Consider the following 141,498-nt stretch of genomic DNA (forward strand, 5'->3'; position numbering starts at 1 on the left):
GTAATTTGTCTTTTCATATTTTCTGTTTCTTCCTAATGTAGTCTAGGAAGGTTGTACATTTCTAGGAATTTATTCATTTCTTGTAGGTTGTCTGTTTTATTGGCATATAAGTGCTCATAATAATCTCTTATGATTCTTTGTATTTCTGTAGTGTTGGTTGTAACATCTCATCTTTCATTTTTTATTTTATTTATTTGAGCCCTCTCTTTATTTTCTTTTCCATCTGGATGGGTCTAGCTAAAGGTTTATCAATTTTGTTTATCTTTTCAAAGAACCAGCTCTTAGTTTCATTAGTCTTTACTATTGTGTTATTTTTTTTTTATAATTTATGTCTCATTAATTTCTGCTCTGATCTTTTTCTTTCCTTCTACTAACTTTGGTGTTTTTTTATTCTTTTTCTAGTTCCTCTAGGTATAAGGTTAGATTTGTATTTGCTTTTTTGTTTGTTTCCTTATAACATTCTCTCAAGAAGTGCTTTTACTGCATTCCACAGATATTGAATCATTGTGTTTCCATTTTCATTTGTCTCCGGGTATTTAAAAAAAATTTGATTTCTTCAGTGATCTGTTGGGTGTTTAGTAGTATATTGTTTAGCCTCCATGTGTTTGTGGTGTTTTTTTTTTTTTTGGTAATTGATTTCTAGTTTTATAGCTTTGTAATTGGAGGATACTTGGTATGATCTCAGTCTTCTTAAATTTACTGAGATTTGTTTTGTGGCCTCGCATGTGATCTATCCTGAAGAATGTGCCATATGCACTTGCAAGTAATGTATGTTGTGCTGCTTTTAGATGGAATATTCTATACGTATCTGTTAAGGCCATCCGTTCTAATGTGTCCTTTAAGGCCAGTGTTTCTTTTTTTTTTTTTTTTTAACAGTAATTTAAAGTTTATTCCAGCTATAATGCAGGTTATTCTGACTTTAAGGTAGCATCACATGGCATACTTCTGAGTCCATTCCCGAGACATTCTGTTGTACTTATCTCTGTCTGTTTTATAGATCCGTGCAATCTCTGGCACTAGGGGGTCATCTGGGTTTGGATCACATAGCAGTGAACAAATGGATAAAAGAACTTTAGAAATAGTTAAAGCAGGAGACCACTGTGATCTTAGAATATCAAGACAAATGCTGCCATTACTGTTAATATTTGGATGATAAATTCTTGTTGTAAATGCAACCTTAGGTGGTTTGAAGGGGTAGTCTGTAGGAAAATGAATTGTCAAAAAGAATACACCGCCTTGATATGGGCTGTCATTAGGTCCCATAATTGTGGCTTGCCAATGAAACATATCATCCCCAACTGGACCTGCAGAACATTGTGCTGGAGGGTCACGGGCCAAATCACTAAGTTCCTTATTAATCTGTTTCAGCGCCATAGTCTGTGCTTTTCGTCTGGCTCCTCACTATCTCGGTGTGTGCTCAAAGGTCCGGCCAAAACTCTTGATTATCCTGGCGGCTGGGAAGGATTGTCTCTTCGTTTCACACCGGCTCTGCCAGACACAGGCGCCCGGCGTCAGCTGCTCCACATCCTGGAAAGCACCGCCCTTGCTTGGGCCCCACACTGGCTGGTCTCCTGGGAGGAGCAGGCAGGGTCTGGGAGTCCAGCACATGCTTGAGCAGGCAGCACAATAAATCCATCTTAAGAATCTTCATTCTGGGATGGTTCCACGATCCTTAAACAGCAGTCAGCAAACTCCACGAACAGGGGCTCCTGCATGCAGGCTCTCATGAGCTTTGCCTTGTTGTCCGCCTGATCGAGGCTGACCATCAACTGTCGAAGGTGTGGATTGAGCAGTAAGCTTCTCAGTGCTGCAGACTCCCCTAAATTCTTTAAATTCTGCAAAGAAACTCTGTCTTCTTCCTCATCACTATCGAGAAAGTCAGCTACAGAGTCTTCATCATCATCTTTGTCTTCCACGGGCTTTTTAGTTTTTGCAGTAAGAGCTGGTATTTTTTTCTGAACAGGATGTGTTTCAGGGTTGCACTGCTTAGGGCACGTGGCAAGCGGGGCAGCGGTACTTCGGCTTCTCCAAGCAGATCACGCAGACGACGGTGCTGCAACTAAGCGACGCCATGGTCTTTCCCCTGCCCGGCGCGCCAGCCTCTCGCCGCGGGGCCCCAAGGCCAGTGTTTATCGATTTTCTGTCTGGATGATAGTGACCCTTTTTCACTTAGATAAGTTCCTTTAACATTTCTTGTAAAGTTGATTTAGTGATGCTGAACTCTTAGCTTTTACATATCTGAAACTCTTTATCTCTCCTTCATATAGCCTTGCCAGATAACGTATCCTTGGTTTTAGATTTTTTTATTTCATCACTTTGCATATATTGACCTGCATTGTTTCTGCTAAAAAGTCTGGTGATTGTCTTAGGGTAGTTCCCTTGTATGTATCTAGTTGCTCTTCTCTTGCTGCTTTAATATTTTCTTTTTATCTTTAACTTCTGCCGTTCTAATTGTAATATGTCTTAGTGTGGACCTCTTTGGACTCTCTGTGCTTCCTGAGTCTAGATGTGTTTCTTTTCCCAGGTTAGGGAAGTTTTTAGCTATTATTTCTTCAAATAAATTATCTGCCCCTTTCTCCTCCTCCTGGAACCCCTGTAATGCAATTGTTAGTAGACTTGATGTTATGTCAGAGGTTCTTAAACTTCCCTCACTTTCTAAAATTCTTTTTTTGTTCAGCTTTGGTACATTCCACTACTCTGTCTTCCAGTTCGCTGACTATTCTTCTGTATTATCTAATGTACTGTTGATTCCTTCTAGTTAATTTTTATTTTAGTTATTGTGTTTTTCAGCTGTTTGTTTTTTTTCTTTACATTTTCTAGTATTTGTTAAACTCACTGTGTTCATACATTCTTCTGAGTTCGTTGAGCATCTTACATCATTATCTTGACTTCTTTATGGGTTAGATTGCTTATTTCCATTTTGTGTAGTTCTTCTAGGGTTTTGATGTTTTTCCTCATTTGAAACATATTCCTCCACATTTGGCCTAATTCTCTGTTTATTTCTGTATACCAGGTAAGCTGGGTTCCCTTCCAAGGTTGGAAAAGAGGACTTATGTTGGGAGACATCCTGTGGGGCCCAGCAGCACCTTCCATCTGCTCACTAGTGCTGTATGTTTTAGGGGTGTTCCCTCTGTGAGCTGTGTGGGCCCCTCTGCTGTGGTAGGGCTGACTGCTGTGGGTGTACTTGTCAGTGCGGCTGGCCCCTGGCCCATTTGGCTGCCAGGGCCTGCTTTGTACGATGGCTGCTGGAGCGCTGTTGGCGGGGCTGAGTCCTCCTGTGGCAGGCTGCATGTCCGGGGCATTCTGGGGCTGGTGCTTGCCCCCTGGTTTTGGGGCTGGGGTCCTGGCTTTCAGGGCTAGGGGACCTGGTGCTGATAGTGGTCCACCGGTGAGCTGTTAAGCCTTTTGCACTAATAGACTAAAGGGAGGACTACAAAATGGCGCTTGCCAGCACCAGTGTCCTTGTGGTAGAATGAGCTCCCCTAGCCTGGCATCACCAGCATGTATGTCCCCAGGGGGAGTCCCAGTTGCCCTCTGCCCCTCCAGGAGGCTCTCCAAGATCAGCAAGTGAGTCCGACCCAGACTTCTTTCAAATTACCGCCCTTCACTGGGGCTTGGAGCAAGTGAGGTTTTGCATGCACCTTTTAAGAGTGAAATCTGTTTCCTGCAGCCCACTCTGTCTCACATATGCAAGCCCCACTGGCCTTCAAAACCAGACCTTCTAAGGATTTGTCTTCCAGGTGCGGAACTCCTGGAGCCAAATGCAAGACTTGGACCCCTTGCTTCTTGGGGAGAACCCATGCAATTGATATTACCCTTCTGTTTGTGGGTTGCCTACCCAGGGGAGTAGGTCTTGAGTCTACTGTGTCTGTCCCTATTACCCATCTTATTATGGTTCCTTGGTTATATCCTTAGTTGTTGAAAATCTTTTCTGCTAGTCTTCAGATTGCTCTCATAGATGGTTATTCTGTAAATAGTTGAGATTTTTATGAGCCTGTGGATGAGGTGAGCTCAGGGTCTTCCTATTCATATGTTGCTTGATGAAACATTGTTACTTGATTTAAATTTATCTTGGTTTTGTGATTGATTTTGTGAAATATTAAAACTTTATTTAAAGAATAAAAGGCCACAGTTATGTCAAATGCCTTGTGGTACCTGACAAACTAGGTGCCACATACTGGGCAGTGTTGTAAGTACTTTATATATACTGACTTTTAAAATCAGGACAGCAATGTGATGAAGTCGATAACAGGACCACTCTGATCTTATATATGGGGAAGTTAAGTAACAGAGAGGTTAAGTAACTTGCCGATGCATTACCCAGCTAGTAATTGGCAGAACTAGTATTTCTCCAAAGCTCATGCCCTTAACCACTAAGCTGTCCTGTCTCTATAATGTTATATTGGTAATGACTCTTTTGAGTCAGACCTTGAACTTCCTTTGAAGAGTTCACAGTAGAGGTGTCAGAGTCATGTAAACACATAATCATAATATAATTTGATAGAGAAGGGCATAAAAGGATAAAGCAAAAGTTGAAAGTTTTTCCTTAACTTGGTCCCCCTGTCTTTACGTTTTGTTTTTGTTTTAGTTTGCTTTTTTAATAAGTGAGACTGTATTCCACCTACATCAGTGGTTCTCAGCTGGAGGTAGTTCATCCAATAGAGGGCATCTGGCAATATCTGACAGCACATTTGGTTGTCAGCACTTGGCAGAGGGGAAGGATGCAGTGGGCAGCGAGTGGGTGGAGTGCAGGGACGCTGCTCAGCATCCCACAGAGCCCCACGCGACAAGTGATTACTTGGAACAGCGTCAGTAGTGCTGCTGTTGAGGGAGCCTGTGTTACATATTTCTATTTTTGCACATCTTTCCATGTCACACATTTAATCCCTTTTAATATTATCTGACTTTGTCTGGCTTAGTCACTCTGGGCCACTAAGACAGATTACCATAGGCTGGATGGCTTAAACAGCAAGCATTCATTTCTCACAGTTCTGGAGGCGGAAAAAGTCCAGAGTCAGGATGCCGGCAGGGCTGGTGTCACGTGAGGATTCTCTCTGGTTTGCAGACAGCTGTCTTCTCGTTGTGTCCGCACATGGCCTGGAGAGGAGGTGTGCTCTCGTGTCTCTTCTTAGAGGGCACTCGTCCCATCATGAGGGCTCCGTCCTTACGACCTAATTACTCCCTAATTACCTGTCTCTAGTACCATTGCCTAGGGATTGTGGTTTCAACATACGAATTTGGCGAGGTGGGGGACACATTCAGTCCAGAGAAATGTCTTAATTTTTAAAACTACTTCCCTTTTGATGAATATTTAAAATACTCTGTTGCTTCAGTCGGTGCATGTGTGTATATGGGGGCACATGTGTACATGTGTGTGCTTGCTCAGTATTCTTGTAGGATAAGGTCTTAGGGAGGTATTCAGTTGTTAAAAATACACATTTTACATTGCAAAGTTATTTCTCCTTCCCCCAGAGAAGTTGTATCTTTTACTAGGTCTTAAAAATACGATTGATATTCTGCTGTACAGGCAAAAAAGAAGAGTATTCCAAGTAGAAAGTGAGCAAGTGCAGACCCAGGTGGACGTTTGCAGGGTAAGGGCCAGCTCTAGGTAGTCACAGTTGCCTTTAGGCTCAGAGTGGCAGAGACGAGGCCGACTACTAAATAAAAACACTTATTTTGCACATTTGGAAAATAATACTAATTTTATTTCATTATTTGCAAGTATTTTCTTCCCTCTGATGGATCAGTAGCACTTAAAAAATGTTCTCATATCTGACAGTTTTAACATGATATAAAAGTACAATGAAAAAAAATTACCTGTTGCGTATAAGGGAGGCAACATAGATCCAAACGGACAACACATTTTTGGGATACGGGTGGATGTAGACAGCTAAAGCGAACTCAGCATTCGGAGCATCGATGCTGTGCACTCCAGTGCTATACACGGCTTCAATCAACGGCTTTACTTCAGAGTAGGGCATGTGAAGGGGGAATCCAGAGAACTGAAAGAAAAAAGCCCGACATTTTAAATTATTAGGGAACCTGAAGTTTTCGCTGTATTTTCCCTAGATAAATGAATGCAATTCTTCACAGTCTTAATAAGAAGCGTTCCTTCTAGATCTCGGAGTCATTTATTTAGTTTTGTTTTTCTGTTCAGCTATGTATTAGCAATACAGATTAAATGGAAAGCAGCTAAATGTCTTTTTGTTTTGATTGCTAGCATATTTACTTGGTGTATGAGACACCAGTTAGTGACCCGGTCACCATCCACTGTTCCCCTCCCTCTTCCTTACATCCCTGAGTTGGAATGGAAACCCATGCAATTCCAGGGACCTGGGTTAATACATTCTGTCCCCCTGGCCTCAGTGTTGATCCACAAGGAAGAGCCTATGATCAAGGAAACTTGTGAAAAAGTGATGGCGCACGGGTGATCTCCTGCTCAGTCAGAACCGTGGGTGCAGATGTGAGTCCTGCCAGGACCCATCCAGCCGTTTGCTACCACGAGAAAAGCCAGCCTGAGGATGATGCCGTCACGAGGAGGGCAGAGTGGGCGACGAGGAAAAGTGGTACAGCCCTGATAGCTCCTCACCCCTAACTTTTACCTAAATAAGCCAGTAAGTTCTTTTTCTTGCTCAAGCTTGTTTGAACTAAGTTTTCTGTTACTTGAATTGAATTGTGGCTGAAAACTTAGCTGTAGAAGTTAAAGGATAAATTTTAGTCAGCGAATAGAATTAAATATCCAAGGTGATACCACACTGTTGAGCCAACAAGGCTTACTGTTTTAGTTTGAGACGGCTCTCTAGGTTTTATTATCCAGCTATAGGATGTGAACACACAGCACTACTGGCAGGCAGTAGAGAATATATATTATCTAGTAATGAGAATTTTTCTTTCCAATGAAAAGCAGTTAGTATAAAATCATATCCTTTAAAAAAAATCTGATCTAGAGTGGTTGGTTTCAGCTTTATGCTCAGTTGAGTCTAATATGCTCTTAGCCAGATAGTTTGAATTTATTTAATACTCCTGCAGTTTTTAAAAGGTACTATTTTTCATTGGATACTCCTACAAAAAGGGATGGTATTTTCATTGCATAGAGGCATTCTGCTGTTTAATGATTGGTTCATTTTTGGATTTGAACTTTTAATCACATTTTTCAGTCTGTGCTGCTTCATCTGTGTACTTTGGAGAGCAGTGTAGGTATTTTCATTCCAAAAACCTATTACTGAGCAGTTTCCAATTTGAAATGAAGAAACCCACAGACTGCTACCAACCCTGTAGTCTCCCAGCTGCCGAAGCAGCTCTGCCCGGTGGTCGTCTTCCGCGCCTTCTCCTTGACTCCTTTCTAACAGAGGCAGGAAGTGGCGCAGGGTGGAGGCGCAGTATCTGTTCCACCGCGTCAGACGGCGTGGCCTCCAGTCCATGATTTTTTCTTTCAGTATTTTTTCAATCCTATTTATAAAAAATAAACTCCATTTCTCGGTGACTTGACTTTTCCCTTGTAAGCAGAAATAAAAAATAATACTCAGAAATGATTAAAAGAAACAAGATGTTTTCAGGAATTAGTTGTTCTCTGTGAGGATCCCAAATCAGGCTTCAAAACTTGCAGTTGAGAGTAAATTGGTGTTTTCTAGTAATAATACCTCAAAAAGAGTCAGATTTAACCTTATGCGATTTGACATGCTGCTCTTCACATGGCTTGAGACATTAGAGAGGGCACACTGGCTTTGAAATTGGATCTGGCTGGGCTCAGAAGTGCCCTCTAACACTTAACATGTTATGTGGGCCTCTCTGAGCCTCAGTTTCCATGCTTGTGAAACTGGGGAAATAAGTTATATTTTACCAGATTATAAGGTTTATTGGGGCTCAGATGGGCTCTTATCAGCTTTCTGCCTGTGTTAGGTTTATAAAGTAGCTGAAGGTCAGTTAACCACTAATTGGACAAAAGCACATTTAAGCTGAAGATTATGACACTGTCTGAGCAAGACCCATAAATAACATGATGTTGAACTCAGGTCCGAGGTAAAGCTTTTGGAGAAACTACCTATCACTGCTGGACTTCACGGCGGTGTGTCCCACACCATGTTATATACCACAGCCTTCTGGGCCTTGGGATTTAGAGATCATATCTGTACTTGGTATCTATAAACACGAATTGAAATTTAGTTGCCCGAATTATTTCACATCGATGCAGGCTGAGAATTGCTTAGTTTGGTATTAACACTCCTAGTGGCAGGTTGCATGTGGATTTATGGGTATCACGTGACCTGTCTTGTAGTTCGGCGGCGGCCACTTTGTCTGTGCGCTGGTAAATTAGCTCTTCTGGCTACAAAAGAAAAAATAGTTCAGAAATTCTGTAAATCATTTACACTTCATTTCAATAACTATACATCATTTTCTAAATCTTTTTTTAAAAAATTATAAACTCTCAGACTTTCATTAGATATAGAGAATAATGTAAGAGCTGCCAGTGTATCCATGACCTACCTTATAGTGCTTTGTAGTTCTCTCTCCATTTTACTGTCCTTCTCTCTCCTCACAGAAGTAACCGTGCCCTGAATTTGTGTTTTAGCACTCTTTCATTCAACATATATTGAACACCTGCTGCGTGCCGCGGACTTTTACAGGTGAGGGGATACAGCTATGAATAAAATTCCTGCCCTCATAGTGTTTACATTATAGTCAGTGGAGATAAGCAAATTAGTGAAATGTGTCTATGATTTAACTGCAAATGTATGTTTTCCTAAACAATATATTGTATGGTTTTGCATGTTTTCTAAACTTTATGTAATAATTTTATACTGTGACTATGCAACTTGCTTTTTCTCCTTAACGTTGTATTTAGAGATAATAGCAAATGCTATTTTCAAGTATTTACTAAGATTCATTGATATTGATGTATTTGTGTAACTACTATAAAATCCATCATATCCCTTTATCCCTTCTGTCATTCTGTTTCCTAGGTTTCTGCAGACAATGTTCCTGTGAAAACTCTTATGTTACCTTGTATACATAGGAGAACTTATCTATGGTGATTTTTTTAAAGCTTTTTTGGGAAAGGTTTGATCCACAGTAAAAAATGCATTTTCTATTAGACACACAGAAAGGCATATATATATACCTAGCTAGCAAGTTTAAAGTTTTAATCGCATGCTTTACATAATCTATTGCTGTCCAGGTCCCTCTGAATTAATGTTATGAGCCCCTCCTGGGTCGTGCTCTACAGTTTGATTTCATGTTTCAGTGGCGGTGATGAAATTAATTTAGTGAATTGAGACCAACATTTAAAAAATTACATGGAATATGTTTTGTGGTATTTTTTTAAAGTTATGGGATTCTATATCAGAACTTCTTTCATGTATGTATATTCTGGTTCATGATATGATGGTCTATTTCTTATTGTGAGATGGGCTTAACTAATTCTGAAAATCAAATATAATTCTAGACTAAATATCTAGGAGTAGAATTAAGGCTCAGAAAATATCTGGCCCCCCAGTATAATGATGTCAAGTTCCCCACTTTCTTTGTCTGCATTTGTCAATAAAAAAAAAAAAAGTACCTGAACACTGGAAAGGCCGGGATATGGAAGGCTTCTTGAAAAGAAAGATTTCCAAAGCTTGGGCTTGGTGACATCAAAATTTATCCTTAGTGGGGAGTCATATCGTTGAATATTAAACCAGATCTAAAAAAGATAAGACTACATCAGCATATATGGTAGCAGACGTCTACGTATATATGCATGTGTGTGCAGGTATGTATGGAGACAGCAAGAGAACATGTAGCTTGCACACTGTCATATTTTTATCTGTAAAACTGATGAGAATTTTACAATCAGTGGCGTCATATAGTTGTCATGAGCCATTTTTCCAGATTTTTTTAATATCTGCAGTTGAAGTAAACCTTACTGTTGATTGTCTGTTGATGAAATAAGGTAGTTCCCAGTGATAAGAAACCTAGAATTTTTTAGAAGACAGACAAGGCTACTCCTTTCTTGGGCTATTCTCTCCTAACCCTGCTCTTCCCAGCCTCCTCACTGTGTTAAGTCTCCATCTCTCTGCTTCCATAGCACTCTGTAACCTCTGGTATGTGAGTGGCTGTCTTGTTGAGGCACTGTAGCATACTGATTCTGGAACCAGACCACTTGCATTTGCATTCTGGCTCCAACATTTACTACATATGTGACTTTAGACAGTTAACTACTGTGTGCCTCAGCTTCCTCCTCTACACAAGTAGGATAATGGTCCTTACCTCATAAAGTTACTGAGCAGATTAAATGAGTCCTTATTTCAACTGTACCTCTTACAACAATGCCTGGTACATAGTAAGTACTCAAAAATGTTAGCTATCTTATTACTATTATTAGTATTTATCATTGTTTATAATTATCTATCTCACTAGACTATTAAATGTTGCCTTGAGGACATTTGCCATGTGCTTTATTCACTGTTGTATCTTTAGCATCTAGCATAGTTCCTAGTCGGCATATGGTAGGCATATGCGTGCGTGCATGAGTGGTAAATCTGTTCATTCAACATAATCAGCAAGTACCTATTATATTTAGGCTCAGTTCTAGTCACTGGGGATAAAGTTGTGAATGAAACAGAGTTTCTACCAACATGCAGTAGCTAATGAGAAGACAGTGCAAACAAACAAGTAAACCCATGGAATATCAGATGATACATGATGTAGTAGACTGAACTGTTGGCCCCGATTCTCCACTCATTCTATACCCACATCCTTGGCCCTGTTACTTGGCAGTTCCTACCACTAAAAGGGTAGAAGTATTTCCTTGCCTCTTGGTCAGGAGAATGGGATAGAAAGGTCAGTGTGTAACTTCTGTGTCCAAGCTTAAGAAGCTCTGTGTGTTCCTGCTTGCCCTCTTGTGCCTCTGCCATTGCCGCAAGTCCCAGAATAAAAACGCATGAAGCAGAGCTGTCCCTGCCCAGAACCATCCCTGCTGACCCACAGTTCCATAAGAGTAATTGTCTGAAGCTATCTAGTTGGAAGACAGGGTTTTACTATTTTATTGTGGCAATAGCTAACCTTACAAAGTCTGTGGAGAAAACTGCAGGAAGAGGTGAAATTTTAGGGTAAGCAGAGAAGTTTTCACTGGAAAGATAGCTTTTGATCATAGATGTAAGAAGTAAGTGACAAATTAATGAAGATATCTGATAAGGGGAAGGGTCATCTGTGCAGAGGAACTAGCAGACGCAAAGTGCTTGATCTGTTTGAGGAACAAGAAGAGGACAGTGACTGCAGAGGAGTGAGCAAATTAGAGCAAGAAAGAGATCAGCAGAAGATGTGGGGGCAGGGCAGTTGTCAGATCATAGAAGGCCTTGTGAGCCACTTTAAAGATTTAAGCTTTGACTCTTAAGTGACTAAGGAGCCACTGGAGTATTTCAAGCAGAGGAGTGACATAATTTACCTTCTATTTTAACAGGAATATTCTTTGTTCTTTTGAGATTAAACAGAAGAGTGTAGATTCTAGTAGATAAGTCTCCTGTCGGGCTATTTTGAATAGTCCAGATGAGAATATACAAAAATAAACTCAAAATGGATTAAAGACCTAAATGTAAGACCAGATACTTTAAAACTCCTAGAGGAAAATAAAGAACACTCTTTGACATAAATTGCAGCAATATTTTTTTGGATCTGTCTCCTAAAGTAAAGGAAATAAAAACAAAAATTAACAAATGACACCTAATTAAACTTAAAAGCTTTTGCACAGCAAAGGAAACCATCAACAAGACAAAAAGAGAACCTACTGAATGGGAGATTTGTAAATGACATGACTGATAAGGGGTTAGTATTTGACATGTATAAAAAGCTCACACAACTCAACATCAAAAAAATAAGCAACCAGATTGAAAAATGGGCTGAAGAACTACATAGACATTTTTCCAAAGAGGAAATGTAGATGGCGAAAAGACACATGAAAAGGCGCTCGGCATTGCTAATCATCAGGGAAATGCAAATTTAAATCACAGTGAGCTATTACCTCACACCTGTCAGAATGCTGTCATCAAAAAAGAACACAAATGTTGGTGAAGATATGGAGGAGAGGGAACCCTCTTATACTGCTGGTGGGAATGAAAATTCGTGCAGCCACTTTGGAAAACAATGTGGAGGTTTCTCAAAAACCTAAAATTAGAACTACCATATGACCCAGTAGTTGCACTTCTGTGTATATATCTGAAAAAAACAAAAACACTAATCCAAAAGGATGGATGTACCCCAGAGTTCATAGCAGCATTATTTACAGTTGCCAAGATACGGAAGCAACCTAACCATCCATCAACAAATGTATCAAGATGTGGTATATGTATACAATGGAATACTATTCAGTCATAAAAAGAACAAAATATTGCCCTTTGCAGCAACATAGATGGACTTGGAGGGCATTATGCCAAGTGAAATAAGTCAAACAGAAAGACAAGATACAGTATGATATCACTTATATGTGGACTCTAAAAAATACAACAAACTAGTAACGGTAACAAAAAAAAGCACACTCAGATACAGAGAACAAACTAGTGGTTACCAGTGGTGGGAGGTACACACTACTGGGTCTAAGATAAGCTACAGGGGTGTACTGTACAACATGGGTAATATAGCCAGTATTTTAAATAACTATATGGAATGTGACCTTTAAAATTGTATAAAAATTTAAAAAATAAATAATAATCCAGGTGAAAGCTACAGTGGTATGGACAAAAATGGTAGCAGTTGAAGGCAGAGCCAGTAGAATTGGCTGATGGATTGGATGTCAGAGAAAGAGAAAGGAATCAAAGATGTTTCCAAGGATTTTGACCTAAGTAACTGGATTGATGGAGTTGCCATTTATTGAGATCAGAAAGACTGCAAAAGGAAACTGGGAGTTCAATTTGGGCATGTTAGGTACATGAAAGTGTTGAGTAGGTAGTTGGACATTTGAGTCTGAAGTTCTGGGAGCTAGGTGAGCTACAGATACAGATTTGGGGGTCATCAGCTTGTGTGTGTTCCTAGGGGGAAGTATAGATAGAAAAGGGGTTTGATGAACTTTGAGGATCCCTGGCTTTTCAAATTTGGAGAAATAACAAAAAGCAGCAAAGGTCACAGAAAAGTGGCAGCCAAGGAGGTAGGAGGCCTTGATCCTTGGAATCCAAATCAAGCAATTGTTTTAAGAAGGCAAATCTTTCAGAACTACATTTTGGCTATAGGGTAGGGAATGTGTTAGAAAAGCAGTGAGAAATAACACTGAGGAAAGAGCTGAAGTCAGGTTACATAAAGGCTTTCAAATAAAAGGTGAGAAGTTTATTCTAAAATCTGTATACAGTGAGGTACTGTCAATACTTTTTGAGCCATCAAATGATGAAAGCTGACCATTCGGAAACGTCAGGTGTCAGTGTACCAAATAATGGACTGAACTGAAGACAGATGATTACGTTGACTACAGTAATGCAGGATGAGACGATAATGGCATGACTGGAAAATAGAAGAGGTAGAATCTATGTGACTTGGTATCTATTAATAGGATTGAAGTAGAAAGAAGTAAGGGGTGGGGGGAAATCAAGGACAGTTCTGGGGTTTGAATCCGGGTAATTGACATCCATAGAAATAGGAAGGCCTGGAGGAGGAGCTGTTTTTAGAGACAAAGGAGAAGTAATTTGAGTTATGGACATCCTGAATTTGAGACTTTGACAAAGCACCTGGGTGTCCAGCAAACAGCTGAAAGTTCAGGACCCAAAGATTCTGGTCAGAATGATGACTTCCTTGCCAGGATAAACTAGTTAGAGCTATGATGAATAATAACAGGTGTGGTCCTGCAAGAAATCTAAATAGAGAATTTTCAGAAAATCTACTTTTAAGGTATGGGAAGAAGAGCCAGTGAAAGAAACCTAAGAAGCTATTGCAGAGAAGTGAAAACCGTCAGTCCTTTATCAGTAAACCAAAGACGGGAAGGTGTTGTGTCATGAGCCATAAAAGGGAGAGGAGAGTGAGGATGTGAGCATACCATTGGATTTATTTATCTATCCATTAGCAAGACAATGGTACTTCTCAGAGTTTATTTCTGTAAAATGGTCGGGAAGAGGAGCTAGATTATAGGGGTTCAAGTCTGAGTTTACTGAGAAAGTGGACGCAGAGGATATAATTAGTATTTAAAGAATTTTGGAAAGAAAGAAGGTCAATAGTAGTTTGGGGTGTAGCCAGGTGGGGAGAACACAGCTTAGAATTGTTGGACTTCTGAGCCCATCAAGAGGTCGAGAAGGAGCGAGAAAACATGTAGAGCCAAGTTGGAACAATTAGCGGAGCCAAATGTTGGAGTAGTAATGGAAACACACACACGGGTGGAGAAGGAGGCTTCCGTCTTGGCAAAGGAGTGAAGGAAGAGAAAGGCTGACAGTCCAAAGAGGTGGTGCGGTGGAGCAGAGGGCAGTTGAGGTCCCTAGAGTGCCAGGCCAACAAAGCGAGCCTGACCGTCCTCTCCTGCGCGTGGCCGGGGCTTAGAGCAGGTTCAGAACAGCTGCCGTGAGGGATGGCTGGCATCATGAGCCTGTCTGGTTAGAAGAGGAGAAAAGGGGGTCTGTCTTCCTCACAAGACTTGAGCTTTATGGAAATTAGTCAATCATACAGTAATTGTTTTGAGAACTAATGATAATTTTGACGGAAAATGGAGTTCTTTGAAGGCTTTTTCAATACCTGTTGACTCTGCCTGATTGCTAATATGACCTTAGAATGATTCTCCACATGTAGATGGAGCTTTTAATTAAAAATAATAATTAACATGCAGATGGCGCTCTACACGGCTCTTTTCACATTGTAATTAATAACAGTTATCATTTGCTGAATACCTATGAAAGACAAGTACTTCGCTGGATGCTTGCCATGTATTTCTAATTTTGGCAGTAATCCTGAAGAGCAGACTGGTGGTCTGCAAAGTAGGGGGCACATCACAGGGATGTGAGAAGAGAATATTAGATCTTCTAATTATTTATTTTTATTTCAAGAGTTTCTTCTGTGTATAATATAAATAATATAACGATACATATATAACTTATAAATGAAAATACATATATTGGGGATGCATGCTCAAATGATTTTTCTGACAGGGATCACTACGGTTAGATAGTGATTTAAAAAACAGTCACGTTAGCCAACACAGTTGCTACTGTGTGTTAGCTGCTTTGCATTGATTATCTCATTTACTTCTCACAACTACTCTACGAAGAAATGACTAGGAAATACCTTCATTTTACCAATGAAGAAACTGAGGCTGTATAAGATTAAGAAACTTTCCTAAGATCACACAACTAGTAAATGATGAAGCTGGAGTTTAAATTCAGGCAGTCTGATCCCATAACTCATGTTTTTAGACAGTGCTTTCTACAGGACCCTTCATAATTAAATGCCCCTCCCCCGCGAAACTGGGTGCAACTGGATCATCTGATGGTACATGGGAATCTCTTAAGAAAAAAGGAAAAAGAAGAAAGGAAGAAAAGTCTTTTCAGGTGATAAATGTGCCTTATTTAGTTCTCCAGCACTACAAATTAGGCATTGTAAATACGTATTCTGGAAAGGAAGACGGGTCAGAGCCGGGATACAATCTCAGGTCCTCTGAATCTAAATCCTACATTCTTCTTTAGCCTCATTCTGCATCTTGCCGATCAGGTGACTAATTCAACCAAAAATTGTTATTTAGGACTGTTCTGCCACTGTGCTTGACACTACATTTCTTTAAATGGTATATGTAGATGTTTATATAAAATTTTTGATATGTAACATGTTATTAAAGTCAGTAGTCAAAAAAAAAAAAAGCAATAGTCAACCGACTGTATTTAAGAGGAAATGGTACTACTTACATTATCAGGACCTATTAAACAGCCCACACTTTTTAAGGGACAGAATGTATCAAATTGTCCATAAAAATGTCCGCTGCAGGGATTCCATATTAAATAGTGACTTTGCTCCCGAGTTAGCACATAGGCAGTTGGGCCCTGAAGGAAAATAGCCATTAAAACAGTTTCTGATTAATTATGCAATTAGGGTCAAGAGTAGTTCACAGACAATCATAACTTTAGTTGGGCCCTGTTTTCTAAACTCCATGGCTAATGGTGAAAATTAGTTTGAAGTTCTAGATTGTGCTGGACTGAAAAATAAAATCAAGTTTACTTTTGCAAAATTCTTGCATGTGCTACTAGTGCAGTGTAAGTGACCAAACAGGGATAGGAGAAGTGTGTTACTCCAACCAATATGTCTTTAAAAGAATTAATTAAATGGGATATATATTTTTTCAGTTTTATTGAGATAAAATTGACATCCAGCACTGTATAAGTTTAAGGTGTACAACGTGATTTGACTTCCATACTTCATGAAATGATTACCACAGTAGGTTTAGCGAACATGTATCGTCTCAAATAACATTAAAGAAACAAAAAATTTTTTCTTATCATGAGAATTCTTAGGATTTACTCTCTTAATAGCTTTCATTTATAATGCACAGCAGTTTTCATTTTTTCTTTCAGGCTTTTTATTCAACCTCTTTAATACTGTAACTGTATCATCTCCTTTCTTCCACACCTAGAATTACAATTCTCAAAAACATGGAATGATAGAATGAAAAAATTACATAATTACTCATTAACTTTTCCCCTTATTACCTGTATACATGTCTCAGAATAACAGCAGTAATTCCACCATGAGCAGTTTTAGTTATCTTTATTGTGTTGTACATTACTTGTTTATCTTATAACTGAAGCTTTGTACCTTTTGCTTACCTTTATCTAATTCCCCTTCCCTGCTACTCCCTGCCTCTGGTAGACACAAATCTGATCTCTTTTCTGTGGGTGTATTTGTCTGTTTGTTTTTGAAGTGTAATTGACCGATAACAGTATGTTAGTTCCGGGTACACAACATAGTGATATTTCTATTCATTTCAGAACGATCACCATGATCAGTCTGGTCGTCATCTGTCGCCATACAAAGGTGTTACATAATTGCTGACTATATCCCCCACACTGTACATTTCATACCTGTGACTCACATATTTTAGAACTAAAAGTTTGTACTTTTTAATCTCCCTCACCTCACTCCTTGGCATGAATGACACTTAGAACACTAAGGAAATCAGAATTCTTAGTAACAGAGGCTGGAGGGAGCTCATACTAAAAGGACAGAGCTAGGTGGGGTCTATGGGTGCGAGAGGGCTCAGATTTGCCAAAAACACCCTGCAGCATTTATTGTGTAGGGCCCAACTACCCTCAAAACCATTTTGTGTCTTATCACTGGAATTTCTGGACCACTTTCCTTGCAACTCAAAGGACTATTATGAAGAAAGTCCTGTCCATGACTTGGAACATAACACAACCACGTTAGACAATGACGTTGTTAGAGCCATCCTGCCTGGCCTTACCTCGGGAATGGCACTGCCCATCACCAGCCAGGCCTTCTTCCCCAGGGACAGGAAATAATTGCATAACAATACTGCATGCTCTTCTTCATCTCCTGCCAGGAGATCAAGAAATTGCTGACAAAAAGAAAAAAGAAAAAAAAAAGATGTTGCACTGACTGACTGCTTCACTCTACATGGGCTGTACAGAATTTTTAAAAGTTATTGTTAAAATTAGTGCCTTAAAGGATAAGACTATTTTAAAAATATTTTTTCCAAATTTTGGTGCTGTGTTGTTAATTCAATAAAATTAAAAAAAACACTTTTAGTTGGACATGATGTTTTCTGTGACACTGATGACACGGGCTTCTAGAATCAGTTACGAGGTGGGGTGGGGGAGACAAATTTCAAAGGTTAAACTTTTTTTATTTTGAATTTATATATGATAGCTAAACACTTTTTAAAAGCTTGATTTTTTAGAGCAGTTTTAGGTTCACAGCAAAGGAATTCCCGGATTTTTCTTGCTCCCATACAGGCACAGCCTCGCCACTATCCACATGCCCCACCAGAGCGGTACACATGTTACAACCGATAAACCTACCTGGACACACTAATTACCCAAAATCCATAGCTTATACGTAGGGTTCACTCTCGGTGTTATACATTCTGTGGGTGTTGACAACTCCGTTATTACAGCATCATGCAGTGTCTTCATTGCCCTGAAAATCCTCTGTGCTCTGCCTGTTCTTATCCTCAACCCTGCCACCACACTGCTTTAAGCACATTGCATGCATTAATTCACTTAATCCTAGAATAAACCTTTGGGGGTGATACTCTTCCCATTTTACAGATGAGGAAGTGGAGGCACAGAGAGAGAAAGCATCACCTCGGAAGTGGTCAAGATAGTCTGACTCTAGAGCATATTAATTATTCTATTCTTTGTATATCTTCTTATGGATATCTTGAGGTTATGGAAATTTTATCTTTAAAATTGTCAACATTACGTTGCTAAAATATATCGGAGAAAAAATTTTAAAGTATACTTAAATTTCTTCCATTTAGAGCTATCCTTCAAAGGGAGTTGTATAACACAGTTCAATTTTATGCAAACACAGTTTGATGTGAGATTCAGAAGCAGAATGAATACCAGTGATAATACATGTTTGTTTCATACTACTGAAGACCCATTTGGAAGTTTATGTAGCGTGCATTGGTTGTAAGTTCCATGAGGTCAGAGGCTATGTTTATTTTGCTCATAGCCAGAACTCGGCACAGTGTCTAATATGTGATAGGTGACCAAGAAATCCATACTGAATGACTAATAACATGCTTTCAGATGCCCATAAATTAAGGAATATGCAGTTTTCAAATGTAATATATATTGTGATTTTGATTATTTAATAAATAAAACTAGGATGTTGTTAAAGTAACATTGAGAGGATAAAATAGCATTAAGATTTCTGAAGTGGGATGTGTGTGTGTGTGTGTGTGTGCGCACAAATAATTACTTTTCTTTCTTTAACTTCTGAACTTTGGGCAACTTGAACCAGGAAGAAAAAAAAATACTTCAGAATTTAGCTCATCCTGCTAAAGCGATGGCCATGTAGATTTTTATAATGACTAATGAGTGTTGCAATTTAAAATTATGCAAGCCATTTACTAGTATTCCACGAAGTCAGCTCAAACCAGTGAGTCTGTGAGGAAGAACTACTTACATCAGATGTGCTCCACAGGTCACAGATACCAGCAAATGAAACAGAGTCAGGCAAGAAGGGAATCAAAGACACGTATCGAGCCACCAGTTCCTGGTCAGACAAAATTAGCTGTAATTTTTTTCTAATAAAATAGCTGGCTCTCATTTCTTGCAAGAAAGTTTCATATATCACAAACATTTATGTGAATGAAATGAAACAAATGCTCACAAGTGCAAATAAGTGTTGTGTTAATACTATCTCATTTAACCTTCTCTAAACATCCTGAGGAGGATTGCTGTTAGCATCCACCCATCTTTTACAGATGGAGAAACTGGCTCTTGTGTCTCTTTGAAATGACCTCATTCATCTTCTTTTTTCCCCCACTTACTTTCTGGCATAACAGGACTTTCCCCTAGCTCCCCTAGCTTGTATTTCCCCTAGCTCAGTCCTGAAAGCAGCCAGTTCTCCAAGAAGCCCTGGTTCCTTTTAGAGGGCAGTAGTATATAGTAACCAAGATTAGTGCATTATTGTGGGTATAACTCATATTTCTGTAATTGCTAAGGAAGTTGAACATCCTCTCATATGCTTATTGGCCTTTCATGTTTCTGACTTCTGGGAATTTCTTTTAAAATCTATGTGCAGTTGAATGGTGTGAAGCAGGCATCTGTTTTTTATTTTTTCCATGTGTAAGATCGGTGATCCCAGTACAATTTGTCATATATCAGGACTGAGGGAGTGACATTTGAGTGGATCTGTCTGGATTTTTTAATTCTCTTCCGTTTTTCTGTTTGGTACGTGTGTGTCAGTACCACTGTACCTTAATTACCAGGGTCTCATAAGTACCTGGATATATGATATTGTGGCCCTTCCCACTGACTTCTTCTTCAGAACTGTCTTTGTTATTTTTTGGCCCTTTGCTCTGCCATATACATGTTAGAATCAGCTTGTCAAGTTCCACTACAGATCGTTTTAAAAATCTGGTTTTACAGTCTTTGTCTTTTAACTGGAAAGTTTCATCCCTTTGCGTTGATTGTGATTATTGGTAAATATTTTAGACTATTTCTACTACCTTATTCTGTGCTTTTTATTTTTTATTTTTTACACTTTTCCAGTGTTTTTTTTCTTCCCCACTCGCTTTACCCCATTTCCTTACTTTATCTTCTGCTAGTTTAGAAGTTATACTCTCTTTAAAAAACCCTTTTAAATTCTTAATCTGGAAATTTCAATATGAATATTCAACTTAAACTCTAAAATTAATAATTATCTTTGCCTTCATCTTGGAAAATACAGGGGCATTAAGATACTGTAATCAATCCTGTCCTGACATATATGCGTTTTTTCAGGATTTTTGTCCTATCCTGATTTTTCAGCCACACCCTATTATCATTGCTGTGATTTACAGGGTTTGCTGACTTACTCACAAATTTCCCATTCTCTTCGCCTGTCATTCTGTGCCGCATCTAGGATTTTCTGATAACCTTCCTTCCTTCTCTCTCTCTCTCTCTTTTTAAGTGGAGCTACTGGGGATTGAACCCAGAACCTTGTGCATGCTAAGGATGTGCTCTACCACTGAGCTATTCCCCTCCCTCCTTCCTGCTCGTTGAAGTATATTTTTTAGAAACTTCTTAAGGGAGAATCTTTTGGTTGCAAGTTCTCCCAGTGTTTGTGTAAATGATAGTTTCACTGGATAGAAATGACTAGTTTGATGGTTATTTTCTTTTAGCCTTTTGAAGATGTTATTCCTTTTCTGGCTTTCACTTGTGTAGCTAAAAAATCCACTGGCCTAATTATCGTTCTTTTGTAGACAATCTGCACTTTCTCCCTAGCTGCTTTTAACATCATCTTTGCTTTTGTAGTTCCCTATGGTATGCCTAGGATTTAATTTCATTTTACTTATCTTCTGTAGGATTCATTGGGCTTTTTGAATCAGAGAACTGTTGTCTTTTGTCAGACCTTGAATGTTCTTAGCTCTGTCTCTTTGAATATTGCTTTTCTCCTTTTATACACAATTCGGTCCTTCCCCTTCTCATCCATGTCTGTTAACCACTCCTGTATATCTTCCATTTTTTCTTTCTCTGTGCTATACTCCAAGTAATTTCTTGGCGTGTATATTACAGTTCACTAATTCTCTCTGTATTTAACTGTATGTAATTTAACTCTGTATTTAATTTTATTTGCTGTCATATCTAAACTGTTCAGTTTCTCATTTTAACTTATTCTTTTATTTCTACAAGTTCCATGTAGTACTTTTAACACTCTGCTTGTCAGTTCTAATAGTCTATTCTTTTGTTCTATTTTCAATTCCCTAGACTTCTTAAACTTATTAAACATACCTATTTTATATTCTGAATCTGATCATTCTAATAACTGCAGGCTTTGCAGCCTGAATTTTGCAGTTCGTTGTTTCTGCTAATTCCTACCTTCTTTCATAGTGACTTATTTTTTCACTGATGATCTTTTATATGTTCGTGTTTCTTGGAACTCTTTCTGTGGAAACTTTCTGAGGCTGAATTTAAAGGATGTTCTTCTAGAAGGATTTGTTTTTGCTTCTGACAAAAACTCAGGGCCATTGCCAACATGGATTACTTTAACTTTTTGTTGAAGTTTTTGGGGGTCATACCGGTAGTGTAAATTTCAGTCCCAAGTGTGAATAAATACAGCCCAGTGATTAGGAATTCTCAGGAGAGACTTTTCGTTTTTTCTCTTCCATCCAGAGACAAGATTGAGCACAGGAGGTTTCTTTCTACAGGGCAGGGTATTTCCTAGTTTACCTCCCAATGATTTTACCTTTCGGGAGTCCCAGCTCTGTAGCTGAGTCTCTAATTCAGCCTTGCAGCCTGCTCTAGCGCCACACACTGTTTCCTGTCTCTAGCAGCCTGTGGCCCATTGAAACCGATCTCTGGGCATCAGGAATTACGGGATGACCTCAGAGCGAACACTATTCCAAACCCTCACCCTTGTAGAGTCTTGCTTTCTTGTTCCCTGTCTCTGATTTCCTCCTCACCTTATTTCTGTTTCAGTCGTGATTGAAAACATGTTTTAAATATTTTACTCATAACTCTTAAGTGTTCTCTACTAGGAGAAGGTTTCTGCATATCTTCTACGCTAAAGAGAATAGAAGTCCCTATTCTGGCTTTTAATAAAAATTGAATAATAAAAAGGTAAATGAAATGTGGAACACAAGGTGTTTATATCTGCAAATAGGTGTATCGTTACCTTATCCCTAAATTACAATATTAATGACTTATTAGCAGCAATTACTCTCTATACTGTCCACCCTCCAGCCAGGAGTTACAGTATCGACCTAAGAATAGCCCGTTTAACGTACAGCGTCTGCTCACGTGAGATCGCAATAGGTCTGGTGCTCTGCAGGCAGAAAATGGTGCATGTATATTTAATACATCAGCATGGATGCTTTTTGTGGTGATGGCCTATGTATATACTTAAATCTTGGAAATAATTTTTGCTTGTTTTGAATTTAATGATTAGAGCATTTAGTATAATACTGAATAGTTATCTAGCTATAATAGAAAGTGCATGAGTTTTGACATCAGAGGCCTAGATTCAAATTCTAGCAAAGTTATAGAGAACACGTAATGAAAACGTGTTTATGTAAGACGTGGAGAAAGTGTAGATACAGCATCTTCCCAGTGTTAATTTTCTAGCACCCAACATAATGCCAGAGATGCAGTAAGCACTCAGTACTTAACTGCTCACTGAACGGATGGACTAAGAATGATTATCCTCGCTGGCACCTTCAGACTCTGTTAAAGAAAGTAAGCCTTGTGGTACTAAAATAGTTGTAATCCTGACTTTAATCACCAATAACCTTGATATAGTTACTGTCCTAAGTACTGTGAAATACCATAACTGAGAGGGCAGTACATTGAAATTTTAAAACCTTTTTAGCAACAACACTGATTGGCTATGAAATACTTACTGCTGTTGCCTGGGGGTTGTTGGGGTAGGCATTAAGGAGCTCCTGAGGAGGGTTCAAAGGCTTGAGATAACGCGTAATAAAGACGGTCTTCCCACTGATGTCAATCACTGTTGTAAGGCACTGACGATTTGGAAACTTTAGGGCACATTCAGCTTGAAACTTCTCTGTTGCTTGAAGCAATTTCTCATCTTCCTGAGAATCAAACTTTAAAAAGAAAGACTCTGTGGAATTTTTTTATGATTACAGGAGATGCAGTAGAACCTGTTCAGATCCCACAGTCAATATAAACTCAACGTGCGTCAGGAAGCATGATTTAACGACCTCTTACGGAACTGTCATGCCCTGGTGTTCCTGAAGCTTTGTTTAATTATATTTATAATCTAAAAATTGGATGGGTTCATTAAATACGTAAAATATATCCAACAGGACTGAAAGAAAGTAGTCAACAGGCAAGCAGTGGTATGGAAATTACTGGGTTAATAAAACAGTATATAATAATTAAACTATGATGTACTAATTCTGATGAGGCCAAGGAATGGTTTTATTTGTATTTTGAGACTGGTTTTAGAGGGTAGAGGAGCTTAGAAATCTAGCATCTCAAATGCAAAGCCAAAGCAACTCATGTTAAAAGGACAACAAATTTACAGGTATTTGTGGATATGCTCAAAAGTTTGAAATCCATAATCAATGTGATAGATAACACTAATGAGTCTCAGTGTAAAAGGAAGCAGACCTAGAAATGTAAAATGTGCAATAGTTTTCTTAGGTGGTTCTCTGATCCAAGATGAGCCAAGTCCCAGACTTTTTAAAGTAACTCAAAACAGATGAAACAGAACAAATTTCAGTTGTCTCTAGATGTATGGTGTCATTACTCCCTCCAGCAATTGCTGAAAAGTAGCATGAGAAAAGCAGATATTTAAATATTTTTATAAGAATTTTGTTGTTTAGTATAAAAAATATATGTATGGTTGCTTATATTTCAAAGGATTTGAAGACAAATGCACAATTTTATCAGAAAATTAACTCTAAGTAGAATTTAGATTCCAGGCAGTACTTGACAGTATGTATGTATGTATGTATGTATGTATTTATTTGTTTATAGAAATTTGTCAGTTTTGTTCATTTTTGAGGAGGGAAATGCATCCAGCTATATCCCCTTCACACTCGGCGTTATTTTTTTAGCATTTAAATCTACTGATACACTCGTTTACTTTGTCTCCCTCATAGAGTAAGATTCCTGAAGTCAGGGATTTTGTTTTTATCAGTTTTTTATCTCCAGTGTCGAGGATACTACTCAGCACATAATATCTGCTTAACAGATGTTGTTGAGTAAATGAATGGGAACATAGAAAATATCCCATTACTTTTTAATGACTTTAAATGCAATCTTAAATATCCTAATTGTTCTTGATCCTCTTATAATGGAGCTGGATTGTGGCTCCTGGTTCTTATTTGATTGTTGTATCCTGAGAAATCGGGGTAGCAGTTGTGGGGGTTAGGTGGGATGGGGGCATCTCGAGAAGCCTCCTTTATGTTATCATTGGACATCCCTTGACACCCGAATCTTAACATCGTCATAATCATAACCGCCCAGTGCTCTGCAAAGTGCCAAGACCTGGCAGCTACCAACTAGGTATGATGAAGGATAGATAAATAAATGAAAAAGGTGAGCCTATAAGACTTTGGTATGGGTGTGTCACAGACTCTTAAGGCAGAAATAATTGTAACTTTAGAAAGGTTAAGAATTACAAAATGGGTGGTGTGAAAAAAAGCACCCTGTTGAATTCATCTGTGTTTCCTTGCAACTCACTAATTTACGTATTTCTCCAATTATTTGAAAAGTGTTTGCTGAAAGTCTAAAAGGTTCCAGGCACTCTGGATTAATGTATATGAAATGGTACCCACAAGAAACTGCTAGTCTAGAGGAGAACAGCAATAAGCAATCAGGTACTTAAAATACTTGACCAGAGTGATAGACACAGTATGCTACCGAAGCATTAAAGAGAGGCAGCTGTTGGCACCGTTCAGCAAGAACAGGAAAGATCTTCAATCAGCCCTGACTACTGGCTGTCCAAGTTGAAAAAAGTATGTATAAAACCTTTCCTACCACTTGGACCTTCATGTACTGTTGTGTATTTTGACTCTAACCAGTGCTTCCTGAGAGCAGGGCTCATGTCTGAATGATCTGCGCTCTTCTCTGCACTGAGCAAGCAGAAGGTAAGCATTTAATAGGCACCTGTTAATGATCATTCATACTTATTTAGGCCACCAGGGTGCCATTTAATGGATTGAAACAGTAATTTAAGGAGTAGTGTGTTATGTTGATAATCTAAGAAGTGCCAAGCAGAAGTTAAATAGTAAAAGGATTTGGGTCGTTTATTATGAAACAAATAAATGTGAAACTGACAAATTCACAATTTGACTGAACATGAAATTTGGAAGATTCTTAACTGGGCCAACTCTTTGACCTCTAGGTTAATATAAATACTTGCAGAAAACTGAACGAGGTTGATTTTCCCTTGGAATACCTAAACTGTGGCAGCTCCACTAACAGAAAGAACTGTCACAACCACACTGTTTCTGTAAGAAGCAGCTCACGGATTTAAGGACCTGGAAACAGTGGAGGTAGCTCCCAGTATGCAAGTGACATTCAGACACGTGACTTCCCGATTCAGAGCTAAGTAAGAATCTTTCTGACAAAAAGAAATGGGCCAAAAGACAAAGCTGGACATTCTTCATGAATTACAGGCATCTGTAGTTCATGGCCAAGGAATCACACACACATTAGGACCCAGCAGCTTCCGTTAGACGGCAGAGGACAGAAGCAGCTAATTGAAGCCTAATAACTATTGACTGATGATGAAACAAAACACTTAGTACCTTTTTAAGCATGTCACTCATCTATCAGAAGCAAGAAAGAAAAAAAGAAAGGAAACAAGAGGAAGACTTTATTAACAGAAATGATCTATTTAAAATTTTTTTGTGTGTTTTTCCTGAGACAATGTAAAGTAGGGGATGTTAAAATAAGAATTTCAGGAGTTGCTATGAATTTTTTGGGAAGTTCTATGAGTGAATACCTTGAAAAAAAAATCATATAGATTGGTTCAATATGGGGTCATGGTGGAGAGAGCACTGATCTGCTAATCCTGGAAGTTGCTGTTAAGCAGAAAAACAGTTCTGGGTTTGTGGTCCCTATTATTCAAAATGAGTGCTTCTCGGTCCTGAATAATCTGCAGGGGGTCACTGAGTGGTGGTTTCTGCCGCTGTGTGTGCAGGGCGCCAGGTTCTGTCAGTGCACAAGCCTTCCTTATCAAGGATCTACAGGGTCTGCGTTCTGAAGGGGCTTCCTTACGCCTTCACTGTAAAGGTCTAAGAGCAACGCTCCGTAACAGCCACAGCGGGGCAGTGAAATGCCACGGAAGGCAGCGGCTGACCGCTTAGACATCTCGTGTAAGGAAGGAAGGCTATAGGATCTTAAAAACTCCGGCATTGGTCAGTGCCTGGGAAGAACGCCTGACAGCAAGGGCGTCTCTGGTTTTCAGCCTCAGTCACACTGCTCGCACGTGTTTTGGAAGCTCACCTCCAGATGGAGTGCTTGCTGACTGCGTCTGAAATAGCAAAATCATCTTTTATCTGAGAGTGTTCTTCTGGTAGACATGCTTGTTGGCTTTCTCTTGAGTTTATACATGAAGAAGAGCACTCTGAATACATGTTTCCCTCTCTAGAAATATTCTGAAATGTATAAATGCTAACATGTCTTCTGGAGAACATATTTGTCACAGCGTTAGTGACAAATGCTAGCATATGAGATTAATTTGAATTTCAGTAGATTCGTTTTTCCAACAGTCCTTCATGTTTTCCTGTAAATGCCTTGCAAATAGGAAATAATGGTGGTATTTTTCTCTGCGAGCCACATTGTAAAACTGAAAAAGAAACAGAGGAATGTGCTCATTCTTTGTCATCTCTGAGTCTTAATTACAGTGGATAAAGAGTCAGAATAACAACATGTGCAGAATGGCTTAGTAGTTAACCATGTGGGCTCACGTATGAGTGTAAGCTCCGAGGAATTTTTAGCCACTTTTTTAGGCTGCTTTGTCCCCAGTACCTAAAAAAAATGCCTGTCATATAGAAGATGCTCAGTAAATATTTGTTGAAGACATATGCCTTAAAGTCAGACAGTTGTTTAATTGTTAGCTCTGCCATTTACTGCCCAGGTGACCCTGGACAGTTGAGCCTCACTGCCCTCGTCTCTCAGTAGCAGACCCAGCGTACAGGACAGCTGTGAGTTTAAAAGGGAGGACATACGTCACTGTCTGAAGAGTGACAAGTCAATGCATGGTGTTGGTGGAGGTTGTTACTACTGTATGAATTTATAATAATAAAAGGTCACGATCAATACTTTCTCCTAAATCCCATGAGGGCAGTATGCATCAATGCTGCTCAAAGTATGTTAAATTAAGAAAGTATCTCCCAGTTATGAAGGTGGTGAAACAGATGTTAACAAACAGAAGTCCTAGAAATTCTTTTTGTCTAGAGCTATGCAAAATTAGAGGACATGTGCATATATTTATTTGTTTCTGTCAGAAAGCACTGAAATGGACTGTGGTGACCCCTGAGAGTCTTAGCTTTATGATCCTATGAATTGATTCAATATACAACACAACCAGGATTGTGAGGTCAGCCTTGGAAATGTATGTCAGCACCCTTGCCAATAAATGTCAAGATCATAGAGCAGCCTGCTTTTCCAGTCTGTCATATTTCGTTTTCTTCCTGTTGAGAAAATTCTTTGAAAAGCAAAGCATGTTCATATTTGTCTCGCTTTGCTAAAAGTTTAAATTGCTGATCAACGTAATTATTGACACAGTGGAAAAAACAGACTCAACACAGCTGTTCTCTCACCTTTGTTCTGTCCGGACTAACAGAGTAATAAACGGACACTGAAGTAAGGGAATCTCTGCCTGTGCCATCTAGTCCAAGTTTATAAAAGTGGAGCCTGGCAAGCACTTCCCACGTTTCATCTGCATCAGACACGCGATTTCAGAGAGTACGCAGTTACCTTTTCTCGAACCGACTCCCCGGGAACCAGCTGGGGCTCCAGGGTAATGAACAGGGTGATGTAGGAGCCTTCACTGAGGCTTCGGACAGAGTCAAAACCCCGCTCAGCAATCACGCTTCGCTCCTTGCTGTAGCCCAGGAGAACTGGGGGAGTATCGATTTTAAAGGTTCCTTCAATCTGTGAAGAAAATGGACTTGGTAAGCCGCCTGGTGATTTTCCAGCAGAAGTTCAAGGGCAAGTGTCAACTCCTCATCGTCTGACGAATTTAGTAAACGCTGCTCAGACTGGTATTCAGGGCCCCACCCCCCCAACCTGGTCTCTCCAGGCTGGTCTCCGTAAGCTCGCATAGAAAGGGCTCTGTCTTTTCCTGCCTTCTCTCCTTAGTTCATGAGAGCGTGTACAAATTATGCAAGTTGAAACCAACAGCAGATTGCCTGGGTTCAAATCTTGGATTAAACTCTAAGTGACTCGGCTTCTGCATTTGTGAAAAGGAGACAGCAGTAGTACCTACTTTGTGGGGCAGTTACATGCACTCAAGGCTTAACAGACGTAGAACACTAAGGAAAATGCCTGTCGTAAGGTAAGTGAGTGTCAGCTAGTGGCCGGTCCCCTTCTCTGGAATGCCCCAGCTTCCCATCTCCACCTTTTAGACTTTTAATCATTTTTCAAGGCTCAGGTCAGGTGTCATCTTCATGGTTTGTTTTGTTACCTCCGCCAGCCTCACATACGGTGTGCTGCTTCCATCTATTGCACAGACATGTTCTGCCAGACTTCGTTGTTATGTGCGTATTTATCATATTTTTTAGATAATCGCTCTTTGCAAATAGAATCTGTGCTCCCTTTTGCATCACCCTTCTCCAATATATAGCAGTGTTTTGTATTGAGTAGGTGCTGAATAAATGTAAGCTGAATGAATTTCAGGCCGCTTACGTGAAATGACCTAACTTAGGCAGAGGTTCAAAAAGGCAGAATTTTTAGTCCTGTGTAGTCAAAGCAACAGTGAGGTTACGAAAGACTGTCTACTGCTGCAAAACTACTGAGGCGAGCATTTGAGATTCACGGACTCTCAAAGAATCCAATTTTTATTTCAGTCTTTTGTGGCAGTTATGTCTCAGGAGACACAGAGAAAGAACTTAATCTTTCAGTGAATATGCCCTCTAGAGAGGGATTAAGCAAGCTTTTGTTTATTTTCCTCCTTGCATTGGTAGAGCTCCCCCGAAGCCCATAGCAGGCGGAAGAGGGAGAAGAGAGCATAAAGCCAGTGCCGTGTGAAGTCCAGCTGGAACAGCCGGCACGTCTGCTCTACTGTCAACTAGACAGATGAGCCGGGAGGGGACCGGCACTGCTCACGTCTGGAGCTGGGCAGTGCTTTGTTCTGGAGAGCTGTCCTGTGCGTTGTGGGACGCTTGTAGTGTTTCTGGCCTCAGCACACTGGATACCAGTTGCACCCCTGCTAGTTGTGACAACCAAAAATGTCCTCAGATACTGCAAAATGTCCCCTGTGGGTTCACTTCAGAGCATGAGCTTTGGAAGCAGACAGACCTTTTAAACTAACAAATCTAATGCAATCAGTTTCAAAAGCAATACTGAAACGAATAAACGCAAACACTGAATACCTCTCCTTTTACCAGTCTCCTTTAAGAATAAGCCAGTGCAAGCATGTTGGAAGCTGGTAAAAGTTGAATCCCAGCTCTGCTGTAAGCTTTGGGATTTGAGTAGTTACCCTTTCTAGGCTTCCATTTCTTCATCTATAAAATGGAGACAATAATGCCTATTGGGTTGCTGTGACGTTTAATTTAGGTGACATATAAACTAGCTGGTAATGGTATATAGTATGCGCCTGTATAATATAATATAGTTACTCCTATTATTAATACTGAATCAGGATTCTACTTGTTTTGTGTAGTTTCATACTAGGACCTACAAATGAGGGTTCCAGGGAGGACAGAAAAGAGATTTACGACAGAGCTGTTGGAAAGAGAGCAAGCTACCCCGTGAGGTAGGGAGGGCCCTCCTGGAGGGACTCTACCAGAGTATGGACTTCTCCAGGGTAGAGGAAAGGAGATTCCTTTATCAAGAAGAGGTCTGGAGTCATTACTTCTGAGCACCCTTCCAAATGTGATGCCAAATAACGTGGGCAGTTTCATTTGCAAAATGATGTGCTCTTTAAAATTTTTTTCCTTTCGAATCTATTCAAAGAAGGAAATGCAAATTTTTTGGCAAGCGTGTAACTGCAGCATCACCTGCAGACTGTCCCTCTGGCCTGGGGAGCGCAGCAATTCCAAATGATGCTCGAGATTGCACCTGGTCCACGCCTCTCAGACTTGAGTTTTGGTGTTGACCTTGCTTGAGACTGTGGCCCAGGCAGCATTTTCTCCATGTGGTCATCTCGTGTGGAATTAAACCGTTTCCTCTATGTCTGAGTGAGATTAGCTGCAGTCTATGGTTCAAAGCCTCCTGTTGCCATGGATTTAATACTGGGATATTAAAGCCGGTTCAGAATCCTTAACTGTCCCAGATTAAAGCTACTAAGTCATTCAAGGATTGTTAGCCTGACGGACCCCCTTAAGCAAAACTGCTGAACTCTGAAGAATGGTGTCTTAGTTGAGCAAGTCCCTACCAACCATTTTTCACATTTTAAATAGTGAGGACTCTGGAAACATTAACGGAGTGACTTGATCAAATGGGCCATTGGCTGTCCTGATCGTTTGCTTCAAGTTACTTTCAGGCATCTGTCCACTCCACTTCCGTCATTTTGATAAGTTTCTCCTTTGTCCCACCTTCTTCTTCACTTCTATTTAAATGTTAAAAAAAATTCTCAGATTGGAAACGTCACACATGAACTACTAACTGTAAGGAAGACAGATGTTTTAATAAGTCATGCAAATATGACGGAAGATCAATGGCTTTATGTAGTGGTTTTTTATCTTTCCAGTAGAGGTCTTGCATATAGTTCTCTCAGAGGTAAGGGTGCATATCCACAAAGAAAGCTTCATCAGGAAAAATGGATAGAGCAGTTAGAGCAGTTGCCTATTCCCAGAGAATTCTGACTTCAGATGCTTACCCGTGCTTGGAAATAGATTGTGCTAAATGGAATTTTCACACATCCCAACCAGTGCCTCTCAATGCGCGTGTGGATTCCACTGCCCCTTTCACGGTCATCCTAGAGGAGGGGTGGGAAGTAATAATTGGTTAACAACTCCAGACAGTCATTTAATTAATTCAGCCGCAGTAAAACAGCAGATTGTAGCTGAAAGCACACTTGGTTTAGGTTACACAGACCTAAGTCACATTCTGGTTGAAACTGTCGACTGAAGAAATGCACAACCTAAAATTTGAGAATTATGTTTTATTCAGTGGTCTTTCTGAGGACTTGAAGCTCCAAAGACAGTCTCTCAGTTCTAAGAGACTGCTCGGAAGAGGTAAGGGAAAAGCCAGGGTATGTGTGTGCGTATATATATACACATATATACGCACAATGTGTATGTGTATATATATATATACGCGCACACACACATACTACATATATATATATATATATATATACATATACATACATATATAACCAGGTTGTCGGAACTTCAGAAGAGTACTGTTAATTAAATAAAACCAGATATCTCAAGTTAATGAATTTAGCGCTTTTCTATGTAAGGGAAGATACTAGAGTCTGGACTCCGTGAAATCATTCCTTTGATGCGCACCTTAGCTATCTAGGGCCAGTGTTCTGTTCCTTCCCCTCCTGAGCCCCTCAGGGTACGCGGTTGGGGGTGGATGCAGTGGCTTGACGGCTGCAGCACCCTTTGTTTAGTGATATGGCAGGCAATACTTTTCATTCACAAGACACTTACTAGTTGTGTGACCCTAGGAAAGTCATTTAACCTTTTTGAACCTCAGTTTCCTCATGAATAAATTAGGGATTTAACCATCTAGTAGGGTTATTTTAGAATTAAGACAATGTATGAAAAGGTCCTAGTACAATTCCTGGATCGCAGCAGACACTGAAAATTTTAAAAAGCTCGTTTTCTTCCTCCCTTCTCCCTTTCCCTGTGTATACAAATCAGGGTTCAAACATTCCAAATCTGGGGACTAATGGAGCTCAGGGCAGGCTGTCCCAAATATGCCAAAGTGGAATATTGTTTATTTTGAATTCAAGTTTCTTGAAAAACAGCTGGTGCAAGAACACTCTGACCCTCTCTTGTCTCCAGAAAGCCAGAAATAGATCTCTCGTGTGAAAGGTGCCCCCCCTGCACCGGGAGGTGGAGAGACTTCCTTATCTCCAGAGACGGGGAATCCAGGGCTGACGAGGCTGTACAAACACACCCTGTTACTTCTTTGCTAATTTATTATCCCAAGCCCAAATGTCTGTCTTGTCAATTCTTCACAAATTTATTGTTTTCCTTGTCTAAAAGGTATAAAAGCTGTCTGCTTTGGTCACGTCTTAGATCCTATATCTATGACATCTCTGTATGTACAAAATTAAAATTTGTGTTTTTTTCCCCCTGTTAGTCTGTCTTGTGGCAATTTAATTATTAGACCAGCCAAAAGAGCCCACAAAGTTCAGGGGAACTTTTCTCCTCCCTGACAGGGCTTATGCAGTGGGTAGAGGAGATGAAAATGAGTACAGATGTCTTCCTCACAACCGTGAACTTACCTCCAAGACATCCTGCAGAACTTCATCAAAAATATTAATGAACACATCATCTTTCACTGACTGCAGACTGGTGGTGCTGTAGTCCCCATTGGGGGCCCTGCAAATGGGTACATGTGACCAGGGAACACGAAAAGAGCAAAACAGAAATAATGAGCACTCAAATGTCCAGACTGGAAAAATACCTGCATATGAGCACAGACATGAGGACTAAAGGGAGGTCTCTCACTAAAAGGACTTATGCAGCACAGAGACACTGTAACACAGCACCTGTACACACACGGAAGGGGCCCTGGACTGGAGGCTCCGGGCAGGGAGACGAACCTTCTGCTGGCTTGTCCTGGTGAGTGTCACATCATCCTCCAGTCACCGTGAGCTTTGTAAGGAGCCGGCTGGCTGGGGCTGGGCTGGCTCAGGGGGTGGGCTACATACAAGGTCTCCAGCTGACACGGGCTGGTGTATGGGCTCCTGAGCAACTGGGCTCTAGAAGGTGCTTCTCTGTCAGTCCATTCCCCGGTCATAAACCTCCTTTTGTTATGTAGCTGGTTGAATGGTCCCTGCCTCCCACTCACTTTCCCCACAGATAAGTAAAGCAACGCAGGGGTGAAGTTTACCTCCTGTCACGTCACCTGCTCTGAGGCCAGCCACGCCTGGCCCAGGCAGGCCTCTCCATGGCGTGGCTCGAGACCAAGCTACTGCATCTATTTTGCTGAGCATCTGCCTCTCACTTTTCTCATTCTTTTTGCTTGTACTATGTGTAATAGGGTACATTTCCCTCTTTTGACTTAATTAGTTCTAATCCTTACTCTGTCTCTACCATTTGGCATTAAGTGTCACCTTCTATCTTTAGGTTTTAGTTTGTTTTCTATAAAAGTAGAGCAGTAGACTAAGTACTTTCTAAGATTGCTTTAAGATCTGAAATAATGAGTCTTTTAACTACCTAAAATCATTTAATCAAAAAATTTAAATGCCGATGTATTTCTGATGAGGGAGAAAGCTTAATTTATGGGAACTAGGGAGCTTCAAAATCACTTGAGTCTTCCAGAATCGGAGGGATGGGGAAGGAAAGAAAAGCCGGGTAGGGGTTGTGGGGTCAAGGGGATGGGAAGCTCGGGATATAAGAAGCCAGAGCCTGGAGAGGAGGGGGCGCCCTAACAGTGAGCCCGAGTTTCAAAGTTGGACATTTTCCCATTTCATTCTTGGTTTGAGTCACTTGTGGTTTGAGAAAAATAACGCTTACCTAAATGGAAGTTCAAGTTCTTCATTCCAGCTGGGATTCGGTCCTTCAGCCGTAGTTGTATGGCAAATTGTTCGCTGAAATGAAACTTCTACAAACGGACGCACTAAAACCTTGAAATCAAGAGCAAAGGGTCCCTAACAGTTAGTGGAATTGTTCAGCTCTTAGCAGAGGTAGAATATGTTTCTAAATAGTATGTCTGCAGAGAAAACGAGGCAGAAAACAGACTATGAAGTTTCTAGGCAATTCTTAAAAATCATAAGGGGCAAGCGTCTAAGTGGAGAGCCAGCATTTGGGTATTTGACCTGGCCGAGGGGGTAGTCAGCACTGTGGGTCGGGCTGCGTGCGGTCGGGGAAGCAGCATGCTTTTCGCCGAAAGCCCTTGACGATCTTGATGGCTGCTGGAATTTGCTAGAAGGGAAAATGTATGAAAGAAATAAATGACAGGGCAAATCTAATTATATACCAAGCAGACAGTTTCTCCAAAGGCGTATGGTGCTGGTGGCTATGGTGACCGGCATTCTCTCTACGCTTGCTGATTCGTCAGAAGTCTTCTATGATGCTCCGGGCCTCCCCAGTCACCTAGTGATAATAGAGTCTTCCCCACACCCATCCCTAGGCCTGCATGTCTGGCTGGAAGAGAGGAAAGAGACCTCTTCTCTTTGCTCTCTCATGAGTGCCTTTGCCCCCATAATTGAGAGCCTCAGTCCCTCTCAGGTAGCAGAATTCTGAGCTTCCTAGCCAGTCTGCCCTGTCTCCATCGAATTCTGGTCCTCTCCCACTGTATTTTCTTTGAACCAGCATTCTCCTGTAAACTTGAGCTACACATCCCAGGTAAGACATCTCTCTCTGGGCCGGCCAAACACCACTGGGAAAGGATGGTCAGGGATCCCTAGCTTGAGTTAGGATCTATGGGTCTTGTTGTCTTTCCCTTTTGAGCTGCCATTCTCAAAGGAAGAAATGAAGATCATGTTTAGAGAACCTCTCCCAGACACTTTATCCCTCATCCCCACAACCCACTTGCATATTTGTTTTGAACTTTGTGGTTTATTTCATGTTCATTACTTGGCAAAGTACAAATTCTCTCTTTCCACCAGACTGTCTTACCTTTTCACAGATAAGGGTTTCAGACAAACTCTGAGACAATGAAAGTGAAACATTTAACATAACAGCTGCCAGAGAAAACCCTTTTCTGCTTGGAACATCGTCAGTTACATTATCATACAAACAGTTGTTAAGCACCAACTATACTTTAGGCCCTGTGTTAGACTTTAGACTTTGTGGCTGCAAAGACCAATAAGATATACTTCAGCTCAGACTAGATAAGTACATAGTCACAATACGCAGGATGTATGTTAGACTAGGGGGATGGGCATGGGCCATAAGAGTACAGAGAGGGAGTGAAAAGTCCTATTTAGCTGAGTTGCAAGTGTAGAGAGAGTTACGATTAGGGTGGGTTTAATGCAAGAGTTGATCTCTGAGCTATCTTGATGAGTCTGCTCTCAAATGTATAACATACATGATCAACTGTGCTTCATTGTAATTATTTGAATGAAATGACTTACCTCCTAAAAATCTTCACAGAGACCAAAAATAAGAGAAACACCTATATATTCTTTTAAAAAACAGCTATTCACCCCACAGTTGAGCTTTGATGCAATCAAGATGAAAGGGTTGAGCTGAAGCTCAAGGAAGCAATGCTATGGAGCAGATTCAAGAGCGTAAACAGACATTTACATGAGACAAAATTCTGGGAATATTGGTGATGCTCAGATGTTCTATAATGGGTAGAAAAGTTAGTTAGCAGAAAAAAAAAAGTAGGGCAAAATAATGGGAGGTGAGGGTGGATAATTTAAAGGGGAGAACCGAGGAAGGAAAGACGCCAAAGGCTAGACCTGTGCTTTTCTGTGATCAGACAGCTAGATGACCTTGGGCAAAGCCACTTACACTCCCTTCGCTTCCATTTTACTTTTTGTAAAATGGAGACAGTACTAGTGGTGAGAGGTAAGTGAGATAACATACATGAAAGTACCTAACATAGTGCTGAGAACACTGTGAGTGTGTAATGAATGACAGCTTCCAAGTTATACTGGAGAGGACACGAGCAAAGAGAAGAGATGCCTGGTCCTTCCATCCTTCCATCTCGATTCTCTAAGGGGATAAGAAACCTAGGCTCACCTGCTCACCTTACTGATGGCTGAGGGGCCCCCCTTGTCCCAATGTAGTGAAGTACAGTGGGCATAATTCATTTCCCTGAGCAGATAAAGGAGAAGTCACTCACATTTTTGTGCTCATCGCACATGTCTCAGAATCTGGACTATACACCTGTGGGTGTCTGCTCAGCTGTCACCCACTTCTCTGAGAACTGTCCCCCACCTTCAGGACTGGTCCTTGTGATCTGCCTCTCTGGCTGTAGGTGACCAGACCATGGATCAACACCTGACCCAGGTCAGGGCCTTCAGATTCTCTCCTAAGAAGCTGACCCTTGGTGGGTGGTACCCTGACTGGATGGCCCACTCCCGTCACACATAGAAGGAAGCCGGTGAGCGAGACAGTGGGGCCTCTGAAGAAACCATCTTAACCCTTACTGTCCACCGTGCAGTTTAGCTGTACCTCTTGGCCTTGAGTTCTGTGAGAGATTCCCAGTAAATCCCCCCTTTACCTTCAATTGGCTGAGGTGGTTCTGTTACTTGCAACCAGTCGGGCCCTGCCTTCATCAAGAACCCCCACCACCCTGCCCTCGGCCCCCATAGAATAACAACTATGTTCAAGACGAGAGTGAACAAGCTGTAAAGTGCTGGGCTCCTGCACATCCCATCCCGGGGTGTTCAGAGGGCTCTCACCTTGTCGTTGGCTTCCTCACCGGAATGTCATAAGCCCGGATAATGTTCACCAGCAGCTTTATGTCTCCGTCAGACAGGTTCTGGGCAGTCACCTTCTTCCGACCTTTCCTCCTTGGCCTCAGTGGTCGCTTTTGTTCTGCCAGCTTGAAAAGGCTCAGGCCCAAAATGCTAATGATTACAGAACAGGATTAAGACTCTAGGGGAAAGAAAGATCTGGAAAGTCAAGACCATTTCCCAAAGTCTGCCCCAGGGTCCCTCACAGGCCCCTGAAAAACTCTTTGTCTTTTTAAAGAGGGTGGAAATTGTCAAGAAATTCTCCCTCTCCTGGGCCCCCGGGGCACTTCTCAGCCTGTCCATTCACAGAGCCCTGAGGTTACCGCCTCCTGGGGCGCCTCCTGGGATCAGCTCTCTGGAGTTAGGCAAAACTCGGTGTGAATCCTGCTCACCTTGGGCAAATTGCTGCACCTCTTTAAGTCTCTGTTTCATCATCTGTAAAATGGGGATAATAATGCCTACCTCTCGGGGTTGCGGAGAGGACGTAGCGAGAAGGTGTGTACAAAGCCCCCGGGCACTAGTCTAGCATTAGGAGATGCCCTAAAATATGACTGTCGGGACAATGACAATGATTATGATGCCAGTGATTATACCGGAGAAAGGAAGGGATGGAGATGCGGGAAGGTGGGGGAGGAGGAGCGGGGGAGCATATCTTTCTGCCTCTCACTGAGATGATATCCATCAACACTTCCCAGAAGATGAAAGCAATGCAGTCAGTGAACTTGGGGGAGAGGGTCATGGAGCAAATAATTTAATTCTGCCCCAGAGACTAAACAGAAACACAGATGGGACTTTGTATCAGGAAGCTGACATTAATGACGATGCCCAGCAGCCACGGAACTGAGCCAGCTGTGCCAAGCTGGCCTCAGGCTGGCAACACTCACACTTGTGTGCCCCCCAGGAGTATGAGAGCTGGACTGCAGGACTGGGTCCTTCTTCCCAAAAGGCAGGTGCCCGCTGGCGGGATGCTGGCTCCCAAGGCACTTCCAGGGGCTGTTTGCTCCCCAGAGTCTCCTGTCCCACAGGGCACGGAGTGGCTACTATTTACCAGCACTTTCTCTGATTCAAGCAGAGTGCTAGGTGCCTTACACAAAATAGTGCTAATCCTTACAAGTATATTTACCCCATTTTTCATATGAAGAAACTGGAGGCTCTGAGAGGTGATGGAATTTGCTGGAGGCTCCTATATAGGAGGAGAGAGGGCTGGGGTTCAAAACCAGATCACCCTAACTTCACAGCCCAGCTTCTTCTCTTTTGAAAAATATTTACATATATTTATTTATGAACTCATTTAAGACAAGAATAAGCCCATTACATGTTAACATAATGTGAAAGTATGAAAAATAACTATCCTTTGCAAAACAAAGAATGAGGGAAGAGTAACATTGTTTTACATCTTTGCAACTCTTTTTTTGACTTATTGTACATTTTAAAATTTTAATTGAGATATAATTGACATATAACACTGTAGGTTTAAGGTGTACAATGTGCTGGTTTGATACATTTATGTATTGCAATATGATCACCACTGCAGCATGAGCCAACATCTCTATCACTTCGCCTGATTATCATTTCTTCTTTGTGGTGAGAACAATTAAGATCTAGTAACTTTGTAAGAGCTAGGAACTCTTAGTAACTTTGAAGTTTATAATACAGTATTGTTGACGATAATCACTATGCTGTTTATTTGATCTCCAGGACTGACGTAGCTACTGGTTGCAGGTTTGTACTCTTAAACCACATCTCCCCATTTTCCTGTCCCCAGCCCCTGGTGATCACTATTAGTCTCTGTTCTTATTAGTTTGGTTTTTTTAGGTTCCACATACAAGTGAGATCACATAGTATTTGTCTTTCTCAGACTGACTCATTTCACTTAACATAAAGCCCTCAAGGTTCATCCATGTTGTCACAAATTCAAGTCCATCTTCTGAATCACTCTACCAGGACACCTCCCTAAGCCAAACGTGGGGACCTCAGAGAGAAATCTTTGCCCCGGGGTCGTAACATGACACATTCCATCTTTTCTCAATACTTCCACCCTCCCCAAGAGGCACCTCCTCTCATGAGACTTTGCTGCCCCACAGCATCAGCATGAGAGCATCTAGGTGGCTGGGACCATTAAATACAGAAACATCTTAATTTAAAGCCAAGAACAAACCAAAAGTAAAAGAAGAAAGAACATACCCTGAGCCTTCAGAACTTAATGCAGAAAGTAAAGCAGAAAAAAAGAAAAAGAAAGAAAAGAAATGGAAAAACAGCATGAAAAATCATCATCTATTCTAACGTGTAATTATCATGGCTGAAAAAACATTCAGTGACAGGACTCTGGGCCTGGAAGAGAGAGAGAGAGAGTTTGCATGAAGTCATGTGGGCACAGCTTCCCTTCTGTGTGAGGATGGAGGCAAAAAAAGGGGCTGCCGTGACAGCACAGTTTTTTGTCTCCTTGCCAACTTGATGGTGGAAAAAAAGTACATGCATAGGAAATGACCTTTTTAGGAGACCAAGAGGTTCAATCAGAGGAAGGTCATGAAGTTAATGGACTGCGCAAGCCCACCGACAGAGAAAGTTCTCTTTCATCTTTCACACATCCACCCCGAGTTGAGACCATTTGAGGATTATTCTAAATGATAGGGAGACAATCAAGCAAATGCATTTTCTATGTAAATATCCATTTTTCCCTGCTGCCCTTGCCCCTCACCAGACACACAGCAGCTGTGTGCCTCCTGGCTGTGGTGCTGGAGCCTGGCCTCCCCCGGCCGCCTAGAGCCTTAGTGGGCTGGTGCTCAGCCACCCCACTGCCCTGTGCTGGGAGCGTAAAGCAGGGCCCGGCCTTGGGAGATGATGAGGGCTGGAGGAGGATGTGCTGGAGGGGAACTTCATTTGATTGGAACGAGAAAATGGACAAGGCTGGGGAAGTTGACTTGGAGGTCGTGGGAGGTGAGATGGGGTCCACTGGAATGTGATGGAGAGCATCTTGTATGACTTGTTCTAACAGAAACCTCCCCACTAATGTACCATTAAGCCTTAATCAGGTTTTACCAGTTTCCAGTATTATTAGGGGCCCAAATGCACACCGGACACTGATATAAATCTTATATTTACATGAAACTTTTCATACAATACAAATAATTTTTATAAGAAATGAGAAAAGGTTTGTTTTTACCTGATATTGGGAACTTCTTCCTCTACTATCAAATCCGAAAGAAGAAAATGGTGTTTTGCAACAAGGAAGCGATTTATCACTGAGTCCCTAACCTGTGGAAAGAAATACATTTTATTTAAAATGTTCTTGTTCTATGAACTTCTCAGCTCACTGCTCTGATGTCACCTCGGTGTCACTGCCCAGCCCCCCTTCACTTTTCTCCGCAGCTCTGACCACTCCCTCCCGCAGAGCATCCAGCTTTCCTCACTACTGTGAGCTCCCTGAGACACAGGGTTTCTGTTTTGTTCACTGCTACATTCTTAGGACCTGGAAAAGTTCCTGGCAGATAAGATGGTAAAATTTAGCTGAATGAATGAATTAACAAATTACAAAAAACAGGACCAGTCTTGAAGCACACACATTTCAAGAAGTGATTCTTAAGTTCTTCCCCTACTCAGACCGACTTACTACCTGATTATCCTTTAAAGAGAGGGCCTCTTAAATGTCATAAATCGGTTTTTCACACGAGGTACAGGGTAGATGAACTGGATGGGGGAAATGAACTGTAGTCACTGTAGCATTTCTTTTAAGTTAAATTTATTACAGGAAGGAAGGAAAAAGGGATATTTTGACTTTCTAGTGCAGGACAGTTAGTATGTGGTTTATAAAACTTTTTTTTAATTACAAAGGTAATAAGATGCAAACATGCAAATATTTAAAAAAAATCATGACTTAGAATGCGAGTCCCTTGTAATCATACCCCTCTTAAGATAACCACTGGTAATGAACTGAGACATATCTTAGTGTTTTCAGTGTTTCATCATCCAATACACTCCCCTTGGTGCCAAGCTAGTTCACATTGGGTTTTTATCACTTATAATCACAAGTCCAAACGAATACAAAGAAGAACCAAGTAACCATGTTCAAAAGATGAAGATAGCTGTTAATCAATTTCCTATCTGTAATTACGAGAAAATAAAAGAATAGAGACCTCCCTCCTCCAGCCTTAGGATGCTGGCTGTTTTTCCCCTAGGAGGACTGTTTAAAATGATTTTCCTTACCTGCTGGAAGTACTTGGCTACTGTGGCCCTATTGATATCTATGTGGTCCTTGGTTTCAATTACGTTTCTGTCCCGTAACCGTTTCTCATAGTCCTGAAATTAAAAGGAAGCAATACTTTGATGGTTTTGAAATACTAGTCCTCTCTCATTCCCTTCTGGAGATTGGAGAATTATTTATCACATGTGGGTTAAGTCGCAAATTACGGTTCTAAATGTTCCTTCCATTTCCCTCTGAACTTTTGGTTCAGAATTGATCTTTGATGTAATATCCAGGATTTGGAGTCAGTTGATTAAACTGCCTTATAAGTAGAAGAGAAATCTGTAATTGCAAGTGAAAATGTTCATGTGGAAAGAAACAGAGGCCACAGAGATAGCAGAGAGAGTCGCTGTCATTCACGATGCTCAGCTCACCCAAGCAACTTTGCTAAAGCCCCTGCTTAAGTTTTGCCTTTTCTACTTAAAGTAAAGCAATTACAAAAATTGTAAATAGCATTTGGCTGCAGCTGACTCGGGCCACCTACTTGGAGGAGAGTAGTGGGTGCTTTGGCTTTTGTTAGGCCACTGAACTTTCCACTCTTTTCCTATCAATTAAATTCCACGTGGGCCCCAGGGAGCTGCTATTTCTCCTTTAACGCGTCTCTGGTCACAGCTGAATGCCCAGGGGTGGTCCCTGACCAGGCTTCGTGGCTCAAGAGCCGTCCACAAGATGTTTAAACTTGGGACGAGAGGAGCATTTCTCTGCCTGGCTGAAGCTACTAGATGTGGACTTGGGTGATACCGGTGACCAAGTAGCCAAGGGGAGAAATCTGTCTGCGATGGGGGAGATGAAGCCACCGTACCAAGGGAAGCCCAGAGAGGGCGGAGAAGGGGCCAGGCAGTAGTCGGGCCCTGGACCAGGTGTCCTTGAGGCGGAGAAGAGCCCTTGTCGTTCACATGTCTTAGCTGTTCAACCTACTCTGTGATTTCATCATCCAGTAAACTCCCCTTGGTCTGTGAGCTGGTTCAAACTGGGTTTTTATCATTTATAATCAGAAATCCAAACTGATACAAAGAGGAACCAAGTTACCAAAAATATGCCCCAAGACTAGTTTCTGCATGAAAAATCATCCTGGTGTCAGTTTCTAATGGCTCTCCACTTACCTCATCAAACAAACACTGGCTTTCTCTCGCCTGCCCCACCTACACGGGCCTCTTACCTGTAACTCCTCAAGGGCTCCCTGCCCCACGCCCACCATGAGTCCTCCTCTGCCCAGCCTCAGTGCAGCCTGCTGCCTGTGCGGGGTGTCAGCCCCGTGCCCCACTACCCCAACGCTGCTCAGATCCTACCCATCTGTTTTCCCTACAGTGCTTACCACTGCGCTTTGTGCTTAGTAAATACTTGTTGGATTAAAAAGGCATTGAATTCCTGACAAAGGCAGGATAATTTGTCACATTAAGTGGCAGTTCAGCCAGGCAAAAAGCCTCAAGCGGATGGCTTCAGTACCACTTGAGATATTTTTCAACCCTACAACTCTTAATTTTTCCCTAGTTTATGTGTCGTTATACTGAGACAAAGATTATTTAAACATTGGATTCAAGAAAAAGTAATGGAAAGGTTATGTAAAGTGCTATAAAAGAGGAGCCAGTATCTCTGCTGAGAACACAGCAGCAACTGCAAAACACGGACGTGACAGCACCCCAAACGGCGCGGCAGCGACTTTATTACTTTATTAGCTCCCCTGCGGCAATTTCTCACCTGGAACACCTTTTCCATGATTTCTCGGTCATATAATGGAATTTGCTTATAATTTCGGAACTCTGGCACCTCTTGGCTTCTCAGACGGAGGAGCCTGAACCGTCTGGATCTGTTTAATTCCTCGTCGGAGACGAAGTTAAATTCCTGTTGAAGCTGCTCCAGGCGAAAGAAATCAGGTACGTAAGATTCCCCACTGGTAGCAACCTGGGAAAACCAGAAAATAAGAACCTCTAGGTGCCAGGCAGATTTCACTCAAGGAGACTCGTGGCTGAGCTGCTGGGAATGACGTTTCATGGGTTTTAGGCTGGGAGACCTGAAACTTCCAGCATTTTGTTTAAAGAGAAAATACACTGAAATATATCACAAGATGGGGCAGGCGCTGTTCTATTCATTTAGTAGCTATAAAAAGTACCATGGATCAAAGAAATGAAAACTGTAAGGTTTATTTTTGGTACTCATGCTCCCCTAGTAGGTGTTATGAAAATATACAGACTGAAAAATGAGAGATTTACATCAGTGATTACCAAGTGCCTAATGCAGGTAAGATTACTCACATACATAGCGTCTATAAAATCTAATATATGTATTTTACATATATCTGTAAAATATTTGAATATTTTTTATATTTTAACATTTAAAAATATTTTAAACTATTTTTGACGAGCACTTTCTGAACATATTTATGCATAAATGTAGATAAAGGCCCCACTGTCAGCTGATCCACTTTACTTGGCTCCATGGCCATGTTCTCCTGCCCCAAACAGCACCTCATGGCCTTGGTCTTTGGGAAAAGCGAGCCAGAGATGGATCCTGGCGCCAACCTCCAGTGCCCCTGTGCCCTGGTCCAGAGAGGACGGCTTCAGTGCCACACTGGGGATGTGCAAGTGTGGGCTGCATGCCGCCCAGGTGCTTTGCCAGCTGCAACCTCCTCCCAGGCAGAGGGAAAGTCAGGGAGCAGAGATTTGCTGGGGCTTCGCGATGGGAAAGGCGTTCCTGCTGTGAAAACCCTGGTTCATGAAGCGAGGCCAGGCAGGAAGGCAGTCCCTGTGTTTTTGGTCCTTCTATGAGAAGGCAAAGAGTCGAAAAGAAAAAAATGAAAGTGACACGTGTACTATACATAATGCTACCAATTTGAAGGTAGTAATTGAAACGTAATTTGAAAACTTTACATAGAAGAGGCTACACTTCAGGTAATATGGCCTGTTCTTTCTAATATTTCTGTTACCTGCACGGTGAAGTATGTTGGAAGGAGAATTTATAAACACAAAATTCAGAATAAACCAAAGCTTGCTTTGGGACTTATCTGAGAATCGCTACGGGAGAGTGAAAAATTCCACCCCATTATAGTTATCTTACTGACGAACTCATACCAATAAATGTGATCTTAGATGTATTGCTGTGGTCACTTTCTGGATCATCTGCGTGTTTATTATGTTTCTGTGGAAATTTTGAACTTGGGAGTAAAAACAATTGTACCTGATACCAAGAGAAATCATTTACTGACTAATGTTACATTTTATTTGTAAATTCACCAAAGAAAGAATTTAGAATGTTATGATAGATACAAAGAATTAATCTCAGAAATACTTAAATGAAATCTAAATGATAATCTAATTAATTATCCAACAAGAAAACAAACAAAATCCCTGTTTCTTAAATTGCCCCATCAGTCCTTCAAGATGGGATGGAAAGAACACGTGCCCTGAAGTCACCTCGACTTGGATCTGAGTCCTTACCAGCTGTGTGACCTGGAGCAGGGAACTCTGAGTGTCTGGGGTCAGATTAGAGAAAGGGCAAAGTGAAAACTTTCTTTACGGCTTTCACAGATGGTAGAGGTAAGAATTACAACAAGAGCTAACACTGACCGCATGCTGATCGTGTGCCCAGCTCAGGGCTGACCTGCAGCAGCTCACTTCCTCCTGGCAGCACCGTGGGGGCGTCACCGGGCTCAGAAGCACGAGTGCTTGCACAGCCAGGTGAGCACAGAGCTAGAATTTAAGCCTGTCACTCAACCCGGCACTCACGTTCTTAAACCCCATTGCGTGGGAAAACACAGTGGGAAAGAAAGTGTGGGTAAAGAGCAAGCCGTTTCTGCTCTCATCACACCAAGTGGAGAAACGGTGTGTGTGCAGATCTCCGGCCACGTTACCGAGATGAGCTGCATCAAAGGAGCGTTGCTGGGGTCGTTGGGGTCGAGCTTGGACTCTGCTGCCCACTTGGCCAACTTTTTCATGTCTGTCAGTCCTGATGTGCCAATAGAGGAGATGGCATCTGCTCTCTTCAAAGCACTGGGGAAAAAAAAGTTGATTCCATGAGACAAACTTCATCACAGAGCAATTTGTTGTCAGGACCCCAGAATCCCAGGGACAGCACTGCTTAAGGAGGCTACTCTCTAGGAGAGAAAATCTGATCATAAGGAAGGACTTTTGCTATTTTTCTTTACTTGTTGGTTGCTATTAAATATTATAAGGAAAATGAAGAAGTATGAATGGTGGGAGAAAATATTTTCAAAGCACACATCAGATAAGGGGTTAATATACAAAACATATAAGGAGCTCATATGACTCACTGGCAATAAAACAAAGAATCTAGTTAAAAAATGGGCAAAGGATCTGAACAGACATTGTTCCAAAGAAGACATACAAACGGCCAACAGACACATGAAGTATGCTCCACATCACTAATCACCAGGGAAATGCAAATCAAACCCCACTGAAGCGTCACCTCACACGTATCAGAATGGCTCTCATCAAAAAGACAAGTGGTAGTAAGTGTTGGCAAGGATGTGGAAACAAGGATGTGTGCTCTTGGGGGGAATGCAAATGGGCACAGCCACCGTGAAAAACAGTACGGAGGGTCCTCAAGAAATTAGAAGTAAAACTACCGAGTGACCCAGCAATCCCACTTCTTGGCATATATCAAAAGGAAACAAAATCAGTATCCAGAAGAGATTTCTGCACCCCCAGGTTTACTGCAGCACTATTCACAATAACCGAGACATGGAAATAACCTACATGCCCATCGATAGATGAATGGATAAAGAAAATGTGGTGTAGATATATACAACAGAATATTACTCAGTCATACAAGAAGGAAATCCTGCCATTTGCAACAACATGGATGGACCTTGAGGGCATTAGGCGAAGTGAGAGGATCTCACTTACATGTGGAATCTAAAAAAAACCAAATTCATAGAAACAGAGAACTGATTGGTGGAGCCAGAGGTGGAGGCGGGGTGGAGACATGAGTGAAGGGAGTCAAGAGGACGAACTTCCAATTCTAAGATGAGTAAGTCCTGGGAATCTAATGTACAGCGCGGTGACCATAGTTACTAACACCATATTGTATATTGTAAATGACTAAGTCAGTAGATCTTAACATTTCTCATCACAAGGGAAAAAGCCTGTAACTGTGTGGTGATGGATGTTAACTAAACTTACTGTGATAATCATTTTGCAATATGTACAAATATCACTATGTTGTATACCTTAAATGTATACAATGTTATGTGTCAATTATATCTCAATAAAACTGGAAAAAAAGAAGCATAAATGGAAGGACTGCAAATGTGACCCATTCCTGCGACTCTGCCCAGTGCATGAAAGTGTCCCGAGTTCCTGGATCCAGGCCAAGGAAAGGAGCCACTGCAACTGGTGCAGGACGCCTTGGAGGCCTCCCTTCCCAGACAGCTGGGGACCACTTATCGCTGAGGCTACAATAAAAGAGAAAAAAATTAACACTTATGCAACTAACGTGAGCACCAACTTTGGACACGACTGAATTCTGAGGGGCCAGGGTGGTCACCACGGCCGGGCCGGGCTTTACGAACAGTGCTGCATCTCCTGTCACTCACGCCGTTCTTCCTCCTCTCCTGAGGAGCTGAAGCTTTAATCCCCAGCAAATTTCCCCAGCGTGCAACTCAATGCGATGAATGCAAAAGGCTTACACTCACAGGCATAAACACGCCTCCACTGGAAACGCGGCCAGTCTCCTGGCTGAGAAGGTCCTTGCTGTTTTTATCACATGGACACGGGTGTTTGCATTTGGTTGGAGAGGGAGTAAAGGGAACAAAATAAGCCCCATTTGGGTTTTCCACGTGTTGAAAATGACAGTGTCTTCTTGATGATTGAGGTAAGTCCTTTTATTTTATGGAGACAACTGAGCCTGCAATGGTAGGATGGTCCACTCAAGACACACCTATTGGGGAAGGACAGAAGCAAGACTCGAACCCACGCCACCTGGCTCCACAGTCTGGACAGATCAACTGCCGAGAGCGGGGCCCGCCTGGGGTGAACTGCTGAGGCCCCGAGCCCCTTTCTGCTGTTCCGAGCAGAAACCTAGGGCTAGCCATCAAGGAAGGGGACTGAGAATAGGGGCGTTCATATAACCAGAAGTTTTCACACCAACATCACTCACAGTGAAGCTTTGCTGAGGACCAGACATACAAGTGTGCCGTGCGCTATCCCCATCTGTGAAATGGGGGAAGGAATACAGCACAGACTCCTCGGCGAAGATGAAATAAAGTGCTCGTCACTGTATCTGACGCTGATAAACATCAGTATTTGTTAGGATATTAATATTTTACTTTTTTACCTTAAGAACAATTAAAAAAAAACCCTGAAAATGCTGGCACATGACAATAAAAGGAAAGAATGTGATATTGCAAGCATTTTTTCCCCACTGAATAGCGTTAACGCCAACGCTGACACCACTCACCAGTTTATTCTAGCCACACATTACCTCCTAAATCCAATGTTCTGCTGTGACAGTGGGGGAATTAGAGGAATCCCATTTTCTCCAATGGCCCATGCCACGCTGTTGGACACTCTCCCCGAGGTCATTAGAGTCAGCTGATTACTGCCGTCAGCTTCAAATGAGAAGGGTACTCCTAGGGAAACACCAAATTATACAGGATGTTGGTTAGGAAGAGGGAGTGAGCCCGCACTGGTGAGAAAGCAGACGGCAGACAAAGGGAATGTGTGGGTGGAGGGGCGGGGATGGAACACACAACTCCAGTAACATCACTGAACTTCTTCAGGTGGTGGCGCTCACAGCTGACTGCGTGGCTCTCTCTCTGACAACAGAGTGGAGACATCATGATGAATGATAAACACTGGAGTGGGACCATTTGTGTATATATTCTGGCCCTGCCACTTAACAGCTGTGTGACTGCAGACAAATTACTTAGCTTCTCTGAACCTTAGTTTCTTTATGCATAAAATAGGGATAATAGTAGTGCACCCTTTAAAGGATTATGGTGAAGATATTATTCATTCATTCATTCATTCATTCATTCATTCATTCATTTAGTAGATGCTTATTTGAGCTCCTACTTCACACCAGGCATCACTCTAGTCACTGAAGACAGGAGTAAAGAAACAAAACTGGGGGGAGGGTATAGCTCAAGTGGTAAAGTGTGTGCTTAGCATGCGTGAGGTCCTGGGTTCCATCCCCAGTACCTCGTCCAAAAATAAATAAACCTAATTAGCTCCCTCCCCCACCAAAAGAGAAACAAAACAAAGCAAAACGAAAAAGGAAACAAAACCAACAGGAATCCCTGTCTCATGAGTTTGCATTCAAGCAGGGGAGACAAGTTACAAACAAGATAAATAAGAGAAATGAGCAGTATGCTAGAGGGTGATAAGTACAAGAGAAACAAATGCAGGAAGGGTATAGAACATGTGTGCTGGGGTGCGGCTGAACTTGCAGGTGGGGTGGCCAGGGAAGGCTCCGTGAGAGGTCACTTTTGAATAAGGCCCTGAAGACAGTGAGGAAGTGAGGCACGTCGGGGTCTTGAGAACAAGCATCCTCAGCAGAAGGAACAAGGGCAGATGCCCTAAGTGGGGGGGAGGTGAACCTGCAAAGGCTCAGACAGGGCCGGGCAGACACTGACCGCTCAACGGCTCTGCTGCTGGGCTGTCACGACTACAGCAAAGCCTCACGGATTTGGCCCCACTGATCAGAAATTAATGACGAAAGGTTTTGGAGCAGGACATTTACTCAAGTAAACAAAGAAAAGGTTTTCAAGCACAACATATAGCAGCTTCATCCTCTAGAGTTCCAGTTAACATTATTCACACAAAACAGTGTCACTGCTAACCCTGTAATAGCATCTTTTCAAGATCTTTTCCTCATACTGAACACTTCATTTTTTAAAAATTGAAGTGTAGTCAGTTACAATGTGTCAGTTTCTGGTGTACAGCACAGTGTCGCAGCCATACATACACATACATACATTTGTTTTCATATTCTTTTTCGTTAAAGGTTATTACAAGATATTGAATACAGTTCCCTGTGCTAAAAGAAGAAATTTGTTTTCTATCTATTAAATATATAGCTAATATTTGCAAATCTCAAACTCCCAAATTTGTCTCTTTTCACCCCCTTTACTCCAGTAACCATAAGATTGTTTACTGTGTCTGTGAGGCTGTTTCTGTTTTGTAGATGGCTGAACACTCCATCTTGATACTTAAAATAACCCTATAAGACACTAAGAGAGGTATTACTAGATCCATTTTATGAATGAGGGAGATGATATTCAAAGAGGTTACGAGATTACTGGGGTCATGCAGTTTGTCAGTACCAGAGCTGGAACTAAAAGCCTAGGTCTTCAGACTTTTAGATCAGTGATTGGACTTGGGAGTCTGAATTCTTGCAAAGTTCCGGGTGTGCACTCACAATAAACAATCATCAGCCACATGAGGAAACAGAATTAGAATCAGGCAAGCAGACAGGTATTGGAATGATCAGGTACAGACTGTAAAACTGAAAAATATTTTTATGTGTTTAAAAATAAATGAATTAATGGATGAATAAAAGAAATGATTGAGAGTGTGAGAAAAGGACAAAACATTATCAGAACTGACTGGATGATTATAAAAGAACTAAATAGAATTTCTAGAGGTGAGAAATACAATCATGGAAATGAGAAATGCAATGATGAGTTTCCATGACTGGACGCAAAGAGTGAATCCATGACTTGGAAGACAGATTTAAAGAAATTACAAAGAATGTAGCAGTGAAAGAAAAAGATGTCAAGTATATTAAAGAGAGATTAAGAAACATGGTGGACAGAGTGAGACAGACCATCACATATCCAGTCACAATTCTAAAAGGAGACAAGAGAGACTATTATTTAATAATCTATTATAATTATGTTATTTCAAACTTGAAAGCCTTACAGATAATACTGTGATGTACATATTTTTATGCACAAAGTTTTGTCATTTCAAATTACTTTCCCAGAAGTTGAATTAAGGTGTCAAAGGCAATCTAAAGACTTTTAATTCACATAGCCAAACTACTTTACACTTGTATAGTTGTATGAATTTACTGGCCAAACATAGTACATAACAAATTACCTTGCAAAAAAATTATGTATGATTATTGTTTTAATTTAAATTTCTGATAAAAATCTTACAATTGTCTGGTTGTCTGAGAAGTGGGAAAAAAAAAAAAAGAAACATTCATATGTGACTGTGAAACGGTGAGCCACTGAGGCTTTCCTTACCACTTCCGACTCCCTCGTGGTCCAGTGTCACGTGCTGGTTACTGCTAAACTCCACTTCTTCGATGGGAGCCCTTCCAGTGACAACAGTAGTTTCAGGAATAGGTAGAAACACTTCTGCTAGCAAGGTGGCACCACTGTGTCCAACTGTTTCATATACCTGAGATTGAGGAAGAGAAACGGCCAAAGAAAAATGGTAATAAAGGGTGATCACTCCTAGATAATCAGTCCATTTGTGCTGTGCCGGTCTGGTCACTGTTCCAGTCCAGAGCACCATCTCAGAGTGGAAAGCTGAGTTGTGTTGCTGTGGTTCCCACAGAAGACAGATTATACCCTACTTATGGTCAAGTTTTGGACATCCTGTCCTCTTGCCTGGCCTAATCTCCTGGGGTAGAGAGCTTAATCAAATTATCAGGCTAATACAATTATTCTCATTTCAAGCCAATACACATTAGTTTGGAGAATGGGCTTCCTTTTTTTCCTGGTTCAAGTTACTTCAGAGAGAAAGGCCATCAGGGGGAAAAGGGAGACAATACAGACATGCCACTAGAAGGTTTACTGCCTGCACCAGTCTCCACGGCGGTAGGAAGTACTCCAGGGCATCAGGTTCAAATCTGCTCTTCGGTAAATCTCTCAAACTCTTTCCTGCAAGATTTCACTTTATTTGTTAGTTGCTGCAACCCCATCCAGCTCCGGCTCAGGCCTTCTCCCACGACGGAGCCAACTAGCCCACCTGTAGCTCTGACGCTAATTACCGCGGTGTCTCGTTACAGTGCCATCACCGCGAGATGGAGGACCCGTTGCCTGGCAGCCGCAGATTGTGGAGACACGATGCGGCCTCAGTAGGACCCTCTGCTCCGTTTGATCAAGTCTCCCTTGTATCTGTGGTTCGTTTCACCTTTGCGGTAAGAAGATAAAACATTCCACGGCTCTGCTGGCTGTTTTCCTGTGCTTTACTCTTTCTCTCCATGAGGTCTTTCTGGCTGGCACACATTTCTCTAAAATGCTGATTTGACTTTTACAATTTCTATGAATTAAATCTTCCTATTTTTCTTTTATGCAGTAGAGTCCCCCTCTGACGAATACTTTCCATTTACCACCTGAATGCACCAAGATGACACGACAGCTCCCCTCCACCCTTCCTCCTTCACAGGGCACATGATATGAGTTCTTTTCCAAGGATGAGGGTGAAGGTGAATTTGTACTGGGCTGCTATCCTGGCCTCGTCTCCCTGGTACCCACGAGCTCACATTTGCAAGATGGCTGACCGAGTTTGGAGATGCTGCTGGGGCAAAGACAAAGGCAGAAACCGCATAGGAATTGGACTCAGGACCCCAGACTTAGTACCACCGTGAGCTAGTCTCACAGGCTGAGTGCACCAAGACACCTGCGACTGTTCAGGGCTTACCTCCGCCTAATTCCGAAGTTCAGCAAGAAGCCCAGGAGTGGTACGTTTAAGCCGCACTCTCCAAATTCACCTTTACCAGTAAACAAGGTAATATTTTAATCTATAGTAGAAAGATCATTTAGGGAACATTTCAAATATATGTAATTTTGGAAGAATAATATACCATGAACCCATCACCTATCTTCAACTACCACTAATTTAGAGCCAATCTGGTTTTATCTATAGTCTCAACAACTTGACTCTCCACCAATATTCTGAACCTAGACATCATTTCATCTGTAACTATTTCAATATGTATCACTAAAAGAGAATGATACAAAAAAACAGAATTGCCAATACTGTTTTCACAGCAATTCCTTAATAACATCAAATATCGTAAGTTTCAGATATTCTTCAGAGTCTCAAAAAATTATTGTACTTTGATCAAGATCAAAATGTATTCCATACATTCCAAATGACCGGTATGTCCCTCAAACCTCTGTTAACTTATAGTGACCCCCTTTTTTACATTTTTGACACTTTTTCACTATATTTTTATTGGTTCAGAACTCTAAAAGAAGTGCTTTTTTTTTTTTTTTTTGCTTATCCCAATCTCTCATAAGAGCCTGCAGTTTTAGAATATCATGGAGCCTAAAGAACATGCATCAGGTGGTCATTTATTGCACAGGAGAGCTTGGTGTGACCTGTTAAATTATGGACTCACTGGCATGACGTTTCATCCTGACATTTTTTCCTTTAGAAATTTTTGTACTTTCCCCCCAATTTTAATTCATTGAGATATTCCTTTGTATGAGGCCATCAGAGGCTTTTAGGTCTGTTATCACGTTTAATCTTAACCAGAATCTGATGGTTTGTGGTAAAGATTAGGCGAGATAACAGGCTCAGCAATTCTAGTTGATGCATGTGACCTCCCTGGTCACAAAGCTGGGATCTGAATCTACAACTGTTTCATTCAAAACTCATACACTTTGAGATAAAATGCCTGTGCTCAGAAAACTCCAAGACACTCATGCAAGAAACTGATGGTGACACAAACAGATGGGAAGATATACTGTGTTCTTGGACTGGAAGAATTAATACTGTTAAAATAACCATACTGCCCAAAGCAATCTACAGATTCGATGCTATCCACATCAAAATACCAATGGCATTTTTTTTCACAGAACTAGAACAAAGAATTAAAAATTTGTATAGAAACACAAAAAAACCCTGAAAAGCCAAAACAATCCTTGACTACAGACTGTACTGCAAAGCTACAATAACCAGAACAGTATGGTGCTGGCACCGAAATAGACACAGATATCAACGGAACAGAATAGTGAGCCCAGAATTCTATGGCATATTCCATACTTGTAATTACATCACCCTCTTGTATGTTTCTGGGCACGCAAAGGTACGGGAGGTGAAAAATGAACTATAATAAGGCTTAAATGCTTTAAAAACATCAGGAGCTAATAAAATCCTGATATAACTTCAAGTTAAGGGAATCACCAGTCAGAAAATACCGTTTAAGGCTGGTAAAATGCTTCAGAAGGTGACATAATACAGTATTTAGTATGTTGTTAAATCTTTCCTGAATTTGTGTCTCTCTTAACTACTCTGATGACTATAGAATTCCAAAGCAGCCCAACAGCCAGGGCAGCTAAATCAGGGTGTAAAACATATCTGAAAATAGGAACAAATCCAAGTATTTTTCAGATACCTACATCCCTTTCCATAATAGAAGACTCAAGTGTTTGCTCAGCTGCACAAGACAAAGTTTCTATATTACATGATCCCAGTTGCTTTGCAAAGACATCCCTCCTAGACTTCAGTCGTCTATCAACTATTTTATTGTGGAAGGACCTTAAGAGGTGCTTCTGAGCTTCTGTTTGGTTTTTAATTCTTGTGGATGCGCTCTGTGCTGGTCACCATGGTTAAAAGTGGCCAAGAGAACATGCAGCTATTACATAAGGGGCATTTCTGGTAGATGTCAGTGGAGGGGGCTGTGTTCCTAGTCTCTGCAATCACACTCATACCTAGAGTCAGATGAGGTACTGAATGGAGATTTTCGGTGCTGAGTCGGTAGGACAGAGGCGACGATAAACTCTGGGGGAATGGAGAGTTTGCCAACTGGGGCTACTGTCTAGCAGATAATTGTCAAAGTTTTTCTAATAAAGAAAAATAGATTCCATCCCAGAAAGCCAAAAAATCCAAAAATTTCCCTAACTTTTCACCCTACTCTTTTAAGGCAGCCAATTGATTTTCGTAAGCTTCGTGAAATAAGAATTTCTTTTATTTAAATTAAACTTTAACTGGTAAGATCTGTCTTTCTGAGACACCCTCATTTTTTAAAATAGCAGCTCAATTTAATGCTAGGGTGAAATGCTAGTTTTAAAAATCAGAAAATGGGCATTCTGGGCTTTAAATAGGTATCTGTAAATGACTTTCTGTACAATTCAGTTTAATTTTTGGTTTCTTTCTAAGTCAGCAGTTCTCAGACATTTTGGGCTGAACAGTTCTTCGTTGTGGTCAGCTGTCCTGCACACCGTAGGATGTTTAGCAGCATTCCTGGCCTCAGTTGCATTAGCGGTGCCAGCAGCAACTCACCACGTGTGATAATTAAAATGTCTTTAGACATTGCCAGATGTCCCCTGGGGGCAACATTATCTCCATTGAAAAGCACTGCTTGAAGCAAAATGAGTGTGTTTGTAAGTGTAATGTTAATGAAGAAACAAGACAGGAAATATGGTTTGATTTATGTTCAACTGTTCAAAAATTCCTGTTTTGTAAAGCAAAGCAGCAGTGAATTCAGAATAGCAATTAGATCAACTGCTACCAAATTGGGACCATTTATGAAATTACTGTTACTTCCCCTGCATTTGAAAGAGTGTTTGCTTTAACTCAGCAATCTGGTGCAAATTTACACTAACAGTATTTAGAATTGCATAGGTAAGACAAATCTTAAACACGTAGGGGCATTAAGTTAAGATAGACAATAATCCATCATGAAGTAGTTTATATTGCATGATTTAAAAGTCATATTTCTCTGATTTTAAAACCTAAACAAAAAAAGTAAAACAAGACACAGCAGTTTCATCTCTTCCACTTGGTGGTGTTGGATTTGGTACAAGTGGCTGCGGTTTAATCTCGGCCGCATGTGATGTTGTTCACCAGTCTGTTAGTCATCTCTTGGTAGAGGTCCCTCCCCGCTTCCCCTCAGTGTGGAATCCAACCTTTTTTCCTCTTGGGTCCACAGACTCCCTTCTTTCACTGGAAAGACCATGGGCATCGCATCTGAGGTGAACCCCCTCCCAGCTGCCTTCCACCCCTCCCCTGTGTTATCACTCCCAACTTAGAGGACATTCTCAACACAGCTTGATCCCACCCTCTCTCCTTCCTCTCTCCCACCCTTCCCAGCAACTTTCCTTTTCATTTTCGAAGTCATCAGTCTTTTCTAGACTGGCTGCTTTTCTCATGGCTGGCAGATGTGCTCTAATTAACCACACCCTAAAGTAAACCGTGGTCTCCTTTCAAACCCCTGATTCATTTCCCTCTCTCTCCTCCCTGCTGAGCTTCTGGGAGGGGAGCCTCCTCTTGGTATCTTCATTTTAGCTCCCCGACCCCAGTGAGCTAGATGAGGGTTATCAAGGACACTTCTCCAAGTAGGACTTTTTCCCACTGTGATGGTCCAATTCTGCAGACAAGCCAGAGAAATCGGGAGAGGCTCCAGGAAGGGAAACTCATGTTCCTGCCAGCTCAGTTAAAGGGAAAATTTCCCTATCTCAGTCCACAAGCCAGGAATATGAAAGCTCAACCGCATTGATTCATAAGGAAAAACCAATAATGCTAGCACATTTAAAAGCCGCCCAGCGACCTTACACACCGTGGCTAGTTTTTGGGGAGCAAGAAGATGACTACGGGGTGATGTTATAGATGTGAAGATAAAGGGGTCAAGGTAATCAGTACAAAGCTCTTTTGTTTCCAAATCAAATTTCATCTTTGTGAAAGGCCAAGCATTTTTATTTGGGAGAGACCTCAGAAACCACATTTTTCAAGACCTTTCTAGAAGGACTCTGGCCCTGCTCCGGCTCCCATCCTGTGAAGTCCCATCTCACTTTTCCTTGGGACCAACTTTGATTCCCTTCCTTTTTACTCCCTCTAGTTAAAGCATCACCAAGTCCTGTCAATCTCTTCTTTCAAGGCTGCCATGTTGCCCTAATTCACTCCTTCCTCCCCCGTCCGCTGCCAGGCCCCGACCCATCCCCCACTCCTAGCTTTCTGTGCCAGCCTATGGACTTTTCTTCTGCTTTGTAGGGCTGCCCTGGCATTCCCATCTCAGGCCTGGCCAGGAAACACTGAGACTTGTGGTTCAAAACACTCAGGAAGTCAAACACCTCCATCAGCCCTGTGCCCTGCAGTGGTCCTGTGTCTCTGTACTCCGCTGAGTGCTGTTTCTTTGTATTTGCTTCCCTTGCATCTCTTGCTGGATTTAAAGCTCCCTGAGGCAGGGCCGTGTACACCCTTCTTTTTATGTGGCTTCCAATTCTCCACTACACTCCTGGCTCAGTATCAGACAGTCTGTTGGCTCTGCACAGTCAGGCAACAAACATTCAGGGCTTGGTTGTTGAACCAACTGATGCATTGCAGTTCTGAGAATCTCAGAACATCTTCTGAAACACGTTAGATCCTAAAGTTAAGAGTGCGATAGCAGCGGCATAAACAAATGCATTTAAGGTGACTTTTCTTACCCTCCTAAGGTTGCCAATAATTCTTGAACCTTCTCTAACTCAGAACTTACAATTATATGGAAAATTTCCAAATGGCACAGTATTATTCCTAGAGAGTCAACAATGTCCTCTAAATTAATTTCATCTGTGACTGTTACTCAATCATAAAAAATTATGCCTCTAAACCATTATAACATTGATTTGATCAGTTGTCAAATCTTTATAGAGAGCTTAAGAACTTAGCCAAGACTCCCTTAGTTCGCAATTTTTAAAAGATGGCATGATTCAGCTCTTAAGGCGAAGGTAAATGCCTACGAGTATATTCTTAATATTATAGGATAAAGGTTTGCTCTTTGGTTTAAAAAAGTCATTTCATAATATTTTGGAGAATACTCTTCACATTACTTAAAAAAAAACTGTTCTGATGGTAACATCCCCAGCAAGCTAATATTCAAGGCAGTCAGCAGGAGATAGTCTAGGAGGATTATCTTATATTTTAGAAAATATATGAAATAAAATATTGGCACACTAGTGCAACGTGAAGATGTTTTTCCTTACACAGTAACTCAGGACACTGAGAAGTGCCCAGAGCAGGAGAGGGTGGTCTGAGCTCTCAGCAAGCAACGGGGGGGCTGGGCACGTGCCGGGAGGGCAGGGCCCTCTCTCTCTCTCTCTCTCTCTCTCTAGCATCCTTTGCACTCTTTCCAGTGGGCGAGGGGCCCGAGGGGGTGGCCCTCCTTCCAGGGCGCCCTCTGCTTCCTACCTGCCGCGTGCTGGGCTGCCGCTCCCTGTCTCACTCTACCCCTGTCTTATCTTCTCATGTTACTCTCGGTCTTCCTCAGTCAGCTCTTCCTCTGCGGGGGAGGAGGGGAGGAGAAGTTAAGGATGAACCTCGAAGGAGGGGGCAAACTCTGAGTAGCTGAAATCATTGCATTTCTGTGGTGCGCAATGGGTGAGACTCACCCTGGGCCCCCTCAATCCCTCCCTGTTAAGAGCAGGCAACAGGAACGCCCTGCGCTGGCTTCTGGAGTTTGTGTTTATTTACTTTCTCCATCAAGTTTTATTCTTAATTTGGACAGTTTTCCATGTGCAGCAAGTCTTACTTTAAACTGTAGATTAAGTGCATGTGTGCGGGGCCGGGGCGGGAGGGTTCGTGATGGGGAGGGGAGTGGGGTGCTTTGGGACCAGCAGAGTGTGACCTTTCTCCCAAAGGTGTTCAGATTTTAAATGTTCCATAGCCCCTCATCATCCAAACAGAAGCACACTACCCTCCAGCTCCTCACTGCTGGAATCTCTGGCTAAGAATGGCCAGGTGTTCGTGGTATGGAGAATACTAGATTTTCTAATTTGAACATATCTGAAATGGGATTGTGTCTTTTGGTCCATGATGCATGGTGGTTAAGTGACACAAATAATGGTGCATATCACAGGGAGAGGTGAGGGGATGAAACGCAGTCAGCTGGATCCCAGAGCCCCTCAGACACAGCCTGGCTGAAAGGACAGTGGGAGAGGAATCCTCCACGTGGTCTGGGCAGTCAGGCACCGCAGGGCCTCTGGAGGAGACGGGATGGACAGTCGGTGTGGACCTGGCACTTAGAGCAGGTACCGAGTAAGCCCACTGCAACTCACCTGGGCGTCCCAGCTCCCCTTCCCCGTGCAGAGCAAGGCGGCTCCCGCTCTCAGCTTTAGCCACAGTCACCCCACTTCACTCTCTGTATCCACACAGGGTTATAAATCAAGGGGGGAGCATGCAAGAATGTATAGAGATCATCTTCTCATGGGTGATATTCAGAGGGAATTCTCAGGCTTTTCAGCAGAACTTCAATCCCTTTTCTCATACCATTCTTTACCTTAACAAACTGCCCTTGCTTTCTCCTCTCACCCATATTAAGCTGAGCAGCAAAATACGTTCTGTTTTTCTCAAGTTCTAGCATACACAGACATTTCTTAAAAATTCGATGAGGTTTTAAAGCATATGAGTGGCTGGACTAAGCCTAGCTCTGTTTTTCAAGGAAAACATTTTCCCTTTTTGTGGATATCAGAGCTGTCACCAGCACAGCAAAGGACTTTGGCTTGAGCCATGATGCCTGGCGCTGTGCTATGAGGGTTGCCCTCTGCCCTCACCACCTCCCGATCAGGGGTGGACAGGGGTAGGACAAAGTAGCCTCAGTCCCTGGAAAGTCCCAACGCCAGGGGGCGACGTTGGGTGCTCAGGGCTGACCCTTTCGGTCCCATCCCACTTCCTGGCATCCCAACTTGGTTCTGAGCATTTCTACTGTCAAAGGAGCCCCGTATCTTAGCCTGTCTCAGACTTCCTCTACCAGTTTTAGAAGGTCAGCTACCTAGGTCTACACAGGAGTTGAGATTCAAAATGTTGACCAGTACTCACAGCCCAGTGCTAACCAGTCAGAAGAGCTCAGTCATACGAGGGAACAGGGTCCTGGAGGCGTTAACCTTGTTTAGACACTCCCTTTAACTGGTTCATTGTGGGAAGGTCCAGCGGGTCTTGGAAGTGGGGTCTATGTGGCCAGGGTGGCAATTTGGGGCTCCAGGATGGCAACCATTTGCCATTCAGTAGAGAAGTGTGTAAATATTTTAATAATTATACAGCTGTAATTGTATCTGCAGACAATGTCAGTTACAATCACGAGGTAGTGGCAGCCTGGACCACAGTGTGAGAGGGGCTCTGAAGTTACCTACATCTAGGCTCAGTGGGGGACAAGAGGCATGATCAGTTGTCATTTCCAGCAAGGGTGGTGGATGAGAATGAGAAGTTTCTGCACAAGCGGTGGATGGGGATTAGTGATTTCCGCGTGGGTGGTGGGTGGCAAACAGAGGCACGTGCACCACGTATTTGCAAGTCTAATTAGCGTGCCTATTAGTGTCATGGAAGAGAATCTGTCAACATCTTAAGAGAGTTTTCACCATAAGAACAGCAAGTCTAAGACGCTGTTGATTTGAAGAGTGTCCTCTGAAAATTCACGTGCACCGGGAACTAGGAAACGTGACCTCACTTGGAGATTGAGGCTTCCCAGGTATCAAAATGGAGATGAGTGGGGGGGGTCCCTAAGTTCACTGAGAATGTCCTTGTAAGAGACAAAAAAGGACACACAGAGACACAGGAAGGCCAGATGGAGATGGGGCAGAGATGGCAGTGATGCTACCACAAGCCAAGGAATGCCTGGGGCCACCAGGAGCTGAAGAGGCAGGAAGGGTGCTTCTCTGCAGGTTTTGGAGGGAGCATGGCCCAGTGGCACCTTGATTTCAGACTTCAGGGCCTCCAGAACCGTGAGAGGATAAATGCCTGCTGTTTAAGGCACCAAGTTGGTGGTGCTTGGTTACGGCAGCCTTAGGAAACTAAAACAGACACAAATAAGTGGGATTTAGGCTAGTAGGGAGTTCTATTTATTTGGGGGGATCCTGGCACCTGTACCTCCCAATTCCTGTCATACCCAGCTGTGATTATGGAAACTGATTTCTCTGGAATATTATGCTAGGGTCTTGGTACAGCGTAATGTTGAAATTCCCCCATGAATGAGTCAGAGACCCCTCTACCCCCCCCCTCATCTCCAGACAGACATACACTTGCACACTGTGGCAGCTACTCTGCCAGCACTTTCAGTACTGAGTGGGTAACAGATCTCTCCTGCCAAGACCTTAAGATACGCCCAGGAGGAAACTGACCTTCGGTGTCCCTTGAGAACCTATCAGGACACCAGCATAGCCAATAAACGATTTAAAACCACCTCACATCTGTGATGACCAAAACTTCTTAGGACAATGACTATAATTAAAATACGTACCTGCAGTGTTAAACTCTCGGGCCAGTTGACTATTTGCAAATTGAAAATCTGTCCAAAGTGAACACGGAAGTCTGCCCCGAGCGGCCGACTGTCAGTCCTGGACACTTCCTTGTCGTTGAAGATCACCTTCAAATACAACGAGCGCCTCTTGACGTCTTCCCTTCGCAAGACCTCCCCCCTGCAAAGTGAGACGGTCCACGGGTGGGGTGAGTATTCATGCACCAAGGTTAAGTGAGAGTTTGACAAATAGGCACTGAACAGAATAAGGAACATGGGTGGAGACCCTGCCAGTCACTTTAGCCTCCATTGAACCAAGACAGTCACGGGTCTTGCAGAACTTAATACAACAGTACATTGTGATCCAAGGGGGAGGGCGTAGCTCAAGGGGTAAAGCACATGCTTTGCATACCCAAGGTCCCAGGTTCAATCCCCAGTCCCTCCTCTAAAAGTAAAGAAATAAGTAAACCTAACTGCCTCCCCTGCCACCAAAAAAAGGGGAGGTGGGGAGAGAGGATAGTACACTGTGATGTGAGAAAAGAGGCCCTGGCAGGGCCCCAGGGATTTAGAACTGTGGCTCGAGCATCACTGTGCTACAGCCTCCTTCGTTTTGTTCAAACAAGCCTTAGGTTTGCATCCCAACGTTTTAAGTAAACAGAATTACATTATTTGTTAAATGGAGTGAATCCAGACTCTAGGGCTGGCAGTGACTTACGTTTGCATAGGGTGCTTTATCCTAAAAATACAACAGCGCATTGCAGCAGTTGGGTCAAGGCTCCTTTCCCAAGACTTGAGCTTTTTCTGAACACTTTCCGATGGTGAGTCACTGCTCACTGGCTTATTTTTGATTCCATTTGTTTTTAATTTGGGGGGAGATAATTATTTGTTTAGTTATTTTTGATGGAGGTAGTGGGAATTGAACCCAGGACCTCATGCATACTAAGCATGTGCTCTACCACTGAGCTATACCCTCCTCCCAAATTTTCCTTGTTTTTAAAAGTCACTTGAGCCCCAATAGAAGTTAGACGGTATCCTGGCAAGCATATCATTCTTATAGCCAGGAAGTTAAAAAAAATCAAAACCTTCAACAGCGGTCTTTAATTTCATTGTAGATATTTGCAGAGACGCCCACGCAAAACACCAGTTACTGCTTAAATCAACAGCAACTCAAGCTTGTTAAGGAAACGAAAAAGTTAGAGCATAAAAATCCAAAACCCACTCAGGCTTTTGGGGGTGGTAGCTTTTTTTTTATATATATTACGATGACATATACACAACATAATGTTTATCGTTTAAGCTTTTTTAAGCATCCCATCCAGTGGCATTAAGCACATTCACAGTGTTGTGCAACCATCACCACTACCTTTCTCTAGAATGTTTCCATCATTCCAAATAGAAATCCTGTACTCCTTAAATTGGGTGGTTCTTGTAACTGTTTACGTCTCTGCAATTTAGGCCCATCCTAGACATGACATTGCTCAAATGATTTGAGTATTTTTTTTCTATGAAAGACATTTAACGTCAATCTCAACAAGTTTCCAAGACACTCACACACTCTACTCAGAGTTGTTTTAAGCCTTATTCCCAGTAACTTCATGCTACAATCAAACCTAAACACCCCCTTTTTCTGTGTGGCCCCCTTACCTGACGGTCTGATGAAGAGGGTGGATTATAATCATTGGCTTGGGGTAACCTGATTTATAGTCCCCAAACCCAGTGAAAATTCAGGAACTTCAGACTGAGGTACACCTTCTCGGTCAAAATGGGACTCACCATAAAAGACTGTCAAGCCAAACCTAAGTTTTCCCTTTAAAAAGCATGCGTGTAATCACACAGTCTAGTTAGATGGTATAGTATTTGTGGCTTGAAAGTAGCTAATTGAGTGCTGGGGAATAGTTTATATATAGCATCTGAATGCTGTGAAGTTGAGGGGACACATGAAAATGCACAAGAAGCCACAATTTAAGAGTAAGTTACTAGCATGTTAACAGAAGCTTGAAACTAAGAAGGTTATGGGAGCCTTAAAATGACATCCTAGTTAATTCCTGAATCCTAGTTATCGCTGAGGCTCGCTGACTCAGCTGAAGGTTCACTTTCTACAGTGGAATACTGATGATTCCAGTCTGAGGTGCTCCCTGTGTCCAGGACAGGTCCTCTGTTACTGGAGCACTGAGCCTGGTCTCTGGTGGTATCGATTATTTCAGTGGATTTCCATTAATAGATATCAGTACGCTTTCACATGCATCAGAATCAACTGGCAACCTTATGAAAACAGTTTTCTGGCCCCTACACTAGGACTTCTGATCCAGCAGGTCTCAGCGGAACCTGGGGATCTGCATTCCTAACATGTTCTCCAGTGCTGCTAACGCTGCTGCTTCTGGGGTTACACTTTGAGAGCCATCTCTGTAGTGTGTAGGGAGGAAATACATGGGAAATTTAAAAACCTTTTTATTATGTATTTCACCATAAAAAATAAAAATATTTTTATTAAACTATAAATTTTTAAAAAGAGGATGAACATACACATGTGTTTATGAACTTACTATGTGTATAGATTTACGTATGCTAGATAGCTCTTAGACGTCACATATGAATGACTAGAAATGAATTTCTACCAAATCTGGACAGGACCGCTTCAGATGGCCTAGCTCAATCACAATACCTACAATCCCTTTGGGAGGCTCTCCAAGGCCCTCAGAGAGAGAAGAAGCTGGCCTGTGTTGCTGCTGGAGAGCCCTGGGTGTCTGTGCGCGGAGGGCGCACGTGCCAGCAGGAGACAGAACAGCCGCACAGAGGTTGCAGATAAAGGCTCCAAGTCAGAAGCCATTCTGGCAGGCACTGTGCAGAGCACCTTCTACAGGCAGCTTTGGGTACTGCGCTCCTGAGTGGCCAGTGGGGAGGCATTGGGTAGGTGAACCACATGAAATCACCAAAATCTGGACAAATACCCACAATTTCATAAGGTCCAACCTAATCCATATCTACAGAGAATGCAGGATTCTACGACCATCCCACGTCAGTCAGGAGACACCATGCGCTCCGTATGGCGTGTGCATCACACGTCAACCTCATTTAAGGTCGGAGCATCTGCTCACCTGGGGCACTGGTCGTTGGGCGTCACGCTCCCCGCCAGGCTCAACTCCGGGACCAGCGTGGGCTCCCCAGGCCTCCTCCGGCTCCGGGCGGCTCTCTCCCTCACCTGCTGCTCTATGGCAGCCCGATCCGTGGGCTCTGGAGGGAGAGGTTTCACAGGAGTCTCCCCGGGATCTGGCTCCTCCATCTCCTCATCGGGATGTTCCTCAACTGCTTGTTTCTTTTTCTTTTTCTTGGCCCTCTGTTGGGTAAGAGGCAGCCTTATGTCAAACAGGAATTCTGGCGTTTCTTTGAAAAGCACGGTCTTCAGAATCTACTAGACCTGAATGTAAACCCAGCTCCACCTCAACCAGCCATGTGCACTCAGGCAGCTCGCTAAGCCATTCAACCTTTCCATGCCTCAGTTTTCTCATCTACAAAGTGGGGACAACCACAGGAAATTTTTTTCCCAGGGCTGTTGAAATGAAGTAATGCCTGTAAAGCACTTATCACAGTGCCTGGCCCCTAGAAAGAGTTTTAAAAATGTCAGCTATTTAGTGATCATTTGTATCAGCTCTGAAGACCAAGGACACATCCTGAAATTAAAGTAAGGCTTGTGAGCACAACAGACACTGATGTTCACCCTGATCTATTGCTTACTGCCACTGGGTTACGTTTTGCACGGTCATGTGTACAAAGTTGTATAATTTTCTAAGGGAAACCAGAAGCATCAATACCCTACAGCCAATAGGGTAAGGCATATACAGTACTTAGCACAGCGCTTGACACATATCTGAGCAGTTATTACCTTGTTACTTGTTTGCTCCCTCAGCCACAGAATGATGCAGAGAACTGGCTTAGGAGAGAGCTGGCTCTGGTACCAGCTGGCTGGGTGGCTTTTGAAACAAGTGCATTCTCTCATCCTTTCATCCCCTAGCGAGGGGGCCAGGAGGGAGACAGAGCAGAGCCAGTGGGGGATCCCAGCCTGCTGCTCAGTTTCCCTCCTCCCGTCTAAAGGGGCACCCTCCCAGCCCCTTCTGTCCCCAGGGGCAGCTCTGTTCAAAGCTGAGGGACTGTTTACAGACTTGAGCTTTCTTCCAGGCTTTCCACTGCTGATGCGCGGTTCTGTATTCCTCCATCTTCTGTTCGTAATCTTCCGTGTGCTCTTCCAACAATTCCCTTATTTCGGCTTGAATTTCTGCTTCATATGCTTCTTCATCTGCTTTCTGGTCAACTTTCTCCCTGTAAAATAATTTACGGAGCCTTTTTTCTTTCTTGAAATGAAGGGATAGAGTAATAGTAACAGCAGGTACCTGTGTGGGCTTGCTCTGTGGCAGGTGCTCTCCTAAAAGCTTTGCACAGGTTAGCTCATAGCCCCGTGCGGCAGGTACTATTCCCATCAGCATTTTATACATGAGGCGACTGCGGCACAGAGAGGTTAAGTAACTTGCCCAAGATCACACAGTAGGTGAGTGGAAGAGCTGGAATACGAGCCCAGTCTATTTACCACTAAGCAACAATGCTGCGCTGAGTTAAACATCCAGACGGCACACTGACACAGTGAATTCTCAGCCCGCAGGGGTAGCAGTTTCATGGGAGTTATTTTGTCAAGTCTTCAAGTCCCTGAGGAACCACTTCATTATGTCGCTACTGAGTCCCTGAAACCACTTTTTTTGACTTTGGATTGATGATTTGAGCTTTTCTTTGTTGATTCTGCTGACAGTCCATGGAGAGTTCAGCCCAACCCAAAGCAGCATCTCCCACAGTGTGTTCTGTAGAAATGTTGGTCCTGTGAGATGCCCTACAAAAAAAGGTGCTGTGGCCAAATCAACACGAGGCTGAACAAATATGGGTTTCCCTGTTGCTTTTAAAGGGCTTTGCAGAGCCTTTTATATGTTGATGGGCAGAGTGACTCCCCAGGAGTACAGAGGGCAAGCGTGGTACCCAGCACATCTCACCTGGAGCGTCAGAGGTGTTCCAACCCATCCTCTGTGCTGATCTCCTAATGCAATCAGTGTGGTCTGGCCCACAGGCTCTACGCCCCTGACGTTCCTCCTCTTCTTTAGAGAAACTTTGTCAAGTGCCCAGAGCTGACCATTGTTTGCTTCTGTACATGTGTGACCTGGTGGGTTAGCAATTAACAGCCCCCCAGGGAAAGACTCTTAAAGATCTCTAGGTTTCTGAAGAATCATTTTGGAAACACAGTGGCACATGAAATGTATAAACATCAGGGAAATCTGGCCTCCAAATTAGGTTCTGATATATAGGGAACCATCTGCTTTTCTCCTTGTTAATCAGAGGCATGAATAAGCTAGTTGAAATTTAAATATTTTTGCAGAAAAAAAATTATGCCATATAATAAGGTAGTTGGATGAATCAAGAGTGTGAAAAAAAGGCCCTCCACAAGAATTCAGGAGACAGCTACTTATGGGGCGAAGCGATGGGAAGTATCACAAAAAAGGAGTTTGCAACCTAGAGGGGACTTTAAAGGTAAATTTTCTATACATTTTTGTTTATCCTAAACTTAAGTAAGGAAGGTGAAAACAATCTCGTAAGTATTCATGTTCTGCTTCTGGATGGGAGGGGTGGCCTGGAAGATGGAATTTGGAAGCCGAAACACACTGGAATTTCTAGGGGACATCCATGGTTTCTGTGGGCAGACTGTTTGAATTTGTTGTTATTTTATACTACATGCTTTTTGTTAATTGGGCAGACACTAAGCGGCAGGTGCACCATCTGGGATCAGATAGCCCATGGTGGCAAGGCCCCTCCCTCGGAAAATAGAGTCTTGTATTTGTTCTGGAAGCTGTAGAATGTTTTCTCAGTTTTATGATAATTGCAATCCCCAAAAATCACAATTTGCGGCTATCTTTGGCTAAAGCCTGACTGTTTTCAAAGCAAAGTATCAGATGGTTGCCCGCATTTGGCACTTTCAGGTAGCTGTCCGGGCACCACGCTTATTCAGATGAAACAGACAGGGAGGGACCAGACCCGCACCAGAGATGCTCTTGAGTTAGTTTGCAGAGCACGGTTTTGCTGGGAGAACTGTGCTCTTAATCACGTATGGGAGTCTAGCCGGTTAGGCAGCATACAGACTCTCAAAGCATACTTTCTCCACACCGTACGTGAAGATCAAATCCAAATGGATTAAAGATGAATTTGACAGATAAAACTATAAAGATTATAGGAGACAGTATACTAGTATGTCTGCTTGACTCAGGGGAAGGATTCTCCAGCAACATACAAGAAGCACCATCATAAAAGACGAAAACCTTCTATTTCTTTAAAATTGAGAATTACTATTCTTCAAAAAGCAACAATGGGGAAGAGTACAGCTCAGTGGTAGAGTGTGTGCCTACATGCACGGGGTCCTGCATTTAATTCCCAGTACCTCTCTCCACCAAACCAAACCAAACAAAGCAGCAAACTACTAAAAAGACAACCACAGAAGCTTCTGCTACACATGTCACTGACAGGGGTCCAACCTCCAGGATATACACCAAACTCCCACAAATTATAGAAAAGATAAAAAGACAAACAATTCAGTTCAAAAATCGGCAAAAGCCTTCAGCAGACACCTCATAAAAGAGGAATTCAAAGCGGCCATTTCATGCACGGGAAATACAGTTTAAGACAGGTCATCAGATTGGCACAATGTTATGCTAGACAAGACCAGGGATGTGGGTGACGCAGCTGACACAGACCCAGGGAGCGCTGGTCAAAGTGCGAGTCAGCACAGTCACCCTGGGAAAGTGTGTGCAATCAGCATGTAAGTATTTGGAGAAGTGTATCCACCAAGACTCAACGATTCCACGTCCAGGTGTATTTCTGAATTTCATAGATACGTGTACCCTAAAAGACATGTATAAACATGTCTCTAGAAGTGTTAGAGCAGGCAGACATCTACATATGAGCAGAAAAAGGGGACACAGGCCAAATGGCAGGAACTGGGCAGAAAGGAGGGGCCCGGGCCAAATGCAGGAAACCATGCGTCATGTAAGCAGCAGGGGTCCCTGAGCAAACAAGGAGAAGCAGGAACCTCTGGGCTGATAAGCGGTCACACCTTTTGGGTGACAAGTGTCCTGAAGGCTGACAAAGAAACGTGGGAAAAGGCAGGACACTCCAGTGTCCGAATATAACCTTTTGCTCATTATGCCCTTATTTCAATAAAATTAGCCTTGCAGATTGGAAGTACCCATCATGGCACTTCTGATCCAGACTAAATAAAGAAAGAATCCCTCCTCCCTTTGGGAAGGTGGAGTTGGGATAAATCAGGGAATGTGACCCCTCCCTAATGAATATTCCGCCCATTCATTTTTTACACTCTATGTAAACAACTTGCCAAAGAAACTCAGGGCAGCCGCTCACCTGAGCCTGTCCTCCCTCCCCTTGAGAGTGTACTATCCATCCCTTAACAAATCCCCACTTTGCTTTCTTCACCACTGCGTCTTGTCTCTGAATTCTTTCTGGGACGGGACAAGAACCTGGACTCCGATTACATCCACCGGCAACAGAAGTCTGTCTATAACACTTCTGTGCTGTTGATAAATGAATCAGTTCAAATGTTCAACAGTAAAATGGACCAATTTTGTTATATTCATGTAATGAAGCGTTATAAAGCAAAGGAAATAAAGTACAGCCATGTGCCATAAAGTGGATGAATCTCAAACGGTACTGAAGACAAGAAACGTTGTGTATTCACTGAAGCATACAAACTCACTAAACCATCCATGCAATATACTTTCACTAATGGACAAGTCAGATACAGGCAATCTAGACTATATGTTTTTAGGGATTATACAGAGATGGCAAAGCTATAAATAAAGGTGAGGAAAACACTGATCACAGAAGTCCAGAGAATGCTTACTTCTGGGATGGAGGAGAGTGTAGTTGGCGGGGAGGACATGGGGCTGCTCAGACACTGGCAGTGCTCTAGTTCTTAACTTGGGGAGTGGCTACATGGTTATTCATTTGTAATTATTTTTTTTTAAATTATTTAGAAACTTGCATCTATGTTTTGTACGTTTTCCTCTGTGCATGATAAAACCCACTAGAACAGTTTTTGAAAAAAGCCTACCTTCTCAAAACAAGTTTCAGGGGTGTATTTGTAAACCTCTGGAACTCTCGAAGGGATTTCATCTCTTTCCAAACTTTTATGATGGTCTTAAGCAATGTTCGATCTTTTTCTTGTTCAGCATCACGCAGTCTTCTTGTTTGCCTACAAAATGTAATACGTGGGTATATATTAAAAAGTTATTTAGGTGTGCTTGCAAATTAAAAAGAGAAACTAATAGTGCTACAATTAATGATTGTATAGTTCGTTTCATAGCTACGATATTTCTGAAGTACTAGAAAACCAAAAATGTGAATGCAAATTTGAAGTCAATAGGATGCCAGTCTGTTTTGAGAGGTTACTTGATTTTGTTTTCTGTAGGAGAATCTGACTTCAATTAAACTAAATTACCATTTAAAGTTCTTATTAATACTGTGTAATCTTAAGCAAACAGCCACCTTTGAAGTTATGCAAATAAAGGACTCAGTAAATGTTCTCACGGACTAAATTATTGTAAACAGGAAAGTATGTTGCTGTCCCAGTTGGCAGCAAGCATATTGAAGCCTGCCGGTATTGACACAAACCACAAGTTGTATGTTTAGGAGACAAAGTAATGTTACGACATGCCTTGGCGAGTTTTCAGTGCTAACTAAATTCACAATATTTTTGACTTCGATTTGAAGAGGCATTGTTTGAAAATGCTTTCATTTTTCTTTCTATTATTTAAAGTGTTTGAGAACTATTCAAGGCCATACTTTAGGCCCCCTCTAAAAATGGTAGCCAAATTCAGAACCTAGGTGTGCTCCAGTATGCCATTAATTAGTGAGTCAATTAATTAATTAGATAATTTCTTTTTCATGATCGAGTACCAAGTGCCACTTCAGAGGATTCAGCAGTGTCTAGAAGATCAATATCTCTGTCCTCAGGGAGTTTGTAGTTAGCCCAGGAGACAGACACGTGGGTAAGTGACTAAGAGAGTGCCTTAGGAAACCATGCGGGCAGTTTCGTGAGTCAGCACCAGCCCCAGGGGGAAGGCCTGAGTCTGGAGGTTGTACTGGTGATGACTTAGTCTATGGGGATGGTACAGAGACGCACAGAGGTCAAGGTTTCTAATCATTTAATTGGTGGCTGCGGAAAAGGAAGATGGCGGAAGAGGTTGGGTAGCCAAGATTGGGGACTCTCGGAAGAACTTAGAAAAGCTAGAGAGCAATGATCTGAAATAAGAAACACTCTTCTGGAGGAGCAGTGAAGCATTCTGGTTAAGAGCACAGATGCTGGAATCCAACTACCCAGATTTAAATCCTGGTTCTCTGGTTTGCTGCCTGGTCTTGGGCAAACTCCTTGACTTCTCCATGCTTTATCTGTAAATTAGGGATGCTAACAGGATTTACTTCGCAGGGCTGTTGTGAGGAGTGGAAGAGTTAATACTAGAACCAAGCCTGACATCTGGTAAGTGGCCCACAAATGGTGTCTGTCGTTACCAAATGTCGTTCTTCCCTTTTGCCTTCAGCTGCTAACTCCCCTGCCTCTTTAAAAAAAAAATCCTGCAATATGAAATTATTTTACTGAGATATATGACAGCTTAGGCCCTTCTGATATATTTCCTACTTCCTTTTTTAGTGCCTGACAAAATAGTCTCTCAGAAATGCTAAAAAGAACTTGGGCAAGTAAAATTTGACATATGAGCTACAGGAGCAAAGAATCATTAAGGAATATTTAATTACAATTGTGGCCAGAGCTATGGCAGAAGAGAAAAGACAATTGTGAGCAGGGAGTCGGGTAACACTTTTCTGAAGCCTGATGTAGGCGGGGTCCGGTGTGTGGAAGGGGGTCCAGCCCAGAGGTGAAACTTTGGGAGCTACTAGCATCTAAATGGTATTTAAAACCTCAGGACTGGATTCATCTCCGGAGAAAGTGCAGATTAATAAAAGATTTAAAAAGAAAAAAAAACCAAACTTGTGAGGAACTCGGAACACTTAGAAGCTGGGCAGAGGAGGGAGATTAGGCAAAGGACCATGGGAAGGACAGGCAGCTGGAAAGGGGTGAGGACATCCAGGAGAGGGTGGTGCCTGGACGCGGAGATGTGGGAACAGTGCCCGGTGCCAAGCACTGGGGGACTTAGATGTGCCCTTCCGCTTAGCAACGCAGAGGTTCCCCGGGACCACGGTGAGGGCAGCCTCAGAGGAGAGGGGGGCACAGGAACGAGCATGGTTGATGATTTGGACACTGAAGAGAGGGGCGGGAGTAGTGACAGCGTATTTGCCAGAAGTTATATTTAAAGTATTATTAGTAAATATTTTCCAGAAGTTCGCTGTGAAGGGAAATAGATAAAGCGGTAGACAGATTGGACTCTGGGGGTCCTAGAATTTTTATTTGTTCAAGATTGAGCATGTCTGAGGGTTAAGATCCAGGGGACAAGGTTAAGTAAAGTGTCCCCTGTACCGCACGGACCCCCCGTGTCTCCTTTCTTATACAGCTTGGCTCCAGTTCAGAGGACAAGCCGTGTGGCCGGGATCTGCTTGTGGAAAATAAGGAGGAAAGTGCATCCCGTGGTGCTGGCACCGACTGGGGACTCAACGGATGCCAGGGGCAGGGGGCTCCAGGGAATGGGTTCACTTGATGAGACATCCAGGAACATGTCCTCTGCTTAGAATCTGTTTCACCAACTGAAAAGTCAGTAAAGGACTAACATCCACTCTTTCACTGGATCAGAAATGCTGGGTCTCAGAGGTTTTTACCCTCAGGGGTGGCAGAATGATGTCAGTGGGGCTGCGGTCCAGGGGTCCACCTGGCATGGTCTGTGGGTCTCACACACACTCCTGCTACTGTTTCCGAGTACTGATGCATCCATACAATTCCATATCAAACCTTCATTGTATCCAGAACAGCTTTCGTCACTTTTTCTTACTCAGTGTATGAAAAACAAAATTACTTTCACAAGGAGGCAGCAGTGTGCAATTCTTTTAACATAAGTAAGAATTTTCACTTGTAAGCATGCTCTTCATACTTTAACAATTAATAGTATACAAACATCACTAATTTCCGCTTTGGTGGAAGAATTTCCAACTCAAGTGTAGATTATAAATAGGAAAGTATATATTTTAACTCCTTGATTTATTAATTCCTGTTCTAAGAATTTATGCTGTGGAAATACTCATCAGGTACATACATATATATGTATAGACATGTTACAGAACAATGTAAATAATAAAAAATAGGAGTAATGCAAATATCTATCAACGGGGGATTGCAAATCGATGTAATGTCAGTATTTAAACAATACACTAGATGTGCTATGATAGGAAAAGGTCTAAGATGCATGTTACATAAAAAAGCAAGTTGCAAGATGGCCCATGCAGTATGATTCCTTAAAATATACACATATACACCCATAAACACATGGATGTATATACATGAATATATACACACACATGTGATATGTATGTGGGAGAACTAGCAAAAAACTGTTAATCGTGATTTTCCTGAGCGATGGGACTCTAGAAAATGTTCCCCCTTTACGTTATATATTTCCCCACTGTTTGGTAATGGTCAGGGTTTTAATTTTTGAATTCTGAATTTTAATTATGCAAAAGTTCAAGAAATAGAAAAGCATATATAAAAATATGACATTTAACATTTTGTTGCATTTTCTCAGAGTTTTTTCATTTGTTTGTTTTTGTATAAAATGTTAGAGTTACTTTTTAAAAAATAGTTTATTTATCTATTTATTTTTTGTTTGTTTTTGTTTTAGGGGAGGTAATTAGGTTCATTTACTTATTTATTTTAACAGTGGTACCGGGGATTGAACCCAGGACCTCATACATGCTAAGTGTGCGCTCTACCACTGAGCTTTACCCTCCCCTTCAGAGTTACTTTTGAAGCTCTCTCCCATTCCATTCCCTTCTCTCACTCCTCGGAGGAAGAAACCGGCATGTGCGTCTTTTCCGTCCGTCCGTACCACACATGTGTGTACCTGGCACACGAGTATTGTTTCACGTGCTGTTTAGATCTTGTGACCCATGACAGAGCACGAATCCTCTTACGGCTGGATTTTGTTATTCAACATGATTTCACCCAGGATATATGCAGCTCTAATTGAGTCGTTTTAACTGCGGTATGGACGTTCATTGCAAGATTAAAGCTGATGTGTTCATTCTGGTTTGGGGTTATTTCTAGCTCTGACATTTGTAAGTGATGCTGTGAAATCCGCCAGTGGGCCTGTGCACACATGTCTGAAGCAGTGTACACGTGTCTGAAGCAGAATTTCTGGGTCCTGGACTGTGGGAATTTTCAGCTCTTCCCTCCTGTTTGTTTACACCAGCAGAGAGTGTAAGTTACCCTAACCCCCGAACCCCCATGTCCTCATTCAACTTTGGTATTAATTTGATGGATGTCTCATTATTATTTCATTTGGCTTAATTTCACATGTATTCAGTGCATTCAGAAGAACTCTGGAAAATAAACTCTCAACAAGGACAGGAAAAAAAAAAGCAGTAGTTACAATTACAGACTCCACTCACCGAATTTCAGATTTATATTCATTGATGGCTTTTGGGGTTGTTTCCAGAGACTTAGGAGATTTTGCTGGATTGAGTCCCATCTGAACAGCATTTCTTAGAGCTTGGAGCTTAAAAAGATATGGATATGCATTTTGAGTTAGAAGTCCTACTCCTTACTACAAACAATGTTCTTGGACGCACCCACTTCTCCAGGACCAATGCTGCCAGGAAACTAGATGGATGTTCAAGCATCCAGCTGTCTCCACGCTTTCACCAAAGTGAACTTCGATAGGGAGCTTTTGCTTCTATTCTTTAAAAAAAGCAGGAATAATAAGGAACAATGTGTGTCCATCCTTGTTCTGTGGCCTAGATTCAGCTGCTCGCGATAAATGCTACTTTTACTCTAGCCTCAGAAATAAGTTTTCTTTCAAGGTAGAGAGGGGGCCTTTCTGGGACCTGGACATACAGTGATATTCCTGTAATATAAAGGAAGCATAAAATTATAGACTCGTAAGAGGAGGTACTGTGGAGTTATCTCTTGTTCGGGCAGTGAGGTTTTAAAGTCAGAGCATAAGACTAAAATTGCCTACAGTCAAAACTACCCATGGAACTCCCACGGGGTCGTATCACGTTAGAAGTAAATCCAAGATGGACAGCCATTTCTTTGAGCATCAGCTGAAACAACTGACTTGTGTCTAGGTACCACGTTAGGGGAAATTACACATAATGAGAGTATCTTTAAGGGCAGAGAGGTTCTCAAGCCATGAGCGGTCTCAGCACCTGAGATCACGTTAAGCAAGACACAGCCCCGTATCTTCCACCCAACACCCACTCCTGGTGGGTGAGATCACTTGTCTGTTTGCACAAATCTTTCTTTAAGCCAAGTGTATGCCACTGAATTTGCACACATTAAACACTGTCATATCCTTTCTTCTGCCTCTAGGGAGGACAACATAGCACATTCTAGGCAGAGGAAGTGTGAAAGAGGCGTTCGCTGAGCATTTGCTGCTGGAAGCTATTTTTGTTGTTTGGGCTCCTCAGATGAACCAACCCCATCACAACCGGCACGGAAGAGCTCACAGGTACCTTATCAGTAAGAAATTTTGCCTTGTTTCTCTGGCGTCTTGCAAGGTACTGGTCGTATAACTGGGCCAGCTTGGCTGCCAAAACATGCTCTCGGCTGAAACAGGGATGATGTGTGAAGATGAGCCCTGAAATATCAATGTCCAATTGGAAATTTCCAGGAGGGTCTCCAGATCCAATCATATGCTGACTTCTGTGGATGTATTTCACTGCCTGCCGAGGAGAGCAGAGTAGGGGAGGGGTGGGGGGTGACAGAGTTAAACCCTTAAGAGACACTGAGCTAATGTGCAGTGGGAAAAGTCAGATGCACAATACCTCCTGCCCTGATCAAGCCGGGAGAACGATGCTCCCTTCCCTGTTCCCTGCCATTTTCGGGGGCTGCTCTTTTCCAAACACTTGAAAAGTGAAACAGAAGGCAAGGAGTGAGAAAAGAAACCATTTCAGTCTTGCTTTCCTAGGTGTTTTGGAGTTTATCTCTACTGAGTGACAGTCCTCATCTTTCTCAAGTGACTGTCCCATTTCTTGGAAATCTTGGGTTTTGTAGCTGATGACCTTGAAATTCTTTTAATGAGAGAAGCATAGATTCTAGTCCAAACTGATCATTATTTGGATCATAGATATATTCTCTATGTGGAGAAGTTTTTAGTGTGTAGACAACAGCCAGGGACTAACTTACTGCACCGAGCTTCCTGCTGACACCGAGTTTTCCTGGGGAAGAGGAAAACCCGCCTGCAGAGCAACAGGGAGAGGGACATGGAGCGGCTGATTGTGCAGAAAACAGGAGTGGAAATTTCCACCGGGACTTTCCTGGATTGCTTGGTGTACAGCGTGTCAGATAAATCTCCATTTTTCTTCCTTAAAGTCATCAAGATATTCTATGTTGATCTCTGCTGTTCCTGGAGGAGTCTAGTTTTTGAGGCTGGGGAGCTCCAAGGTGTTTCTTTTTCCTTTGTCTCTATGTTCTCTCCTCATCACAGACACCGAGAGGATGTGATCCTCCCTGTTTGAGAGAGGAGTTTGGGAAGCTATTTCATGTTATCTGGAAGATGACAGTGTAAGATTGTGTAGCCCAAATGTATTACTTACACGTTACAAGGTTAAATGGAAGTTGCAGCTACTCTGGTCAGAGGTGAAACTTCTACCCTTCACAAACTGTGGGTAACGTGTTAAGTGATCTCACCATTTAATCTTCTTCACGGTGCCATGTGAAAATGCTGCACTGGGGCCGGGAGGCTGGGATTCTGGCTCTGGCTCAGCCTCTAACTTGCTCTGGAGCCTTGGGCCAGTCACTGCACATGTCCGTGCCTCTGTCTCTCTATCATAGAAATGGGAGGTGGAGGAAGAGGTTCCCGCGGGCACCTTGCGGGTTGCTAGGCATCACGTGAAGCACTTCACATGTGTCATCTCATTCACGCCACAGAGACGAGTTGTTGGTTGTCTACAGTGTGATGGGTCTTGTTTCTAAGCAGCAACCGATTTAGAGGGGGGACCTGTGATCTAATCTTTATAATGTGGGGCAGGAAGGACAAAGCCTGAGATGTGCAGAGGGAGGGGTGGGAACCCGGAAGAGGGGTATAAGAGTTAGAATCCTCGATCAGCCTGGGGACGGAAAAGGGAGGTCCAGACTGTGTGTGTGAGTGTGTATGTATATGTATGGAAATACATTCACCTTTGATATATGGTGTGATCTGCTTTTCAGTTACTACTAGTCATTGAAATGGCACCTATATTTGCATTTGCAGTAAAGCACATACACGTGAGTCTTTGTTTACCAGTAAATGTGTTGTTGTGTTGTGCTGTTCTGTGATTTCCTACAGGACTGCAGTCCAGGGTATCCTACACTTCCATAAAATAACAAGCTTTCTCCCATAAAACAACACTTCCGCCTGTCTTTGATGAGAAGATCTAGAGATTTTTGTATATTTTTAAAACGTTCTTCTGCAACTGGGATGTGTTTACAGATATGGCAGGCTCGAATAGGAATGGACTGATACACCTTCTGAAATGTGCTGACTTGACTCTCATTTGGATTTACAGGGAGGCAAGACCATATCTACAGGGATCATATTCCACCGGCATTTCCTAATTTATGAAAGCTCTAGTTCTGACACTAACATCCTCACACTTCAGACCGCCCATCTCTTTTCTCTTTCATTCAGGTAAGAGTATTCAGTTATAACTGCATTCGTATTGGAAGTTTTCAATCTGCATCTGTTGACTGTGTGTCTGATGATCACCCTGACCACCTGGACAAATTAAAAAATTCCCACCTCACAAAGACAGGTACAACTAAACCTCAATGTACAGACTTAATGGAAAATTCCACTCTAATTGCTTGGCCCCTGCTGGCTCTGGCTTTGGCCTTTTCTCTTACTTGGGTTCCAGAGTTCTGAGGTCACTGAGGGTGTGGCCCTCAGGTTCCAGCCTGTACTCTTGTCGGTATGAGCACGTAGCGTCGGTAGCGTGGCTCCATTTACACGTAGGGTTACCTGGGCCAGCTGCACTTCGCGTCTCCTTCCCCAAACCTGCATGAGCCCACGTGTAACGGATTGCGGGTTGTCTCTGTCCTGAGCTCAGCTCAACCAAGTGTAAAAAGCCCCCAGGACTCCTGGTGATCACTGGGTTAGGCTGCTCAAAAGACCCCAACTCCCTTCCTTTTAGGGAGAGAGACCCCTCGTTCCTTGTCTTTCGTTCTGTTGTATCCGCTCTCTTTTCTCGCACACTGAAAACTGTCATGACGACAGTAGCAACAATTTCTCCAAGAATAAACAGTATTTATAGGGTGTGTTGTTTTAATTTTGAAACTGATTTGATCCCTCAGTCTTCAGCTGAAAACTGAAAACCAAAACTGTCAGAGGTGTTAACCCTAAACCTCCTTTGCTAACACGCTAAGGCAAACTGCATAATATTGTTTATGCTTTGCCTGCAATGTCCTATTTGGCAGTTTTATTTTTTAGTTTTGGGTTAGTTACTTCTTAAGAGGTACTAAACTGCAATCTTTCTCATTGAAAGTTTACCTTTGTTCTTCGCATGTTATCTAATTTCTTTTTGCGTTTCTCTATCTTTAATGGGCTCTAAAAAAGACTCTCAATTTAGGAGCAGCAGAATGTTTCACTTTTAAAAACTACTTTTTTCCCTCTGCAATTAAGGAAAATGTTCAATGAAGAAGTTGGTATTTGTCAACTTCTTTCTAAATAAACCTCCTAATTTATCTAATGCGAGGGCATGCAATCTGGCATCTGAATCGGCAGTCTAGCGTTTTGAATCAAAGAACAACCAAGTTTGACTCCAATCAGGGATGAGTTTGGTTAATCCTGCTGGGATTAATCTGATTAATTATCGGATCTGGGAACTCTGAGTATGATTCATCAAGGCTCCATTAACGGCTCCAGGAATTTCCAGTACCTGGTGGAGCACGCTGACTAGGTTTTCCATTACTTGCCAGGATTCAGCCAGGTGCTAGGTCAGCTACAATTTTACAGGAGAGACAGCCAAGTTAAGGAAAGGAGTAGAAAATAAGGAATTTCTTCTAGATTCATTCAGCTCAGCTGAATCATTTAAATGATACTCAATTCACACTTTTGTTGAAGTGTTACTATGTGCCAGGCTTCCTGCTAAACACTAGGGTTAGAAGAGGAACAAAACAGTATTTGTCCCTGGTTACTCTCAGGGTCTTGGAGGAGGGAGAGAGAAGATGGATGAACAATCTATGAGTAAAGCCATCTCTGCCTGTTTATCAATTTCTCTGCTCCTGCATCATCTCCAAACTCCCAGATGTAAGATATGTTTGGACATTAGATTGAAAACAGGCCGTATGAAGTTAACACTGTTTCTTGTTTCTTAAAGGCAAGCCTATGACATGGACCAGTGGGGAAAAATGGGCTTTGGCATCAGATAGACATGAATAAATGTAAGAAAAGGTAAAAGTCAGTAAATAAAGAAAATTGTAAAAATACTAATTTTGAAAGAAATGCAATGTGTTTTGAATCACCAGAGGGGTCTATGACCACATTAAAAAAAAAGACTGAGGTATACAAATCAACAGTGCAATGAATAGGCAACCTGTTCTGAAGAAACAAAGAGGTCAGCATAGCATCACGGCCCTCTGATTAAGCCCTTTGCTTCCCTTCTAGGCACCCACGCGGGTTCTCCGTGCTCTGCTGTGTTCAAAGCCTAAAACTCTGTAAAATGACCCTGGGAGGCATCAGCCCCGTTAGGTTTCTCCCTTCACTAACTTCTTCTGCTCTTTCATGCAGGGTAACCAGCTCCTCTTAGTGGAACTATCCTCTTCCTCTACTTTCCTATTTCTGCCCACAAGATAGGAAGCTCTCCCTTCTCAGAAGTACTGGGAGGAAACCTCCTGTGCTCTCCCCACTCTCCTACCCCACTGCCTCCGTCCCCAGAAGAACAGGAGGAATGTGACTGGAGAGTTGGCTGGAGCCCGAGAGCCCTTGGTCCAGGTTCTTTGCTGGGCAAAGTAACTGGTGGCTTACCCAGTGAACTTGGGCTTGCGGGGGGACATAGTTCACCGCAGAGGGAGCAGGAAGCCCAAATGGTCTTGGGTCCCAGTGGCATTCCCGTGTCCAGGTTCACCCTTAGGGCAGCTGAAATCTGCCTCCGTCTCTGGTTCCTGTGCACTTCCCAGTCAGCTCAGAACTTCCGAAGGAGACATAAGATTAATTGGCTCCTTCAAGATCCTACTTTCCACAGTAATTATCTGCTATTTTCTAATTTTAACCCATAATTTAGTGCTTCATTATATCAGTGTTTTATGCTGAAATGGATGGATGGGTGAAGAGATAAACTGATGGATTATTCAATATATGCATAAGTTGATACTGTCTCGATCACTAATTATATCATGTATCTTTGTCATATAAGCCAATAGATGACAAATCCCCCACGAACTGGGACTTAGGGTTATGCTTGTTCTGTAAATCTACTCCCAGGGTCACACTTCTGCACAAGGTAGCCATTCATCAATATTTGTTTGCAATAATATTTTATAGAAATGCACAATTAAATCACATCATCTCAATACTCACAATGGTATGAGGTAGAGATGATGAGGAGGAGGATTTTTCAATGAAGGAAACAGGTCCAGAGATGTAAAGGGAGAGGCCTGAAGCCACCACCTGGTAGGCCTTCCTGATTCTGCTCAGACTCTCTGACTTGCACCACTGTCTTCTCTGTTCATCACCCCACTTGCAGCTTTATAGAATCATTACATTCCCTCATCCTGTCTTACTTGAGCAGTGTTGGAATGTTACAAATCCATGATTACACAGGTTTCTGAAGGGGGTGATCCTTGCTTGACACTTCAGGAAAGCAAGAGCAAGGCGATCCATCATGAAGGCAGGTGACTGTCTATTCGACACCAGCCAGCACTCACTGAGCTCTGTTCGAAGCCATTTTATGTGTTATCTCAACCAGTCTGCACAACAATCCTAGGAGGCAGATGCTAGTATGATGTTCATTTTACAGATGAAGAAATTGCAACAAACTTATGGTTACCGGGGGAAAGGGAGTGGGGAGGGATAAATTGGGAGTTCAAGACTTGCAGATACTAACTACTATATATAAAATAGATAAACAACATGCTTCTACTGTACAGCACAGGGAACTCTATTCAATACCTTTTAGTAACCTATAATGAAAAAGAATATGAAAAGGAATATATGTACATATATGTATGACTGAAACATTATGCTGTACACCAGAAATGGACATAACATTGAAAACTGACTATACTTCAATTAAAAAAAAGAAAGAAAGAAAGAAATTGCGGCACAGAGGGGTGGAGGGCAAGTTCACCCAGTGAGTGGCCGAGCCGGGACTTAAATCAGGCAGCGTGGTACCCGAGCTGGGGAAATCACCATAAAAAGGATTTGCGAGGACAGAAAATCTCCCGTTATATAATAAAGAGACAGTGAGTGGGAATATACTCATCCTGCAGTATATGAGACGACCGAGAGAGAAGAGGAAAAATAAGGGCTGCTCACCCGGGAATGTGAAAAAAGATGCTGACTTAGCCATTTCTCCCAGAGAAACTCATTCCTTGTCAAAGACGGGATTAGGTGAGGGCAGGAGACACACTTACATGTAATATGCCTGCTGTTTGTTCTCTATGTGTAAGATAGTGAATTATTTAAAACAAGTTGTTCTAGAATGCTGCAAATTCACCACTCCAAGCTATTCAAAAAGCAAAGTACTTTCAAGCAAATTTCTGTATTAAAAATGGGGAAGGTGGGGGTTACCTTTGTATACAGTGTTTCAAGTTCTGCCTTAATGTCTTGCTCCTGTGTCAACACTGGGGGTCTTGAAGGAAATGGCCTGATGGGGTTCGGCAGCGCCAGGATCCTGCCATCATCTCCGAACCATCTCCTCCCCTGTGGAGCACACAGACCGACAGAATATGGTTTACAAAATAAACAGCACTTGCAGGGCCATTCTCTGTCAACATACTCATTTCACACACCTCCTCCCTACCCCTGCTTTTAAAGTCTCTATTTCCATCAGAAACTGAGTCTTCCATGGAAGTAACCTAAATGTCCATTGACAGATGACTGGATAAAGAAGCTGTGGTGTATTTATACAATAGAAAACTACTCAGCCATAAAAAAGAATAAAATAATGCCATTTGCAGCAACATGGATGGACCTGGAGAACATCATTACAAGTGAAGTAAGCCAGAAAGAGAAAGAAAAATACCATGTGAGAGCATTCATGTGTGGAATTTGAAAAAAGAGAAAACAGGCTGTATGAATTCAGCTATAAAATAGAAACAGACTTGCAGCTGTCGTAAACAGTCATGGTTACTGGGGAAAGGGGGTGGGAAGAGGTAAGTTTGGGAGCTTGAGATTTACAAATATTAGCCACAATATATAAAAATAGATTTTAAAAAGTTTCTTTTGTATAACACGGGGAACTATGTTCAATATCTCATAATAACTTTTAATGGAAAAATATGAAAATGAATATACGTATGTATATGCACGACTGGGACATTGTGCTGCACACCAGAAATTGGCACATTGTAACTGACTGAACTTCACTAGAAAAAAAAAAAAGAAGTTGAGTCTTCACTAATGCTTCTCACAATTAACTTAAGGTATAGTCTTCAACCCCCTCCCCACCAAAAGAAGTTTAAGAAAAAGCTTAAATGAGTGCTTAAGAAAAATGGATTATTTATTCATCAAAAATTTAAGAAAGAGAACCACGGAGAAAAACAATTGAGAACATTCCACCTTTGGACAATTAAGAATTTTCTGTGAGTTGGGAAAAGGCTGCCAATATCTGATTTAGCAGGAGGAGCCTGAATCTAGCTTCCAGAAGATGGGACTGGAGCAGCGGAGAGGGTTGTGTTGCTTGAGGATTACTAAACGTACTGAGGACAAAAAAAAAAAAATGGACCCACTCTGTAGACACCCTCAGGAGGAAAGGAGTACCAGGTTGCAGTGATGGTCCCTCAGGGAAAAGCCTCTGCGAGTCCCTCACGGGCCGCACTGGGAGCAGGGGCTGAGTGCTCACCGGCTCCTGAGTCAGCAGCCTGTTCTCCATGATGTTCTGGTTGGTTCGCGGCACCTCCGGCCTCGCCCCGATGTAAAGGCCCTCGTCCTCCAGGTATCTGGGCTGCACGTTCTCAGGAAGCTTTTTATATGTAGGCACTAGACGGTTCACCAATAAATGCAAGCCACGTTAGTGCCCACCTAAGCATTTCAGACCGCAATCTGGTGAATTAAAACCACCCCTGGAGATTTTAGTTATGCTCCTGGAAGCTTCAGATGCTTCAAGCTGATTTCTAGAAGCAGAACCAAGGAAGAGATGCATGTGTTTACCCACAGAATCCTGTTGTGGGATCACGAAAGAACTTAACGCCTAACCCACCCGCGGGGCTCATACACTGGGAGGAGGGGATTCTCAAATCGAAGGAGCGACTCTGCTCTTTAGTGGAATGCATTTGGACCAGGAGATGAGAAAAGGGTGATAATATCTATTTCACTGGGTTCTTGGGAGAATTAAACGAGGTAATGCATGACAAAGTGCTGTGTAAATTAAAAAGCTTTATGTGAGGCAATGCGACCGTGACCTCACATATTCTTTGATTGGTTCGTGGACAGATCTTTGCGGAGAGCCTCCCTGTGCCGGGCGCTCTGTGGACTCAGTGGGAGTGACAGGCAGCAGCCGTAGACGAAGGACTGGACAAAATGTCAGAGACAGAGAGCGATAGTTGAGGTGAAGAGAACACAGCGGTGAGAGTAACTCAGGGCGGGCGGGCGACAGACTGGAGCCACAGCAGTGGAGAAAGGCCCTTACGTTTGCAGACAGCTGAAGGTGGAGAGGGAAGGTGACGGGACAAGTGAGTGTGTCTGCCCAAGAGAAGAGCGTGCGCAACGGAGTGGGAAATGGAGAAACGCGGGAGTGCAGTGGTGTGGCGTTGGGAGGCAGAGGCTGGCAGGTCTTGGAGGAGCTTGGGTTCTGGTCCAGAGGCTGGGATCACTAAAGGCCCTGCACCGGGAGTGATGGAGCAGATTCCCAATTCTCAAAGCACGTCTGGGCCGCTCTTTGGCACAGTGGGCTACGGGAGGAGCCAGCAGATGCTGACCTGAGGGTCAGGCTGTCATTTGGGAATTAACCATGACAGTTGAGAGACTTAATCCAGTTTTATAACGCTCTCACTCGAAACCACACCAAACCCCGAATCTGCTCATTTTCCAGTGTGTGGCCACTTGGGCACACTGCACCCCAAACCCGTCTGCAAAGCACAACTAACATTGTTCCCAGGATTCCTAGAAAAACCTATCTCTAGGTCCGCAGAAAATGAGGCGCAAACAACAGCTTTACTCTTTTTCCTGTCCCCCACCCCTCCGTTCACATGTCTAGACGCCAGACCACCACCAACCCAGTGGTCTTCAGAACTTGTCGTCAAAACATTCCTGGGCACTCGGCCAGGAAATGCATGCAGCGCTGCACGTACAGAATTAAACCAGGAAAGGATGAGGGTGAAAATACATGTAAGCAGAAATCTTGATGTTCCTGTGAGTCTGGGGTGAATTCACCTGCTCTGGTGACCACTCTCTAAGCAGTAACAAGAACAACAGCGAAGGCACTAGAAGTAGTTATTATTATTATTACAGATGGAGTGTAACCTTTATTTTCTTAATTAAAAAAATTTTTTTTACCATTTTGGTTTTTGTTTGTTTTTGGAGGGGGAGGTAATTAGGTTTATTTATTTAATGGAGGGACTGGGGCTTGAACCCAGGACCTCGGACATGCTTCAGCACACACTCTACCACTGAGCTATGCTCTCCCCATCTAGAAGCTATTAGTTTTGATCCCCTGCTATGTGCTAGTCACAACACAGGCACTTCAGTCATGTTATCCCCTCAATGCTCAAAAAAAAAAAAAAAGCCTTGAGTCATCTTACAGGACGGTTTCATCTCCCCCTGTCTTCAGGTGAGGCACCTGAGGATAGATGAACATGTTCAAGGTCTGACCTTGTGAAGGAAGAGCTGGGTCTGTGTGCTTAGCCCCACGGCCGCCTCCTCACAGGGCGCTCCCTGCGGATCAGAGCAGAGTGGAGGCCGGATCTGCTCTGATTCCCGGCTCCGAGCAGGCGCAGTGCAACCAGGATCCCCTAAGCCTCTTCCACGGCACTGCCAACTCCCAGCTTCTGGCCCTGTCTGAGCCAGCCCCTGGGGGCTAACCCCCATCCCCGACCCGGGTGCGCTCTGGGAGGCCTAACAGCGAGTCCTCTGAGCAAATCCACAGGGGACGAAGCTCCACCCTGGCCGGGCAGCTGCAGTGCTTCTCCCCCGGGAAGCATCAGGACGCAGGTGCAGGCGGGTGGCCCCTGGGGCGGGCCGCCGACCTCACAAACCTGCCTCCCTTACTAGCTGCGTGGTCTCGGGCCAGAGCTCTGACTTCTCTGTGCTTCTGCTCTTTCATCTGTAAAATGGGCCTGAAAAGATCACCTCCTCAGCCCTGGTTGGGGCCACGTTAGTTGATATCAAGCACCTAGAAAAGTGCCTGGAGGAGTGAGTGCACCGAACACGGTCACTATTATTATTACTATTGTTATCATGAAAAGTTACAGCTGGTGGGCACTTTGGCCAGCCGCCTGTTTTAAAAGAAACCTGGGATGGCCAACAGATTCTGATACTTTGGACACAGATGGTTCAAAATGAATTAATAGTCTGCCTGTAGCTCAGCCTGTAATCAGAACCTAGATAATTTAAATGGAACTCAGAACATGACAAATGAAAAGAGATCCAACCTCCAAGTCAGGTAAGCACAGGCCCCCTTCCCAGGCTCTCCTGCAGGACCTGGGCTACCCTGCCGTGTTGGGTGTGAAGTGTTGGAACTGGGGGATCCCTCAGGCATGCTCAGGAGGAAAGACAATTCCAGGGGGGAAAGGAGCAAAGGGAGACTCAGGAGAGAGAGGAAGTAAGGAGATGGGTAAGTATATGCCTAACAGGCATGAGGTCCAGTCCCTCTGGGGTTCAATCCCCAGTACCTCCATTTAAAAAAAAAAGATTAAAAAAAAAAAAAAGCAGCAGCAGCAGCAAGGAGCTATACCTAGGAGCTAATCAAATGGTCCCGGCTCTGGTACCCTGGCCATGGCCCCAAGGGGGAGGAGCCTCTGCCAACCTGCCTCCGGGCGCACAGCATCTCCAACCCGGGGAGTCTCGGCGTAGCCTCAGGATGGGTGCCGGTGGCCAGGGATCCAAGCATGAGAGCAGACGGCTGGGCCCCCAGCATCCCCATCTCTCCACCTTCACCCCGGGGCAGGAGAGGGACTGGAGATTAAATTGATCACCAAAGGCAACGATTTACTCCATCCTGCCTAGATAATGAAACCTCCATAATAATCCTAACTGAAGGGGTTCAGAGAGCTTCCTGGCCGGTGAACGCGTGGACGTGCCGGGAGGGCTGTGTGCCTGGAGGGGGCATGGAAGCTCCACGTCCCTCCCACACACCTTGCCCAACACCTTTCTTCCTCTGTATCCTCTATCATATTCTGTATTGTATAAAGAATAAACCAGTAACTATAACCAGTTTTATGTTCTGTTGTAGCAACTTATTGAACGTGAAGAGGAAGTCACGGGAACCCCTGATTTGTAGCAGAGTCAAACGGAAGTGTGAGTAACCTGGGGACCCACACCCTGAGGTGGACACGTGAAGGAGGGGCAGTCTTGTGGGACTGAGCCCTTTCTCTGTGGGTTCTGTGCTAACCCCAGATAGTGTCGGAACTGAATTGTAGTGCTGGCGCTGGAGAACTGGTCAGCGTAGGAAGGAACCCTCCCATCTGGTCACAGAAATGGTCTAGAAGTGCCGAGTGTGACTAGAGGCTGAAACAGAGTCTTCCCTTTTCATGGCCCAAATCTGAGAGTCTCACATGCTCTCAGTGCCCAGAAATGGTCACGGATTTGGTGAAGGGGCTCCCACAGCATCCTGGCATTTCCTCTGCTCTCCCACCAACAAGTGTTGTTGAATGGATATTTTCCCACCTTCTGCATTGTTTTGTCTGAACATATTTCTTCCAGATTATTAAATCAGGTTAGAAGTTGGGACTGGCTGTGGAAATCGGGCATCCTTGTACACCAGCAGATTTCACCTGGAGGAAAACGAAGATGCCTGCGCTGAGCAGGAAGATAAAAAGAGCACGCACCTGTCAGCCTACTGGGTGTGAACAGGAGCTCTTTTTCCATCTGCAGCCGAACGCGGACACCTTCATAATCTGCTGGTCTGACTGCCACAAAATCTGCATCTGCGTGATCTAAGCCCAGCAGGAGATCCTCAGCATCCTTGCCTTCAAGGAGCTCCTCCTCACCCTGCATGGCATCAAAAATAACAAGAAACAATCAGGCAAAGATAATTAATTTACTTAGAAAAACAATCAAAGATATTAAACGCATCAGATGACATATCCTACAATAAAGCTACCTTTTCCTTTAATGTTTCTCTGAATGAAAGCATAAAACTGTATGGTCTTTCATATTTAATAAGCTTTATTTTTCCCTGTTCTGCATATTTCGAGAATGTCAAAATCGGAATGGGCTGCAGTCAGAAGACATGTGCTAAGCAAAGCGAGTGAAACCTCAAGGATTCTGACCTCCTATGAGAGTGCTGAGTCTTTGACACTTAAAGAGCCTGGGTTCATAAGTTGTGTAGCGTTTTAACGTTCCTCCTGGCAGCGACCCCAGGGCAAAGGCACGGAGCGTGGGGCCCACACACGCTGCTCAGATGCCTGGGTTTGGCCTGGGCTTGAATCGTGGCTTCACCGCGCGCTGCCTGGGAGGCTGCAGGGAGACTAACCCGCCCCTCCGATCCCTGGTTTCATTCCTTGTAAGACAGGGGTATTAATAGACCTTACCTCTTAGGGTTTTGTGAGAATGAAATTAAATGATGCATGCGAAAATTCCAAGCACAGGGCCTGACATCACATATGTCAGCTGAAGTATGTTCATTTAGTTTGAGGATTTTCCAAACATTTTTTTCCCTTTTCTTTCTCCTCCTCCTTTCTTGTTTCCCTTCTTCCCTGTCTCCTCCTATTCTTTCTCCTTCTCGTTCTTCTTTTAAAAATTTAAACTTGACGTTATTTAGGAGCAGCACCTTGTAAGAGCCCGTGGAGACCGCCAGGGACTGAAGCCCAAGGAGGCAGCCTCGCTTCCCGCCTCCTAATATTTCCTCCCCAGATATGCAAAATGATCAGGGAGAGGTAAACCTACGTGGCACCCACGCTCTCTGCCTAATCTGAAGACAGAGAATGCCGAAAATGTCAAAAACGTGAGAGGAGAAACACCGCCTCGTGTCAGTGTGTGATCCTTCTTGCTCGCCCCCCACCTCTGCCTTGCAGTGAGTAAAGACATAAAGCTGCAGAGAAGGCAGGAGAGGGAAGCTAGGGATGGGACCCGCAGGTGACCCAAACCCTCCACCAGGAAGACTAAATCCACTTTGAGCACGAAAAGACTACAAAAGCGTCTGGCAGACCAGAGCCTGGACCACTGGCTACAGGGAAGCGGCTTCAAAGTAGGCATGACTTAAAAGGGCAGTTTTAGGAGCACGGAGCTTCCAGGGAGACGTGGCTTTTTTTCTCCCTCTTGGCTTATTTCACTAAGCATACCGTCTTCAAGGTTCATCTGTGTCCAGCGTATGTCAGAATGTCCTTCCTTCTTAATGCTGAATAATATTCTGCGGTATGTAGAGACTACATTGTATGTAGCTATTCATCTGCTGGTGGGTAGGTAGATTGCTTCTGCTTTTGGCTATTGTCAGTAATGCTTCTATCAACATGAGTGTACAAATATCTGTCTGAGTGGTTGCTTTCAAATTTTGGGGTATACACCGGAAGTAGGACTGCTAGATCGTGTGGTAGTTCTATGTTTGAATTTTATAGGATCCACTAGATTGTTTTTCATAGCAGCTGCATCACTTGGCATCACCATCGGCAATGTACAAGGGTCCGGTTTCTCCACATCCTTGCCAACACTTGTCCGTCCTTCCTTCTTTCCCTCCTTCTTTGTTTCCTTCCTTCCTTCCTTCTTCTATCTATCTATCTATCTATCTATCTATCTATCTATCTATCTACCTATCTGTTTTATAATAGTCTTTCTAATTTGTGTAAAGTGGTATCTCGTTGTGGTTTGGATTTGCATTTCCCTAATGATTAGTGATGTTAAGTCTCTTTTCATGTCCTTATTGGCCATTTGATATCTCCCTTGGAGAGATGGCTATTCAAGTCCTCTGCTCGTTTTTCAACGGCCTGTTTTCTTTTATCTCACACACACCACCCACCCACCATTAAGGAATGTGAGTTGTAGCGGGGGTGTGATACGGGGCACAAAAAGATGCTCACCTGTAAGGTGGTGGGGAGAGAGAGAGCTAGGTTGCATTTGCCTTGGAGAGGCAAACATTTTGCATGTGAAATGAATTCTAATCCTTGTGGAATCCAGCCAGAAAAATCTGCAAGCCACATTGTTCTCCATTCATTTTTCCCACAAAGGAAAGATGATGGATTTAATCAGGGCCCTCACTGCCCAAATTATGGGATGAAATCAGGGCTTCAGAAAGTCATGTGAACCTAGTAGTCCTACTGCTTTCAGCTAAGACTTGGATGAACAGTTCTATGTAGTGGTGGTGAGTCTGTCCTCAGCCGCTTTCTTCCTGGCTAGGATGTCATCACCACCATCACCACCACCACCACCATCATCTTCATTCCTGTCCTGGTTCCCACCAGAGAACTAAATACCGTTTTGTTTGCTCCTTCTCGCACAGGTGGCTCTTCTTCCTCCCCTTCCTTCTCCTCTTGGTTAGTTCCACCTCGATGTTTTGCTTTTGGTTTTTCCTCTGATTCCTCTGGTTCGGGATCAAAGTTGAACGTGAAGAAGTTATAGGCTTCCTCGGCAGAAGGGAAGCCAGGCGGAACCTGCCGAGAAGTATAGCAAGCAATAGAATTTCAATGATCTGGGCTGGGACAAGCTCCGCGTGGCTCACTGACAGCTGGCTGGGTGCTAATGACGTCTGGGACACCCCAGGCTTCCTAAGTGCATTACCCCGGTTGAAGGTAATCAACTTTAACAGGTGCAACAGGCCTCCTTCATTAAGTAGCTTTAATGAGTCACTTTTATTTTTAAATAAATCAGCAGTTATTTACATTCCAGCAAACATGTAACTATATTATTTACATCAGTAAAAACTTCAAAAAAGATGATTAAAATGCCAAAAAGTGGATTCAATATTTTACAGGACAGCACTAGATACTTTTGTTTAATTATGAGCAACACGTTTAACAGTTTTTAAAAAAAGACAATATTTTGGTTTGTTTTGATTCTTCTTGAGTTGGTAGCCCCCCTTTTCCCCATAATAAAAGCTGGTGCAACTGTACAGCTGAGCAAGGAGTCTTATCATGAACATTTCCTGCCCCTCCAGGCATCTCCCTTCCCCGAGTCAGGCAGTATTCCCATCTCTCCAGCTAGATTCCAGGATTTCAAAAGTGGGAATCACTTCTCATACTTTTTTCTTACATACTCCATGGCAGTAGGGGTCAACTCATGGACATAGTCATCTCTCATTGGATAGTTTTGAAAACCACAAACAAATCAACAAACTATTTGATGTAAAGTATGCATAATTTAAAACAAGCATAATTTAAAAAGACAGGATTTCTCACCGGGGGTTTAGACTTGATTTTTCGTGCCGAGTCATGGAACTTGACTCTTGAGTAATCTCGGGAGTCTTCTTCTAGTTGAGTCCTTTGTACCTCCCTGCCCGGCTACATAAGTGGGAAAAATGATAGATACACCATTTAAATCGAGAAACTCGGGATGTTCTAGAGCAAGCATTAACCCTCAAAAGGCTTATCTTCTGACCATTGATGCATCTCATGAAATGTTTACCAATTTCAAATGTATTTGAAGGTTCAAGTTTGCTGAATATTTTCTTTCTCAGCTCTGTCTCTCTCAAGACTGGACAAATACAAAATTTCATCATCAAGAAACCCTAAAATGAAATGTCTTATTTCCTCCTACAGATCAATAGATTATCCAGTTCACAGAGGATCATTTCTAAATAGTTTCATATAAAAATAGATTAAAAATATAATAGATTTAAAAAGTTTCTTCTGCATGGCACAGGGAACTATGTTCGATATCTTGTAATAATCTTTAATGAAAAAGAATATGAAAACGAATGTCTGTGTGTATGTGCACGACTGGGACATCGTGCTGTACACCAGAGACTGACACGTTGTAGCTGACTGCACTTCCATTAAAAAAACAAAAACAAAAGGCAAACAGCCTATGATGAGAAGCATCTATAATGTCTGATTATAAATAAGCCCAGCACACACCCTCCAGGGTGCAGGCCAGTCCTCCTCGGGCGCCTCTGGACCTGCTGTCCACGTGGGGAGCTCAGCCTCCTGCTCACACTGGCTTGATGCTCTCGTTTTCATTCTGGGTGTCTCCTTTCTCCTGAGAGCCAGTCCACCAGGTGCTGCTACCGCTTTGTCCTCATCTCTCCTTCAAACCCACCCCTTCTAGTGGGGAGGGTATAGCTCCGTGGTAGAGTGTGTGCTTAGCATGCACGAGGTCCTGGGTTCAATCCCCAGTACCTCCAATTAAAAGAAAAAACTGACTAACTAAATAAACCTCATTACCCACCCCCTCCAGTAAAGGAAAACTTCATTCCTAATCCACTCCTTCTAGAACCAAGTCACTCCTCCTTTTCCAGCAAGTACAATCCAAATGCCGAGCCTTCCTTCTGGGCAAGTCTTAGCCGTCCCGGCCATATATGTAGATATTCACATAAGAAGGGACAAACTTACTCTACCTCTGATGGAAACCTTACTGTTATAATCCACACCGAGACATTCCACAGCACGGAACACTCCGCATCACTAGGAATGAAACGTAGTGGACCTGCGCTGGGGACCTTCAGGTATTCTTCCCAAGTCCTACTTGTTTTTCAAGACCATGCAAAGCTATTTCCTTTCTCTTACATGTCCAAGGTCGCGCTGCTAGCGAGTGAGCCTGCCAGCATTTATGCTGGGCAGCTGCGGTCCAGCTCCTGTGTTCTTCCTGTTCTCTGCTCTTTGCTCCATGGGATATAAAAGGACGACTTTTTAGACGTCCCATCCGGGTCGAGGTATATACATGAAGAAGTATGCTTGTGAGTGCCATGTTCCTTTAGGGCCCTGAGATCAAGTCTAAAGCAAGGCAGCTGACGTTTGCCTCAAATGCACAGAATGACTCTTAGGGGCTCCGGAATATAATGGACACGCAGGTCGAGGTCCCGCGCACAAGAAGAGACAAATACCCTGAGAGCCAAGGGAGTATATTTTTCCTTCCAAACTTCCAGCTTGACTGGGGCTAGCATATTCATGGCCCATGGACAATGAGAGCTACCGTGACTCTGTGAAATAATTACCAATCAGAAGGTACAGACGAGGCCAGGTGTGGGAGACCAGGCCCTCCCAGCCGTCACGTAGCCCACCTGACTAGGTGCCAGGACTCACACACCTACCAAAGCAGCAGAGTGTCTGTGTCGAGCTGAGGGGACTTTAGGTAGTTTCCCTTTATTTTCCAATATTTTAGAATCACGGTTCTGCCCCAATCATGGCTCTAATGGAAGAGAATAAACTGGAATTCAAGAAAAAGACATGTGTCCTCAGTAGAACGGGGTAGCAAACAGTCGTAAAGTCATTTCTGTGAACTGACTGGCTGTTCCTACTACCATGGGCCCCCACCCATGAGCACGGCTGCACTTTTCCTTACAATCACGCAACCTTTGGCTTGTTTGGGATGAATACAGGTAAAAATTTATAACATCTCCTCATAGGAAAAGAAATCGCATCATCTAAGAAATTACTGCTTGTGCTCCAGAAATATGCCTAAAAGCCTGGGTTTCTTTGTCTCAGGGTGGAAAACAACCCGAACCGTCATCAACAACCGTCAGCTGGACTAGACTTGCAAGCGCCTCCCTGCGCCCTCTGCTCCTCCTGTCCCTTCTTCTGCCCTCTTACATGCTTGTCCTTCATCTGCATCCCTAATGTCTTTCTTTCTTTTACTGGCTTCCTCTCTGCCTCACGGGCCTTGATGGTCAGTTTTTTCCCAAGGGTAAGATTGTCTTCATTCATTCATTCTTGCCCTCAGGAAACAAAGACACTCTCAGAACTTCAAAACTCTCACAGTAGAGCTGCCTCCTACATCTGCTTCTCCAGGCCTGGTTCCTTCCACTGTCTGCATCTCCAGGGGAGCGCACATTGAGATGCCCCACCAGCCTCTCATGTTCAAACGAAAATCAGTCCAGTAGATTCAACATTGCATCCTATATTGCCAACAGCTTTCCAGGGCATGCAGAAAACCATCGGAGCCCCTCAGAGTAACCCTCAGGGCCCCCGCCATCCGATTCTACTCTAATGTCTTTCCCTGTTTCCCAGCAAGATCCATGCATCCAGCAACGCCAGCCCATGAGACAGACGGGTTGGGATGGATCCGAGATCAAATCGTGACTCCTCTACACACATGCTCTGTGACCTGGGGATGGCTTTGCAGCCCCTCTGAACCTCAGTTTTCTCATCTATCAAATGTGAAAGAAAAATATTAGTACCTACCTCATAGGAGTGTTGGGATAAAGATGTGATAACATGGGGAAGAGACTTGGCAAAATGCCTGGCGCTGAGTAATACTCTATAGATAGGAGCTGTTGTAATTCTCAGTAAGAATTCAACGTCTCCTCTTTGCATAGCTCTGTTCAAGAACTTCTGCTGGAAAATTTCTATTCTGCTTCACTGTCTTTGGTCATAAAGTAGGGATGGCCCACTTCTTACCTCCGTGCCAAACTCAGTCTCCACTTGTTTCTCACTGGGACTTCGTGAGCGCCTGGGCCGAGGGGTGGGGATTTCCTGCAGCAATGCACTTTCTGCTTTGGACTGAAGAATCAAACAGAAAATTACTGCTATAAGTTGTCAGTAGTGCTATGAATACCTCGGTCACAATCTTGGGAGAAAATAATCAGTAAAAAAATGCACATCATACTTCTTTATGAGATAAGAGCAGTGGCTTAGAAAAAGGATGTCAAATTCTTTTTAAGCATCATTGTCATCTGTGCCACTGTTAAATACTGCATTAACATTTAAAATGTGAAAAACAAATTTAGCTGTATTCAGATTCACGCAGTTTTGAGCAGACAAAACAAGCTCAACCAGAAAGGATGCGCTGCAATCACTGAACAAAATATTCCTGTGGTTTCTCTCACCCTTGCGGCTTGTAATTTCTCCCTCATGCGTTCTCTCATGGAAAATTCTGCAAAGCCTGTCCTGAAAGCTGAGGGAATTGGAGGTAAGCCTAAAAAATACAAGAATATTACTTAAACAGAACATTTTCCCCCCAAAGGAAACAGTAGATTAAAAAATAGCAAAAGGATGTAACTTTGCTTTGCAAATTTAGAACTTCACATAAGCCATCATGAGATAATGCTGACAACTGTCCATCTGGTGTAAGACGTACATGTCTTGGCTTCTTTAAGTCCGACAGTGAAAATGCTGGTCCTATCAGGACTGTCACATCGACTTAACTAAGAATAAAACAAATGACACCCGACTAGTCCAGGCACAGACACGCTTAGCGATTCAATTACCACTGGGAAGAGGCTCGCAAATTTGATGATCTGAGAAACAGGCTTGTTGGATGGATGGATGGCTATTGATTTTGGGGCTCAACTTTCAACAGCGCTGACAACTTCAATCAGAGAAGCCTTTCCTACAAGCCCAGGCCATTGCCCTGGGCTACATCTTAGAGGCAGCATGTATTTTGTCCATATTATTAAAACTATACACAAATATGGAATGTTGTTCAGCTGTCGTGCGCCGGGCTTTGTGATACGTGTGTGGAATGCATTTTCTCATCCATCTCACACCAGCCTGGCTAGGACACAGGTATTACTATCACCCAGGGTCTTGAAGATGGAGGCCCTGAGGTCCTCCGTGATCAGCGACCGGCATGATGACCGCAGAGCTAGGAGCTGGGGTGCTTGGGATTTGGTCCCAGTCCCAGTGTTCCTAAACACGCTACATCATGATGAAAAAGATGGAACCAAAGCAAAGCGTTTGGGGAACAGAATGTTACCATGCCTGGAGCAGGAGGGCTCTACTGGGACAAAGTAGAAGATGAAATTGCAGAAAGGGTTTGAGGTCAAGTTATGGGGAGCCGCTGACGTCAGTCTGGAATATATTCTCCATGCAGGGGGGAACGTCTCGAAGGATGTGGAGAGAGGAGGAGGTGAATGTCGGCAGCTGCACCTGGGGCTGCAGGTACAGGGCGGTTGGGACGCAGGCACCAGGGACCCCAGCTGGGATGCCCTGGTGAGATGGTAAGAGGAGAGAGTTAGTGGGAGCCATGGCGAAGAGGCCACAAGGACAGTCCGATCGTTCCCTGAGAGGTGGGCCACTAGTTCTCACGGCAGCAGCATCTCCTGGGCACTTGGTGGATGTGCCAGTTCTTGGCCCTGCCCCAGACCCCCTGAATCTGAATCTGGAGGTGGAGCTGCCGTCTAAGTGATTTAAAGACACACTTAAGTTGGAGGACCCCTGGTTTCGAGAAAGAGAAGGTGAAAGTGTCTGAGGTCTTGACTGAGGTGAGTAGAGGCTTGGCGCTCCTGAGGGAGAAAGAGAAAAGAGGAAAGAAGCCAAGACGGGGAGGCACTGGAGTGACTTAGTCTGGAGGTGGGGTGAGTCTGGGGTGCTGGGAGGACACGGGAATGTGTGCTGGTCCTGCACACCGAGCCGTGGGAAGGGGTCCCGGCCCGGAGAGAAAGACTCAGGAAGCATTTCTACCGTGGTGATGCTGACGTGCTGAGAGAGCCGTCCCCGAGGGAGGGAGGGCAGGGAGAGGAGGCTTCTGACACTGGCCATCGGCACTGTTAAGGGAGGAAGGCTGAAAAATGAAAAAAGAGAAAACAAGGTGTGTTATTAGCAGTAGAGGGACAAGCGGCCGAGAGGAGGAAGTGAAGAGGTGACAGGCAGAGGCCGCCGTTAGTCACCCTCACGTTAGTCGCCCTCACGTCTTCTTATGCAAAAGAAGACGGTGGTCGCGGTTGGTTGGGGGACCTGTCTCTGCAGCCTGGCCACTCGGGGCTTGGGCTGCGCTTTCCTCCTTTCGTGTGACACAGAGATGTAAAATGCTCCTTGATCGGCGCCAGCCGTCCCACGTCGTCAGTGCCTGTGTGAAGGCACGAAGTGATCTCAGTGACGACTGCAGCCCTGCGTGTGTGGGCTGAGGTCCGAGTTCTGTAGGAGAATCTCCATCAGCTCCGTGACGTGGCCTTCGGCATCCCTTTTCCAACTCGTTAAGGAAAATTCAAGTCATTATTTTCCATTTCAAAGATCACGTGCGCACGCATGGTGGATCACAGCCCCACGTCAGAGGCCCGAGACTTGTCCTGTCGCATTTTAAATTTACATATTTGTGTGGTTATTCGACTAATACCTGTCCCCTCCCCCAGGTTCCATGGTCCCCCGCCCCGCAGGGCAGGCACAGGTGACAGTGTGTGGACCACCTGGGCGAAGAAAGAAGGGCTTCTAGCCTAGGCCCCTGGGGCTTTCCCATCTTGTTCTCTGGGTGACCATCCTCCGTGCTTCTGCCCCTAAAGAGAAGCCTTTTTAAGTGAACAGGCAGTGTCTCTGAACATGAAAAAAACCACTTGTTAATTTACTCCTCTTTCTTATATATATATTTTAAAGAGATCTAGTTTTTCAAGTTGACTTAAAATAGCTACTACCTACATGGAGTTCATTAGAATAATTTTATGACTTATTGTTTAGAAGAGAGGCAGGATATTTTATTTAAACACCTTCTTTTCTGAATAAAGAAACTTGAAGTGGCTTCTGTAGTATTAGCTTTAAAGGCCTTGAAAATTTTTGAAATGATAAAAAGTAGTTCTGCCTGAGTTTTTCAAAACCCTCTTGTTAGTGGAAGGCATTGGGAGGATACAAAGATTTCCAGATCCGATCTGTACCACTAGGTGGTGACACGTTATCTTCTCAGCTAGAATGTGGCCAGCTTGAGGGCAAGGACACTGTTGGTGACTTTTGCATCTGGTGCCATGTGGCACTAAATGAGTGAAGGAAAACACATGAAGGAACCACGAGGGTGGGAGGGATATTATACTTAAAGAGGAATTTCAAATACAATAAACGTAATCCTCATTTGAGTGAAATCTGATGATGACAACAATTTTTTTCATGGTAATATTACTACCTTGATATCCATGGAAAACCAAATATACTAATTCACTCCCTCTGATGTAATAACTGATAGGGACTTCTCATTTTTATGTTGGTAGACTGTGGCCAAAAGAGTTTCTTCAAACAGCTAGAAATACTAAGACATCCCTCATAAGGCATTTTTTCTCCTTACTGTCAGTTTCTCCGCTACATTACTAATCAGCTTTGTGGTCCCAAACTGTCTCTATTTTTCCTGCCCTGGGGATAAGAAGTGATTTGCCAAACTTGAAAGAGGGCATGATTTCACATTTACTAAAGAAGCTCTGTGACACAGCTGAGAAAACCTGGCACGAATAAAGTTTCCGCCATGTGCAATGCAAAGAGTGCAATGAAAATAACTTTTTAAATTATTAAAGATTTGATCCGAGGGCATGCAAGAACTTATGGATAAAGAGAGAATTTTAAGACATGCCATTACAAATATGTACCTAACGTCCGTTAGTATGAAATATGGATTTCCTTGGCAAAGTGATGCTTTTCCGTCAGAGGCAGCAGGGACATGCTCACAGGTTCTCAGTGAACCCATGAGTCCCAAAGCCTCATCAGCCGCATGTTTGCAAGTGGCTTCCAGATCTTGCCCGTGCTGCCTCCCATACGTGCTTGAGTCCATTTCTCTCTCCTTACAGACTAAATAAAACAGCGGACAGGTTCCATTTTTCTTTAAATCACTTCTATGATACCTGACCCCTCAGAACACACCACCACCTTCTAATAAAAAAGGTCTTGCATTTTGAAATAATCTTCCGATCTTCTCGTCCACCGTCCCTGAGTCGATGTGACGTGCTGTCTATGGAGACGTGGGTTTCTAAGGTCTTTACTGCACCATCTGGACGTGCTCCTCTCTTCTCTGTACTTTTGCAGAAATTCCCACACTTCTTGATAGGCCATTGTTCTGTGAATCACACTGTCCAGACCAGAGCTCTTTGTATACTTTGGGGGATACAAGGACTTTCCAAGGACTTGCTGTAAAACTAGAAGTGCAGTATGGTTGGCCCTCATGCCAGGAGTTCTGTATCTGAAGATTCTGCCAACCACAGATAGAAAATATTCTGAAAAAATTCCAGAAAGTTCCACGAAGCAAGACTGAAATTTGCTGTAAACCAGCAATTATTATTTATGCAGCACTAACATTGTATTAGGTATTATAAGCAAGCAAGAGATGATTTAAAGTATACAGGGTGTATACAGGGCATATGCGGAACAGGGAGCCAAGAGGGGTAGGAGATGAATACTAAGATATCAGGTCATAGAGATAAGGGAGAGACACACTGCGTAGGTCATTCTACAGAATTTGGCTTTAACTCTGAGTCAGTTGAGAGCCCTCAGAGGATTTGAACAGAGGAGTCCCGTGACTTTACTTTTCCAAGACCGCTCTGGGTGCTGGGGTGAGCATGAGGGTGAGACTAGAAGCAGGGGCATCAGATAAGGTGCTGTTGCAACACTTTATTTTATTACAACACTTCTGGTGAGAGTTGAACATGGTTTGGGTCAGGATGGCAGCAATGGGGATGCTGAGAAATGGTCATGTTTTAGATCTGAAAGTACAGCAGACAGGACTCGTGGACAGACTGGGTGTGGGCAAGTAGAAGGACACGAGTTATGGTGACTAGAAGTTTTTGACCCAAGCAATAGGGAAAAATGAAATGTCTCTTTAGTGAGATGGGGAAGAGCAGGACTTCCCCACCCTCATGACGTTGTTTAACAAGCTTCACGAACTTCCCAGAGGGGAAGCCATATGTAAAGCCTCTGAAATTGGAACGTTTTTGTAGGAGAAACAGGCTGGGGTTGGAAGAAAGTGATCAGAAGCTCCGTTTCAGTTGAGTAAGATTTGAATGGTCTCCAAGTCGACCATGGACCTAACCAAATGTAAGAACTAAAAACACAAAACTTCCAGACAATATAGAAGAAAATTTTCACGACTTTGGGTGGGACAAAAAAATTTTAGATACAATCCCCAAAGTACAATCCATAATAGAAGAGAAGTGATAAATTTGACTTCATCAAAATTAAAAACGTCTGTACTTCAAAAGATACCATTAAGAAAATGAAGATTAGACATGTACTTGGAAAAAATATTTGCAAGTTATATATCTGATAAAGTACTTGTACCCAGAATATGTACAGAACTATTACAACTCCACAGCAAGACGAAGAATCCAATTAATAATGTGTAAAATCTTAAATAGACATTTTACTAAGAAGATGTATCAGTTACTAATAAGCATGTGATAAATATTCTGTATCATTAATCACTAGGGAAATACAAGTTAAAGGCACAATGAAATACCACTATACACACACTATTAAGACTAAAATTAAAGACAGATTATATACATTGTTGGGCAGGAAGTGGAGAAACTGAACCTCTCACAAACTGTCGGTAGAAAAGTAAAATGATACAGCCACTTTGGAAAATAGATTAGCGGCTTCTTATAGCGTTAAATATAAATTTATCATATGACCCAGTTCATAGTAGCATTATTTATAACAGCTTCAACCTGGAAAGAATCCAAATATCCATCAACAGACGAATGAATAAATGAAATGTGGTATATCCAGGCGATGAAATGCAATTCAGCAATAAAAAGGAACAAAATGTGGATATACACTACAACATGTACGAATCTCAAAAACCATTATGCTAAGAAGTCAGATGCAAAACACTACATATTGTGTATTCTATTTACATGAAATGTCTAGAAAAGCCGCATTTTTAGGAAAATAAAACAGTGTTTGTCCAGGGCTGGGGGTGAAAGGGGGAATTACCTGCAAATAGGCATAAAGGGACTTTTTGGGGTGATGAAAACACTCTAAAACTGGATTGTGGTGATGTTTGCACAAGTCTGCAAATGCACTAAAAATCGTTGAATTGTATCCTCACGTGGGTGAATTTTCTGATATGCAGATTATACTTCAGTAAGTCTATTAAATGTGTGAATCATCCTATTAAACATGTAAAAGTGGGTGTTGAGTAGGCAGGTGCACAGCTGGTCTGAAAGAGGCCCAGGATGGAGATAAAAATTTGGGACTGGTCAGTTACACATACAATACCTATATGATAGAATTTACAAGTCCTGAGGTGACCAAAAGAATGGATGTTGATAAAGAAGAGGGGGCCAAGCCCTGAGCTCAGGGCACTCCAGCATTTAGAGGTTGGGGGTGTAGGAACCAGCAAGGAGACCGAGAGGTCCAGCCAGTGAGGCAGAAGGAGCCGGGGGAGTGGTGTCCGGGGAGCGCAGTGCAGAGGAGGAGGGAGGGTGAGCTCCTGGGGATGCTGCTGACCATCAAGCAGGGCAGATGAAGAACTGACCACTGAACTTAGCATGCGGACCTCAACGAGGACACTTTTGAGAGGGAGTGGGAGCAGGTTCCAGCCTGGAGACAGAATGGGGACAGATGACTCTGGAGGAATTTTGCTATAAAGGAGTGTTTTGGAAAATGTCTTTCTTTGTAACTAATAATAATAATGGGTCTGTTTTGTATTCTTTGTATTCTCTTATGAGATGGGCAGTCAGGTGATGCCACAAGAGGTGACAGAGGACAGGCTCAGGAAGCAAAGTTCATTGTAAACTCCCAGGTCCTAGAGCCAGGAGGCGGGGCATGCCAGGGTAAGATGCAGAGGTGGTCTGGAGGCAGAAGACAGGAGGGGTGAGAGCTTAGAGCCAGGTCAGAGCCTTTCTTGGGATTATTGCGGGAAAGGCAAGGCAGGGCAGGGTAAGCAGCATAGGACTGGCTGATTCGAGTAGTTCTGGGGGGCTCTGAGCTGTAAGGATGGTCTCCAGTTGCCTGGTACCCCGCCCTAGGGTGGTTCAGGCAGAGGAATACTGCTTCCTGGGTTGTACTGGCCAGAGCGAGGAGGCAGGGCTCTGGGCTGGGTAGTTTCCATATCACGGTTGTGCTCCAGGCTGAGTCCTTTGCTATCTCTAACAATTGCCTAGTGTTTCTCCAACCAGAAAGGTTTTTTTTAATTTGCTTTTTTTCCCCCTCAAGATGTCAAATATCATATCCAAAACAAGCAAACAACAAAAAAACCAAACAAAACCAAAACTTGATCAAATACAACATATGATTCATTTCTACTTAAATATTTAACTCAGCACTGTAAATTAGTGCCCCCAGTACTGCGCGAGGTGGTAGACTCCTACGCTGGCCAACTTTGGACATTTCCTACATTCCCGGGTGCCTCCTCTGACTAGAATGTTTTTTCTTCCCCAGCTGCTGAGCTCCAAAGTAACTCCCAAGACCAGCTCCCTTGGGAAGTTCTCCTCTTTGTCCCATATTGATCTTTATAACATTTGTTTCCTGGGTCAGGCTTTCCAGGTCTTGGTGACTTTTAAAAAGTAAGCCTAAAATAAATACTCTATTTCCTTTCATTTGCACCAAATTTCACTGGGTTCTGAACTTTATGTTCAACCAATACTGAGAAATTGGCTCTGAAATGATGCTTTAATCAGAGACACTAACACGAATGAATGGAAAACAGATGTCAGTAATGAAGAAATTTATGTTCCTAAGAAATGACTTAACATTTGATAGTCACTCCCTTAAGAGATGGTGTGAGTTGGAATCACGGGGGACGTGTATGCGCGCTTTTTCTGGATGTTTATTTGATTTGGGACTAGTGCCTGTTCAGTGAAATCCTTTCTTTATCTGGAATTCCATGACTATGCATAGGTTTGAATAGCCAATTAGAAGCCAAAGTTTTTACCACATGGTTTTATGCTGCTGTTAATCAGGGAGGTGGCACCTCTGGGCATGTGCGTGTGCGGGAGCCCGTCTGATCAAGGGAAGCTGCTATCTGAGTATCTGAATCCAGTCTGGCTTCGATAACACTCGGAGCCCTGCAGGAAAGCTACAGTGCAGAGAGGCTCATGGGCCCGAGGGGAGTCACTGGGGTGGTGGCCCTGAGGGACAGGCCAGAGAGAGTCAGAGATTTGGGTCTGGGTGAGCAGACTTGGTTGGAAATAGGCGGTGGGCACGGTAGTGGGCGTGGTAAGTGAGTGTCCCCAAACCAGAGCATGGCCTTGAGTAAAAAGCAGAGAGGCAGGCTTGAGACATCTGTGCCCCGAGGACGCATTGCTGAGCGCTCTGTGTGCCAGCGCTGTGCGAAGCAGAGCTGAACATTAGTCCCCACCCTCAGGGATTTCTCGCCCAGCGGAGAGAGAGGGCTATGTACCAGCAAACGGATGACTCCAGACACGCCTATGGGCACCGGGTCCATGAAGCTTTAAGAAGGTCTACTCAGCCCACACTGGGCACAGGGGGAACTTCCCAGAGGTGATGTGGATACTGATTTTTGAAAGGTAACAAGCTAGGATAAAACAAACAAAAACTCCCAAAGGAGAAGGGGTTAGTCTATGCAGGGAGAGTGACGTGGGTGATTTATACTCTTTCGGGGAAAAAATGAGGCACAGCCAGGCTGACAATTCTGCAAAGACTCCAAGCTGGCACTATGTCCCCTGTCCTCTGGGGGGTCCTGGGAGCCATGGATGACAGGGCTGGCTGTACACTGCCATCGGAGCTTCAGTGGGCAACCGTCAACCACTAGCTTTGCCTACTGGTCAGAGTTAAGATTCATGGGTGTAGAGTGACGCTGTAATGCAGCGATTAAGAACACAGGTTCCGAAGGTCCACAGACTGGAGTCTGGCTCCAGCGCCTCTAGCTGTTGGTCCTCTCCGAACCTTAGTTTCCTAATCTGTGAAACAAGGCCTGATTATAGGACCGTTCCGAGAATGAAGTAACGTAATGCCCGTAAAGTGCTTACTCTCCTGCCATGTCGAACACTCAAAAGAGGTAATTGTTTTTGTTGGATATTTAGCATCAAGTTCTTCTTCCAGCTGGAGGAAGCTACCGTGTATGTGCCAGACCCTCTGTGGGGCGCTTTCTGTATGTCATCTGATTTCATTGTCATAATAGCTGCATGAAGCCAAGGCTTTTATGATCCCCGTTTTATAAATGAGACTCCTGCGGCTTCAGGAGGTCGGGCGATTGCTCAAGGTCCCATGACCAAAAATCCTAACAAGCAGTAGTGAGTCTGATTCCAGTTCCTACGGGTCTCATGGAGTGTTTGCTGACTTGAAATGTTGTTTATTTCTCTTAATATCTCGGGCAACAGAATGGAGTGTGAGTAAGAAAAGAGAATGAGGAGTCTTGATGGAAATCTTATCAGAAGGCTTGATGCCTGGCTCGAAACAATGGTATTAAGCTCTCAGAATTCAAGGCTGTCAGATGCATCATCTGTTTGTCTGTCCACTCACCCCTTCTTCCTTCCTTCCTTTCTTCCTTCCCTCTTTTTTTTTTCTTTCTTCTCTCTCTCTCTCTCTCCTTCTGGGGGAGAGGAGGATGCCTCAGGTAAACAAGGAAGTGCTTAGAAAAGAAAAATACAATCAAAACATACGAGCTTTCTTAGCATAAACTTTCTTTTTTGGGCCAGGGAAACCACTGCATCTGAGGTTTTGCCTAGAAAAATGTAGCTAAATCGTGCTTATAAATTGGTCATGAGAGACAGCCTCATGAAACATTTATAACAGAGTATCAGTCCCAGCCCAGGTTGTGGGGGTGGAGTGTGTCAGGATGGTTCAATATACGCAAATCAATCAAGGGGGTGTATAGCTCAGTGGTAGAGCAAATGATCAGCACACACAAGGTCCTGGGTTCAATCCCCAGCACCTCTGTAAAAAACCCCATCAATATAATACACCTCAGTAACAGAACAAAGGACAAAAACCACATGATCATCTCAATTGATACAGAAAAGCACTTGACAAAATTCAACATCTTCTTATGATACAAACATTCAGCAAACTAGGAATAGAAGAAAATTATCTCAACATAGTAAAGGCCATACATGAAAAGCCCAAAGCTAACATGATCCTCAGGGGTGAAAAACTAAAAGTGTCTCCTCTGAGATCAGGAACAAAGCAAGGATGCCCTCCTTACGACTTCTATCCAACAGAGCACTGGACGTCCAAGCCAGAGCAAGTAGGCCAGTGCTGTGGTCCGAATGTCTGTGTCCTCCCAAAATCCATATGTTGAAATGTGAGCCCCAGTGTGATGGTATTTGGAGATGAGGCCTTTGGGAGGTGATTAGGTCACGAGGTGGAACTATCATGAATGGGATTAGTGCCCTTATGAAAAAGACTCCAGAGAGCTCCCTGCCCCTTCTACCGTGTGAAAACACAGCAGGAAGACAGCCACTTATGAACCCCAAAGCAGGCCCTCCTTACCAGACACCAAATCTGCTGGTGCCTTTATTTTGAACTTTATCTTGGACTTAGGATCCAGAACTGTGAGAAATAAATTTCCTGCTATTTATATGCTGCCCTGTCTATAGTATCTTAACAGGGCAAACAGGCTAAGATGGGAAGAAAAAGTTACAAAAGGCATCCAGATTGAGAAGGAAGAAGTAAAATTATCTCTGTTCGCAGATGACATGGTCTTATATGGAGAAAACCCTAAAAATTACACACACACACACCCCTGTTGAAACTAAGAAGCAAATTTAGCAAAGTTGCAGGATAGAAAATTAATATGCAAAAGTGAATTGTGTTTCTATACACTAACAATGAAAAATCTAAAAAAAAAGGAAATTAAGAAAATAATTCCATTTACAACAGCATGAAAAGAATAAACCACTTGGGAATAAACTTAGCCAAAGAGGCAAACAACTAGTACACTGCCAATTACAAAACACTGCTGAAACAAATGAAAGACACAATAAATGGAAAGTCATCCCATGTTCATAGATTGGAAAACTTTATTGTTAAAATGTCAATACTACCCAGGGCAACCTACAGATTTAATGCAAGCCCTATCACAATCTCAATGGCATTTTTACATAAAAAGAAAAATTCATTCTAAAATTGATATGGACCCCAAAATAGCCAAACCAATTCTGAAAAAGAAGAACAAATTTGGAGATCTCAGATGTCCTGATTTCAAAACACAATACAAAGCTACAGCAATTAAAACAGTGTGGTACTGGCATAAAGATAAAATGCAGACCAATAGGATAGAATAGAGAAACCAGAAATAAAACCTTGAGAATATGGTCAAATAATCTTCCAGAAAGATGCCAGGAACACTCAATGGGAAAGAGGTGGTGTGTTCTACAAATGGTGCTGGGAAACTCTCTATCCACATGCAAAAGAATGAAGTTGGCTCTTACCTTACACAAATAAACTCAAAATGGATTAAAGACACATAAATGTAAGGCCTAAAATTATAAACTCCAGGAAGAAAACAGGAAATCTTCATGACATTGAATCTGGCAATGACTTCTTGGTTATGACACCAAAAGCACAGGCAACCAAAGCAAAAACAGACAAATGGGACAACCTCAAACTTAAAAACTTCTGTGCATCAAAGGATACAATCAAGAAAGTGAAAAAACAGACTTTGGAATGGGAGAAAATATTTGCAAATCATATATCTGATAAAAGATTATTACCCAGAATATTTGAAGAACTCCTACAACACAGCAATAATAAAAACAAATGATTTGTCCAGACACTGGGCAAATGACAGGCATTTTTCCAAACATGATATACAAATGGTCAACAAGCCTATGAAAAGATGGTCAGCATCACTACTTATAAGGAAATGCAAATCAAATCCACAATGAGAAAACCTCAAACCCAAACAAACAGAAAATAACAAGTGTTGACAAGGATGTGGAGAAACTGGAGCCTTTGTGCATTGCTGGTGGGAATGTAAAATGTTGGTGCACCCACTGTGAAAAGCAGGATGATGGTTCCCCGAAAGTAAAAGTAGAAATACCACAGGAACCATCCATCTCACTTCTTGGTATGTCTCCAAAAGAGTTAAAAGCGAAATCTTGAAGCTACTTGCACATTGATATTGAAAGCAGCATTATGAGCAATAGTCAAGAGGTAGAAGCAACCCAAATGTCCGGGAAGGGTAAATGGATAAGCAAAATGTGGTATAGACATGGAATATTATTCAGCCTGAAAAAGAAAGGGATTCCTGTCACATGCTACAGTGTGAATGAACCTTGAAGACATTATGTGAAGTGAAATTAGTCAGTCACAAAGACAAACTCTGTATGACTCAACTTACATGAGGTATCTAAAGTAGTCAAATTCATAGAAACAGAAAATAGAACGGTGGTTGCCAGGGGCTGAGGGGCGGGGGAATGGGGAGTTATCATTTAAAAGGGATAGCATTTCAGTTTTACAAGATGAAATAGTTCTGGATCTCTATTGCACAACAATGTGATGAGAGTTAACTCTATTGAACTATGCATTTAAAATGATTAGGATGGAAAATTTTATGTGTGTTTTTACAATTAAAAAATATTCTGGCAAAGATGAAAAAAGAAAAACAAATGAGGCAAAATCTTGTTAATCCTTGAATCTGCTGATGGGCACACAAGGTTCACTAGATTTTATCTACTTCTGTGTATGCTTGAATTTTTCTCATAAAAAATAGAGGCCCCAGAGGGCATTATGTTTAGAATCTTAATGGCTTGGCAGTTGAATTGGTGTCATCTGATTTACTTTAAGTGTATCAAAAGCTGTGCTGATTACCATACACATAAAGCCTTAACTGATGGGCTGAAGAGTTGTTAGTAGAGGAAATAGTTATGTTTCCAATTTTGCTGGAGAAAAAAAAATAATGAAAGGGGTAGAGGAGAAGATGGGCTTGGATGATGAAAATTCCTTTCTCTAAAAAGCAGCCAGCCTACTTGAAGTCACGGGAGAACCATGTTCCCGACCCTGTGTTCTTACAGCCAGCCGGAGCGAGATGGGGCAGGTGGGGAGGACTATGGAAGATGCTCCCATCACTTGGCCGGTCCAGCTTCAGTGTAGCCTCTCCCATCAACTGATTCTGCCACAAGGCTACACAACCTGAGTGGGCGAGCCGTGTCTGAAGCATTTGCTGTTATGCGTGGGTCAGAGTTCTCAACAACTTCCAACCCCCACCCCTTTTTAAAATTGAAGTATAGTCAGTGTACAATGTTGTGTCAATTTCTGGTGCACAGCATCATGTTTCAGTCATCCATGTACATACGTGTATTCCTTTTCCTATTCTTTTTCACTGTAGGTTACTACCCGATATTGACTATAGTTCCCTGTGCTCTACAGAAGAAACCTGTTTATTGAGCCTCTGCCATGGACCAAGTATTGCTCTAGGCACTGGGGTTAGGGTTCAGCAGTGAATGGAGAGATCAAAGTCCTGTTCTCAGGGAACTTCCGTCCAGGGGGGGCAGTTACCTGGAGTGGGCTGGATAACTGAGTATGAGTGCTCTGAAGGAAAATAGAACCAGAGGGGAGGACAGAGCAAGTGATGGGGTGGGGAAGTGCCATTTCAGGTAGAAGGTCAGCAAAGACCTCTCCAGCCTCCACCTCTTCCCCGACATCCAGACCCCTCCATCCATCCCCAATGCATATCAAATAGGCATCTGAAACCTTGCATGTCCTTTCCTGCTGTCTACCCTCAAACCTGTTCTTTCCACCATCTTTCTATTCTCTGTAAACGGTCACTCCATTTCCCCAGTTGCTCACGTTGAAAAGCCTGGAGTCATCTTCCCTACTTCCGCAGTCCCGGCTCAATCCAGCACCAGACTTTTGGCTCTACCTTCCAGACCCCCAGATCCCCACACTCCTATCCATCCCATCCACAATGACCCTGGCCCGAGTCCCCCACCTCCACCTGTATTTCTGCTGGTGCCCTCTGCCTGGTCTCTGGGCTTCTGTCCTTGTTCCTTCCAGAGTCAGCTCTTAGCCCAGCAGCCTTCAGCCTGGAGTCTGCCCAGATCCCTCGTCTGCTCAACCTTCCCCTGGCTCTCATCTCACTCCTATCGAGAGTGGAAGGACCCACAAGGCTGGTCCAGTTCCCCTCCTCCCTTCTGACCCTATTCCTTCTTCTTCCTCTTACTCATTCTCCTGCCCCCTTGCTGTTCCTTAAACACACCAAGCCCTTCACCAAGCGCTTTAAGGCCACTTTCCTCAGGGATCCCTCATTTCCTCCAGGCCTCTGTGCAAACATCACCTTCCCGGGGAGGCCTCCCCTGATGACCTTGCTCTCACCACCACGCAGCCCTGTCCTGCTAATTTATCTTTCTCTCTAACACTTCTCACCACTGGCCATACAGTAGATCTACTGTGCTGCTTCTTCCTTTTTCATTTGTTTTCTTTTTTACCCTCTCATCCTGGAACTGGAATCTAAACTCAGTGGGAGCTTTAAGGCATTCTATTCTTGTCCCCATTTTGCAAATAAAGAAACTGAAGTTTAAGGAGGTGGGGGAGCTTGCCCAAGCGAGTAAGGAATTGACAGAGGCTGGTACCCACACTTTCTGATGCCAGAGACCGTGGTCTTCACTGACACATTATTGTTTTTCTGTCACAGTCTTAACAAAGGGATGAATGGAGAGCTTTCTGAGTAGACATCGAAGCCCGGGAATGCCAGGCGGTCCCGAGGCCTTCAGAGGCCACTAAGCAGACGACCAGGATGCAGGCAGATTGGACAAGAGTGAGAACACAACTGGACGGGGCCAGACTGTGGAGGACTTTCTGTGATGCTCATTACAGATTTCCGAGTAGAGGTTTAAAGAAAGATGACTGTGGTGGTTTAAAAGTACATCCATAAATTTCTTGGACACACCTCTCTTTAAACGTGGAGCCTAACTCCCCTCTTCTTGAATACGGGCTGGACTTCGTTTCATGCCTCTAACAAATGGTAGTCATGTGTGATTTCCCAGGCGAGGTCATAAAAGACACGGGTGCTTCCGCCTCGCGCTGGATGCACAGCTTTCTGCACATGGCCATGCGTTCCCGAGCCCTCGGTCTGGAGTGCTCTCCACTCAGCAGTCTACCACAGAGATGCCGCACATCCTCTGCTGTGTGCCTTGCCCAGCCCATCTCAGGTCGACACTCCTTATGGCCCTCATTCCCTGGACTTCTCTGCCTCTCACTCTACTGTGCGTTGACGTAATGAATGAAGTCTGTTCCACTCTCCCATCCACACAACTGACTTTCTGCTGGTCTTGACCGCTCATTTCTGAGTGATGCCTGACCACCCAGGCTTCTTATCCATCAGATACCTACCACTTCACTCCCAGGGATTTTTTTTTCTACATCTTGACTCATAGTGCCACCAAGTCAGAGACAGATTTCAGCTCCACCCTGGGCTGCCAGATACCAGCTGGTCATGACCTTGCTCGGGCAGGCAAATCTTAGCTTTGTGTTGTTCTTTCCTTCTCCAAATCATAAAGAGCAGCTTTTGTTTTTGTCTTGTTTCTTTCTACTCTTGACTAACACATAGATTGTCTCTTATCTTACTCTAAACACCTCAGTTACTGCTCATTTACCTATTTAAAATGCCAGTGCAGACTATATAAATGTTTAAAACAGTGCACACTATTTAAAATCCTTCCACATTCTTTTTTTTTTTTTTATTTGATCCTCACAGTCACTCCCATGGTGACAGTGAAGGGTGTCTCCCCCATTTTGGGAATAAGAAAAGAACTCACGTTCCATGACAACACTGAGCCTTCATTATCAGCTACACTTTCTGAAATTTCCCCCCTTGATTTTTAAAATAACTGCTTAAATATTCAATAGTTGTGCTGTGAACTGAATTGTGTCCCCACAAAATTCATATGTTGAAGCCCCAACCCTCGATGTGACTGTATTTGGAGATATGGTCTCTAAGGAGGGAGTGAAGGATAAACAAGGTTATACGGGTGAGGCTCTCACAAAAGGATTAGTGTCTTTACAGGGAGAGACACCAGAGTGAGCCCACAGGGAGACAGCGGCCGCCCGCAAGCCAGGAACAGAGGCCTCGCTGGACTCTGACCACACTGACACCCTGATCTTGGACTTCCAGCCTCCAGAATTGTGAGAAAATAGATGTTGATTGAGCCACCCAGTCTATGGCATACTGTGTTAGGACAGCCTGAGCATACTAAGACAAACTGTAATCTTCACTAATGAATAAATTTGCCCATTTAGGAAAGGAAGCAACTCTCTGGGATCAATCCTGGCTCTATCTTACTAATTGGTAACAGTTCTATTGTGTCACTGCTCTTGGATGGGAACTGCATTTTTCTTAGGGTTGGACTTCAGATGAGCCTGCTTCCAAAGCCCTCTAATTTCCAATAGTTACTTTATTCCCCAGCTCAGCTCCAGGGAAACAGGGTATCAATTGTGTAATGATTAGGTGACAACTGAAAAGTATAACTCATCTTCTCCTCTGGTCTCTTCCATTTTTCATGAAAAGCAACAAGGGAGGGGTAGTAAGTTTCCCTACAATGAGCTGATAATGATTGATGCTGACCGCAGTGGGGAAGAATAATGCTGTAAAATACAGGCCACGGTTTCTGGACTAGGAAGGGAGAGTGTGTGTGGGGGTGGCCTGGGGGGATAAAAGCAGGGGTCCACAAGGAGCAAGGTCCCCAAGAGCCTCAGAAACCTCCTCAGGTTTTCCAACATCTCATTCCAGTCGATTTCATTAACAAATATGCCTTCCTAACTATTTCACCCTCCTTTGAATTTCTACCTATTTGACTATTTGCATCATTTCTATTTCAGTGAATGCTTCCAAACTTATGAGGTTATATAAATATATCCTGGGATTGTGTCCTGTCTCCTAGACAGATGCTCACCTAGAAGATGACCCACAGAATTGGGCTGAAATCTGGCATAGGGGTGGGCAGTGGACGTGTATGAAAAACAATACCCATGAGAAATCCCCATGTTGCTCTGTGCTGATCACAAGAGGCGATTAATAACTACTGGTTGAACTGAACTGAGAGACACTTACTTCGTGGGCCTCGTCGACTCGTCACGCTCAGGAGGCGAGTGTCAGAACCTTCCTGCACAGGCTCCTGCTGGTCCTCGAGGTGGGAGTTTTCAGACACCATTTCCTTGGGGCCAGCAGCTGGCAGCTGTGGGCAGATGGTCAGAGGTTGTGACTCCCAGGGCTTTGGTTGACTCAGATCCTATCTCAGGATGAGATGGGTCACTTAGCAAAGGGACAGGTAGCAATACTATTCAGATCTAGATAACTGTCATCTCTGCCATGTGAGTCGATGTGGTCCTCCCCTCCCCATCCCTCCAGGGAAGCGGTGTGGATCCTGAGTTTCTCTAAGAGGTTTCTCGGGCAAAATGCTTGCAGCATCCCAAAATAAAATGAATATTTTCACTTTTTCTAGGTATAATGTGTAGCACTTTATAGAAATCTGGAGGAAAAGAGAAGCAGGGAAATTACAACTGAACTATTTGATCCCAACTCCCAATTCATTTGGAAACAGTTGTCCAAGTGCCCCTGGTTAATCCAGGGCAAAAATAGCCTCTGGTTCCTGCCCCAAACTCTTAGAGGAGGGCAGGAAGGGACCAGCGTGGCAATGGAGGCCATGGGTGAGTGATGTCCTTAGGACCAGACAAAGGCTTGGCTCTGAACTCAGATTTACTATGGGACCCTGGGTGAAGTATTGAACTTCTTAACTTCCTTCCTCCTCTGAAAAAAAAGGAACTAAAAATAGCCCATTCACTGAGATGCTGCTTTATATTCAGCATTGTGGAAAGTGCAGACATTCTGGTTTAAATAAATAGCCTGGGGTGGACGTGAGACATTTAATTAAAAAAAAAAATCCTCAAGTGATTTTGAAGTGCCACTGGGGTTAAGAAACACCCCTCCAGATTTCTTGCCAACACCCTCAAAACTGCACCTTGTCTGTGACGGACGCTCTTGTGCAGTTCAGTGCGTGAGATGATGCCTCAGGGAAGTGCCGTGCCTGGAATGACCTCCTCCACTCCATCCCTGCTGCTTTCTGCCGGGCAGTCCAAGCTCCACCCCCCAGCCCTGGTCAGAACTGCTCACTGTGCCTGTGGACTTTGAGCTCTTTCCATCCGCACCAGCCCCCCGGCCCTGGATGCAGAGCCCCTGGCTGACCTACAGGATGGGGTTAAAGCTTTCTCAGTGGCCAGAGAGACCAACGGTGTGGCCAGGCAGCACCTCCCACCCCTGGTCCCTCCCCAGGACGGGTCCACACCAGCTGCAGAGAAGGGGGCTCCGGACGGAGCTCGTCCCCACAGGAGTGCTGTGGGTGAGGGGGAGCAGGGAGAGGGGTTTCTTTTCTGACTTGGGCTCTCACTCCCGGTACCCTTCCCATTTCCCCGGCCACCCTTCTCCAGGCAGCCCCATCACGTGGCTGCTGGCTCAAAATGGCGTTCCCTTCCCCTCCCTCCCCTGCTGGCATCTGGCTGATTCCAAGCAAATCACCCATCCACGAGATCGTCCCTGCCTCCCTCCTCAGAGGACGACTCCTTTTCAAGAGAATTTATTTACCTTGAGAAAGTGGAGCTTGCACGGGGATGATCACGGCCAGAGGGCAACTTCTGCAGAGGGCAGAACTGGGGGAGGGGCTGCCAGCCGGCCCGGGAGTCGGGAATCGGCCTCTGGTTTCAACTGAGGTGGAATTTGGGCTTGGAGTTGGAGAGAGTGGGAGTTCCCCAAGGTTTGTAATCCTGCACTGCCATCTATCGCCGGTCTCAGTTTATGACCTTTGATGACAAGTTGGAAGGGGCTTTTCCCATTATTTCTAAACTTCTCTCTGGGGGATGGGAAACACTTTAGAGGAAAAATGTTCCAAATACTGCCCATGGCTTCATTGTGAGGGTCCTCTGTCAGGCCCTGCACAGGGTCCACACCTGGACCATCCACTAGCATCCCTGCCTCTCCCAGAGAAGGCCAAATGCTGGTACCCACAGGAGGATGCGTGGCATCTCTGCATGCAGCAGGTTATTAGCCAACAGCCCGCTAGACAGACCGTGCTTCTTGTCACTGCTTACCTGTTTCTTTCTTTTTTGTCTTGCAACCTTCTTGGTCTTCTTCCGTTGCCCCTCATCTGCATCCTCACCATCTTCAATGAACTCCTTTATTAAAATGCAAATGGAAGAGTTATCACTTGGTGTGTGTGTGTAAGTTGGGAAAGGGTGGTAAGCGAGGACCAGGGGTGTGATTTTTAGGTGTTTAAATTATCATCTTGCCCAGAAGCTTCCACCCACTAACGCTAAGTGTGAGTGAAGGGACAGTTGACCCATCTAAGCAGCCACCACCATCGACTTTTCCCCAAATTGACATGTTCTTGAAAAGCATATCCAAATGGGAAGTCAATGGGATGGTGTTGGAGCTTCCATTGCTTGTTCATGCACAGGGCATCTATTGAGTGCTTAATGTGTGTGCCAGGCCTTGGAGGCAAAGATACTCCCAGGGACTTCCCTCAAAAGTTGTGATCTAATGAAGGCCACGAACAAGTGAATCTGCCAGGACAGATGTTCGGGCCCAGACGGACAGACGACCCCAGCACAGGGTGACATCAGAATCGTATTAGGGTTTTTTTTTTTTCCAGGGCTGGGCTTCTCTGCTCCCTAGCCTGACTATCAGGTGGAGAATAGTGAAAATCCATGTTAAATCACCACGGAAGCCTCAATTTAAAAGAAATGTTTGCCGGTCTATTTGAAAAGGGAGAAATCCTTTAACAGCGCAAACTTCGATTCTTTTCCTGTATTATGCTTTCCAGAGTTTTAGTCAAAAACGTTGGAGCCGAAGCCTCTCAAGTTTCAAGCTTTCACGTTTTCTAGTCCTAGAGTTTTACAAACCAGGGCACCAGCACCCGTGGGTGTAAGAGAAGTTGCAAGAGGAACCCAGAACCTCTCCTGGTACATCTAATTTATTAGACTTTTTTTTCCCCTAAAATTGGGAAATTTCTGGTTTTATACTGAAACAAACTTGGAACACAAAGGATGGATTTTTAATCATCTAAGATGTCAAAGACACGGCATGCAGGTCACTGGGCTAGGTTCCAACCACATAGCGGCGTCCTTGGCATCGGGTTAGAGGCGATGTGAACTTCAGTTGCAGACGGAGGAGCTGAGGTGCCAACCAGGGATGGGTGTAGCTGGGGCTTTTCCTTTGTCTGTGGGACCTGATCTCTCTGACTGATCCTCTGGGTGCAAGGCCCATCCTCACCCAGGCCTCCTTCTTCGGGGCCTATCAGGAATTCTCCAACTTAAATTCTAAGATGGTAGTACTGAGGTGTGCAGTTGTGGTTCTTAATTCAACTCTGTTCTTATTACCTTAGAATTGACTTGTGAGAAAACTATGTCTTTTTTTTTTCTGGCTTTCCAATAATGTTTTGATCCTCCATCCATGGAAAACTCCAGTAGTAAACTTCAAATTAGACCAAATGTAAACTCCATGAGGGCTCAGGGCTTTTGTTCGCTGCTGTCTCCCCCAGCACCGGAGGCACAGTAAATATCTGTTGCATGAACGGATGAGCATGTGTAGATTTCGGTGATTTGTCGGTACTTGGTGTCTTGCTTAAAGTTCCTCTGCATGGTTTTATCTGGGTTCCTTCAGGCTTTTTGAAAATAGCGTATTGTCTCCACTTCTACCTCTGTGGTCTCCAGTGACTGAACTCTGGAGCCAAGAGAGAAGCAAGGATTGAGAGGAAGACTTTCCCTTCTGTTCAGAATGCTACAGTCCTCAAATTGGAGACAGCCTCCCTTCTCTGGTCCACATGGTGTTTAATGATGCTTCACATACAGTTGCAGGACTCCATGAGACAGAGGAGTCTATTAGTGGTTGTAATCTGCCATTGTTGGCCTCATTTTGAATTTCTTTAGAAATCAATGTGCTTCAGCAGAACCGGACCCCACGGTAGGTGGTAATTCAGAACCACCGTGTGTTGGAATTCATGAGATGGTTACAAAGCCACTTCACTGCACTCCGCCCTGGAGCTGAGTTTCCTACTCCACCTGCCCCTCTTCTCCACGTGCCTGACGTGGCACCTTCTGCATGCAGTAGGCGTGCAGTAAAGGCTCATTGCTGGCCTAACTTCCTCACTCACCAGCCCGTGTGACATGAGCCTTAACACACAGACACACCCCCCAGGGACACCTAAGCAGCCACTCACCTCTGTAATTATTTTCACTTTTTCTTCCTTGGGGTTCATTTGCACTGTGACGGCTCCTCCCTGCCAGGCAAAGAACAAAGAAGTCAGGCCAGCTGAACTCAGGGAAACACCTTCCTTCTTGTTGACAAACCGGAAGCTGACTTTGATGGTTAGGGAATTGTTGGGGCTGAGCAGACCTGCTATTCACAAGGAGTGCCTTCTTGCGGGTCCCAGGATAGATGGTGATGAGCCCCAGAGAAGGAAAGAGGCCAGGCCGTCTGTCTCCACTGGCCTGGTGGTGAGCCTGGCTCTACTATGTAGGAGGTCGAGCCAGAAAGGGTTCTGCCCTTGGGGTAAGTGGCCTGGTTGGAATCTAGCTACTAAAAGACTGTTTCACAGCCTCTCCTTTCCCCTCTAACCTTCACCTCCCTTCTACCTTCACGCTCTACCTTTGGCCTTGGTTCTCACTTCAAGAGCAAAGAGATGGAGGGATGGTATAGCTCGGTGGTAGGGTTCCTGCTCAGCATGCATGAGGTCCCGGGTTCAATCCCCAGTATCTCCACTAAGAAATAAAATGAATAAATCTAATTACCCCCCCAAAATGAGCAAAGAGATGAAACCAGAGAGGGGTTCCCCAACCTCCCCCCGCCCCCAGCTCCACCCCCACCACACTGAGTCATGTCCCCTCCTGGGCTTCCGCTTGCTGCTGTGGCCCCTCCCGGCTTCCTCCGGCCAGAACCTCTGCTCCCATCCCCTCCCTGCCCGGACAACTTTCCCTCCTCACCTGCATAATCATAATAGGGTCATTCCTGCCCATGTACAAAGGCCCCTTCCTTGGAAAAAGTTCTCTCTGGCCTTCACATCTCTTTCTAGACGTTACTCAGTTGTTCAGCCCTTTACAGGAAAACTCTTCAAACCTTCTCTTTCCTGAGTGCTGAGCTCCCTGAAACTGCTCTTGCCGGGTCCTGTAATGGGTTCTGTAAGCACCCGGCATCCCCACGGCTCGTGATCAGTCCTCAGCCCTCACCTCATTTGCCCCGTCAGAGGCAGTTAGTAACGAAAGTGACCGGTCACTTTCCTTTTCTTGAAATGTCTTCTTCACTTGGCATCTCAGACCTGCTCTCTCCTGTTTCCTCAGACCCACTGGTGACTGTCTTCTCTCAGGCTCCTGGGCCGGTTTGCCCCATCCTCCGAGCAGCACACCAGCAGTGTCTAGGGCTCAGCTTCACCTCAGCGCCTTCCCCTGCTGAGCTCGTCCTGTCTCCTACTGACGCCCAAATTCACGTCTCCCAGGATGCCTGGCCTGCTTGTCCCACCACCTTCCACGCTGCAATACACGGAACTCCACTGTCCCCAGGCCGGTTTGCCTTGGCGTCATTCTTGAGTCCCCTCTGTCACGTGACACACCGCATCCAGTCCGTCAGAAACTCTGCCCCCTTAGCCTTCAGATTATACCAGGAAACCGAGCACCTCTAAGCGCCCCGCTGCCATCCCCCTGGTCAAGCGCTCTCGTCTCTCAGGGGTTTTGCGAGAGCCTCCTGACATCGCTGCTTCTCACTGTGCTTGCTACCTACAGCCAGTTCTCTGCACTGGCGCCGAGTGAACTGTTTAACACGCAAGTGAGACCATGTCACTCCTCTGCTCAGAATCCTCCAATGACCTCTCTCTCTCAACAAGTAAATCCTAAATCCTTTCAGTGGTTTCCCACACCAACAGGATCTGCACTTCAATCTTCTCACCTCAGGGCCTTTGCACTTGCTGTTCCCTCTGCCTGGAACTCTCTTTCCTGAGACATCTTCCCTCCTCTTTTTCGATTCCTTCAGGACTCTGCTCAGATTTCATTTTATCAGAGAGATCTTCCCTAAACACCCATAAAACAATGATAACCTCCCACCCTCCCCCTTCTGGAACTCCCTAACCACCTTATCACGATTTCTTTTTCATTGCACTTAGCAGCAGCAGACACCTGCACTGATCTGTTGCTGGCTGCCCATTCTCATTAGAATATAAGCTACACGAGGGCAGGAACGCTTGCTTGTTGTTTACCCCTAGAGCTCAGGACTGTGGCGTCTAGTAGACACAACAAATGTGTGTCGAATGAATGACGAAATCACTCTTTATTGTCTGTGTCTCCTTTGGCCACATTGTGGAACCCTTCAAAGCTTCGTGTTGTCCTCATTGCGCTGCTATGAAGATTAAACAAGAGAACACGGGGAGAAACACCAGGACTGACAAATCACAAGCCCTTCCTAACATCCACTGAATCCGAATCTTAACTGGGACCTGGTCTTGTAAGCAGCTCATCTGACATGTTCAAGGTTTCATTGACCCTAACGGGGAGCTAGCACATTAAAGGGAAATAAAGCATCTGAAATTCTATTGTCTCCCGTTCAGACCTCCTCACAGGTGACAAAAAATGGAGGAAGGGAAATGGTGAAAGCAGCGAAGAAAATAAAAGGGTGAGGAGGCAATCTAACGAGAATGAGGAGGCAGGTGATAAAAATGAAATGCTCCAGGGCATGGACGCTCTCTAAACCCCAGCTCTGGGCATTATGAAGTGAGAAAAAAAAAAAGAGCTGTGAAATATCTTAGCAACTGAAAAAATTCTTAATAAATGAAAAAATGTTACGTATGAAAGAAAGAGAAATAGAAAATGAAAAATGTAACAGGGTGGATTTTTTCTGCTCATTTTTTCCTGGTCATTAACTTTGAATGAGTTTCTAAGGAAATCAGATGACATCCAAATTTATTTTTCTATGAACACTTTTGCTAAGAAAACTAATCAATTCTACCCAGCATTAATATGCAGCTTGTCATCCTGATGTGCCCTGAGTGCCTGTTAGTAGATTCCTATCGGCCGCATCAGAATGACAGCTGCGATTTACTGCCCCGGCTCTGTGTTCCCACTGGGTCCCACAGTCGCATTTCCAGCTGAGGAGCACATGCTGTAACTTACACATGGTGCACCCGGGCTTTTCTGGGAGGTCAGCCTCTGACAGCTTACGTGATTTGCCATCTTAGTTATTACAGGTCGCATTCAGACTTTGACCCCAAGACTCAGCGACTCCAGAGTCCTCCTCCATGCCGCTCTGCCTCTGTCTCCACGCTTTTTCTTGCTTTAGCGATGTCAGTAACTATATAGAAACTCTTCTCTGTTAGCCCATTATTCTGGAAATATTTACAGTGGAAAACTACAGAGCATTGACCCCACGAGAAAGGGTTTTGGCTAGTCCGGGTCAATGATTTACTTAGTTTCACTCAGTGCAAAAAACAGAAGATATTTTTCGAGGAAAGTACTGACATCTTCATCCAAACAAATGGACCATTTCTGAGGGTTGTCAGATACTCTGAGGACCTGTGGGAATTCTCCAGGATGCGGGAATAAAGGAATGAAGGTATATGGAACGGGCAGCACTGTATGTAACACAATTCAACCTTAGCTGCTTGAAAAATAATACAGCATATGCGTCCTACTCCAGAACAGGGAAGACATGCGTTTACAGAAAGAGGGAGACCTTTGTAAAAAAAAATTATATGGACCTGGGTTCAAATTCCAGCTCTATTATCAGCTGTGTGACTTTGGAGCAATGCCTGCACCTCTCTGAGGTACATTTCTGTGTCTGGAAACTTGTGATCATAATTCCTACCTCGGTGAGTGATTATTTTATCAGGGTTAAATGACAGACTGTGGAGTAAAATGCCTGGCCTGGGCCAGGCTCTCGGTACTAGTAAGTGTTACTATCAAGAAAAAGTGATGGGGGAAAAGGAGGAGAAAGGGATGGGGTGGGGGAAAGCACTTAGGGTACAGGAATAAAAGTCGTAAGAAAGACCTTAGGTGACATCAAATTCCCCATTATCATCTTTGGTTGCCAACTTTCAATCTCTGGCACCAATAACTATGGCCCGTCTCTCCCTTCTCCCCGCTGGGCTCAGGGCAGTTTCCTTTCTGTTTCCATGTGTGGTGCTTCTGAAACCTCCCGCTGCCCTCACACCCTTGAGCGTGTGCTCCTTGTAGACGGCACTTTGCCTTTTCTGTCCTATTCTGTTAAAGCCTGGATCCCCGGGCAGGTGCCATATGCACCCTTTTGATTTCATTACCTAATTCTACCAGTTATTCCAGCCACACCTCCCTGTAGTCAAGGTTAGTGACAAATAGCTTTATGGAATCATTTCATCAGCTCAGTATAACAGATGTCGCCTCCAAAGAGTACACAGAAATACCACAGTGGGGCTGTGTGAGGTGACACGTGCCCAGTGCATTTATGTGAAGCACTGAGTGCTCCCGGCCCCTCCCTGGGAGAAGTCTCACTGTGCTGTAAGCGCTCAAACCCTTTTATAAATCTCTCATGGCTCTTAGCTCATTGTACTGTGATGATCTGTTTATAGGTCTGTCTTCCCAGTAAGCTCTGGGCTTCTGACCTGGTTTAGCACGTTTTTGCTCACTCTAAACTTCTGCACCTTGCTGAAGCCTGGTGCCTTGATGATGCTCAATAAATGTTTGAAAGAATGACTCTGAACGAGCTCTAGGAGATCATTTGAGAGAGATTTCATTCTGGTGCTGAATATACTTGCAGAATAAGTTATACGAAAACCCAGTAAACATACACATATTTCCTGTTAAGCTTTATGAGCCTTTCAGAGCACCTGTTTGCAATGAAGGGAGACAATCAGTTTAAATCGCAGACGGTAGATTTCCTTGGGGTCTTTTGGTGAGAGCAGCCATCCTTTGTCTGCAACAGCCCTTCCTCTCGTGCCAAGGGATGCGAAGCTAGCAATAACTAGTATCTTGCCTCTCAAACAGTTTGAACTAAAGGGCCCAGAAATGCAGCAGTAAGTGTTTCCGGGAGACCAGAGCACAACAGGATGGCGTGGAAGTTCCGGGGAGGAAGCAGAGAGACCTTCTGGGAGGAATCCCACCCAGGGGCTGGCACGAGCCAGACTTAACATTTCTTGCAAACTAGACACCAGGCAGTGGCTCAAATCAAAGCAGCCCGAGTCATGCTCTATGTTTTGATTCCAGAAAGTAAAACGTAAAAAACAAGGACCCCTGCATGAACAATTCATTAAATCGGCTCAGGGTATCCAAGGGAGAGGCTGAACTGCAAGCCCGCAACGGGAAGCGGACTCCGCTGCTGCAGCCCTGCTCCCGGGGACAACCGATTTACCTTAAGGAACTTTACAAGGCACTTTGCAGGTCCCGCTTTCTGGGATGGAAGGAAAGTGGAGAGAGATGGGTCTTACTGTTGAATCTTCTAAAAAAAATCCCGGAAGGAAAGGCTGTAGGTCGGGGCCGCCCCCGGGCTGCTCCCTGGGAAGCTGCAGCCACGTCTCAGCAAAAACACCCGCTTAGCAACCCGTTCCTAAGGACGGTCACTCACTGGCTTTTTTTTCTTTTAAAGCGACAGGTCACTTGTAGCAGTGGAACACAGGCAGGAGGGGTGAGCAGAGGCGCGTAGCTTGCAGGAGAAGCACAAAGAGAAATTGGCGTGGGGGAGCTGGGTCAAAATTAAGTCCAGCTTTCAGAGCCGTCCCCTCCCGCATGGCATCTGCTTACTGGGCATTTCTGGGAAATGACAGGCGATGCTCAGGGGCAGGTGGTTTAGCATCAGGGTGAGGATGTCTAACTTATCTGCGGCGCAGGCTCCCTGGATGTTGCTCTGGAGTGTTTTCTGGTTCAGCATGGAACAGTAAATGTGCAAGATGAACCGCTGTGTAGTCTGTGAGCCCCACTGAACTTACTGATGGGGGTGTAACTGTTATGGCTCAAAAAGCAAAAAAGAGGCAAAGCAGATGGCAGAGAAATGGAATGAACAGACCAAAGAAAGCCACACTCCAAGTACACTAGTGTGTGTGTGTCTGTATGTGTGTCTGTGTGTACGTCTGTGTCACTGAGTATGTGTGTGTGTGTGTCTGTGTGTATGCGTGCACGTGGTGGGGTGGGCCAGCCAGGCACAGGAAGGAGGAAGTGAGCTGGCCCACTCTGCAGAACTCCAGAGAGACCCGGGATTTGTCTCAGCAGCGTGATGGGCTGAGTGGTGTCCCCCAGAAAGATACGTTCAAGTCCTAACCTCCCGCACCTCCGAACGTGGCCTTATTTGGACACAGAGTATTCACAGACGTAGTCAGGTTAAGATGAGGCCATTTGGCTGGGCCCTAGTCCAGTAGGACCGTGTCCTTATAAAAAGGGGGAATTTGGGCACAGCCAGCCATGCAGAGGGAAGGCCATGGGGAGACACAGGGAGAGCCCCACCAACCAGGCGGGGAAGGCCCGAGGCCCCCGGAAGCTGGGAGTGAGGCCTGGAGCAGACTCTCCCTCGCAGCCCACAGAGGAGACCAGTCCTCTAGCACCGTGATTTCTCACCCTTGTCTCCTCAGTGGCAAGACAATTCTGCTGCTTTAAGCCACCCAGGATGTGGTACCTTGTTATGGCGGCCCCAGGAAATGACCACAGTCAGATGCCGAGACAAGTGGGGTGGGCCGTGGGGCTGAGCATGGAAGAGGATGTGAACATCTGTGAACTGGGGGGCTGGGTCCTCAGACCCTCCCTTACCCCTGGCAGCCTGAGGAAGCATGCCCATCCTCCCTGGGGCCCTTGTCTGCCTCCCAGAGAAACTCAGGGTTTCCTCTCCAGGGAAGCTGAGCTGGAGACATTGGTCTCAAGTTCAGGTGCAGCAGAGGGTGGGTGTTTCTCCAGGCTGAAAACTGGGTAGAAATGCAGAGGTGGGTGGGGTGCACTGTGAGCCCTTCTCACCAGCTGAGCCGACCACACACACCTGTGATGCCCTGTCCCGCCTCCCACCAGCACCAAACTGGAAAACATGGGACGTGATTTTCTGGAGGAGTTCAATGTTCACAAAAAACAGACCATCACCCCCCAATACTGGCATTTCTACATCCTCCAGTGAGAGAACTGGCATCTCGCCTTTCCAGAAAAGCATTCCAGAGAAAGTGAGAGGATCACAGATTAGGAAATTCAGTACTTGTAGCTGTACAGAAAGAGAGAACCCAGGAAATGAAAAGGTAGGATTTATCAAAGAAGTCATCCAAGGAAGACTCTCAGAACTGAAAGAAGTCTTTGAATTGAAGGAGACTACCAGCTAGTGCTGGCACAGGGAGCCCACGAGAAAACTGGTCCCTCTCCATTGGTGCTCTGCACGTGGTGGGAAAAATATTCTCCAGAGAATTCAGGACCATTGGCTGGTGCCATGCTGCTTAAGTTGCCATATTTATGCTACCTACATCATTTAGGAACCCCCCAAGTGACACATTTTAAAAAGTAGTCTCAGACTACTGTATCCCCGTGGGGTACGAGGCAAGAGCGGACACAGAAGGTTTCTGGAGGGACACACCTTGGAGTAGTCAGTTCAGGACTGCCACAGGGAAACACTGCTGAAGATGCGCTCACGATCCAAAGTCAGACACATGGGAGCGAACAGTCAGGAGTCTGCAGACAATCAGAGGGAGCTGAAAGACATGCAAGAGCTTCTGACAATACAGGAGAATCGGGAAAAAACAATGGCTGTAAGGGAACTTAAAAGGAGGCTTTGAAAATATGAAAGAAGAATGAGATACTGTCAAAAAGATTGGGCAAAGGTTAAAAAGAACCAGCTAGAGCTTTTAGAAGTGAATAATAAAGTCATGATTTTTTTTTTTAAAGCAAAGGATGGGTTCATTACAGAGGAGAGGACTGGAAAATAATGAGTGATATAAAAGATAGATTAAAAAAATCAAATGTGGCATAGAGAGATGGAAGTAGGAAAGAGTGGATGGAAGACGTGGAGGAGAGACTGGTCCACCGTGTCTCGTGGAGTGCAGAGAAGAGAGAGAGGCGAAACGTTGACTGCTGGCTCTTCAAGTTGAGGAATCTCGGTCAACTTCCTTAACATCTCAAGGTTCCAGTTTCTTCATCTGTGAAGTGAGGTTACTGATGGTACTCACTCCAGTGAGTCGTTATAAGGCTTATGAAGTTAATATTTGTCAAGTCCTGGTACATAGTAAATGCTGTAAAGTTTATTAAATGGAAAAAAAAATAACTGTGGGTGTTGCCTTAGCTCAGGCTGTTTAACAAACACCGTAGACGGGGAGGCTTAAACAGCAGAGGCTTATTTTCTCCCCGTTCTGAAGGCTGGAAGCCTAAGCTCGAGTTGCCGGCTGACTGTTTCTGGAGGGCTCTCTCCCTCCCTCGGCGGAGCCTGCGGGCCTGGTCCTCACGTGGCTTTGCTTAGTGCGGCAGGTAGGCCAGGCGGAAACTCCCTCTTAAGCCATCGATCCTGTCAGATGAGGACCCCACCCTTAAGACCTCATCTAACCTTAATTTCCTCCTAAAACCTCTGTCTCTAAATGTAGTCCCAGTGAAGGTTAGCTGTCAGCATACGAGTTTTGGGGAAACAGCATATGTTTATCGTCAGAGGTCACCTACTTGAAGTGGTCGGCTGATAAGAGGTAGGGTTTGTTCACAACCCTTGTGCTAATCAACCTTCCGGTTACGACCTCCCTAATCTGTTTTTTTTTTAATTGAAGTGTAATGATACAAATGAACTTATTTACAAAACAGAAACAGACTCACAGACACAGAAAACAACCTTATGGTTACCAAAGGGGAAAGGCGGGGGAGGGTTAAATTAGGAGTTTGGGATTAGCAGATAGAACTACGATATATAAAATAGATAAACAACAATGACCTCCCTTATCTTTTAATATCTAACTAAACTAAAGCAGTTCTTAAGAATTATACATCTCCTCATTACATTTAAAAGTTTTTAAAAAGCGTCTTTCAAAACTGGCATTTCTGGCACAAATTCTTATGCAAACAAAATAAATGAATCTAGTAGATTTCTTTTCAATCAAAATCCAAAAATACCTTTCTTCTGTGTTAAGTGTTCCTATCTGGCTGAAGAGTTTTAATCATGAATGGGTGTTGCATCACATATCACAAGCTTTTTTTCCCTTCATCTTTTGAGATAACCAAATATGAGTTTACTTCTTTCATCCCTTAATGTTGTGGATTACATTGACAAGCACTTTAATGTCAAACTTTCTTGCATTCCTGGTATACCCAAAACTTGGTCAAGATATTTTAAAAATTAGTTGTTGGATTTAGTTACTAATATTTAGATTTGTTTTGCTTAAATGTCATACTGAGTGTGGCCTATTGTTTTTCCTTTCCTGTAGTATTATGGAAAATAAAGAATAGTCTAATACCAAAAAAACAGACTAATCTTTCTCCCGTCTCTCTCACTGTCTTTCTCTGTCTATCTCTGTTTCTCTCTGACTCTTTAACGCACGTGCACACACACACACACACACACTCTCTCTGTTTTGTTAACTTGTCTATAAAACTGTTTGGGTCCGGTGAGATTTTTTTTATTACAAATACGTATATGACATAAAAATATATATGACATTAACTTTGCTATTTTAACCATTTTTAAGTGCACCACTCAGCAGCGTCAGTTACATTCACAATGTCATACAACCTTCATCACTATTCCCAAAACCCTTTCATAACCTCAAATAGAAGCTCTTTACTCTTTAAACAAGAAATGACTATTTCTTCTCCTCAGCCTCTAAGTTATTTTCTGTCTCTATGAATTTGCCTCTTCTACATATTTCATAGAAGTGGAATCATACAATGTTTGTCCTTTTGTGCCTGGCTTTTCACTTAGGGTGTTTTCAAGGTTCATCTACATTGTAGTGTGTGTCAGTACATCATTCCTTTTTAAGGCTGAATAATAATCCATTGTATGCATAGATCACATTTTGCTTGTTCGTTCATCTGCTGGTGAACACTTGGTTATTTCCACCTTTTGGCTATTATGAATAATGCTGCAATGAACAGTCACATACAAGTACCTGTTTGAGTCCTTACTTCCAATTCAGTATATATACCTAGGAGTGGATTGTTGCGTCACATGGTAATTCTATGTGTAACTTTTTGAGGAGCTGCCAAACTGTTTTCCATAGCAGCTGAACAATTTTACATTCCCGTCAGTCACGGGCAAGTGCTCTAATTTTTGTGTGTCCTCACCAACCCTTGTTATTTTCCATGTTTTGATGATAGCCTAGGAGGTGTGAAGTGGTACCTCACTGTGGTTTTAATTTGCTTTTCCCTGTGAGTAGTGATGCTGAGTATGGTAATTCACTGTACTTTTTGGCCATTTGTACATCTTCTTTGAAGAATGGGGTGTGTGTGTGTGTGTGTGTGTGTGTGTGTGTGTGTGTGTGTTGAGGAGGGGGGTTGGTTGTAGTTAGATTTTTGACCACTATTACAATTTTCTTTATTCTTATAAGCCTATTCAAATTCTGCATTTCTTCTTGTTTTAGTATATTACATATTTTTAGGAAATTGTCCGTTCTTTGTTTAAAAATTGATGGCATAAAGGTTTTCAAAATATTCCTTATTATTTTATTTCCTTATTATTTTAAAACGCTAACATATAGGTAGTTCTATTCCTTTTACTATTCCCAGTAACAAACATCCTGTGATCAATCTTGTTATGCGCCTGTGGTGGTTTTAAAACCAGACCTTCAAATTCACTGTTATTCCTTGCAATGGAGTCTGTTTTCCCTCCCTTTGTGTCTGAGTGGACTTGTAACTGCACTGACCCACAAAGTGTGGGGGAAGTGATGCTGGCTTGCTCACTGAGTTCCAAGACTGAGTCATAATAGATAATATGGTTCCTATGTTGTTTGCTAGAACTTTTGTGTTTAGAGTCTCAAAGAAGAAGTCTGACTACTCTGAGGTCACCATGCTGTGAGGGGGTCAGGCCACCTGGAAAAGTCATGTGCACATTTTCTGTTTGGCAACCTTTGTCCTCAAGTCAAGGCTCTAGAACATGCACCTGAGCAAGCCTTTGGAGGATTCTAGCCCCTAAACACTGAGCCACTTCACAGGGTTCAAGTTTTCTCAGCTGAGGCCCCAGATACTGTGGAGTAGAGATTATTTGAGCAGCTCTGTTCTGTTTAAATTCCTGACTCACAGAACCTATGTGCATAACAAAATGATTCTTTTAAGGGATTCTTTTGGGGTCATTTGTTACAAAGCAGTAATAACTGTAGCAGTCACATTTTTTAAAAAAATGAATAAATAGATGAATGAATGAATGAATAGATGAATGAAATATAGTCATTATTTTTTTTAACATGGAACTCTGAGGCACATAATTTTGCATGTATAACCAAAAAAAAAATGACAAATGCATTCAATGCTTTCAAGGGTAATGCCACTAAAGTATGATGTAGTTGAAGTCTCCTTGGAAGATTAGAACACTGTAATAAACATGGGAAAATTATAGCACCTGAGGTGAAACTCCTGTGCTGTATTGTCTTTGGAAGAAAGCTGCAATGGGGCATTATTTAAGTCAGTAAATGGCTGAACTATGCTTTTCACACCTGGACATATGGAGTGTAATTTCAGCTTTCGATGAATGTGTCATTCTCACTTGGCTCTTGGAATTTTATAATATTTTTGATTGTAGGTGACTCATTTTCTATGAAAGAAAAATGTATCACAGGGGAAAACACATCACTAAAATAAGGCTCAACTTGGAAGCTGAAGAATCACCTTTCAATCATAAATTTTATAAAAGCACATTCTTCAACATTTGATTTATATTTTCCAATTTACTGAATGATACACATCTCCCCCTGCAATATAACTTGAACTCCAGTAAATCTGAACCTCTTGTTTCTATAGTAAATGGAGAGAAACACTTATTGACTCAGATATATTGGTTGTGGAGGCTATTTGTATTTCATAGATAATAAAGCATTTAATTTTCTTCCTCCAGGGCTACAATTTTGAACCAGTTTTGAATCGCAACACTTTCTTCTTGCTTGCTTCATTTCACAACATTCTCACTGCCTAAGAGAGCTGTCTGGGCTACTGAGAATAAAATGCTGTAAGAATCATTTTATTTGGAGACACATGTCATGATTTGAAATAACTGCAGACTCTCTTACATAGAGAAAACTGCTGCTCCAGTATGAGTAGTGAATTCTCACATTTCTCTCATTGGAAAAGTTATTTTCCTACATTTTTCACATTCTCTTTTTTTCTAGCTACTTCCCTTAAGTGCGTCTCACAGGTGTGACCGGCATCACCAGCCTAGGGGACAAATAACATCATGACATTCTCATTTTCTAATTAGTTGCTTGAGAGTGTGCTTGCTTTTATTAGCAGGACATCCTTGAAGCCTCATTTTCACTTGGAGTTGTTCATAAGTCTTGAGAAGTTTACTTGATTCAAACAGTAGTCCTGTATCCAGATGCCAGTGAAGACAGAACAGAGTCAGCCGGCAGGCTTCTGTGGGAAACGGCCCCCAAGAGGTCCGAGCATTTTTGCCCTCGGCTACATCGATGTGTCTGATGCTCCAAACACCCTTACCAGCCTCCTCACATTTGAATTTCCAGGGTTACCCCCTTCTATTCTTAACAGTGCTTCTCAACCAGGGTTGAGTTTTGCCGTCCCAGGGGACATCTGGCAGAGTCTGGAGACATTTTTGGTTGTCACAACTTGGGGGAAGGTATGATTAGCATCTGATGGGTAGAGGTCAGGGATGCTGCTAAACATCCTACAATGCACAGGACCGCCCACCTCCCCAGAGGGAGAATCATCTGGCTCAAAATGCTGATAAGCACCAAGGCTGAGGGACCTGGGTTTCTCCAATATGGTTCACACCAACATGATCCACCAGGGTTCACAGCATCTGGAGAGGTTTTTGACCTCAATCACAGCTCTGCCTGAACCAACAACTACACACCTTCCTCCTGTCCTCCCCAACCCTGGCCCCTGTCATCTGAGTCTTCATTAGAACCACTGTCACCAGTACACAGTCCACAGCCCCCCTCTCCTCAGGTTGCATCCCTCCCCATAATGCCAAGGATCTCTTCTGGTTAATTAACTCAAAACTAGGACCGTCAAGGTTATCAGAGAGGTTTTAATGCTGTTGAAATTTAGCAGGAAAGACATCAGTGTCTAAATCTCATTCATCCCCAGGACATTTTGCAAATTTATTCACTGATATCAAAGACTGCAAGGGACATTTGGAAAGGGCAGCATCAGCCACATCACAGAAAATCCTGTGACATCCCCACTTCCCAGGGCAGTGGGCGTCCCCCTGTCTTACACCTGCATAATCAAAAGAGGCCCACAAGTGACCCTTCACTGAAACAAGTTCTTATCCAAGGAGCTGGGCTCACTAGATTGATGAACAGCTGACAGTATCTTCTGATAAAAAACATTAAACCCTGCTTCCTTCTGCACTTTGAGTCACCTATTATTTTCCCATGTCCTGTGATGTCACAAATTGTATTGCACTTCCTTCAAATGTACAAATGCTAAAGTAACATAGACAGTTTGCTCGACTCAGTTTAGGAAGGACCACTCTGCTGATTCCAGGTCAAGAATTTTCATGTCTCTGCTATCTGCAGTTCCCTGTAGAGGCAACCGTGTTCTGTCTCCTGATGCAGAATTCTCAGGGACCTGGTAGGGGATCTGGGTCCTTAAATTGGTGCAGATGATATATGGGTATAGAGAGTGCCTGGAAGCATCTGTATGCCATTCCTGGTTTCTGCCAAATTGGGAAGTGGTATTTCTAACATCCTTAGATGGACCAGGGTATAAATAGAACTTTCTTGAACTTGCCTCTGATTTAAATCATGCTGTTGATATTTTTGGAAATGCACAACAGATTCCAAAGACCTGTCTAGCAAGTGGATTTCTGGAGTAAGAGCCATCTGTCAGCTGGTAGCTGCCTGTGTTCTCGCTACACGAGAGATGGAATTCGGAGCAGAAGGAAAGGGACACTTGCCACCATGCACCCTTCTGCTCTCTTGGGCTTGGACTGTGAGGGGCTCTGACACACTTGAGGAGTTTCCTGGGGTAATAGGGAAATTTGGACACTGCCATATGATGTCTAACCAGGGCAAGACAGGGAAGCAATCCTGCATTGCCTGGCCAACCTCATGACGGTGGCCTGTAGGTCTCAAGTACCATCACCTCCAGTAACCGTCTTTTAATAATTGTTATAATTCCTCTCTCATTTCTCTGAGACTTGAGTCAAATCTTGTACTTGTTCCAACATGGTCTTATGTGTGCTGAGGGGAATTGCAGGAGGGTTTATATCTGTGCTTGGGATGGAAGGGCAAGGAGGAGATTAATTTCAGGAGCTCATCTGATGGCATCAGTGGAGATTTCTATATCCTCAAAAGCTGAGTGAACTCTGGGAATAATAGTTGGGGGAAGGAGACATGAATTTTGCCTCTTTCCATATGAAGATTCTCTCCCTTCACTGGGTTATTTTACCAAAGGATGCTGGAGTTTACGCATATGTTCTTCAAGATTTGGATCTGTGCTCGAAAATCTTCAGGGCTGTGTCCTCATTCACATCTCCAGTAACACTGGGCACGGATCTATGGTTGATAACCAGACTTCTTTCTTTATTCTCGCAGTACTTAGCACTAGCCTAGTGGTTGGCCCGTCATTTTGTCTTTCCCACTGGGTTCTTATCACTCAGGGAAATTCCTGGCACATAGTGAACACTCAATAAATACGTGTTCAATGACTGAAGGAACAAACCAACACATGAAGGAAAAATTTTATTGGGTCATTATTTGAGAGCAAAAACTTTTGACTGAGCGTCTGAAAAACACAATCTCCTCTTGAATCAGCTGTGTTAATTCAGAGATCCGGAAAGGCTGCTTCTGTGAAATTTAGGGAGGCTTTCCTGGGTAGCAGGGGTCCCCAGGGCAAGTGGTTAAGACGGTAGCTTTTAGTGTAAGACTGAACTGTTGATCTCAAATCTTAGATCTGCCATTTTGGTAATTGGAAAACTAGGCAGATAGCTTTCAGTTTTAATTGATGTCTAATTTCTTTCTTTCTTTTTAAAAATTTATATAATTAAAAAAAATGGAGGTACTGGGGATTGAACCCAGGACCTCCAGCATGTTAAACATGCGCTCTACCACTGAGCTATTTCCCTCCCCCTGATGTCTAATTTCATATTAAAATTTACCTGTCCATCTAGCTATCTACTGTCCACCTGACACCGTGTGGCAGCTATGGTGACAAGTCCTAGCGATTCAAAGATAATTAAGAAATGACCCTTACCATCCAGCTGTTTTTCATCCAGTAATGAACCGAAATCTCTATCCACACTTATCTAATCAGGTTTGTGGCAATTACAGAATGGACGCCTGAAACTGGAGTCTGCCATTGTTGTTCTGTTTGTTGATTAACTGCACTATATAAGGAAAAGTAGCTTTTAAATGTGTGCTGGGCAATGGAGGAGATGAAGTGAAAGAAAGAGACCTTGGCCCCAGCCCCGTCTTAGCGGCCACGCGCAAGTTTCTCATCTTCTGCGGATCTCTGTTTCCTCCCCTGCAACGTGAGGGGGGCAGAGAAAGATGCTCTCGGAAGCCTCTCCAAGCTCACTCCCTGTCGGGTTTTGTGAGACAATTTGTTCTCTCGTGGAGGAGTTACCATTGCTGGCCGCTAGAGGTCAGGCCCTTAAACTGTAAACCGCCTCATTCTGTTTTCCTCCCATCAACGTCAACCTTGAAGCAAAAGCAAAATGACTATTTTCTTGCCTTGTTTTGGGAAGGAAGAGACATTCCTAAAGAAACAGTTTTACTTTTGACATATTAGAGCCCGGGTCTTGACATCCTTACACTCCTTGGCTAAACACTGACTGCAGAGTTTACTCTCAATCCTTGCGTGAGAGATGGAATGAACAAAAGACACAGCCCTGGCTATTGAAGCATTTACGGCTTTTGTATGGACTTGAACGCACCGATGTGTAACAGGATGAAAAAGAAATTGGACATGACTCTTCTGTAGAGCAATTCCCTCAGCGTAGCCAGCGGCGGGCTTGCTTTATTAGTTCCCTGAGAATTAAAGAGGAAATTGGTTTTCAGATCAGCTCTTCTGTTGCACTCCACTCCCTTTCCCTGAGTTCCTGCCACCTTAAAAAAGAATTTCAGTGCTCTTACTGGCTTGAAATTATCAATGTTTCCAGTGCAGAAAGGGCAGAGGGGTAATTTCCCTGTCTGGTGAGATGACAAGCGTCTAGAACACACTGGCCTTTGTGTCACTCTTGGGAGTGGGCTGTGTGTAAAGGGCCACCTGCAGGTGTGGTCAATCCGAGGTTCTATGAACTTGACCTGGAGCGAGGTCGACCGTGGTCCTTTCTGAGGACTGGAGAAATTTCTGATTTGCAGAGCAAATGTCCCACAGGGTCTGGACCTGGAGACAACCATTGGGAAGTTTATTTCAGTCTCATATCCGAGTTGCAGTCTCTGATTTTGTGGGATCAGTGGGAAAGCCAGTATTTTGGTCCATTTGCGACTTCTGAGTAATTGGCTTAGCACTGTCAGAAGTGAGATTACACGGAAGTCCTCTCAGATCCTTTCGATGACGATGGGTTCCTATGGTCGCCTTCACAATACTTATTTCTGCCGTCTCGTTTGTGACGTGGTTGGGGTGGGGTTTATCCAAAAGTAGGGCTCAGGGTTGTCCTTGGAAACACAGAACTGAGGGAAAAAGACAAATATAGCTCTCCCCCACTGATCATTGTTGTCTACAACTGAAACAAATATAAAGGACAAACTGTAGAAAAGAAGTCATTAAAATATAACTTGAAACGTGTGTAGGAAGATGATGTTCCTTCTGCTTTGTGCAAGACGTGGTAGTGGTGTGAAAAGAGATGGTGTTAGGACCCAGGCCTTTTCTGGCCCTAGCTGGTGGTCCTTTGTCCCTGCTCAGCGCTCCCTTTTACCCCTCTCCCATCACGTTGCCTCTTCATTGGCATACAGAGGCAGAAAAATATGAAGGGCCCATGACGACAGTTCCAGTTATAACAGTTACATTCACTTGTACCGGGCTTCCTGTCACTCACTCATTCGCTCATTCATCCCTCAAAAACGTATTGAGCGTCTGTTGTGTGCTGGGCACTGTTTCCTCGCCCTCATGGAGTTGACATTTGAGAACTGGCAAGTGCTGTGGCAGGTGATGCCAGTGCCTCTCCTGTACCCTGTGGACCTTAACCAATTCAGGGTGCTCTGGGTGATACCCAGTTGTCTTATTTTTCTGTCTGCTCCTGAGGCCTTTTTTGAGAACCTTGGAAGGCCACTGTGCTGGACCACCAGCGCACGCCCGAAGTCCTGGGAGAATCACATCCTGGGGTAGCCCTCCACCAACGACTCTTGGGAGTTGGTCTTAAATACTTTCGCTTCCTCACCCTTTGGGGGGAGCTCATTCTGGGGCGTGTGTTTTCTCCTCACTCCCCCTAGGATAGGCCTCAGTCAGCTGTTGCTTAGCGACCCAGCCTCCTGGGTTGCCTCCTTGCCCCTCTGTCATGTCCTCATGCCTTTGCTGGAGTTCCCAGCACCTCCCAAATAAGCTCCTCACACCCAGATCCCTGCCTCAGCGTCTGCTTTCAGGAGAAACCAGATAAAACAGTCGCTTTTCACATACACGGTCAACTTTGGTCCTTGAATAGACTCTATGATGTTATGAACATCATGGTACCTGCTTGTCAGACCCTTTTGAAAAGGAAGGAAGGAAGGAAGGAAGAAAGAAAGAGAGAAAGATGCCAACCCACTAACGTCTTCTGCTGATGGGTTTTGCCCAGACAACCATGCTTCAGATGAAGTATTTCCAATCCCAGCTGACTGGACAAATGGAGGGTTCTGACTCAGCACAGGACCTATCCTCAGAGTGGCCCCTTGGCAAACAGGCCAGCTAAACGTGACAGCCTTACTCTGGGGCATTTAATCTGGGAAATGAAGGGAGATCAGACAGAGGTCGAGCAACCGCAGCTGAGGCAAAAAAGAAACCATGACCTTGTGCTGGACTATGAGAGGCCAGGAGAGGTTGAAATTAGGAGAAAACAGAATCCATGGGGTAGAAAAGATACACAGAGTGTGAGGAAGCCAGTGGGTGGGATGAGAAGCCCCTGATGCAGAATGAAGGAGACACAAAGAAGAATGGAACCAAGGCCAGCATGAGGGTGGGAGTCAAGACCTGCCATGTCCCCCACTGAGGTCCTTGAGGACAGCTGGAGCCAACTAGTTCCTACAAGGTCTGGTCAAAGCAGGACCCCGTGCTCATTTCCCCTGCTCTGAATTTAAAAGGAAACAAATCTCCTTCAGAAGGCAGTGTATTGTTTTTCTTTCAATTGAGGATGTGAAACCAGGTATGATCTCACATTTTAGGGTAGAATTTGGAGCATGAAAGATTCCAAACTTTCATTAGCGCTGGCTCACATAATTCAAGGAAGACAAGTAGATTTCTTCTCAACGGTGTAGTCTTGTCTGTGGATGGCGGCCTCCCGGAGAATTTGCAGAGAAGAATTCTGAGGCTGCCCCTGGGCACAGTGGGAAGGAACGCTGTGATGGATTACCAATGTCTGCCATGAGTTTAGAGAAAGAAAGGCACTCACTTATTTTCCACCAAGGATGTGATATGGAAACAGACTTACAGGATTTAAGTGGCTTGCCCAAAAGTCACAAAAGGTTACAGGAATTGCTGGGATTAGATCTCCTGTCTTCCGACTTTCCATCCAGCTCTTCTTATGTCTTTCTGACTCAGCTTAACTTGGCTCTTTAAAGCTGCTTTGGGAAGCTAAGGATCATTTCTCACAAGAAAACCTGCTTCTTTTAGGAGAAATTAGTGCACAGCCCGTCTGAAGGTCACTTAGATTCCTATTATGCCTTTGTAGGAGAATTCTAAGAGGATAGAGCTGCCAGATTTTGCACATAAGAATACAAGGCAAGCACCCAGTTAAATATTTGGGACATCCTTACACTGAACAATTATTTATTGTGAAATTCAAATTTGATTGGATATCTTGAATTTAATTTGAATATTGTGCCTAGGAGGAGTCCAGTGGGTGAGGACTTCCTGTGTGGGTGGCTTGATACATCCATGCATATGTATCCTGGGTTCTGATCATCTTACCTACCAACCTTTGGATTATTTTTTGCCAGATGTCTGGCCACTGGAACACCTCAGGCAGCTGCACTGTGATTTTAGTTCTGAGTACACTTGTTCCTCGGTTTCTGGGAGGGATTGGTTACAGGACCCTCACAGATACCAAAATCCATGGATGCTCAAGTTCCTTCCAGTTGGTCCGCAGTAGCCGTGGGTGTAGAACCAGAGATATGGAGGGCCAGCTCTACAGTAAGACATGGTGTTTTCTACAGAAAACCCTTGAAACTCTCTGTTGTTGTTCCAGAGTAATTTCAATAATAATAGGGATGCACTGCAGTGTGAGAAATGTTATCTGAAGCTGTGATAGGGACAGATGATGATGGTGATGATTATTATTAGATTTTTAAGACTATTTTTCCAGAATAGTTTTAGGTTTACAACAAAATTGAGAGGGAGGTACAGAGATTTTCCTTTATACCTCAGACCCCACACATACATAGTCTTCCCTGTCATTAACATCACTCACCAGAATAGTTTAAAAAAGAAAACGTTTTTTAACCAAGGATGAGCCTACATTGACACATCATAATCACCCCAAGTTCGTATTTTATCTTACAGTTCACTCTTGGTGTTGCACATTCTATGAGTTTAGACAAATGTATAGTGACATATATCCATCATGATAACATCCTATAGAATATTTCCACGCCCTAAAAATCCTCTGTACTCTGCTTGTTCATCTCTCCCCGCCCCCTCCACTGGCAACCTACCTAAGGAGGCAAAGGACCTATACTTTGAAAATGATAAGACACTGATGAAAGAAATCGAAGATGACATAAACAGACAGAAAGATATACAGTGTCCTTGTATTGGAAGAATTAGTATTGTTAAAATGGCCATACTACCCAAGGTGAGATACAGACTCAGTGCAATCCCTATCAAATTATCCATGACATTTTTCATAGAGCTGGAATAAAAAATGTTAAAATTTGTATAGAAACACCAAATGCCATGGATAGCCAAAATCATCTTGAGAAAGGAGAACGGAGCTGGGGGAGTCAGGCTCCCTGACTTCTGACTACACTACAAAGCATCAGTAATCAAAACAGTATAGTAGGGGCACAAAAAGGGACACACAGATCAATGGAAGAGGACAGAGAGTCCAGAAATAAACTCTTCTGGTCAATTAATCAATGAAAAAGGAGGCAAGATTATACAATGGAGAAAAGACAGTCTCTTCAGTAAGTGATGCTGGGAAACAGGACAGCTACATGTAAAAGACTGAAATCAGAACATTCTCTAACACCACGTACAAAAATAAACTCAAAATGGATTAAAGATATAAATGTAAGACCAAATACTATAAAACTCCTAGAGGAAAACATAGGCAGAACACTCTTTGACATAAATCACAGCAATATATATTTTTTTGAACCAGCTCCTAGAGTAATGCAAATAAAAGTGAAAAATAAATGAGACCTAATTAAACTTAAAAGCTTCTGCACCACCAAGGATACATCAACAAAACAAAAAGACAACCTACAGAATGGGAGAAAATATTTGCAAATAATGCACCGACAAGGGACTGATTTCCAAAATATACAAACAACTCATACAGCTTAATATGAAAAAAACAAGCAACCCAATCAAAAAATAGATAGGAGACCTAAACAGACATCTCTCCAAAGAAGACATCCAGATGTTCAACAAGCAGATGAAAAGATGTTCAACATTGCTAATTGTTAGAGAAATGCAAATCAAAACTACAATGAGGAACCACCCCACACCAGTCAGAATGGCCATCATTAAGAAGTCCACAAATAATAAATGCTGGAAAGGATGTGGAGGAAAAGGAGCCCTCCTACACTGTTGGTGGGATAGATTATTGAGACTATTGTCTTGACTATTTCTTTCAGCCAAGACAGCATCTCACAAGCAGCCTTGTAAAAGTGCTGTAATTTGAGAGCATCTATGTAATGCCTTAAGAGTTTATAATTCTTCTACTTCCAGTGATTTCAGATCACTTCTTGGAATTCTGACCAGATTGAGCAAGATTTTATTTCAATAAATTCTGCCACCTCTGTGATGGCACTGGAGCGAAGCCATGGTTTCAGTCTTCCTCACGTGGCTGCTCATAAACACCTTGTCCATCCAAGAAATGCATTGGTTCTGAATGACTTCACGCTGTGGTTAACCCATTGGGTTTATAGTTCCTGGCGAATAAAAACTCCATAAAATGATGTCAATTCAAGACTCATTTCCTTCCCTGTTCAAGTTAGGGTGGGATCATTTAAAATATATATAAACTAGGGTTATTTTGTTTTATTCTTGCCTTAAAGAATCTTCTGGAATAGACATTCAAGGGTGCCACAAGAAGACATCAAGGCTGGTGCACGTGTCCACCTAAAATGTTAAGGTGTTTTCCTCTTTTTAGACTTTTTTTCTCTGCCATCTTTTGGGGTCATAATAAGGTGCAACTACCTTGACTATCTGAGAGCTTATGTAAAAGAAGTTGTCTGTAAAATATGTTTATTATAAAAATTGAAAGATTCAAGGGGGAGAAATGAAAACTCTCCTATTAGTAACTACTTTTAATCTAGACTTTTTCTATGCACACATGCACACAGACTTTAAAAATAGGATAATTGCTGAGAATAGTTTTTTTGTAATCTACTTTGATCTATTAATATTTCATGAGCAGATTATGGTACCAGTGCACTTTCATCCTCATGACCTTCGATGACACCATGTATATTCTATTAGATGAATGTATCGCAGTGCATTTCATCACTATTCTGTATTCAGACACTTAGGCTATTTCCCAGCTTTCTTATTCCAAACTTTGCCGCAAGGCTTTTTCTTGTAATTAAATCTTTGCAAACATTATTAATTATTTTCTTGGAATGCATTCTTACAAGTTGGAGACTTTGCAATTTTTGTATCCTAGACAAAACAAAAACGAAATATTTTGGCTATAGTCAGAGGGAATTGGGTTGAAGGCATAGTTTCTAGCTGCCTTTTGGGCCTTTCCAGGACAGGGAACAGTTCAACTAGGGATTCTCAGAAGGGACCAAATATCTTACCTGAAATGCTGACCAGCCATGTGGTTGTCTGTAAAAAAAAAAAAAAAAGATTATTTGGAAAATGGTCCTTGGGAAACAGGTAGATTGTGAGGACTGAGTGGACTCCGCCACTGTGATCATATTATACAGAACTTCTCATCTGGGGAAAATTTTGCCCCCAGGGGACACTTGACAGTGTCTGGAGATATCATTGATTGTTACGTTGGGAGCGGAGTTGTTAGTGGTACCTCCTGGGTGGAGGCCAAGCATGCTCTACTTCCTAGGATGCACTGGATGGACTGCATAGTGAAGAATGGTCTGGCCCCAAATTCAGAGTTGCTTGAGGCTGAGAAGTCCTGATGTAGAACAGAAAGAAAAGGAGTATCAGTGTCAGTGTGTCTCTTGGAAACCATGGCACAGCATTTAAACAATCCTAGTGGCAAATTCTATAGTTTTTAAAAAAAATTCTTTCCCCAAAAGACTCTTTAGTTCCCCAACATATTCAGCATGTTTTGTAAAGAAAACTGAAAGGAATTCAACTGCTGGATTTTCCTAAACACATGGTATAATGATGATGCTAAAAGATTTCCTGGGTCCTCCTTGGTAGAATTAAACCAGACCCCTAGACCTAGCACCCGTCTTAGGGCCAGTCTTTGTTTCTTGTGCAGAGTGAGGGAGGTGGGTGCAGTTTTGGCTTCTTAACATTTGCATAGCCTCCTGGTCTGTCCACCCTGGATATCTTGGCTGTGCTTGAGCAGGTCTTGATACTGACAGTGATAGCTTAGCTCCCAGCTGAATAGGAGGGAAACAACATTTACCAGCACCAAAGGAAGAGGAGCGAGGGAGGGGCTTTCTCCTCACTGTGCAGCAACCTGTCTACGAAACAGTGTCTCAGCAAAATGGTCTGGAGGGTGGGTAGTGCAGGTGTGTGTGCTCATGAAGAAGCTCGGGCACCGGAGGTGAGCAGGCAAGAGTTCCAACCGCACGTGTGTAAAGCTTGACTGTGGTCACTTTGCTCAATGGCTCTGAGCCTCGAGTTTCCCATCTTTAACGGGATAAGAGGAGTGCTTAACTCATAGTGAGCTGGAAAGCTATTTGGCTAGAATCTTGAACCCTTGAATGTATCAACAGCCACTTGTGGCTGTTGTAAGTTTAAGACAGGGACTTAAGGAGTGGACACTTTATCAAAACCTGTTCATCACTGCAAAGCTTTGGCCCCAAACTCCAATGTCATTTTCTTGTGAGTGGAGCTGGACCACTGTGAGACCTGAGGGCTCCTTGTGCATCAATTACAGGCAGCCCTAAGCAGCTCTGGAAGGTGTCCCTTCTGTCCTTCTCAAGATGGGGTACCAGTTCTATTGCATCCTCTTGATATGAATTTTTGGGAGACTCTACAGAGGGAAGGCATTAAAGAAAGGAGCCCTGTGCTGTTTAATTTCCACCTGGTCCCACCCCAGTTCTTGATTCCCCATCAATTTTCTGTCCTACTTTGAACTGCTCATTGTCTGAGAAGCCCGTCTCTGTGCATGATGTTACCAAGCCTCCCTTGCTTCCCAGAGCTGTTGGGTTTGGCCAGGGGGAGGTACAGATGGGAGACTGGAGGGTAGAAAGAGAGTGTGGTCAGAGATTTACCACCTTAGCCTCCTCCACATTTCTTCCTGGTTCTAGTGGTGGCCAGGCTCTTCTCCAGGCATGGTTCCTGGAGAAAGTTCTTCTTCTGAGTCTCAAGCTCTCTGCTGCATGAGCAACCAGTGTTGCCACCCTTCCACTTCAGACCTTGGAGTGGTGATGCTTCCTGCTGTCGCTAGTGCTTGGATGCCTCAACCCCTGTCCTCGGTTCTTTTAACCTTGCCTGCACTTCTGAATGCAGTTGTTCCACTGTATTCTCTATAGTCAAATTCTTTTGAGGGTGTCTTGCTGCTCCCTGCTTGGACCCTGAGTGGCACATCCCCAGGAGGGAAGAATTTGTAGAGATCTTGGTATGTGGCTTCAACTCTGACCGCCTCCCTTGTCATTCTTAAGCAACATCCCAGCACTGGGGCTCCTGACATGCCCATACACTGCTCCTCCTTCTAGTGGGAGCGAGGTGGGAGACAGGCACTGCTTTTCTTGAGGATGAAGTAAGGTCCAGGGCTAACAGGACCCATCATGGTGCTGGTTCCTACAGCTGCTGGTATCATCAGGCACCACGGACGATCTCTCAGTAAACAAGCAGGAGAACACGAAGACAGCAACACAGTCGCTGACCTCGGGTGGCATTTCAAACCGCCACTTCAGTTATCATTTTGTTGGCCAAGGAATGAATTGGATTTACTGGCCATTTTTTGATTCCACAAAGAGACTAATCTCCAAGGGTAATTCCTCCTTCTTTTTACAATTATCAAAGATAAGCACATAGATTGTTGTCATTTTAGGGTACTGACGTAAAAAATCAGAAAGTGAGAGGGGAAGATTTCAATTGAGAATAATCCATTCTTCCATTAAAAGTGTTGACTGGGAGCTTGCCTTCTGGCAGCCTGTAGCAAGAGCTCATCACAGATGCCAGGGGGGTAGAGGACACAGTATTTAGTCAAGTCTGACAAAATATTATCAAAAATTAGGTTCTCTACGAGAAAAATCATTCTGGCAACACATTTAGTTTGCATCATGCAGACAAAATAAATGCGGTTTTGATTTTATATGAAAACAGCCTACAGAGGTCACCTGTTGCTTTTGACTGACCGTCAACAACTTCTCGTTTCCTGGGCTTGGTATCTTTATTTTCCGTATGACTTAGGTGGGACCGATTCTGTTCTTAGCTCTAGAGATGGCCTCGTGATACAGGCATGGCCAATGGGAACACCACATCCCTCTGGCCAGTCACCGACTAAGCGACATAATTATGACTCAAGCAGGACCAGTTGGAACTAACAGGATGTCATCCCGGGTCTTTTGCTGGGACCACTGAGAAAGAGAAATACATACATTTTTGCCCGCAGAGGTGCAAAATGCAAACCCGGAGCTGTTGGTGGCTGGCTACCACAAGGGTAAGAGCCTGCCTGAGAGTGAAGTCCGTACTGGTGAGTGCCGACCTGTGAGACGGGGAGAGATGAAGTCCTGGGGACAGTGAACAAGTACCCAGATATGGCTCTAGGACTCTGTGTTATTTCAGTGCCTTCCCTCTTCTTGAGCCAGTTTGAGTTGGATTCTGTCAGTTGTAATCTTAAGAGTCTTGATGAATTCACGGGACGATCATAGAGCTTTTCTGTGGTGATCTCTGTCTCTCTCTCCATGTGCAAAGATTGTATTTCAGAAGAACTTGTCACTGATTAAGTCATCACATTTTTTATTGAGCACAGATTAGGGAAGACACTGCGTACAGTCCTGGGACGTAAAGACAATAGGACAAATCTCCACCAGATGGACCAGAGGAGAAACAGACGAGCTGTATGATGACACTTTTGTGAAATGAGTGTGAAATAGAATAAGGACCCAGCATGATGATGAAGAGACTAGACTCTGGAGCCAGACTGCCTGGCTCTGCTGTGCCACTTACCATTTCTTGTGCCACTTACACATTTCTTAACCTCACTGTCTCTCAGTTTCCTCATCTGTAAAATGGGGAGAATAATTGTTGTGAAGATCAAGTGAGTTCAGACAAGCAAAAAAATTGAGAGTGCTCAGTAAGTGTTCACTCTTGCTACTGTGACTATGTACTAGTTTCCAGGTGGTAAGGAAGACACCTGAGGTCACCTGTGGTTCCCCTTGGGCACAGGGGAAGAGGTAGAGGGAGATTAGAGAAAAGGAGCTGGGCTTTTGAGCTGAGCTTTGAATGGTAACCTAATCAGACAGACAAAGACAGCAATGGCATTACGAGCAAACGAAACAGCACGTGCAGAGGTCCTGAGGCATGCAGAAACAAGGCATCCTGGGACCACAGTTATCTGCATTTGCTTGGGTTATGGGTTGCATATGGGTGACTTTTGGAGATGTGACTATGAAAGTAAGCAGAGGTTAGATCCCAAAGAGTCTAATGTGCCCAGCTAAAGGGTGCTTGCATGAAAAATTAGGTAGGATAACATCTTTTTCAAGTGGCTGAATACCCACCTCAAAAGGGCTTAAGTGAAAATGGCATTTAATGGTGGTCATAACTGAAAAGTTCACAGGGAGAGCTGGCTATTATAGACATGTCTGGATCAGGACCCCAATGATGACTCCAAGTCACATTTCTATCCTTTATCTCCATTTTTCAACTTCATCTGTGCATATCTCCATTCTTCGATGATATTATGCTTTGTGATGGTGAGATGGCTTTTAGGAGCTCACAGGTTTAAGTCCAATGGGAAAGAATGCGATTCTCTTCTGTAGATGTCCCAGCAAAGTCTCGTGGCTCTGTTTGAGTTCCCTGAACCAATTATATTGGTGAGTGGAATACTATGTTCTGACTAACCAGGCCAGAGATTTACAAACTGCAAGAGTCAGTTCTACTTAGAAACTCGAAGACCTAGCATACAAGGGATGACGGTCCTTCAGGAGGAAACTGGGTATGAATAGCAGAAAAGGGGCATGCATTTCAGGTTGCAAAACCCAAATAAGTTCAAGACACGTTTTATATTGTAGAGACTGGAGGCCCACTGCTGGCTTTTAAGCTACGGAGTGACATGACCATATTTGTAATTGAGAAGGATGAATCTAACCTAGTGTGAAGAATGGATTGGAAGGTTGTGGCCAGAGCCAAAGGTTCAGTGGAAAAGTTTCCTACTAGTCCAGGGAAGAGATGATGAGTATATGAACAAAACCTCGGCACTGGGAGTGGAAACCTGCAATGACTCAGAAATGTACATGGAGGGCTAGAACCATAAACATTTCTGCTGAACAAAATTCCCTGGGGAAGGGAGGGAAGACATCTAGACTGTTCCTTAGGTTTTGGCTTTGGGGTCAGGGTGAGTAGTGAGGCCATTTACTCTAAGTGGAGGTACAGAAGGAAAGAGAGAAAGAGGAAGGTATAAAACAACAAATAGCTAATATCTAAAATGTAGTTATGTCCATGCTATTTTTCATTGAGTGGCAGAGAAAAAGTAGATTTAGAGTTTATGGATTCTTTTTTGCTTCATCACAAACAAAATGATGGATGACCTTAGGATGCCCTTATGCACACACGGGTACAAGGAAACACATGTGTCCTACAGATGTGTAACATAGGTACACACATGTTCACGTACACACAGTTTTGTGTTAGCCTTACTCTTTTCTTTTCTGTTTGTTTATTTTTCCCTTTTCTTCTCATCCGCTGCTGACTAATGTATTCGTTCTGTAGTTTATCAATCTTTGTAAGTGGCTTTAAATCCTTCTGGAATGAGATGGTACAGTGTCAATAAATATTTCTTAATACATATTCATTAAAAGTCAGCCCTTACAAAAGATGACAGGAATGAGACTTGGGTTTTTTTAAATCAAAATCGTTCTTCCTTACACAAATATCAGCAGAGGTAGATAAATTGTATCTGTTTTTTTTTTTGGGGGGGGGGGATAAAAGACAACTGCTTTTGTATAAGAGTTTATCCTTTTAATACCAAAATAGCCTTTCCATTCCCACTTTAGCTCTCTGATCCCTGCCACTATCCTGCCAGATATTTCAAAATAAAATTCATCACTTGGCCTAGAACCAGCTAAAGAAACTTCAGTTTAAAAAGCTACTCAAAATAGGCTTTGTAATAAAAGAAACATTTAGGAGATAAGAAAGTAAACAACGTCCCAAAAATGAATGCATTAAAGGATCATGATCAGAACAAAAATTTAAGCCACATAATAATCTTCTGAGTCATGACTGTTGGCAATAAGTTCTCCATTTCCAGTTTCTCCAGTGAATCCCATGGTCTTCAAAAGGCACGTATTTTGTTATTCCCCAGATTAGCTTCTTC

General features: G+C 43.5%; 1 protein-coding gene, 2 long non-coding RNA genes, 1 other non-coding gene and 2 pseudogenes across 11 annotated transcripts; 2 read left to right on the top strand and 4 right to left on the bottom strand.

Moving 5' to 3' along the window:
• Positions 1-857: 857 nt before the first annotated feature.
• On the bottom strand, positions 858-1,504 carry LOC102531300 (ubiquitin-conjugating enzyme E2 D3 pseudogene; annotated as a pseudogene). Its single transcript, XR_001459426.3, has one exon. The product of XR_001459426.3 is annotated as a ubiquitin-conjugating enzyme E2 D3 pseudogene (transcript).
• LOC102531783 (zinc finger HIT domain-containing protein 3 pseudogene) lies at positions 1,124-2,111 on the bottom strand (annotated as a pseudogene). The gene has a single exon (XR_012062698.1). The product of XR_012062698.1 is annotated as a zinc finger HIT domain-containing protein 3 pseudogene (transcript).
• A 3,572-nt stretch (positions 2,112-5,683) lies between these two features.
• On the bottom strand, positions 5,684-118,936 carry CC2D2A (coiled-coil and C2 domain containing 2A). Of its 4 annotated transcripts, XM_006208095.4 has the most exons (37): positions 118,771-118,936; positions 113,627-113,686; positions 111,501-111,584; positions 109,471-109,594; positions 92,660-92,748; positions 92,232-92,333; positions 89,076-89,177; positions 88,155-88,331; positions 85,575-85,737; positions 81,434-81,570; positions 80,161-80,292; positions 73,907-74,116; positions 72,842-72,948; positions 68,346-68,486; positions 64,354-64,510; positions 63,292-63,530; positions 60,200-60,377; positions 50,283-50,439; positions 47,513-47,660; positions 44,922-45,060; positions 42,773-42,976; positions 41,038-41,130; positions 39,998-40,089; positions 36,781-36,948; positions 34,243-34,348; positions 33,941-34,050; positions 32,704-32,800; positions 31,117-31,215; positions 28,053-28,229; positions 22,997-23,200; positions 19,078-19,167; positions 17,387-17,500; positions 15,837-15,971; positions 9,557-9,679; positions 8,265-8,323; positions 7,272-7,449; positions 5,684-6,002 (listed from the first exon to the last, which is right to left on the bottom strand). In XM_006208095.4, the coding sequence occupies exons 2-37, from the start codon at positions 113,663-113,665 to the stop codon at positions 5,814-5,816; spliced, it is 4,863 nt and encodes a 1,620-aa protein (XP_006208157.2). In that variant the 5' UTR covers positions 113,666-113,686; positions 118,771-118,936; the 3' UTR covers positions 5,684-5,813. The 4 variants fall into 4 exon arrangements, with proteins under 4 accessions (XP_006208157.2, XP_072802187.1, XP_072802191.1 ...); XM_072946086.1 differs by lacking the exons at positions 111,501-111,584; positions 113,627-113,686; positions 118,771-118,936 and adding an exon at positions 110,998-111,118; XM_072946090.1 differs by lacking the exons at positions 111,501-111,584; positions 113,627-113,686; positions 118,771-118,936 and adding an exon at positions 110,998-111,102 and having other exon boundaries at positions 109,471-109,648.
• On the top strand, positions 28,216-29,665 carry LOC140688040 (uncharacterized). Its single transcript, XR_012062718.1, has 2 exons — positions 28,216-28,632; positions 29,261-29,665. It is a non-coding gene; the product is annotated as an uncharacterized lncRNA (long non-coding RNA).
• Positions 34,294-85,859, top strand: LOC140688037 (uncharacterized). 3 transcript variants are annotated; one of them, XR_012062715.1, is made up of 10 exons: positions 34,294-34,771; positions 44,443-44,607; positions 51,053-51,184; positions 51,433-51,774; positions 72,498-72,650; positions 73,764-73,902; positions 75,941-76,062; positions 82,787-82,917; positions 84,980-85,044; positions 85,450-85,859. It is a non-coding gene; the product is annotated as an uncharacterized lncRNA (long non-coding RNA). The 3 variants fall into 3 exon arrangements; XR_012062707.1 differs by lacking the exon at positions 44,443-44,607 and adding an exon at positions 74,881-74,957; XR_012062706.1 differs by lacking the exon at positions 44,443-44,607.
• Positions 61,098-61,170, bottom strand: TRNAT-AGU (transfer RNA threonine (anticodon AGU)). The gene has a single exon. It is a non-coding gene; the product is annotated as a tRNA-Thr (tRNA).
• Positions 118,937-141,498: the final 22,562 nt, after the last annotated feature.

Source organism: Vicugna pacos, chromosome 2 (genome assembly GCF_048564905.1).
Source record: "Vicugna pacos chromosome 2, VicPac4, whole genome shotgun sequence".
NCBI classification, from domain to species: Eukaryota; Metazoa; Chordata; class Mammalia; order Artiodactyla; family Camelidae; genus Vicugna; species Vicugna pacos.

Excerpts from the sequence above, each read along its gene's own strand:
- CC2D2A (XM_006208095.4), bottom strand. The coding sequence starts at position 113,665 with ATGAACCCCAAGGAAGAAAAAGTGAAAATAATTACAGAG. Across the intron at positions 60,378-63,291 it reads CCCAACGACCAGTGCCCCAG|GGGGGAGGTCTTGCGAAGGG; the intron begins GTGAGCAGATGC and ends CTCACTTTGCAG. Across the intron at positions 40,090-41,037 it reads TAGCCAAGTACTTCCAGCAG|GTTAGGGACTCAGTGATAAA; the intron begins GTAAGGAAAATC and ends TTCTTTCCACAG.